A 144,179-nucleotide genomic window follows, 5' to 3' on the forward strand; every position below is an offset into this window, starting at 1 on the left:
GTAAATATAATTAGAAACATTCCCACGCTGGTTCAGAATAGTTGACAGAAAGACTGACAGCTCATGTAACGACCCGGAGGACGCCTGCTCACATGAATGCATAGATAGAGATAATGAGGAGTAAGTGATGAATAATGAGTCACACTGTGGACGGAGGCGTGGAGCCAACTGTAGCATGCAGGCAGTAGCTCTCTGCTCCTCTCTGCCAACACTGACTCCTCCGTCCGCGGAGAGGAGGAGGAGGAGAGAACGCAGATAACTGCGGCTCGTGACCGCCTTCACTGTGTCGCCTGTTTCTGTGGAGGTGTGGTAGTCATGACAGCCTCATACACCAGCCAGCATCGTCCACCACTAGTACCATGAAGGCGCATCGCCGTGCTCCTCTTTCCACTGTTTTCTAGCTGACTATCACGCAGTGAGCATCGACTGACAGCCTGGCTGCAGCAAGACAGCTCGGTGAACCCAGACAGCTCGGGCATGCCGTTCATCTGGACTAAAAACATCACCTGTGCTGAAATTCGCTTCATGACTACTTGAGGAGCTAAAGTTGGTGCAATGGAGACTTCAGGGAGTGAAGCTGCGGTCACTATGTTTGGGAGAGCTGAGGACAGAGACGGCTTTTATGATCTGGAGCACCTGCCACCACTGCTGGAGGACGAGGTGAGGCACAAAGTTAGCTTTCAAAAGGCTAATGACGCCTTTAAGTATCACAAGTTTCTATCAGAAGAAATTAAACTGTGATTATATGTAACTTGGGAGTTGCATGAGGTCTCATAATGATTCTAAGTTTGCTAAATCACATTATTTTCATAATAAAAGCACTGAAGAAATCAAACCATGGCTCAAGAGTCAGTATCAGTTGCAGAGGATTTCTTGTGGACTTATGTGTATGGCCCAACATTTCATACTGAGAGCTGCAGCAGTTACTGCAAAAAAAACAATCAATTATTTAATCAATAAGTCAAACAGCCAATAACTCCCTTGACTTTTGCATTCTTGTTCAAGTGAGTTGCAGCATTAAGTATTCACCCTGAATCATAGGATTTTTTTTAAATTATCTTTTCAAAATATCATTTCAAAAAGCAATCTTATGATGTCACCTTTATACCATGTTGACAAGGTAACAGCATTAGCTGTTACTTGCTTTTTACACCGATGCAGCCGTTCCTGTTACCTGGAGTGCTTCAGTGAGGTTGTCCCTTTATACCTTCAGCAAACATTGCATTTCTCCTCATGTACACTCATGTACAGTCTTACATGTCATCTGTGATGTTATCAGTTGGCATTACTGCTTTAAAGAAAAACAGGGAAGCACAATTTAGATCTTGTCAGTGCCAGATATGCTAATGTTTACAAATTCATTTCACTGACATCCATCGATACTGTTATACAAATGTTCAGAACTTAAACTGGATTCCTTGAAAGACATTTTAAAGTTAACAATGAATGAGGGAAAAACACACATCTAAGTTTAAGGAGTAAAAAGGAGAAAAAAAGGTCCATGGAGCTGCCTAAAACTCCACAAACTTATCTGTACATCCAATATTCACAGCTTGTAAAGGCGGATATTTACAGCTGATAAAGACTGATGTTTACAGCCAATAAAGGCCCATGTGTACAGCCAATATATCAGTTGTAAATATCAGCAAAAACTTCAGTATCAGCCATATTATTTGCATCCCAAAAAAGCATTATCTTATTTACCTAAAAAATATTGACACAGTAAAGTGTAAAAATGAGTTGGTAATGGTTATTTTTAATTCATGACTATTCTATCTAGAAATTAGCATAAAGGTGAGTATTACGCATTTTTTGTCTTCTCTTAGCGTGTCCTCAAATTATCACTGGCAAAGAAAACAAACCAAAACCAAAATAATTTTCCTTCCTTTTCCCTTGACAGCCTTTGTTTTCTTGGCTAGTTCAACCTATCTTAAGCTCGGTTTATACTTCTGGGTTGAATCTAAGCCAGAGCCACACTGTAGTGACCCATGCCGTTATGAGCACTTTATGCTTGTGTGCTGGTCTGTCTGTTTGGGTCTGCAATACTCTGTCAAAAAACTACTTGACAGCAACTTGTGGATAGTTCTTGATTCCACCTGCACATTTCCTGCTTGATGTTTACAGGAAACCATGGCAACTAATGTTGCATGTTGCGGTTGGAGTTGCAAAATCGTAAGGTATTCAGCAGCATTAATTGTTTATCTAACTGCAGTAATCGCAAAGATGAAAGAGAGAAGATATCAGATAAGTTAGAAAATATGGCTGCTGAATCAGCTGAGGTAGAGGATGACGGAATTTTTTGCACTTGTTCAGCCCCTGAAAGACATGGATGAGTAAATGCATATCTGATTCTTTCAGATGCAAGCAAGTAGTTTTGACTGGTTATAGCACAAAACAAACAAACAAAAAAAAACTGTAGCACAATACAAATAACATCTGTTTTATCTCAAAAACCACTCGATAATCCAACGATATTTTTGGTAAATGAATATACTACTTGAAAAATAGCCTACATCACAGCTTTCCATCAACGGCCACAACACAAAATGCCCCTTTCTGCTGCTTGAGAATGTTGCTCCATGCAGCAAAGAGGGGAAATACTGAAATGCTCATCTCTACATTCAAACACAAAACAAGAGCAAACTTCAGAAAGCTAAAATGCTAAAATGAATTTGTAAATATCAGCATATTGTGCATCCCTAGTCAGAAGTAAGAATACTATAGAGTGGTGCAGGAATGAGTCCTAAAATGCAGAAATGAGTTGGCGTTAGAGCACTTTCGGTTCCCTCATCTGAAACTCTATGGGATTTTTGAATGAGTTTTCGGTTAAATGCGAACACAATGTGAACACAAGCTCAATTGAGTTTAACGTTTTATCCTACAACATAAAATACATGCCCACCTTTGAGTCGTTTATCTTTTTACATCTTAATAAAGGTGGTTGCTAAAAGACAGCTAACAAGGACTACAGCGTTGTCTATACATCATCATCCAAAGTGTGGCAACGGAGCCTGCCGTTCACTTGTATCCACGTTCACTTGTTTACTTTTGTCAGTTATATTAATGAACCAGATATGATGCTTATATTATCGATTTATTGAGATAAGCTTTATGCACAAAACGTGTACGTTTCATAAACTTCTATTGGACACAGATCTTAATTTCAGCAATAATCCAAAAACCTGCTGAAAAATCCCATAGGCTAGCTGCCGAGGGAACCCAAGCGATGATGGTTTTCAGGTTTTTCCAACAAAATTACATCTTGACTGCACCACTCTATGCAACACAAGCTTCATGTTCTAATGTTGGCCTTGTCAGGGTGGGCGGTGTGCGGATTAGGGTGCCGGTTAGAATATCTTTAAACATTATGTTGCCATATTCTAAATTCTTTCAAAGTAGTTTCTGTACCTTTTACAAAATAAGTGGCAGCAAATCCTGAGATTACATGAGATCATTTTATGGTACTTTAATTTGGATGTACCTCTCATACACAGTGTTTGGTAAAGGGCAGAGGCTTTGAAAAAAAAACTCAGAGGGTGACTTGATGAACGTTCTGTCTTTCACATCTTAACGGGCCAATCAGAGCAACAAAACACGTGATATAGCTGCTACCGAGGAGTAAACTCCTTAGAGAACTGCATAACACAAACCATGGCAACTGTAGACTAGGAATGTGCGATATCCTATTGTTTGCAATATACCACGAAAAAAACTAACCATGATGAGAAAATGGCATTCAATGATAATAATGATAAACTATGGTTGATGGCGTATGTGTCTGCGACTGTTGTGCACACATACGTCATCAACTGCGACGCACTCGTAACTTACGTGCAGAAACATAACAAACATGGCCGAAGGCGGAGTTAAAACAGAGGATGAGCTTGTTGCTGAACGAGAAGCTACCTGTATTATCTGGAGGAAATCAGACGTGAAGCAGACAACGGTAATTTGCACAGTGTTCTTTATTTTAAGATCCCCTATTCCTCCATTTTACAGCTGCGGACATTACGCATGGCCCCACTGTTTAATGGATTAAAAAATATATAAGACTGAATTTTGGGTGTAAACACTAGAGATAGAGGCAAACTGGACATATCCAGGATGGGCCACATGAAGGTAAAATAGTGATGTAAATACTTCTAGTTTAGGGTCAATTTTTAATGCTAGCTGAAATTTTTATTAACGTGCCAAGTTGGAACATTCTTTGTACTATTTCCAACTAAATTTCTCATTGAATCTCTTAAATATAGAAGCAAAAAAGTTTTTTTTTTTACTAAAATATCCCTACATGAATCAATATTTATTTATGTATTTATATAAGTAAAGATATGTTTATATATCTATATTTATATGTAGCTGATGTAGTTAAGCAGCAATTGATACATTTTACCTTGCCAAAAAGGTTATGTTGAATGGTGCTCTTTTTTATCACGATTTATATCGTTATCGCAATAAATACAGCAAAATATCATGATAAATTTTTTAGTCCATATGCGATATATCACCCATCCTTACTGTAGATATGTCAGTACATGTCATTTGTTGTTTTTGAAAACAACTCACTGCTGTTCTTTGTTCTCCTTTTAACAAACAAATGCCATCAAGTTCTGATAAATCTGGCGCTTTAGCAGCATCCACGCTAATGTCTTCCACCATATCTGCATCAGCCTCTTATTGCTGCTTGCCTATTTCATGACTCCACAGCGCCTGAAAGTACTGCCCCTCATCTCTGATTGGTCCTATCACTTTTTTACCCGGGCCCAAATGGTTCAGACGGGAGCTTTGCAAGATCGCCAGTGAGAAACAAGGAAACAGGCGTATCCATCTGCTTTGCAAAATTTAGAAAAGGTTTCTGCTACTGGAAAAAAGTCTTATTGATCACTGGGAACACCAATAAGGAGGTAGGTTTGACTTTAAAGTTATAACCCCAAGCCTTCACTGAAACTCTTCGCTGTTGCATCTCCTAAAATGTAAGTACTACAGGTTAGAACTTATGCCTAAACTTTGGACTGTATTTAAGAGTATGCATAGCCGCAACCCATAGCAGTTTCGTTGACTCATGTAGAGCTAGGGTACATCGGTGCCATATGAAAATACAACCTGAATTTTTGTAAAGAGATTGAAGAACCACAGAGTGATCTTTTCACGTTACCTTAAGTAAAAAAGAAGTAAAAAGATTCACTGCAGGATGGAGATACATACTCCAAACATTGATGCTCATTCAGTTTCACATCTATCACTGATAAACCGGGCTGATGTGTGCCTTCAGGCACTGCTTTGTGTACTCTAGGTCCTCATGAATCTCAGGAAACTCGGTTTGTGGCCAAATATTAATGTCCACTGTCCTGGAGACAGTTTGGATCTCTCCATCCATCCATCCATCCATTTTCTATACCGCCTAGCCCATTGAGGGTCTGGAGCCTATCCTAGCTGTCACTGGGCGAGAGGTGGGGTACGCCCTGGACTAGTTCAGTCAATCACAGAGCTGACATATTGAGACAGACAACCAAGCACGCTCAATTTAGAGTCACCAATCAACCTGATGAGCATGGTTTTGGTGGGGGGAGGAAGCCGGAGTACCCGGAGAGAACCCATGCGTGCACGAGGAGAACATGCAAACTCTGCACAGAAAGGCCCTGACCGGGAAGCGAACCAGGGACCTTCTTGCTGTGAGGCAACAGCGCTAACCCCTGTGCTGCCATGCAGCACAGTATGGCTCTCTGTCAAGTCTGAATACCCATAATTTAAGAGTATGTCAGTCTTTTTTTTTTTAATGTTATGCCAGTCATGTCGCACGCTGCAAGTGGTGTCAGTGTACACCCTCTTGTGTGCATAGCCCCACCTGTTTGGGACGGATGAGTAAGCTTTACACCCCTACATAAGGATTCCAAAAATGAAGGCTGGTACAGCTCAACTAATTAGGAGCAATTCCAGCTTTTGATAATAGTAACACAAATAAACATGTACTGTGCAGTACCAAACTTAACTAGACCGCTCACTGGAATTGACCTTTAAGTGCTTGCATGCCTTAGCACAGACCACTTCCTCTTTCCATGCACAGAAGAAAGCACATTCCCACAAATACATTAACTTTTCTTAACTGCGCCTAAATGCACTGAGTGGGTCAGTAATATGAATCTATGCGAGGAACCTCCAGTCAGACATCAGTCCATTGAAGACTGACTAAAATTTCCCTTGTGTCTCAGCATGCAGGACAACAGAAGTCTCATTTAAAACTTGGAGCTCAAACTTATGTAGGACAGCATATTTAACTTGAGGGGGGTGAGAGAGACTTTCAGCTTCCCTCTGCACTGTTCTCAGGGGAAACTCTCTATTTATGGGGACGCTGCTACTGCTGCTGCTCTGCTGCTGCTTTTTGAAGTGGCACTTTCCTGCCCTGTAATTGAGCTCTATCTTCTCCACTACATTGCACAGATATGCTTTGTTTAAAATTTCTGCACATACAAGAGAGCCATGAAGTGACACAAATAGACACTTCCCCTGCAGTCACTCATAGATAAAGCAGTGATTTAAAAGTGACTGTATTTTAAATAGATTCCACTCATTAAAACTTACAAGGGTGTCAAAATATGCTCCCACTGAGACTGAGAGGCACCCTGCTGTGGTATTAATAACACTGTGGAGGGAAAAAGTGGATGGTAATGGAAGTACTGGACAGTTGCTGCTTTGTTAATCCTCTCTCTCCCTTCTACCGTCCCTCTGTCTCAGTGAAGGACAGCTTTTGTGTTCACTTTCTAGCGAACAGAAGATCCTGTAACAATCAGGCTGCAGCTTTATGCTGCGTGGAAACTGTGAGATCACTGCCAGGAGAAATGGGGCCATTTGGTTATTGTGGATCACAGATGACGTGTGTTCATGTGGGTGTAAAAGAGTTACGCTTTGGCATGAGAAGGCTGTGTGTGCCTGTGTATGTGCAGTATGACATGTTCTTTGTGTGCCAAACGCCCTTGCTGCTGAAGAAAACATTCAGGATCTTGTGCTGTTGCTGAAAAATTAGGACACAGTTTAAGATGTTGCGTAATCACATGAATTTCTAATTAAACTCACAGTTTCTAAAAAGGAACATCTCACTTTTATGTAACAGAAAACTTTCTCTCAGTGCTTCAAGCTGTCATCTGTGAGTGAGATTATCTCCATGAGGCTTAGAACTCCACCAGAAAGTTTCAGATTTATTATGCGAAGTTTGAGCTAGAAGTGTTTGTGTAAGAAATGAAAGACACAATTTCATCCAAGGCTGGGTGTACACGTACAGTTTTATAAAAGTGATGGTGGATAGTCAGCGGAACGTGAATCGGTTCTGACACATGACCAGTTATGAGTGCAGAGGTTTTTTATGCTTTAATAACATTTTCTCACTACATGCTGATACAACTGTGGTTTTTGAGTTCAAAGGTAGTGCAAGTACCCAATATTTGACAGAGAAAAAACAGGTATACAGTCTTTTGATCATCCCAAAGTAGCCCTAGCAAAAAGAAAGAGAGAGGCAGTAAGTGGTATTCAAGAGAGCATAAAAGCTGCTAGAAACAAAGAGGCGTTACAGAGAAATAACACATTATTTTCCTCATTGTTTGCAGAGATCATGCCCTAAAACAGTTCTTCTCAACTAGTTTGCCTTGGTATCCACAGCAGCTCTTTACTGAGTGATGTAGACTCCGCTTCTAATGTGTTTGACAATCAGTCAGAGCTATTTGGATCCCAGATAGAACAAACTATGACGGAACAAATTAACCACAGAAAATAAAAAATATAAATTATAAAGAATAAAGAATCAAGCTTTTGAGAAAATATAGGAGTAGATTTCCAAAAATGTATTGTAAAAACCACAGTAAAACACACAGTAAAAACCAGAAACTTTACAAGAAGATTCCTAAAAATTCTTAACTTTTTCACTGGAAAATCCTGAAATATATTTGAAGAGCACTTCTTTTGAAAATCATAGGGCTGGGCGATTAACGGAAAATTAGATTAAATTTCAATATGGCCTGCTGAAATGTTCAGATAGCAAATGGTGCAATAATTCTTTTACCTGTTATTTGTGTCAAAAAAACAGTTTTAAACTTTTTTTTGCAGCAGATGTTATGCATGACATATCATGCAATCATTCAGGTGCCATTTTTTAGAATAGTCTACAAAACGGCCTACCTTCTTACATTTTGTAATTTTTTTTATTGAATATAAGGATGACAAAACCCTTCAATGCAAAAATTCATATCCAATTTGAAATATGAGTCAAAATCATCTTTTAAAGAACTGTTCACCCCTGTTTAGGAATAAAGAAAGTTAAGGAATAATCACATATCAAATCGCAATTGTAATATTGGGGGGAAAACCACTATTAGATTATTTTCCAAAATCGTTCAGCCCTAAAAATTAATGATAAAAACGCCTGTAAGACCCCATATGAATTTTTCAGATATGCCAGAAAAAACTCCAGAGAAGAGCATAAGGCTACCTTCACACTGCAGACCTTAATGCTCAATTCTGATTTTTCACCAATCTGATATTTTTGTTTGCCTGTTCACGCTGCATTCAAATTCCAAAACATCAGATATGTATCTGATTTAGAACTACATAAGAAAGTGGCCTGAATCTGATTCAAAAGCATCAGATTCAGTGTGACTTGTGCTGTTTGTACTGTCAGAAATAAATCAGATACAAGTCACATACGAGCGATTCGGGCCTCTTTAAACTGCAATGAGAATGTAGCCACAAAGGTTCAAGGAAATGGCCCAACGACATGTTAAAAAAATCTTGAAAGATTCCTTAAGCTTTGTTGGAAAATAGCCTTAACTTTCTTAAACGTTCAAAATTAAAATTAATTCTGGGAAACATTCTGTAAAGCAATTTGTGTTTTTTAACTACAGTCTAAAACTCGAGCAACCCAATTAAAGCACTTCATAGACCTTTTTTTTTTTCTTTTTTTTTTTTTTTTTGTCCTGGCACATGTTTGCGATCCACTGGAAAATGCTTTGTGTCCCACTTTTGAGTCCTGACCCACCAGTTAGAAATGTTTAGAAATGGTTATCCTTCTAAAAGAACTTGAGGTATGAATATGATAAGATGTCAAGAAAATTTGCCCATTTAACCTCGCCAGTCCGTACAGCTTCACTGTATTTACGCATCAATCCCTGGAGGGAGAAAAGTGGGGGCTTGTATAATGTCACTCCGGTATGATGACAGAGCGATGCTCTCTGATTGGTAGGCGCCGGGATACATCGTTGAGGTCAGGTCAGGGTGTCAGATTAGTTTACGAAGTAAGAAAATTTCTGGCATGCTAGTCTGTGCTGGGGTGTTTGTCGTTCCTGACACTCATAAGGGGCCAGAGCTCAACGATTAGCTGCAACGATGCAGACAGACTAAAATCTGGCTAAGTTTCTGAGCTGGCCTTCAGTTGGACTGACACAATAAATGGACTTTTCCTGACTTCACATACGTGTACTGAGTGGGTCAGTATTCCTGTGAGGAACTTTGATTCAGTCCATTGAATAAGACGCCATTGAGATGTTGGTGTGTATCTAACAATGTCTCTCAGGGAGCAAAGAAAAATAGTTTGGCCCTGACATTTTTTGTTTGGCCTTCGATGTGTTCTCTGCTTGTTTACATTGATGCCAGTGGAGCTATCACTGCTGCTGCTGACTGTAGTCTGACAGGTTTTGCATTTGTCTTAATATCTCCAAGCTGTTTTTACATTGTTAGATTCCATTTGTGAAGATGTGAGATTGTACCAGCAGCGTTTACAAATGCAATACCTTCTGCCCGCAGACCAACACTATTTTTTTACAGCAGGGATTATTTCAGATAAATAATGTGTGCAAATTTCAGCAACACTCTGGTTCAAAACAAGGCCACGTTTGGACATCATACTGCCCCTGTGTGTATCTACAGAAACTTCATCTATCAAATGTAGAGCAGCATGACAGAAACACTGAAGAGAGAAGAATGAGTGTTTATCTCAGATGTGATTTAGAACAAGATCCTTCTTTTTAGCTAAGTATTCAAGAATATTACCCTTATATAGGATTTGTCTGTCCAGTAGCTGCCATTTGATTTCACTTGAAGCCCTCTGTGTTTATCTTCCATTTAAGCAGTGATGTGCATTTATGTAGAACTGCTCTGTGGGTTGTATTTATAGGATTATTGCAAAGATATGGGCAAACTGTGTGTGCTGCTCAGCTCTGGTTTTGCTGTCAAGCAGATTTTCCTCCTTTCTTTTTTTGTCTTGTGGAAGCAGAATGTGGGTTTCTGGCACAACTTCACCTTCTGCCATGGTCTAAAGCCACATGACCATATGCCTGGCCCATCTGTGGAGGTTGACAAAATCTCTGTGGAAGAATATGATTAGTTGTGTTTACCTAACTTTATTTATTTAGTTGTTTATTTTTGTCTTCCACTCATCCTGGGCCTCATCTTGTTCACAGCAGTACTGAAGACTTCTTTTTTCTCTCAAGCAGCATTTTCCATTTCCCCTGAAGGACCCAAAGGTGTCCCAGGCCAGATGAGATATGTTAATCCTCCAAACAGCACCACTTTGATATTGCAGAAGGGATATCTTGTTCCCTTAAAGGCAGATTGGTCTGAGGTGAGGGGTTGGACTTTGAGCAGTTTCTGGACTCTCTTAGTGTTGTCACATATTTTGGTACTTCATTACTCTTTTATATCACATGTTTTAAAATGATTCAATTTACATTATTTTAATGATTCAAAGTAAAAAGGTACCAAAACTTTAAAAATGATATCAAAAGTTATATTTTCAAGCTGAAGAAAACTAAGAAAGCATGCATTGTCTAAATTGCTAAATATCATGCAGTTTTAGTTTTTTAATTTGTTGAAGTATGTATGCAATACAGACAATTTGAAGGAGTTTATTATGCAGTTTTTGGAGGTTAATTACAATAAAATATCCAATATTGGGTGCCTTACAGAAGCATTTTCTCCGAGAGATATTTTACAGCAGTCAAAGGGATTCCTTTGTGTGCCCTTTATCACTGTTCTTCCCCATTTTTTATTTATGAATGAAGCAGTGGCATAAACCTGTGGTGGCTGTGAACCATTTTCCTCATTGGCATCCCTTGGGGAAAAAAGAAGCCTTCTGATTACCAGATCACAATAGTAACATTGGCAAGTATGGTTAGGGAGGCTGCAGGTTTGGAGTTTTCAGTAAAAAAAAAAAAAAAAAAATGGACTTTACTGCTACAGCAGCAGGTCAAAATAAATCTGACAACAGAACAACTCCAAAACAACAGAGAATGAACAGAGAGGTAGGGATCCAGGCTTAAAAAATCCTGTAAAATGATAGAAACATCTGTATTTTAGGTTTGTTTAATGACCTGATACTGTGTTTTGAATCACATGGCCAGATTTTAGTCATGAAAAACATTTCTAAGTCCCAAAATAAACTAATTTTTAAATGTATATAAACTTAAGCACATCCGCTTTCCACGTTATTAAGCAAATGCCATTTTTCTCTTATTTTCCTAAATATTAATGCAAATGACAGAATATTTTTCAAGTCATCAGCCATTAGAGCATAATTTAAATGTTTTTGAACAAACTTCACAATGATAACCATTATTTTTAAAAAAATTAAAACCTCAAAATCCACTGTTCCACATTATTATGCAGAACAGCGTTTTGAAAGATTTTCAAGGTTGTAAAGAACTGAAAATGGTCATTCATTGAATTTGCAGCATCAGATTAAGAGAGCAGCTGTTAAAATACCATTACAAAGCAGCAAACAAGTATTTGAAGCTCCTGGTGCCTCTGGAGTCCCACCAACCTCAAGGTGTAGGATCCTCCAGAGGCTTGCAGTTGTGTATAAACCTACTATTCAGCCCCCCCTAACCAATGCTCATGAGCAGAAACAGTTGCAGTGGGCCCAGAAATACAAGAAGAGAGCTGGTAGGCCCCCTTAGGGTCCCTGAAGGTGTGAAAATGACCACGGCAAAGTATATAGAGTTTCTGACTGACCACTTTCTTCCATGGTACAAAAAGAAGAACAGTGCCTTCTTTAGCAAAATTTTCCTCATGCATGACAATGCTCCATCTCATGCTGCAAAGAATCCCTCTGTGTCATTGGCTGCTTTGGGCATAAAAGGAGAGAAACTCATGGTGTGGCCCCACTCTCCCCTGACCTCAACCCTACTGAGAACCTTTGGAGCATCCTCAAGCTAAAGATCTATGAGGGTGAGAGGAAGTTCACATCAAAACAGCAGCTCTGGGAGGAAATTCTGACATCTTGCAAAGAAATTCAAGCAGAAACTCTCCAAAAACTCACAAGTTCAATGGATGCAAGAATAGTGAAGGTGATATCAAAGAAGGGCTCCTATGTTATCATGGAACTTTGCCTGTTAAGATGTTTTTGATTGAAATAGTTTTTGATTTCAGTAAATATGACCTCCTAATGCAGATTCAATGAATGACCATTTTCAGGTCTTTATAACCTATAAAATCTTTTAAAACTCGGCTTTGCATAATAATGTGGAAAAGTGCATTTTGAGGTTTTTATTTAAAAAAAAAAAATGGTTATCATTATGAAGTTTGTTCAAAAACATTTGAATTATGCTCTAACAGCTGATGACTTGAAAAATATTATGACTATCATTTGCATAAATATTTAGGAAAATAAGAGAAAAATGCCATTTGCTTAATAATATGGAAAGCAGTGTAAGTTTATGATATTAAGCTTCAAAATAATAAAAAATGAGTCAGTAAAATCTGCTTGAAGATACTGTGGGCATGTAGGAGCCAAAGCCACACCCACTAAAGAGAAACACAATTCTCTTAAATTTAAAAATGCCACAACATGAATGGAGGAATCATCGATCTGTTCCACTGGACCTGTCAGCTCTCTGTGTAAGCCACCAGAGAAAATAAATCACATTTATGTCATGACAGACACTTTTCAGCTACAAAGTCTACGTTTCATTTTCTAATCCCATATTTAAAACATCAGGTATTCCTAATGTCTTGTTTTCTGAGTTATATGAAGTTTTATTTTTTTCTCTGAAGTTAAGTTGCTGCTGAAAACACTCCATTTCCTGCTTTTCAAATAAAAGTCCTCAATGATGATCAGGAATAAAGGCTTTTATTGTGGCAGGAATAGAGCGTGTCTATCATCACATAGTTTACTTTGGCATCGCAACGCTAACAGACATGAAAGGGATTTACTGTTTCTGCTTTTAAGAAAGACAGTTACTGTTCACTTCTTTCATGGATCAAAACACACCTTCAGCAGGTAAGATGTTCCTGCTGCAAATAGATAAGTAATCCAACAATTCGCCTTCCCCCTGACCTTATGGTGCACTTTGGCTAGAGCTAGATCTCTCTGTCATGATGCATTTGTTGTTGCCCCTTAAATTAGTTTTAAAACCTATGAAGAATTGCTTTTTGGCAACTCTTTTCATGTTTTGTGAGATCTCTTGTTGAGCTTTCTATACTGTTTTGAATTTTTCTCTAATCTAATAATGTTCACCACCATTAGTATTGGTATTTTATTTTATTTTTTTATTTTATTTAAATGTATTTATCCAGAAAAACCTCACTGAGATTAAGAATCTGTTACAAGAGTGTCCTGGCCAAGAAAGGCAGCAGCACATTGAACAAAGTCACAGACATAAAGAAAGGTTTGTGTGTTTTATACACAAACATGAAACTAAATGTGCACCAGGAACAAAAGTTACACAATACACAGTTCTGCCAATGATGAGTCACTTTTCCACAGCTCAGATTCTAAAGCTCCCCGAGACAAATAGTGATTTTTGGCTGAGTAAATAATACACCCTCTGGCCACTTTTTAGGTACACCTGCTGAACTGCTCATTTACGCAAATCAGCCAATCACATTACGGCAACCAAAGCAGTGAGGTATGTTGGCATGATCAAGACATTGTACTTAATTTCAAAGTGAGCATCAGAATGGAGAAGAAAGGGGATTTATGTGAACATGTCATGTTTATTGTTGTCAACAGGCTGGTTTGAGTATTTCACATATTGCTGATCTGCTGATTTACCAGGTGCCACTTCTGTCTACTAAGAACAGAAAAGTGATGCTACAGATTGCACTGGCTCACCAAAACTGGACAACAGAAGATCAAAAGAAGTTGTCTGGTCTGATTTCTGCTGAAACATTCAGCTGGTAAATCAAAATTTGGCATACAAACAACATGAGGCACTCGAGCAGTATACTCTATACAGAAAAGCAGCTCCATCTGTTGTAATGAATATATACTGGCATTTAAAAGTGAAGAGCTTGGATGAAACAACCTTACTGCTTTCTTTTATGCATAGGAAATTAAAGCAGATCAGTGAAGTGCCTTTTCATGAAAATTGATTAAAGTTGAACCAACTTTTTATGCTGTCATTATTTGCATCTTTAAGCTGTTTTAGATTTTAGGTATCACACTGTGCATCCCTCTGAAAGTAACACACTCAGAGGAGGAGGAGGAATGAAGATGAGAGAAAAGGTGGATGGAGCTACTTGTTTCTTCATGAACTTTACAAATGAACTAATACTGTATCCCTTAAATGTCATAAATCATTTGTAGTTCAAAGTTACTTTTAGCCACTCTGACCAACTCCATTAATTTAACTTAGGTTCAACGTTAAAAAAAAGCTCACTCTGGTGACGAGGTGCTGCTGATAGTAGGAATACTGTTTACTCAAGATTGGCATTTCTGTCTGCCTTGAGCGTCATGACGCAAGGCAAGAGATTGATTCCATATTGCATCCAAAATAGCATTTCCCCTTATTATGGAGGTGGGCTTTTGCATATTTGGAGGCTTTATATTCTCTTTCTGTTATTGCACATGAAGAAAAGATATATTTTTACTGTATAGCCCCCTTGAGTATCAGAAGTAGTGATTCAGTAAACTTTTATTTACTTACATTTACTGTTACTCGAGTTTATTTAGAGGCCAGTACTTCTACTACTGCTTGAGTAAATTTTACCAAAGTACCTGTGCTTTTACTTGAGTACAAATAATCTTGTACTCCTTCCATCTCTGGCATGCACATATTGGGATTATAAAATATTCTTGCTGAGCCTGAGTTTCAAAAGTTAGCAAAAAAATATCCTTCTTGCTGCAATGGCTCGCTTTGGTAAGACACCCAGACTGGGGATGTTATACCACTAGGGCTGAATGATATATACTATTTCTGCTGCGACGCAGTCATAATTCAAGGATGTACAGTAATCCGGGGACCTGGTGCACATCACTCTGCTGCTTTTAGGCTTTTGGATTTTAGCCAAAATTGCATGTTTTCTATGCAGCAGGGTCTCTGTCTCCTCCGTACGTCAGGCTACAGCAGTTATGTAGTACAGGGTATACGCTGGTACCCACTTTTTTTGTCACCATTCTTCTCAGTTAAGATGTGCTGATGGATTATTATAGAGCTTCAGTGTGTGTGCTGCAGTGTGAAAGTCACAGCAGCTCGATCCTGTGAGCATTTGTTTTACCATCAGGTACACTAATGGGCCTGGTCATGCCAGCTACGCTTAACTTTGAATGTCGTTAGGGAGAGTGACGATTACAGAGTGACGTTACAAATCCAAAAATGACAGAAATACCCAAAAAGAAAAAAAAATGTTTTTTTTTTTCTTTTTTGAGATTTATTATTGGGCTTTTCATGCCTTTATTAATCAAGAAAGACAGTGGATAGAGTCGGAAACGGACGAGAGAGTTGGGAAAGACATGCGACAAAGGGCCACAGGCTGGACTCAAACCTGGGCCGCCCGCGTACATGGGTAGCGTCCCAGACTGCTAGGCCACCTGTGCGCCCCGTATTTTTTTATTTGAATTTCATAAACAGCCATTGAAGGCACTTCATTTATCTGTTTTATTTATTTATTTGTAAAAAAAAAAACACAATGTATATCACAGAGAAATGCTATTGCAGTGTCTGTTTTTTTTTTCCAAATATCTTTCACTTAGACTTAGACTTAGACTTTATTGTCATTCAGTATGCAGCAGGTGTACACAGAACGAGATTTCATTTGCATAGGCTTCAGTTTACAGATTTCAAGTACAGTGCAAGTATATGTGCAAGAAAACATATTTAAAAGGTGCAAAAAGATACAGTAAAGGTGCTGGTGGTTGTAAAAAATGTGCAAGAACTGCAAGGGGGAATATGACTATATAAAAATATATATATGAATATTAAATATTAAATATGTAAATATGTAAAGCAGGAGTTAAGGTGTGTGGCGATTTTAACAGTAGCAATAAATAATAACTATACAGCAGAAGTCCTGTGTAAGTTTAGGAGCAGTGAATATGTACAACAGGGGTGAAATTTAAGCAGATGAAGTGTTTAAAAGTCTGATGGCTTGGGGGACAAAGCTGTTGAAGAACCTGGTGGTTCTACACCGAATGCTGCAGAACCTCTTTCCAGAGGCCAGTGGGGGAAACAGTCCATGATGAGGGTGTGAGGAGTCACTGCAGATCTTCCTGGCCCGAGACACACAGCGGTTCTGTGCAATGTCCTGGACGGAGGGGAGAGAAGTCCCAATGATCCTCTCTGCTGTTCTCACCACTCTTCTCACATCCTTCCAGTTAGAAGCACTACAACCTCCACACCACACAGAGATACCGCTGTTCAGAATGCTCTCTATGGTGCCTCTGTAGAATGTGCTGAGGATGGGTTGGGGCAGGTGGTCTCTTCTCATCCTCCGCAGGAAGTACATCTGCTGCTGTGCCCTCTTCACCAGTGATGCAGTGTTGCAGTGTTCACAGACCAGGTGAGGTCGTCTGTGATGTGCACCCCCGGGAACTTTGTGCTGCTGACCACCTCCACAGCCGTGTTGTTGATGAGAAGTGGAGCATGGCTGGCCTGGTTCTTCCTGAAGTCAGCAATGATCTCTTTGGTCTTGTCCACCTTCAGGATCAGGCTTTTGTTTCTGCACCAGCCCACCAGCTGCTCCACCTCCTCTCTGTAGGCCAGGTCATTGTCATCCCTGATGAGGCCCACCACTGTTGTATCATCTGCAAACTTCACAATGCGGTTTGTGGCGTGCCTTTCAGCCCTATATACCACTGTCATGATCTTATTAATAATCCTTTATGTATATTTCCAGTCAGAATCCTTTCTATCCTTTCAAATTTTTCTTTAAAGAAAATTGTAAAGTCAAAGTATAATTTCCTTTATTTCATTTTTTAAAAGAAATTTTGGAAAATATATTTTCTTGTTTCTTTTTATCAACTAGTCTTTTCCTGGCTTTGTCTGCACAATTTTCATATTCATTACTTATTACCATTTAAAAAAGAGCCGCACAGCTTCCTCACACAAAAGACATGCTCATCAGGTTGATTTGTGGCTTTAAATGGCCGTAGGTTTGAGTGTGAGCGTGCCTGGTTGTCTGCCTATATGTGACTGACTGGAGACCAGCCCAGGCTGTACTCTGCCTCTCGCCCAAGGACAGATGGGATTGGCTCCAGCCCTCCGCATCTGCTGGGGCAGTTACATTAGTTTCTGTTTGGATGTGAGTACAACAGTTGATGCTGAGCTCTAGTGGAAGAAAACTGCCACTGGCCTCACTCACCCCAGTTAGTGACTGACGTTGGGTCAAGGCAAACCGGCACGGGTGGCGAAATTAAGCATGTGGGCAAAGCTTTGGATGTGCGGAGCTCACTCTCTGTAACGTTTACCATGCATTAGTGATGACAACAGCAATTCCTGTGATTTACCATGCCAAGCTCCTATTCTGTAATAGCAGCCTACAGAACCTGAGCATTATTTTCTGCTGTATATTTCGGAGAAGATGAGGTGGTTTAACAAAATGTGCTATTTTACACTCGCTCAGATGGGCTGTGTTCGTTAGAGGTCCAGCCACCTGTTATTGAAACACTGTCTGCATATTTGAGTGAGTGTATGACTTAAAAGAGGACGACACGTCCACTGCAGCAAAGTTTTCATCCTCTCCTGCCATGACTGATGTGTTTACCTGCTGGTCTCAGGTCAGCTGAAGAGTTTTTGACATTGAATAAGTGGAGATAAATACAGACACCACCTCAACTGTTCAAACAGAGACACAAACTGTGCTGAATTTATTTGTATCAGTTTTTAGACGATTTAGAATATATCCTTACATCCCTATCAGTTCGATGAACCCAGAAAGTTCAGGTACACATGTAATGCTAAATGAGTTAAAATGCTGTAGCCCAAAACTCTGAGAATATAGTGCATGGGAAAAATGATGTTACTGGATTAATGACAGTCACACTGAGTACTCGTGCACTCTGAACCAGCCCTAGCTATTATGAGCATTTGCATTTTCATATGCTTGTTAATTGGACTTGTGGGGCTTCTGCATCCAGCCTCTAGTGGATTCTTGGTGAACTGCAGCTTTTTGCCCTTCTACAGTGGTTTCAGTTGTCAGTGCCAGAGGTTGCTGCTTGATCTCCACCCCAGAGATCAGCAGCTGAATGTGGTATCAGGGTTTATGTAATCTCCCCTTGGCTATAAGGAGTAATGATTTTAGAAACTTTGCATTAACATTGTGTCTTGAGTATATTTTGATTTCCTTGTTTAATTTAAGTAAGCTGACTGGACAGCTGGCAAGAACAAACTCAAACAAGAACAAACTCTTCTTTGCTGGTGAGCTTTAGTGTTCCAGAGTAGGAGGAAACAGGAATTTGACTTCTTCTTACTAAAATGTAACTTTTTTCCTGTCATTAGTCTTCACTAAACTGAACACCTTAGCATGAATCTATGATTTATGCATGTGTGCATTTGTGTCTCCAGGAGAATGTGTCCCTAGCAGACATCCTCTCTCTGCGGGACAGCTGTCTGTCTGAGGATGAGGTGTGGGCGGTGTGTGCAGAGTGTGTTTTGGCGCTGCAGAGCATCAGACCATCCCATCTTTTTCACACCCTGTGTATCACACCCGACACTCTGGCCTTCAACGCCCATGGGAACGTTTGCTTCATGGAGCAGCTCAGCGGTGAGTCTACAGCACTCTCATTTTTATACATCTGTGAATAATTAAACCACTTTATAGACATTTTACAAGCTTTGATGTGCACTTTCTGCATGATAAACTAGAATCTGAAGACATTTACAATAAGATCAGAACTGAATTGCAGAGTTTTATTATGCTTATCCCTTTACTGCTGTTTAAGCTCTGTTTGACTCATAGAGAAGGCACCTTCTCTTTGTTGCTCTGATTTGTATCACTTTAGTTTGCAAATTCTTGCTTGAAAGGACTCAATTAAAGTCTCACTGGATCTGTCAGGCTCTGCTGAGGTCTGCAGGTCAGATCTGAATTGCAAAGATACCATTTTTCTCCTTCCTTTTATTGGCCTCTTTTCTCTGTTTCACTCTATATACAGCATTCTTTTTTTCACCCTGTATGCTTCATGTGTGTGTTCACACGCAGTTGCATGTACTTTTTTCCATGCTGTGATGCCAAACATCAGAAATTGATCATTATTGATTAGATCCACAGAGTAAAAGTTGCCAGAGGGGTGTTGTTGTTAGAACACAGCCAGCATGCCGTTCTTTTAAAGTGCTTCATCCGTTTATCTCCACACGAATCTCCAGATGGTAATAGAAACACTTTGAAGACATTTGATGGGCTTAAATCCTGTGCAACCTCATTCGTTGTCATGCTGTGTTCACCCCTTTATCTCTGATTCATCGTGTGGAGGGAGGAAGAATCTGCCCACAGTGCCCCTCTCTGTCGCAGATTTTATGAACACAGTGAAACTATCATTAATCATAACAAGCAGCACAGTTTCCTCACTGTTCTGTTACACACTGATCCCCTTTAAGTGAAGCTTTTGTGGGTTTATGATGAAACTTTAAGCTGGGGACAAAATTGAACATCCAACAGCAGACTCACATTAGAGCTCAGCTATGACCTGACGTTCATATCAAGTTATTTCGTTATTTATTTATTTATTTTTTTTGCAGAAACAATGTCATGTTTTGATTTTAAATTTCAAGTGATGAAGTATTTAAATACATATTGGATGGCTACAACCAGCCCCCACCCACCTCATCTACCTAAAGCAAGCCTGTGATGTGATACTAACTCATGTCATGTATGTCCATGATCACAGATCACAGAAAGATGTTTTTGTAAGTCTGCCTGTGTTAAATAGAGCTGTGCATCTTGACTGATCTCACAATTTAGTTTCATTGTGATCGTCATTCAATTGGATTTGATTCAATATGCATAGGTGCATCTCAGTGATTTAGAATATCATCAAGTTGATTTATTTTAGTAATTCAATTTAAAAAAGTAAACTTGTACTGTATAATATATAGATTCATTATGCACAGACTGATATATTTCAAGTGTTTATTTCCTAAAATTTTGATGATTATTGCTTATAAAATTCAGCATCTCAGAAAATTAGGATATTACTGTAGACTAATAAAAAAGGATTTTTGACACAAAAATGTTAGACCACTGAAAAGTATGATCATGTACAGCACTCAATATTTGGTCGGGGCGCCTTTTGCATGAATTACTACAGCAATGGGGCGTGGCATGGAGGTGATCAGTCTGTGGCACTGCTGAGGTGTTATGAAGCCCAGGTTGCTCTGATAGTGGCCCTCAGCTCTTCTGCCTTGTTGGGTCTGGTGTCTTCCATCTTCTTCTTCACAGTACCCCAGAGATTCTACTATGGGGTTCGGGTCAGGCGAGGTAGCTGGCCAATCAAGGACAGGGATACCACGGTCTTTAAACCAGGTTTTTGTACCTTTGGCAGTGTGGGCAGGTGCCAAGTTCTGCTGGAAAATGAAATCAGCATCTCCATTAAGCTTGTCAGCAGAAGGAAGCATGAGGTGCTCTAAAATTTCCTGGTAGATGGCTGTGCTGACCTTTGACCTGATAAAACACAGTGGACAGATGACATGGCTCCCTAAACCATCACTGGCTGTGGAAACTTTGCTCTGGACCTTGGATTCTGTGCCTCTCCTCTCTTCCTCCAGACTGTGGGACCTTGATTTCCAAATGACATGCAAAATTTACATTCATCTGAAAAGAAGACTTAAGACCACTGAGCAGCAGTCCAGTCATTTTTGTCCTTAGCCCAGGTAAGATGCCTCTGACCTCACTTTACCCTTCCACTTAACTTTCTAGGAATATGCTTGGATACAGCACGCTGTGAACAGGCTCTTCTTTAACAATGACCTTTTGTGTCTTAACCTCCTTGTGGATGGGTGTCAATGATCATCTTCTGGACATCTGTCAAGTTTCCAGTCCTCCCCATGATTGTGTAGGCTTCTGATCCAGACTGAGAGACCATTTAAAGGCTCAGGAAACCTTTGCATGTTTTGAGTTAATTAGCTGATTAGGGTGTGACAACATGAGTCTCAAATTTTGAACTTTTTCACTAGCTATATTCTAACTTTCTGAGATGTTGAATTTGTGGTTTTTACAAGTTCACAAGCCATAATCATCAACATTAAAATAGATAAACACTGAAATAAATCAGTCTTTGTGTAATGAAACTTTTTTATATATGTGTTTCACTGTTTGAATTTTTACATTTACTGAGATGCATCTGCAGATTATTTGCACAGTAACTTTAATGAAATAAAAATAAATCTCTTAACTGAGTTTAACTTAGTATGACAATACAATTCTTTTATTATTATTATGGCACCACATGACATTTAAGTACAGTTCCCATTATTGTGCCACCTGATTTTTTGGCACCACTAAAATTATATAAATGGTAAAAAATGCAGGCAATGAACTTTCATTTTGCACAAGACAAACAAGGAATTTAAACAATAGCATTGTGTGCTTGGAGACTGTGAGCACTCCTATTTTAAATTAAATGCTATGTTCCTGTTGATGGTAAAATTTGAGAGATACTGGCATTGGCATGTCCATCAGTGGTGTCAGAGGAGGGGGGGTTGACTGCTGGTGCCATGCTATAATGGGCACTGCTGGTTGGGGCAGTACAGGAGGATAGGATGTGGCTCCACTCTCGCCTATCTCTCTCTGATGGAGCCCAATAGTAGCGTAGGCTGTCCTCGCATCAGTGGCCTGTCACCGACATAATTTGATTGCTCTCAAGACCAGCATCAGAGAGCCGAACTTCTGTTCTCTGGAGGCTGTGATTAGTCCAGACTAGGGCTGGACAATTTGCAAAAATAATCTAATTGCAATTTTTTTCCCCCCAAATATTGCAAGTGCGATTTAATATGTGTTTCTCTTAGGTTAATCTTTTACCTATTTTTCAACAAATTCCAGCAATAAATAATTCCATAAATAAGACCATATGCATTAAAAACAATGAAATTATTTCCGTAGCAATTAATCCATAGTAGCATGAATCTGAATATGGGCGTGCAACAAGCTTTAAGCTATAAAGGAGGCGGCTGGGGTGGGGGAGGTGAAGCTGGCAACCAGCTGATCGCAGCTGGGATATGAATTTCGTGAAGTAACGCTAGGCTACATTAGTTTAAGATAGAATAAGCTAACCATTTTTGCTTGTGTTAGAAATGTGACATCATTTGCTTTGTTAAAGGGCATTATCATTTTTATGTCCCATATTTTGATTAAGAAAAACATACATAAAAACACGAAAAGGAGGATTTTTGTAAACCATTTTAAAAAAATTGACACTTGAGTGTTTGCATAATATGCATAAAATATCTGCCGCTGCAAAAAATTGATTTATTAAACTGCTATTTTTACACACTTCAAGTTAAAGAAATATTGCAACTTCTGCAATTTGTAACTTGCAGCAGGCCATATTGCGATTTAATCTAATTTGCGATTAATTGCCCCGCCCTAGTGTAGACCCATGAAAGACTCACCGAAAAAAAAGAATAACAGTAAGAATATTTCTTAGGCTATACTTTGTCTACAACTTTGACTCATCTTCATGAGAATATAGACACAAATATAATTACCTCTTCACTGATTTTTCAGCATGTTGCCCAGGCAGTGGACACCCGTTCACTCCCTGCAGTACCATACGTTAGGGTTGATAATGTGCTTTGGATGGAGGTAGAGTGATTTGGCGTCTGGTGGACATATGGATATATATGTCTCAAAACTCAACTGGACACAGAGCATCACAAGGCAACCATGAAACCTCTCAGGTTTTCTTTTTCTGGGTCACACAGGTCCTTGTGATTCTTTGTGTCTGGGTTGTGCAGCAGGCTGACATACTCTACCCCATTCTCATCCTTCTTGAGGATAAAAGATGACACGGTCAGCTCCCAGTTGGCAGCACAGCTGGATATCAAACCAGACTTTTCTAACCAGACCAAGGGGAGTATCAGCAGACAGTGCCACAGACTTTCTTATTCATTCAAGGTCTTACTCTGAGATCTGTGGATGGTGGAGGCTGGTATCTTTTCCACTCTTCCTGTAACGTTTAAGGATGGCTGTAAACACTGCATTACTAGTCTCAAACCTGGAGTCTGTTATGTTTATGTCAGCAAAGTGACAGTTACTGCCGGCCCGCAGCCTCCTTAGGATCATTCAGAACACTGATGGGGAAGTTTTCATAGTTTGAATCCATCCGTTTTGGTGCAAGGAAGTCTCTCAGTGTTTTAATCGCCAATTTTGTTTGTTCCAGTGTTAACTCTATGTGCTGCTTATCTCTTCATTTTTTCCTCTTATTCCTCAGAAGCATCCCAGTCATATAAGTTGTCATATTCACCAAATAATTTAAATGAAATGATGGAATCGCTCATCATTGTATTAAATTGTATTAATTGGACCAACCATCTTTGTTACGGAGTGACCTTGAGGTCTGTGGAGAGACGGTTTGATGTTACAATGACTCATCAATACAGTTCATTCCAGATAATTAATTAGTGATGTAACAGCAGGAGGGCTTTTGTTTGTATCTGTGGCTATGCTGGAATCAAACAACCAAAGCAGCTAAATGTCCTCCAATGGTTTTTATCCAATAATGACTTAGAAATGAAGAATTTTCCCTCCAGGTTCAGCTTCACAAGCTGCTCTTTGGGACATCTGATTGTCTCGGTTGAAAATGGTGTTGAATCGGTGAAATAATGCTCAGTTCTTACTACCTGTTGTGCTCAAATGCTGTGGGCATACATGACTCACTGCGCGCTCACCATCACCCTGGAGGCGACTGCATCACTGTCTTTTTTTCCTCTTCTTCTTCTGTGCCTGTTTCTCCGTGTTACTCACCAAAAGGTTTAAATATCCCGTCCTCCTCTTCTGCTCCACTCTGTCCATTTTAACGCTCCCTTTGTTTGATCGCCAGCTTCAGTCAAAGAGACGAGCCTGGAGATGAGAGCAAGTTACAAAAAAAGGAGAAGATAAAAATGCAAACTAGGGGAGGGCAGGTGGAATAAGAGAAGAAAGGAATGCAGGAGAGCAAAATGATGAGATAGGTGAAAAGACATGAAAGTAAAGAGTTGTGAAAGGGAAAGAAAAGAAGAGAAAATTGGATCAGCAAGGCCAATAAGGAGACAATTTTAGAGGTTAGGAGACAAAAGGAAAGGAGGGGAGAAAGAGAAAACGAAAGGAGAGGAAGTACAATGCCCTAGAAAAAATTAAAGTAAAGTTAGGAGAAAGGCCTGTAAAAAGAAAGATATTTAGAGATAGTATTTGTTGGAAAGAAAAAGTTTTGAAAATTAATGAGAAAAAGATTTGAGGAAATGATGACAAAAGAGGTGAGGAAAGAGATAAAACAGTTATTGTCAGACTTTAGGGGACAGAAGAATAAGGACAAAGTAGAAAAAGTAAAGGCTGAGAACAGAAGGAAGGTCTAAAAGGTGAAGACAGTGAGGAAAGTTATTAAAGTAAGACGTGGTGATAGCAGGGGTGTTACAATTCACTGAAGTCATAGTTTGCATAAGTTTGGGTTCAGTTTGGACAGTTTGGGACAAACACAGGTACTGTTACAGGCCGAAGTATTGGCAAAAAATAGGAGAATTTGATCAAAACTATTGGGACAAAGAGAGGGTGGAAATGGAGAAAAAAGAAGAAGATGGATGGAATAGAGGAGAGAAAAGGGACTGAACAAATAAGAGAAAATGAGATCAAACTGGCTGAGGAGGAGTTGAGAGAGGAAATGGATATGAGCATCATGGCACCTGGGAGGGGATATCTTAGTCCACTAGACAAACCCAGATCTGTCTTGACCCACTTTCTTTCATTTCTTCCTGCTTCTTTCTCCTCCAATCTCTTTTTCTCTCACTCTCTCATCCTCTCAGTCCATCCCTCTAGCTCTACATCCACAACAGAGTTTAGTACCATCACTTAGACTTCAGTATGAGACAAAAAAATCATCAATGTAATTACTGGTTTTATTACCAAAGATATGAAAATGTAACTCTGGTAGACACCCATATATGGTAGCCTTAAAATTATTTTTAGAAATACAAGCAGACACTTGCACAATGATTAAATTAGCCTACACAAATACAAACTACATGTTAGCAGCATGGAAACCTTGCCAACATATACAATTCAATCTATTTGTTCAGTGTTTGACAATATGAGGCCAAGTTGACCCAGGCTACCACTGGTGACTCACCTGGAACACTATTGGTATTTCTTTTTAATGGGGTAATTAATGAGGGCATTATAAATCAAGATAACATTTAGAGCCTGACTGATGGGATTTTTGGGGCCGATCTGCTGATATTGGAGGCTAAAAAAAGCTGATATCCGGTATATATCTGCCAATATCCGATATATTAGCCAATAACCGATATATCGGCCATTTATGAAATAAGAACACTGATATACACAGGATATATACTGTACATGAACACAACTGTGGACATGTGAATTAACAGTTGCATTTATCTTTGTTTATTTCACAAAGATGCAACTTAGACGATGTTAAAATGCTGTATAATAGTCTTACTATATATCATGGCTGTGGACTATATTAGACAGGAAAATGATAAATGGACAGCCATACTAACATTGTTGTGGCAAACACGCACATAGAATATGTTTACAATGTGTTTATTGATAACCCTGAGGAAGGCCACAAGCTTAAATGCGCCTGTTTTATAAAGTTGTTCTCTAAAGAACAACTAATAGTGAAACTTTCTGTCTCCACACTGGTAGAATATGTTTTCTGGTTTGTGCTTTTCAAAGTAAAAGCCTAGTGTAGCATTTTTATAGAAAAACTTCATTCACTTGTACAGAATGCTTTTGTTTTGAATAGTTCCCGACAAACTTCCACTGTACACTGAATCAAGTCACTTTTAGGGGGGTTTATTGAGGTAAAACTTATGAAGAAGGACAGGGCTTTGAGAGCAGGGAGATGCGGCTGACACGCAGAAAACGCGCGTCCTGTGTGAAAGCTGCAACGGCAGGAACCGGAGCTTGGCACAGGCAAGCAGCAAAACATGGTCCCAGTCTGAAACTGGGTGGGGGGTGGGGGGTGGGGGTGGGGGTTAGTCCTCTTCTCTGCTGCAGCAGAGTGAGTCCGACTGCAGCAGAGACTGCTGCGCGAGGACTAGGCTGCTTGTGAATGCTTAGGGACAGGGCAGCACTCGCTGCTCACTGAGAGGAGCAACAACGATACATGCTTTCATGTCAGAGTCTCCAAAACTCTCCAATAACATCAGAAAAAGTTGCTAGATTTGTCCTAAGTCGCTTTTTTGAAAAAGGGTCACTAGAGGGGTCTGAAAACTTGCTAAACATAGCGACAAAGTTGCTAAGTTGGCAGCACTGATGTGGGGGAGAGCTGCTGCTGCACACTGTGTGTCGGTGGGGGGGTGGCACTTGGGCTGAGTTCAGCAGGGACACACAGAGCGACAGGAGCAGACAGAATCCCTGCACAGCAAAAAAGTTAATATATTGGCTACATATTTGCCGATGTTGATTAATCTGTGATACGCTATTATCGGCCCGTTAATCAGTCCGCTGATCAATCGGTCAGGCTCTAATAACATTATTACTTTGGTTGCCAACATGTTTACCATTTACTGTGGTCAAAACTAATAAAACATCAATAACTTCTTCTTGTCAGTATGTTTGTTTACAGAATAAGCATAGTACCACTGCCTTGTGCTGAAACTACAAGACAGTCAAGCAAAAGATCATGTTGTAATATGGGCAATATTTCATTTTATTTTAAAAATTTGCTGTGGGCCAATCAAGAATGGACTGCAGGCCACATTTGGCCTCTGGGCCATGGTTTGGACATCCCTGGGTTGACTCATTTAGACATTATGCAGTGTTTTTATGTATAAACCCTTAAGACCTGAAGTCACGTCAACATGTTTTGGATTTCATTGTTTCCAAGACATGCAACATGATTTGCTAAAGAACATGTGTAGAAGGCAACTGGAATAACACAATATTTCATTTTTGCCTCTCTGGCCTTACTAACAACTTTGTTTGGCAACACCCCAGATCTAGATGAGACTGAGGGCCCACTAGCCAAGGCTTGGTGGATGAGACAAGTTATTGATGATTTTGATTTGACTGATGGCTTTAAAATGTCAACGAACTGTAGGGAAAAGGCAGGTATATAGAGATAAAGCTCATGGTTTCAGTGAAATTCCATGTCTCAATCTGCTAGAGAGGCTTGAAAAGTATATTTTTAAGTTTTAGAGGTTGTTTTCAAACTATGAATTAGTTTAAGAGGGTGTCTTTTAAGTTTGGCTTTAGGTGAAATGGGTTAATAGGATGAAAAGCAATTAATGAATAACTTTTGGAGCATTGTGATCAATGCATTTGCATTGAAAGCCCTATTTAAAAACAGATGGGTTCAAAAAGATTAAAAGATTGAAAAGACTTTTACAACCTTTATCCACAGCCCAGCATGTTTTCAACTGAGTGTTTTTGTCTCTGTCTTTTTTTCTGTCTGATCAGTAGTGTGTTTCATGGTAGGGAGAATGAGGATGCTTCACTCCTCTATCTTGTGATCTGCAGACCGCTCCTGTCTTGTTTGTCAGAGATTATCTCTGACACATTATTTATACACAAGAAGTGAATCAGGAAGTTCCTGCGCACATGTTCTTCTGATTAGCATCTTATTGTATGTTACACTACAGAGCATCTGACATATGTATCAGAGTGTTCATATCAAACATAAGCCTGTCAGCTTTTTATGACTGTGTGTGTTTCAGGCAGCTTTAATGGTGCACTAATATGGCATGTTTCCCTCCTGCAGATGATCCAGAAGGCTCCTTTGTACCCCCAGAGTTTGACAGCACAGGCAGCACGTTTGAGGTGAGACAGTCATCTTGTAGATCTAAATCCCATCAGCCACACACAACATTCACCCATGGGAGATTCCTGCTACACCACACAGTCAGGGGCACCTTGCTGGTGTTTGCTGAGGGAGAGGAAGGTGCTACTTTTTCTCTGTTCTCACCAAAAAGTCATCAATCATTCGCCTGTGATCTCACCTCACTCACCCCCACCTGTTAAATAAAAAATGACTTTAACAGTAAGGCTGTGACTCGAATAAGAATGATCTTTCTTTTTTCTTCTGCTGCTTTTAAAGATACTGATTAAAAGTGGCCTCATTCTTGCTAGAAAACCTAACGATGCATACATAAGTTTATATGATTTATGACAGGAGGAAGTCCCAATAGTTCAGTCCAACCGGGCAAGACACGAGATATGAGAGGATTAGAGGAGTTGTTAACAGAATTCACAGTTCTGGGCCAAATTATCTTATTTTGCTTAACGTATTCCAAAATTTAAAGAAAACTATTTTAAGTAAGAACAAACAATTTGTAGAAAATCCAAACATGTATGTGCTGCAAAGCAATACTACTAACTTGTTTCATCATGTATAAACATCAACATTTGGGTGCCAGTGGACCAGTAGGCTGCGCCTCATCCACAAAAGTTTTTAGTCCACCAAGCAGGACAGAGGGGTCTGTCTTTAGATCTCAGATGTTCCCTCTGAAGACTACTACTGTGAGACGCTGCCTCAGCTAGGGTAAAAGTGCCAGCACAGCATATTTCCCATTTAAAATTATTTTTTAATTTAGCTTTATTTATTAAAAGTTGCTGTTAAATTTATGAAATAACCACATTGCAAACATTACAAGCTAAGCAACATTACATAAACAAAACAGAAAAAAGGTCAGAGGTCTGCTCTGGGATTAGAATAACTAGAGACCCATTTTAGAATTAGTTATGCAAGTCTAGCTTACTTTAGGTTCATTAGCTTAAGCTAAAGCTTACTCGGCTGTGCTAGCTACGTATTTAATGTACATAAGCCAGTGTAGCTAGTGTAGCCAGATTAGCTTTAGCTTTAGCAATTTGAGTTTCAGCAAATGCAGTGATAATTTTGTTGACTAGTTATTTTCGTTATAGTTTTCGTTAATAGCCTTTTTTCCCCGAGAAAACGAGACAGTAACTAATAAAAACAAGTGCACATAGACAAAAACTAAAACTAAATTAATAGATATTTTAGTCAACAAATAAAAACGAGACCAAAATGTTTGACAGAGACTTTATCCAATCAGACCTAATTTCGTCATGTAGAATGTAGGGGCAAGTTAGGCATATATCCAATCACAGATACTTTGGCTGTGTGGAAATGTGGGATGAGATACGGGGGAGATCCAATCATAACTGCTTTTGCTGCGTGGTGGCGGGGTAAGCTGGGGAGAGATCCAATCAGTCGACTAAATTTACTGTAAATTTTGTCGACTAAAATGTTGGGAAGTTTCATCAACTAAAACTAAAACAATTTAGATGACTAAATTATGACTAAAACTAAAAGATATTTTTGGGAAAAGACTATAACTAAAACTTAATTAAAAAGTGCTATCAAAATTAACACTGAGCAAATGTAGCTAAACCTAACCTTGCTTGGTTAGCTACATAGATAAATTAGCTACATAGATAAAGTTGCTAAAGGAAGCAACATATCTCCATTAGCTGTCAAGATTTAGAGGATTAAATATTTAACAGAATCAGTCCGGACAGGAAATGTTCACTTGATTGCAAAGCCAGGATATGTTGAAATTCTCCTTACATCTAAACATTGCATCATTTTTTAAGATACAACAATGAGACCTTTAAAAGTTGTTTTCCTGTCATGAGTACAGAGAGATCTCAAAAAGTAAACCTTTGACTTTGGTTGAATCTGCAACTCAATGTAGGTATTTCAGCAACCTTTTAATCTGTTAATTTTGATGGAAATCAGAGCCAAGTCCATTTATTTTAGGATGTTAGAGCTGTAATGCAGTGTAACTGTCACTCAGTGGAGACAGATGGACAGGAGGTCCACAGCTAAAACAGATATCTGGTTGTTCATGTCTATCAGGGAAATCCTGATTGCAGCTAAGAGGTCATCAAACTGGGACCCTGTCAGCCCTATAATGTAATAATTTCCTGAAAATGTAATAACGCCTGAAAATGTTTTGAGCCCCTTTAGTGTGTAATTATTTTTTCAGGTATGAAATCTGTGTTGAACCCTTGTTGAAACCAGCAGATTGAAGCCTGTTAGCTAACTTATGTTAGCTGATAGCACATTAGTGGTCAAAACACAAACAATAATAAGTTTAAAGTCCAGTTTGTAAATTGACTTTTAAGCTAAAGTAATCTGTTGCAAGTCACATAAATTAGCTGTTTCTCCACAAATATACAGTAGGTTTTAAATGTCACATTTAAACATCAATCTTTATTTTTATAACCAGTTGTTACAGCGTTGACCACACAGAAGCTGAACTTCCTGTTGGACTGTAAGAGAGCTGACTGTCTTATACAGGTAAAACATAGTATACTATAAGTATGACAGTATGTCAGCTGACCACTATGTTACTTGACATAGAAGATGTCAATTTGGCATTGAAAGTGATATAATAACCATTTATGAGAGGATATGTAGGCCTATGTTTATGTCAGGTCTCATGTAATGTGTATGCAGGTGTTATGAATGCTTATGTATACCCTCTTCAAATGAAGTGTTACTGAAAGTTGTTTTGTTGGATTGTGGTTGTTTTCATGAGGTAGTGATTTGTTGGAAATCTGTGAAGTAAAGAGGTACATTTAGGGAAGAGTTACCCGGGGTCTCCAGTGCTGCTCAGAAGCTTATCTGAGCTGGAATTCTAGTCTCCCAAGGAGGTAAGTCCCTCACCCACTCAGTAAGACCAGGATGTAGTTGCATGTCCCTGAGTATTTGCACATGTGCGTATGGCTGTATGGTACACAAGGTCTGTAATTTAACCCAATCGTCATTCTGTTGTTTCAAATCCAGTGTATATAACATTCTTAGATTCTTACAACACAAAATGTAGAACTCTGGACTGAAAATGAACATATATATATTACATTATCTGTCAAGTATTACATTATCAGTTTTGAAAAAAATGTTATTACAATATCAGTCAGGATATTTTATCATATTATTGGTGAAGTTATTACATTATTGGGTTTTATTACATTTTCGATCGAGTTAAGTGCAAATTTTCTTACATTTCAGGCGTTATTACATTTTCAGGAGATTATTACATTATAGGGTGCTACAAGCTGGAAGCAGCAGTACAAGGAGTAGAAGGGGAGATTAATCCAGCTGTGACCTCTGTGTGAACCTCTGGTCAATGTTATGAACATTTCTTAAACATCGATGGGTTTGATGTCACTAGTGTGAGAAAAACAGCTGATCCCCTTGTTAGATTTTTTTAGTGACATAATGCTTGTTTAAGGGCTGATTTTGTGAAAATAAAAACAGACTGTTTAGTGTTTCACCTGTTTGCATTAAATCTAACGATGCCACAGGCAAGTAAGCACCATCATAAGGGTAACGTGGCATCAAGGGATGATGATCATGGCAGAATTAACCATAACTATCACCCATTACACTGGTAATGATGTGGTTGTTGCTTATAGCTGAACTCACCAGCCAGTGACAAAAAGTCTTTTGTTTTTTTGTTGTTTGTTTGGTTCTTTCTTTGGTAAGAGTCACAAGCCATAAACCATCTTTTTCCTTTCTGAACAGAATATTCATTTGAGATTAGGCATTACCAGCCATTGAATTCATGAACGTTTTTTCCTTTTCTCAAAGTAATTTGCACTTGGGATACCCCAGTTGATCAGCTGCTGGTAATTATTTTGTGATTTTTTTTTAAACTTGATTGTAAGGTCGGACATAATGCTTGAAGTTACTGATCAGAGGACCTGATTAATTCTTTTGTTTCTGTGCTGGAGAAGCACCGTGTGTGTGCTGTGGTGTCATTATATAAGCTCACTTAATTTCAAGTCTCCAAGTATCGGTAAACCTGTTATTTAAATCAAGTAAACTGTAGCGGACTGTAGGAGCGTAAGCACCACTACCGCTCCAGCAACGGCTGCTGGTCAGTCCTCCACTTGAAGCAGCTATTTTAAAATCCCCCAATCTTTGTCTTGAGCCCCTTTAGTGTGTAATTATTTTTTCAGGTATGAAATCTGTGTTGAACCCTTGTTGAAACCAGCAGATTGAAGCCTGTTAGCTAACTTATGTTAGCTGATAGCACATTAGCGGTCAAAACACCAACAATAATAAGTTTAAAGTCCAGTCTGTAAATTGACTTTTAAGCTAAAGTAATCTGTTGCAAGTCACATAAATTAGCTGTTTCCCCACAAATATACAGTAGGTTTTAAATGTCACATTTAAACATCAATCTTTATTTTTTATTTGTGTTTTTCCATCAGATTTGTGCAAGAAAGAACATGAAGATTAATATCAGTGATTCTTGAGAAAAGTGAAAATGTTTGCAAGAACTGATGTAAGCTTGAACACAATTGAATGATGTGACTGGGCTTAAGTTGCTGCATAACCTTACATTATGTAACTGGTGGCATTAAAGGCTTTAAAAATGCAGTTCAGCACACAGCATGAGACCTGAAATGAATTGTGATTGGCTGGTTGATGCAGCTGAGGGTGGGGGACATGATAGACTGATGTAACCTTGCAATGAATCATTTCAGCTGAACATGTTTCCCTTTTATTTATTTATCTAGTCTGTGTTTTTTTGTTTTTGTTTTTTTTGTTTAATTTCAAGAGCAAAGTTCAAACTAGTTACTCTGTGGGTTGAATATAACAGCTTTAAAATGAAGTACTAAAACCTCCTCCAGTACAGCTGCACAGATTACACCTGCAGCTCTGTGTGGAACATGGCAATTTTCTTTATGGTTTAATGACTGGGTGTATTTCAACAACCTCTATAGATATTTCTCCAGTTATTCCCCTATCTATATACCTATCCCTGCTCTGCCATAGGAGCAGTCTTATGTCTTGAGGAACACAACAATGCAGCTGCGTTCAAAAGCCTTTTCCTCTGCAGAAACATAAAATCAAAATTGAACAGCTCTCTCTGCTCTCACCACAACATGAATACATTTGCAGTGGACTTGTGTAAATGAATTCAAAAATAAACCGTGCATTTCAATTTAGCTGTGCTTCAGAATGCACCAGAACTCTTCCCTTGACTTCTCTTGTGTTTTTCCTCAACTATGTTTTTTTTTTTTTTTTTCTTCAGGGAGATATTATGCACGGTCAAAGGAACAGCAAGAGCAAAAACAGAGTTTAAGGCTTTCAGCTGTGTGTTTACTCTTCTATTTTGGTGTCCCACACTGGGATCCGCCTTGCACATGTGTTTGCCACATAAGTATGGGGACTGTCCACTTCAGCCGTTGCGAGTGATGGTTAGGTTTGAGATGTGAGCTCAGAGGCACCTGATTTAAGTCCACAGCTGCCTTAGAGCTGACCATAATATCTACTGTCAGCACAGCAACGAAAAACAAAAGCTCTGTCATGAAAACGTACAATAAGTGGTAATTACTGCCCCACACGGTCAGAGGATCGTGTGTATTTTTAGCTTTTTCTGTTGTCATTCACTCATTTAGATCACAGTACAGACTACAGATCTTATCTTTAGCTTATTCCTGATGGTTTCTCCACTTTACCCCTTCACTGCAGGGCCATGTTTACTCTCTGGGCTCCACGCTCTCTGCAGCGCTGAACTTTGTCATCGAGCCAGAGCTGGAGGCGGATCTGGGAGAAGAAATCCAGAAGCTGCTGGAGCAGATGCAGGAGGAGACACCTGAGAGCAGACCGCTCCTGCAGGTATAATAACCCCTGTTTACTGCTGCACTGATGCAGACAAAGCTGCACACACGCATGAAGCAGGTGGGAAATAATTACGGATCTCACTTTAGCAATTGTGTTTTCAGTCTGTCATTACATGTACAAATGTAAAATTAGGTTCTTTCAGTGCATGTACTGATCAGTGGGATTAAACTAAAAGTCTGGCATGAACAATAAAAGTAAATGATTATAATTAAACTCCCATTATTGATCATTTTGATTGACACCGATGGGAAACTTGCCACACCTTAAAGAGATCAAATAAATCAACATAACGTCAGAGAAAACACTAATTAATGCAGTTGTTGAGTTGTGATGACAAAGGGAGCTGGATGGCTTTTACTCTGAGGCGTGTGTGGTCTGTCTGATGATATTCTTTTACAATAAAATAATAAAGCGAACCCCACTAAAGCACTGATTCATGATGCCTTCACAATAAAAAAGGAGAAACACCATGGATCCTTTAGGACAAGTTGGATTTTTTTCATTCTCATCTGAGAGTAAGGTGGTGGTCCTGCATGTTGTGCATCAGTGCTCTTTTTCACCACCAAGTGGTGAAACTTTGTCAGTGCAGTGAGTGTCCATTTACTGTCAAATACAAATACAGATATCAACAAGGCCAAACGAGGAAAATCAAAATTAGACCAGCAGATGAATAAATACATTTATGGTAAATGGACTTGAGCTTTCATTTCTCTAATCTAGTATTTTAATTTTTATTTACACCAGAAGCCATAGGTGTCATGCCTATTCAATCTGGTAAGGCATTTTTCTCAAGTCTTCATCTTTTTTTAAATCTTTTTTTCCTCTATAATATGTAGTGATGATAAATAATGTCAATTTGAACATTTTCTCCTTCCATCACTATTTATTATAGTAACTATTATTTAGTAATTGCCCTGATGAAGGCTTGTATGGCTGAAACATGTTGGCATGTTTTTATGATTCTGTAGAAATAAAAGCTTTTTATCAACAATCCCTCGAAGTGCCTCAGATCTCCTCAAAACTTTAAGTTGGATCCCCTCACTGAAGGGCACCAGAGAAACACTTATTTTTTTCAAGCATTTTCAAACTTCTCAAAACCCATGTAGCACTCCATGCAACTGCTTTCTGACTATTTATTATACCTTAAACCCCTCTTCCTGAAGTTTGTTCAATCCAAAAGTTGTCACATGATCTCAGCTCACAGCAGCATCTAGGGTCCTTACAGACAGGGAGCAATGGCTTAAAGAGATACTTCAACATTTTGGCAAATTCGCCCATTGCCATAATCCCTATAATCTTAGGAGTAGGTTTGTTACCTTTAGTTGTCGGTGCAAGCTGTTTTTAGATCGGCGGGGCTGAGATGCGAGCTGCTCAGCTAACACTACAGAGACGTATGGTATTTCCGGCTTTCCCTCATCAAACTCATCAAATGCACAATCCAACAACTCCAAAACGCTCTCGTGGACAAGTTGTGACCTTCACATTCACCACGCTATGAAAAATTAACGTATTATTATGTAACATTACGACACATAAAGCAAATACTCAGAACTGCTTTCCGCCATGATCAGACTTCAGCTTCTTCTCAAGTTTTGTTGACAGAAGTACCTGCACTAAACATGCGCTTTTGAAATCACTCAGCCCAGCAGCCATGTCTGGAGTGTAGTTCCAGTTTGCATTTGCCTCTAAAACAACTCAAGCCCAACAAGGACAGCAGATGGACATTCTGACCTTCATGTAACATTACTGAATAATAACACAATGTAGTGTCCAATTTTATACTTCTAGAAGTTTACTCCTCTGTTCTCAGCAGCTGAACACACAACAACAGATCTCATTCATCACCCATGTACTGTACATAAAGTACAAGGTCAATTAAGTTTGAAACCACCTAAAGATCGATCCTGATCCTTCACACTCAAAGAGAGAATTTCAACCTCACATTGGGGAAATAAAGGCTCACAGAAACATCCCTTTACACCAAGAGGACTCAAAACAAGATGATATAGCCTTTATTATGATACTCTACAGAGTTCATTCACTCTAATGCTCACCTGCATGCACCTGTGCTCACCGTCACACACCTTCCTCCCCTGCTCTATCCACTCCTCCTTCACATGATGCAGCTCTATATTCACCAGTGTCAGACCGTCTCCTATAGGGACTGCAGAGTCTTTGCAACTTTTGCAGCATCTTGATTGACTGTTTTTTTATTTACAGATCCAGATTGTTTTGGCACTCAAGTTTTATTCTCTCCAAACACTTTCAGTTTCTGCTTTCAGGAGCAGAGTGGGGATGGGAGGGGGTAAACAGACCTTTAGGAGACGTGATTGGACCAGTTAACAACCAGGAAACAACCAGTGCGCCGCTGCTCCTGCTTTATGAGGCCGGTGCATTGTGGAAATAAATAAATGAATAAATCATACCTGCCTCAGAGTGCATCTGGGAAATGCCCGGTATGCCAGATTGCCAGTCCATCTCTGCTTGCAGAGTTGTCTGAGTGTTTCCATTGAAAACAATCCAGCATGGTCTGCCTTTGGCTAGGGGGACGGCCTTCTGCATTGGTGGTGTGCTTGGCCAGCAAGCGGTATAGGGTATCTAAGGCTCTACGAACTCCAGGTGACTCAGTTGATGCCAACAGTAAGAGCAAATAACTTCAGTCTTATCTGGCATGATCTGAAAGCTGAACCTGTCATCCAAAGTCTCTGTCCTTTATCCATTTCTGCTCGCTTGCACTGGATCAGGACGGTACCGCTTCCTGATCTTGCAAACTACGGGATAGGTCAAGGTTATTAACACGTTAACTTCAACAGCCCTAGTTCTAATGCAAATGAAGGGTGTGACTTTTTTTTGTTTGACAAAAAACAAACTGCAGACATTATTCTTCTGTTTCTATCCTTGGATACTTTTCTCTCATTAAATTTAAACAGATGAATGTTTTTAATAAAAGTGTCACCCTCCCACAGGACATCCTCTCTCTGGCTGAAGCCCATCTGTCTCCCGCCTCCTCTGCTGCTGTGTGCAGAAAACTGTCTTCCATTGGGCGGCGGGTGCTTTCCATCGAATCGGTTTCAACCTTTCAAGGTTCTTTTATCGTCTCTCCTCTCACATGCTGTTACTGTCTGCCGTCTGCTGTGATTTCCTGTGGTAATAATCGCTCTCTTTGTACTCCCACAGATGGACAGGAAGGCTCCTGGGAGGCCCGATGGCAGCATCCCAAACCCAGATGTCTGATTAAAAGGCTAAGCTCAGATGATACCAAAGAACTTTGTATGGACACTTCTGCTAAAACAAATGGGCTGTCCAGGAAACAGGTGTGTGAAAAAGTAGAGCAGTAAACTTTTTCAAAATAAGCTATGGTTTGTTTTTTGGTTGTTGTTTTGCTGCTGTATTAGTTTAGTCAGCATATTTTAGCTTAATGATTGAATTCATTTTTAGAAACTCCAGACTTTTTTTTTTTTTGTAAAAAAGGAGTAAAAATACTTTACCACCATGTCCTGATTTCTTGTACAAAGCTATATTCAGTATGTAGGGAAAAATGCAAATATCAAAAAGAACACCTGTATGTTGTACATTAGCTTATTCTTTTTTCTGAGAATCAACCCTAAGGAGAGCCAGCTACTTCAACATAAGTTTGACTTTAACAGGGACGATTTATGTTTGTTACTATCAATCAGAGGTAGGCAAAGTTAATCAGAAATGTAACTTTGTTATCCATTATTCTGTTAATAAACATGTTACCTTCAACAGCAGTTAGTCAGATGATTCTGGTCATTATCAACTTAAAATAATGTTAACTGGTATTACCAAAAAAAAATTATAAAATCATATTTTTTTATAATGTCAATAGATTCAAATTCTTTTAAAGCCATGATAACTTAGGCAACTCAAAATAGTGAGATAATCTTTTAGATAAATCACCAATGTTTTTACCCTGTTGGTACTCTAGAAGTACATAACTTTATATAGATTGAGTAGCATTTCACAATAAAAGTGCCTGAGGCAGACATAGGCATTTTGGATAGTTTTTCAGTGAGATCTGGAAGGTACAGGAGGCAGGACTCTCGCAGGTTTTTTATTACCTATTTAATCTTTATTTTAATGACTGAGGCCGTTGACGTTGTATACAACAAGAAGAGAGGTGTTATTCAAAGTTAAACAGCTCTTGAACTATAAATTTTAGACATTTATGTGTTGTTCTCCTCTGAAGCCCTCCGTTGTGCCATTTTAATTACACTATCCACACCTTAGCAGCTCTAACAGAATGTTTTCTAGTGAGCCAGGGATTTGTCTGACTATTTGGGGTTTTTAAAGATGAAATCCAGACCAGTAACTCTGATATTTATATTCATGTATAATCATTTTTTCAATTGTTCCTGCAGTTAGCAGTTTAGCCCGCCACCATACTGTCCGTTTGCTTCCCAGGATGCATCGCAAATTGGCTATCATATCCAATGGCAGGCTGTTCGGTCGTCTTGTCATGCTTTGTCTGACTGTGCACATGCACAGACTTTGAAACTGCAGACGAGAGTCTGAATGACTAATAAAAGAGAGACATAGACAAAGAGAGGCTGTAATTTGCCAGAGTCATTGCAGAAAGGAACCGCTTTGAATAATGACTCTAATTCCCAAAGTGCAAGGACTTTTTTGTAAAAATGGGAATATTTTGAAGACTTTTTGTCACAGAATCATTATTTTTGAATTCTTTATTCCCAAATAGATGGGAAGGAAAAAACCTTAGTCATTCATGTTTAATGTGTTTGATACATGAACAATCTTTGAGTTTTAATTTGTGATTTTTATTTTTGTCTTCATAGTCCCATTATTTTTCTTTAAATCATGGGCATTGCTTTAGTCCACATATTCTTAAAGTCCAGGTTGTCCCAAAGAAAAGGATGTTTAGAGCTTAACTGTGCACCACAGGTTGATGTTTTATAAGCTTTTAAGACGAAAAGACCAGATTTGACACAATGGTTAAAGACATAGTGTATGGCTCAGAGGGTTAACCAGGTGAAAGAATTCATTGAGATTATGAATCTCTCTTTCAAGTGTCCTGGCCAAGGTAGGCAGCAACACAGTCAAAATCACAAAGCTACAGACAATTAGCAGCCATACAAATAGAATGTCAAACACAATGGATACTTTGAAGGACAAGAAATAACAAGAGCAACAGCAAGTATTTGTTTAGATCAACTAAAATCCCCTGTAACATATAAGAGTAGAGTTTGGATCCTTCTTCTCTCTCAGCTAAACAAACTTCACTGTGGTACAAGTTCCTGAAATGCAAGCCAGTGGCACACAAAGCAGTGAAAAGAAATCAGGCGCTAATAGCCTGACGGTCTGACCTATGGCTTCTTTTCTACATATATTTCCCTACTCTGTCATCACTGTTTTTATTATTGATCCACTATTCACCTTGGTCATAAGGCATAAAAGCCTGGAAAAAACGATAATAAAATACTTTTTTTAATTAATGCTAGCAATTAAGGATTAAAACATTAGCAAATGTGCGTCACACTCCATCATCAATTCACCAATTTCTTTGTGTATATATGATACTCTATTGCATCCAGACTTCCTGCAGATTTTTATATCAGTTCTACCAGAGTATTGTCAAAATATACTGGAGCATACGAAAGAACAAAAAGAGTTCAGATGACATTGAGATGGTATAAAATATTTCAAACAAAAAGCATCACACAGATCAGAGGTTCATTTTGATCAACATAGGATCAGTACTTTAGCTCAAATTATTCTCTTTTTGTAAAACCAACAGTTTATTATGATGGGGCTCAATTTAGGCCCCAGTCCATCGGGGTCAGGTTATATTTGGATTAAATGATATTAATGTTTTGTACCATTTACCTGGAATGTTAGTGTGTCTTCAGAGAGAGACTAAAAACGTCAGTGGTCTTGGTGCTTGTGTATTATGTCCTTCAAACACAGGATTATTTGGCAAAACTGAATGTTTAGAGTAAGTCCCAATCAAGTTTACAATAGTTTGCTAATACATGCAGTGTGTTTTCCAGTCTGCTGGCAAGCAGGCTGGACTAAAAGTACATTTATCACCCTATTTTACTGTTGTGTTTACAAGTAAAACAGAAATTTTGCCCAGTAGTAACTAACTTAAAGGAGACACATTGCCACAGGGTAAAGCAGAGTCTGACATACTGTACTTAATTAAGCAGATTTTTTTCTACTTCTTATATCCTGGGACAGTTATAGTTGTCCCGTTAGATATTCTAATTGAGGAATAACTGCAGTTTTATTGTTAAAGTAAACAAATATCCATGTATTTAAAATCCTCAGGTGTGTGGTGGCTGGGATTCCTCTCTTTGGGCTGAGGACATGGACGGCAGTGAAGGAGATGGATTGATCTTCGCAGACGAGTTGGACTGCAGGTCTTATAACAGCTCCCCTGTGAGGAGGCGAGCCCAGCAAAGGCTGACTCGAGGCAGGGGTGCCCTAAACCGCTCCTGCTCAGTCCCAGACTCCAACAACCCCCCGTGTCTGTCCCCAGCTGCTCACGGAGACATCAGTGTACCTGTGTCCGATCTCTCTGAGATCGGAGCTGATGAACAGGTGAGCTGCAGGTCTGTGTGGAGTAACAGACTGACAAGACTGGAGTGGGGGCAGTCCTGTGAGTGTTACCCCCACAGCAGCTCTGAGGATTATGGGAACTCATTTGTTGACAGAAAAATGTTACAAGACAAGGAGGGCGCTGCAGAGACTTTATACATTGAAGAAACAAACACTGAGAACCTTGAATGTGAATCTAAAAACTGCCTCGAGCACACAGAGTCTCCCTGTGCCTCCTGTCAGGATCTAAAACAGGACTCCTCTGAAGACCAGAGCTCACTGAACCACAGCCTCTACATTCCCAACAACCACATGACCAAAAGCATGCTGTGCCTCAATGAAGAAACTCAGGACGAGGTTAGTTTCTATCTCTGACTCTGCAGTTCTCTCCTACATTGTTTCTCACTCTCACATGTAGTGCTTTCACAAGGTCAGGTTTTATCTGTGTGCAAGTAAGAGAAGCTGCGAAAAGAAAGACATATTCTAGTAGTGGAGATGTTTCTCATAAATTACTAAACAGCATCACCAGTATATAGTTAAAAGTTCAAGGAAAGGCTATGTTAGGCTAAATAAGCCCAGATTGAATGGATAATCTCCCCTGGCACGTTGCGTCTTACAACCACATGCTTTGCAGACAAATCAAAGAGACAGCCTTTGGTATTTGTTCTTCCTGTAATTGTGTATGTTGCAACCTGTCCTGTTTAAAATAAGCTTAAAGTAGGCTTTTCTTTTTCATATCTAACAATGTACATGTTTAGCCCAGAATCCTTGCCTGCTACATACAGTTGCATCCCAATAAATTACTGTAGAATATCATCAAAAAGATGACTTATTTCAGTAATTCAATTTTAAAAGGTAAACTCATATATTATGTAGATTCATTACACTTAGACGGATATAATTTTCGTTCATTCATTAGCTCAGAATATTAGAATATTATTTAAAACCAATAAAAAGAATTTGTCACACAGAAATGTTGGAATACTGAAAAGTATGATGTAAAGCAGTCAATATTTGGTCTGGACTACTTTTGTGTGAATTACTACAGCAATGGGGCGTGGCATGGAGGCAATCAGTCTGTGGGAGTGCTCAGGTGTTATGAAGCCCAGGTTGCTCTGATAGTGGCTTTCAGCTCCTCTGCCTTGATGGGTTTAGTAATAATAATAATAATATCTTGGACTTACACAGCACCTTTTGAGGAACCCAAGGACGCTTACAAGAACACATAAGACATGGACTGCAGGCTGTGGTGAACAGGTGTCGCTCAAGATGTTTTTATGAAAATATCCAAAGATGGTGTGCTACGGATGTCTGCAGGCGGAGTGTTCTGAAGGCTCTGTCTCCATAGGTTCAGTGTGTCTTTTATCTTCCTCTTTACAATACCCCATAGAATCTCTATGGGGTTTAGGTCAGGCGAGTTTTCTGGCAAATCAAGCACAGGGATACCATGGTCTTTAAACCAGGTATTGGTACTTTTGGCAAACTTCCTGATAGACGGCTGTGCTGACCTTTGACCTGATAAAACACAGTGGACCAACACCAGCAGATGACATCACTGACTGTGAACTTTACACTAGACCTCAAGCAACTTCGATTTTGTGTCTCTCCTCTCGTCCTCCAGGCTCTTGGACCTTGATTTCCAAATGTATTGCAAAATTTACTTTCATCTGAAAAGAAGACTTTGGACCACTGAGCAACAGCCCAATCGTTTTTGTCCTTAGCCCAGGTATGAGGCCTCTGGTTCAAAAGTGGCTTGACACGAGGAAACCAACAGTTGTAGCCCATGTCCAGAATATGTGTGTGCATGGTAGCTCTTGAAGCACTGACTCCAGCTGCAGTCCACTCTTTGAAGCTCCCCCAAATTCTTTAATAGGCTTCATTTCACAACCCTCTCAAGGCTGCAGTTAGCCCTGTTTGTTCACCTTCTTTTCTCTACATTTTTTCCTTCCATTCAACTTTGCATTAATGTGCTTGTTGCACCACTCTGTGAACAACCCGCTTCTTTAGCAATGGCCTTTTGTGTCTTTGTGCATTGTGCAGGGTGTCAATAATGACTATTTGAATTGAGCTACCAAAATAAATCAACATTTTGATGATATTGTAATTTAATGAGATGTGCCTGTATTTGATGGGACATTTCAGTATATTTCAGTACACACTGAAATCTCTGGAGGCTAATGTTGTTACTTTTGCCAAGAAGATAACCCAATTTTGCACCAGTGTCAGGGATAGGAAGTAAACTGTAAACAGCTGGTGGGTGTGAAATAGTTCATTTTTTCCATTGTGCAGTTCAAAAAGTGAAACATGTATATTTTACTGATAGATCATTAGACAGGTCATTACACAGAGTGAAATATTTAAAGTCTTTATTTCTTTTAACTGTAATGATTGTGGCTTATAACTAAAAAAAAAAAAAAAAAAAAAAAATTAGTGTCTCTTAAAATTTGAGTATTGTGAAAAATTCAATATGGTAAATAATGGTGTCACACTCCAATCAGCTAATTAACTCAAAACACCTGCAAAGATTTCCTGGGCTTTTAAATTGGCTCTTAGTCTGGTCCAGCAGGCTACGCAGTCATGGGGAGGACTGCTGACTTGACAGTTGCCCAGAAGACAGTCCTCTACAAGAAGGGGGTCAGTGATTTAACTTAAGAAGGAGTGGACTAAGGCTTAAAGCATTTCATCAAGAGCCACCAGGCATGGATGTATCAAGCAATTTGGCTATAACTGTCCCATTCCTCATGTCAAGCCACTCCTGAACTAAGGCAACGTCATCATCCTCTCACCTTGGCTTTGGAGAAAAAGAACTGGACTGTTGCTCAGTGATCCAAAGTCCTCTTTTCAGATGAAAGTAAATCTTTCATTTCATTTGAAAGTCAACGTCCCAGAGTCTGGAGGAAGAGAGGAGAGGCACACAATCCAAGTTGCTTGAATTCTGGCATAAAGTTTCCACAGAAAGTGATGGTTTGAGGTGCCATGTCATCTACTGGTGTTGGTCCACTGTGTTTTCTGAAGTCCAAAGTCACATGGCCATCAACCAGGAAATTTTAGAGCACTTCATGCTTCCTTCTGCTGATAGCATTGCAAAACTGCACATATTGTTTCTATTCAGTCTTACTGAGCCCTTCCATTAGCAATACCCCCCCCCCCCCCCCCCCCCCCAGGCGTCCCAAGCCCCACTTCGTGAATCACTGACTTTGGTTTTTCAGCCACTAATGTTTGTACCCACTGTCCTGCATAGCCAAAGAAATGCCTTCATAAGTCGTCATGTTCTGATAGGAATTATGCAATTTCATCAGAGAGATGATGCAGCACGTCTCACTCATACCCCTTCGTTTTCTTTTTTTTGTATAATATACGTATATTGGGCTTTATTATGCCTTTATTTTGAGCAGAGTCCAGTAGATAGATTTAAAAAGTAGGAATGAGAGAGTTGGTGTGGGACATGTGGTAAAGGAGTTGCAGACCAGACTTGAATGCAGGCAACCAAGATGAAGGTTTCCCATCTTATTAAACATCTGCCCCACTTAAGATGGGGGCAGCCCTGTTTGTACCTTATTACAGGCTTCCTTTTTAGGCATTCCTGAAGTAGTTTTTATGTTTAAAACAATTGGAACAGACATCCAGAAAAGAATGCCTTTGGCCACAGCTATTGCCAGAGGCAGTAAATATTCTCTGCTAATCAAAATCTATTAGTGTCTTGAATTATACAACTTCATACATCACCAGAAAGAAAATGTTTGATGCCACTGTGCTGAGTTATCTAACATCTTCAGAGTGGAAAATATCCTTACTCAACAAGGCAGTGAGAGATTAAGATACCCAGCAGTAATAGGCTTTTAGAGGGGACAAATGGACACTTTCTCTGTACAAATCATTTCATAACAATGGGATGTTCCAATATAGAGGAAAGTCATATGAGGGACTGCATCTCTTTGAGTTAATTAAGATTATTTAGGAATCAACTAAAACTCCTTTTCTAAGCTGTATTTGTTCTTTCTATTTGCCCAGTGGATTTCTCTCAGAGAGTTACTAAGTCGCTGTGAACGGAGGCTGACAGTCAACGAGCTCTGGGCTCTGTGTTACACCTGCCTGTCTTCTCTACAGACGTACATCGACTTCCCAGGTAAATAGTATATCTTCAATTAACTTGCTGTTAACTATGAATACATAGAGGCATCATGGCTGCCACTCGCCCCCATTGTTGGCTGTGCATGTCAACAATAAATGTGGCTAGGATGCACGATACAGCATGCACATGACTGGCAGAGGTGGTGTAGAGGTAGAGGAGGTATGACAGTCATCACAGCAGCAGAGACAGTAATGGCTGAAAGTTTAAAGCAAATTATGAAATATAACAAGCCAGCAATTCTCCACATCTAAAGAATGTGTTATGTTCCCTGCACACTGACAAACATATCTGTCAAACCAGCTGGCAACAGATAAATTATCATATCTGATCAGTTTATTTCGAGAAAGTCATAAAGAAATACACAAAAAGACATCCACACTCTCTTCTTTCATCAGCTGCTGTGACGATGACATCTACACTGCATTCCACATTATTATGCAAATGATACTTTTCTCTTATTTTCCTAAATATTAATGCAAATGACAGTCAGAATATTTTTCAAATCATCAGCCATTAGAGCATAATTCAAATGTTTTTGAACAAACTTCATAATGACAACCATTATTTTTTTTTTAAATGAAAACCTCAGAATGCACTTTTCCACATTATTATACAGAACAAAGTTTTAAAAGATTTTATAGGTTGTAAAGAACTGAAAATGGTCAATTGTTGAATTTGCAGCATTATGAGGTCATATTTACTGAAATCAAAAAAATCTTAACAGGCAAAGTTCCATGTTAACATAGAAGAATTTCTTTGATATCACCTTCACAATTCTTGCATCCATTGAACTTGTGAGTTTTTGGAGAGTTTCTGCTTGAATTTCTTTGCAGGATGTCAGAATATCCTCCCAGAGCAGCTGTTTTGATGTGAACTGGCTCCCACCCTCATGGATCTTTAGCGTGAGGATGCTCCAAAGGTTCTCAGTAGGGTTAAAGGTCAGGGGAGGATGGGGGCCACACCATGAGTTTCTCTCCTTTTATGCCCATAGCAGCCAATGACACAGAGGGATTCTTTGCAGCATGAGATGGTGCATTGTCATGCATGAAGAAAATTTTGCTAAAGAAGGCACTGTTCTTCTTTTTGTACCATGGAATAAGAAAGTGGCCAGTCAGAAACTCTTTACTTTCTATACTTTGCCGAGGTCATTTTCACACCTTCAGGGACCCTATGGGGCCTACCAGCTCTATCCTCATGAATCCTGCCCAGAACATGACTCCACCACCTCCTTGCTGACGTCACAGCCTTATGGGACATGGTGGCCATCCACCAACCATCCACTACTCCTCCATCTGGACCATCCACGGTTGCAAGGCACTCATCAGTCAACAAGACTGCTTAGTAGCCAGTAGTAGGTTTATACACGACTGTAAGCCTCTGGAGGATCCTACACCTTGAGGTTGGTGGGACTCCAAAGGCACCAGCAGCTTCAAATACTTGTTTGCAGCTTTGTAATGACATTTTAGCAGTTGCTCTCTTAATCCGATGCATTTGTCTATCAGAAACCTTCCTCATTATGCGTTTATCTGCATGAACCCGTCTTTGCTCTGAATCAGACACAAATGTCTTCTATGTTAACATGTAACTTGGCCTGTTAAGATGTTTTTGATTGAAATAGCTTTTGGTTTCAGTAAATATGACCTCCTAATGCTGCAAATTCAATGAATGACAATTTTCAGGTCTTTACAACCTATAAAATCTTTCAAATTCTGTTTTGCATAATAACATAGAACAGTGCATTTTGAGGTTTTTATTTAAAAAGAACAGTGGTTATTATTATGAGGTTTGTTCAAAAACATTTGAATTATATTCTAACAGCTGATAACTTGCATTAGTATTTAGGAAAATCAGAGAAAAATGTAATTTGCATAATAATGTGGAAAGCGGTGTATGAACACAAATGGCTGAAGTTCATAACTTAACAAGGTCACTAAGTAAACTGATATTCCAGAAGCATTACTTCCGTGCATAGAGGGAAATGTTGTTGAAAAAAAGTACAAACTGTGTTCTGACCAGTCCTCAATCTGAGCTGATCTGTTATTATTGATTACTGATATAAATATTCTGGTAGTTTTTATATCAGAATTAGATTGCGGTAACCTCCTTGAGTCTTTCCCGTATGATACATCCTGCATATCAGGTAGTTGAAGAATATGGAAATGCAAGGTGAAACAGCAATTATTTTTCCATACTCTTTGCTGCCTTATTACATTATATCGACTGCTTTAGAATACAGATTAATCTGTAGCTTATATAGCTTTATTGGCGATAAATTATGGCTTTTATAAGCAATGATTTCTGGTTTTTTTTTTTTTTTCAGCTTTGATAAATTACTTTGTTCAACATCGATTTCTGGCTTTTCTCTGCATAGCTTTATGGATTCTTTTATATTGATTTATTGTTTTTCTCAACATTCATTCACAGCTTATCAGCAATGATCCATGCCTAAATATGAACATTGATTTATGGCTTTATCAGAGCTGATTTGTAGCTTTATTATTCTTGATTCATGGCTTTGTCAGCATTGATTCATAGCCTCTATTAGCGTTGATTCCTAGCTTTATTACTCTATATTTGTAGTTTTATCAGCATTAATTTGTGGCTGTATTAGTCTCGATTTGTAGCTTTAATATTCCTGATTTATGGCTTTAACAGCACTGATCCATAGCCTCTAACAGCATTGACTTGTAGTGTCATCAGTGTGGTTTTATGGCTATATCTGCATTGATTTTTATTGGTTTTATCAGCAATGATTTGCAGTTATATCAGCATTAATTTCTTGTTATACCAGCATTGATTTAAAGCTTTATTAGCATTGATTACTGGCTTTGTAGCAGCATTGATTAATTACTTTTATCATGATTTTTTATGGCTTTTATCAGAATTGATCTGTCACTTTTATCAGCATTGACTTTTGTTTTAAATAGCACCAACCAATGGCAGTTGCAGCATTGATTTAGGGCTTGATTTATGACTGTACCAGCACTGATACACAGCATTTTGCCAACCATTTGATTTTTAGAGAGAGTTATCTGAAATTTCCAGAAAAACAATGGGGGAGATTTCAAAAGGATTGTGTTTTACTTATTTCTCATTTGTTTGTTTCTCATCAGCCTATTTATGCCTGGACACGGTGTACATTGGAAGCGAGGGGGAAGTACTTTTCCTGAAACCTAAAAACATCGGTAGGTTTACCTCAGTCCTATTTATTGTCTGCCTTGTGTGAATTAATGTTTCTCATTTCCTAAATATTTAACATGTGATCTATGTACAAAAAGATTTTCAAGATGTTGGGGTAGATGCTTTTGTTGATCTTTATTATTCCTTGCAGGATCGAGGGATGAATTTTATCTGGCTCCTGAATATCAAGAACATGGGATTGTTACAGAAAAGGTTTGCCTGCGTGACAGCTTCAGTTTATTTGACAGTATCAACTCTCATTTTTCAGTTTGAGTTGGTTGTAGCTCTCTCTCTCCTGTTTGTCTCTGTTTTGGCTCAGGTTTGTGTGTATGGAGTTGCTGCTATTCTCTGGGCAACGGCCAAGTTCAGTTTATCGCCAAATCAAAAGCTGGCGATGCCCCGCAAACTGAAGAGACTGCTGCTGGAGATGGCCAAGAGGACACCAATTGAGAGACCCTCCATCATCATGGCTAAAAAAGTATTATCATTGTTTTAATCCTTCTTTATATCATGAATTGTCCTGTTTTTCCTTCTCCAGGAGCAACCATTTAATACACATCCAGTGACTCAGCAACTACCTCTCAGTCTGACCCTTTGCACTAGGGGGCTGATGTTGAGGTGGCTATTTTTTGTTGTTGCTATTTAGTGTTTTCTAGACACAAAGTCACAGTAAGTCTGAGCCATATGAATTGATTTTTACAGCCTGAAAGGAAACTTTTAACTTCTTCAGCTAGCACCCTTCTTTCAAATCAGCAAAAATAGGATGACATATTTTCAAACCTCCAAATAGGGACGTTTAAATTTTATAGCAAATGCACATGAATAAGCCTGTGGTAAAAATAGTTTCATCATCAGTGGACCTTTATACACCGTAACTGCCTCAACAGATTAACAGTTTCCATGTCAACCAAACAAATATTTGAAAACTGTGCTTGAATAACACAAAAGCAAAGGTTGCATTGGTGTAATACAACAAATATGTTGTAAGTTTGTTTGTTTGTTTGTTTGTTTGTTTGTTTTTTTGTGGTGTTAGCTTTGTTAGGTCTGTCTGCATTTTCATCATGGATGACTAAAAGCGGACACTTGCTGCTTGTGCAAATTCCATCATATTCATTGCCTGGTACTTTTTGATGGAAGCTGGGTGCACAAGCTGTTCGTATGCCCAGACATAAAATTACATCCAACTTAAAACTGGAAGTTATAGCGATGTAACAGCTGTCCTGTGCACCAGGTGGACGTAAACTCTGTTTGAGTTACACCTGGATGTAACTTTAATGCCTTGGATGGTGCAGGTGGAACTTTAAAAAGTCAGAATTGTCCAATGTGTTGTGAATAGAATTTGCACAGCAATGGTCAAGAAACTCTATGGCACCATGCTTTTTTAATAGTCATCTGTGATTGGACTATCAATCTGCAGGTTTGTTATGGCAGTCAGCTGATAGAAAAGCTTTATTTTAGCAGATGATCTCTGTTTTAATGAAAATAATGATAATCCCTAAATAAGAGCTGGACAATTAATCGACAAATAATCAAAACTGACATTTACAGCCTCTAACCAATGTAAACCTGCCATGTCATTTATTTCAATTATTTCCCCGTGTAATTATCTCTCTACTAATGTACCACCCTCTAAAAAACAAAATACTGGCTGTGTAGTCACGTGAGAGCTGGAAACCCAAGAGAAGGAGAATTACTAGTCATGCTAAAACTCAAACACGGAGCCAACTGTGCAGTGTGAGCAGCAAAGTTATTTTCTTCTTTTTAATCAACAGTATAAAAATAGTTGATGTTGTAAGCAAGAAATACAAGTTGTTTATTTTCTACTTTTCTTGGAAAATTTGACTTTTTGTGAAAAAAAAAAAAAAAAACATTTTCATTTCGGTTGATGTGTGTTTTGATTTCACATGTTTCAAAAAATGACCATAAACTGTTTATCTGTGCATGTTCCTTTCAATTATTTGTTTTAAAATTAGACAAATATTTACAGAAAAACAGAGTCAGAAGTTGGGGGTGGAATTATTGTTCATTAATTGTGATTGAGGTAAAAAAAATTCAGTTAATTGTGATTTAGATTTTTTGCCATAATCGCCCAGCCCTACCCTAAATATCAGATGTGTCACACAGAAACATGGGGCTTTTCCCAGCCTCCAGATGCTGATTCCTGTGTGCACAAAAGTTTTGAAAATGAATCTATCTCAGTGTCGTAATCATCCTTTTTCATAAAGAAACCTTGTTGGATGCTACTTTGATTGAAAAGACTCTTTAATCAATGACAGTACAGCATAATAGGCATGAGGGGCATTTTAACAAGGTGAAAGATGACAGGGAACATTATGCAGGGCTATGAGAAGGGTTCTTAGGCTCTACAAGGAAATTGTGACTTCAGTTTTAATTTTCTCAACTAAAATATGTCAACTAAAAATTTTCATTAGCTACCTTTTATCTTTGTGGAAAACAAGACTTTTAGCAAGTCTTAGCAAGACTAAGATTTACCAAAAGCTGATTTTCACTAATAAAATCTGTGACTAAAAGTAAGTTTAGTTTTATTTTCAAGTAGACCAGACAAAACTATTATTCTGAGATGAGGTAATAAGGCATTTGAGACATGCCAATATTTTTTTTATTGTATTTCAACGTAAAATAGTTTATAGGATATATATATATATAAATATATATATGTATATATATATAAAATATTAAAAGTGGGTGGGACGTGTGAGAGTTGGCAACACTCACTGCAGTATAGATTTTTTTTGCCTACAAGGCAGTCGTATCTACATAAGTCTGACGTAGGAGATAGGGCTGATTATATTTATGCTTTTGCACTGGGATTAGTATTGTGAATTTGTGAGTTTGTTTTCTTCATCATATTATTTTAAAATAGATTTTCTCTGAACTACATTTTTGCCCATCCATTAAGATGCAGCAACTTGAAGAGAGGATAATTGAACAAACAACATTTGTCATTTATTTCCATTTATGAAAGTGCTTTGTAATGTTATTATCAGTGAAGCACTCTCCTGATGATACCATCATTTACAGTAAACCTTACACTTATTTCAGGACATCATTTATTAGAGGAATTTAATCGTGATTAAAGTGTTGTGAGTTGTTATCACACTTGTTTTCATGTTGATCTGTTTCAGAGCTGTCGTGACTACTTATCACGTCAAGGGACGAATGCAGAGACCGTCTGGAGCAACCTCATCAGAAGAGTTCACCCGGTAAACCATTTATGTAGTTATTCATTATATCAATAAACATGTTAGAAGATTTAAATGTTTCTATTCTATATATGATTAAAATCTCTGTGTTGCTTTCTTTGTCTTTCGTGATGCTCTTCATGTCCGTCCTGTTTTTTTTCTCAGTCATTGTAATGATGTAAATGTATTTTCCTTCAGCCAGCCTCAAAATCCAGTGATGCAGATGATCTGAATGAAAATGAAACTCATCAAAGCTCTTGTGAAGAGTCTTTACAAAACAACAGCGGTAGGACAGCTTGACGTTATTATGAAAGACCCTCATGCAATACTGTTTATATGTAAAGTATGTTATATAAAACATGAACTAAGCAACAGGGGACAAAATAACCTCAGGTGTGGTGTCATAATCATTTCCAGTTGGTTTCATTCACCACTGTTACATCTAAAATAAATGATACACAGTAAAATTCAGTACAGATGTTTCTGTGTCTGCAGATCTTTGTGATATGTGAGATGTTTTGTTGAAGGTACAAATGAACATTGCATGAGACAATATCACTGATATTGTAACTGGCGTTGTTGTAACTGTGTGTAGGCTTTGTGCCCATGGCCACTGAGAGCCGACTGGCTCCTGTGCCTGGCCCTGTTCCCCACAGCTATCCAGTCCACAAGGAACTTCAACTCCCAGAAGCCTTCACTTCCACTGCAACACACTTCTCCCCCATCATCCTGAGCAATGAAGGGGACTCTGAGGAGGAGGGCCCAGACCCTGGAGCTGCCATCGAGGGGTATGATCCCTTAAATCTAAGCAGTAATCTCCAACCCTGTTTTAATTGTCAGCAATATGGTGTGACAGTGTAACCTTTCAGCGACTTGTAGGCTCCCTAATTAACAAATTATAATTTTTGTGAAGAAGTTAAAAAATGGTGGTGAGAAAATAAAAAGAGTTGCACTTTAGACACAATATGCTTCAGAAGTCAGTTTTGGAAAATATCCATCACAAACTTTTTGAAAATTGTTTCATGCTCAACTCTAGCTCTGAGTTCAGAGCTAGTCATTTAGTATGTTTACATGCAGTAAGAAAAAAAAATACTGAATTAGATTCAAACTGGACTCTGAAATGCATTAAACCAGTTAGTCTGCAGTTGGACAAATGCTTCCATATAATGTAGTTTAGAAATTAATATAATCTTACCTGTGTACACCTCAGTTGACCCTTCTCTAAGCCCGGTCCCCCTTGGTTACTGTTGCTATGCCTGTCAAGCTTTCATATCAGCCATGCTGAATACCTAGTTTTCCGCTGTGTAAGTAAGGGGTATTCTGAAGGAAATACTATCAAATTTCAAATTTTTTTGGAAATATCAGTGGAGACAGAAACGTCCACAACGTGCTTGTGAAAGTTACATTCACGATATCATTTGTTGGTGGAGTTTGAGTAGATATGATAACATTAGGCTAAATACCTAACACATTAGCTAGCACATGGCTAATTAAGGCAGCGAATATTCAAGAGATTGAGACTGAGGACGTCATGCAAAATGTCTTTGGTGACGTTAAAACTACTGAGAACTATTCAGGAAAATGGCGGTATGGATGGAGTTTGATTTAATCATTGATGGTGGATATAATGAAGCTGAAACCTGGAGAACTGCAGATAGATTAGCAACATAAACACGAAGCAGCCGCTGTGAGCCTAATTTTGCTTCAGCCAATTCATCGACAACACCAAAGCCTTCACAGTGGACATCTATCTCCACATAAACCAACATGGTTGGATTTTATAGTTTTAAGTGAACAGCTGCTGCAGTTGAGTTGTATAGCCTAAGAAGAATAAGACAATAAAACACCAGTTTTATTTAAATGCCTAGTTTTAATGTGGTGTCTGATGATAACAGGCTGCTGGTTAGATATTAACTAACACACTTCTCAAAATCATATTTGATCTTGTGTAATGAAAGCATATTTTATAGAGTCAGGAAATAACTTCTATTTTGCCCTGAACACTATTTATAATAAATTGTTGAAAAAAAAGAGAAAAAAACAGCATTTAACTGTAAAAATTGAGAATGAAGTAAAATAGGATCTGAGCTTAAATATCTGTCAAAATAATAAGTCCTGCTTGCCTCTTAGCCATGAAATAATTAAATTAACAAAAAACAAAGAAAAACTACGAGTTTTATAAAGTTATTGCATTTAAAGTGCGCACCAACACAGACATTAGCTTTTGATGCCAAATTTTTTTTTGTTTGTTTCTTTGTTTTTTTTCCTGTATCAGCCAGTAAACGTGTATTTCTGCTCTAAATATAGCTTGATTTATATGGGTGTTTATGGGACTTTGACATTTTTTGAATCAGCCTCAAGTGGACACTTGAGGAATTGTATTTTTTTGCACTTCTACTTTGGTTTAATTTTCTATACCAGAATTTGCGGCTTAAATAATGCTTTTGACTATTTTCAGATTTTATAAAGCAATAACGTTATTTAATTAAAACTCATTTAATAATGGGACCTTAACTTAGCCTAAATGCGTGTCTTTAAAAGTCTGCTGCAGGCCCTACATTGGCCAGGAGCAGCCCCAATGTAGCCATGCTAAGCTGATGTGCTTGTTTTTTGTTTTTTTTTTCTATGAAGAAGAAAAACTTTATCACAAAACCCATACATGCCTGAAAGTTTCTTTGTTCAGGGATGAGCAGAACTTGTGCTGCTGTTTCACCACTTTTAGTTTAATGTTCAGCTAAGCTACACGGTGGCTGATTATGACTCTTTATTTATAAATCTCAGTCACACTTTGAATTGAAATGTGAATGCAATTTATTTTTCAGGACTGTGGATGGATTCATACAACTCGGTGCAGAAGGCGAGGAGAGAGGCCTTGATTTCACTTCACACTCACAGCACTATTATTCTCCTCAGACTGAACCCAGTCCACATACTCAGGAGTTGACTGTCAATCAAACAGGATTAACTACAGCGTCTGGTGACAATATACTGGCTGCGTCTTCTCTCCCTGATATTTCCTGTATGGAAGTCTCTCTTCCCCAGCAGTCATCCTCTAACCTGAATGGATGTGGGGTTTTCAATAACTACCTCTTCCATCAGGATCCCAGGACAGGACAGCTCTCCCTGGTGCCTGTTCATGTTCGGGCTCCAGAGTCTCTCCTTGGGTTGGACATAGATCTGTCCCTGGTGCCAGAGCCTCTACAGGGACTAATCCCAACTCCAGAGAGCACTGATGGTGGATTTATGAACTGTCTGAATGAGTCTGAACATCAGTATCGTTGCCAACCTTCCTCTTATCTCAAAGGTAGCTCCATCGTTTCTGACGCTTTGGAGCACAGAGTACACAGATCTTACAGTGGAGAAACAGATCCACAGACACAGGACGAGTCTCCAAATGAGTCTACCTCCCCTAAAATCCACCCGGCCTTGCGGGAGGTGATTGACCTGCTAAAAGGAGAGTTTTCACTTAACGGGTGTTTGGATAACGGACATGAGGATGTAGCAATGGGTAAGTGTTTTATATTAATGTTTATTGATGTGACACAAACCTGATACCTATTTCTTCCTTATATGTACTTTTTGCTCCTATTTGGTGACAGAGGTGTCCATTGAATGAGCTTTAGTTAGTTACACTTATAAAAAAAAAAAAAATAAATCACCCAACAGTCTGTCCTTTTGCATTATAAGGTTAGAGCTGACAATTTTGTTGGATTGAGTTTTATATATATATTTTATTTTTATTTGGCAACATACAAACATTTTTTCAAGCTGGCTATTCAATTTTAATGAACCAACCAAATCAAAAGTTCTTCAAGGAAGCTTGAAGTTAAATACCACTACTGTTAAATCCACCTCTATGAATAGGAAAATGTTCAGGATTTATAGCAGTAATTGAACAATATTATTCAATTACTATAAAATAATATGTTTTCTAGCAATGTGGATCAAACTTTTGATACTTTTGGGAGATTGTCTTGACCAAAAGTTGATAATAGTTGGAGAAACTGACAGAGGTTGTAGTTGATGGAAGGAAATTTGCATTTTAAGCCGAAGCATTTGGATAAAAGTATACAACTGCTGAAAAAATAATTGATTAAGCGTCATATTGAAACCTTAAAGTAATGGCAGTTGAATGGACAACAGGTAGCAGATAAACAGGTAGTAGTATTTGGAATTTCAGCCATAGCTGCACATATGTTTATTTAATCTTAGTGTAGTGTCTGTACCTCTAAACAGTGGCGGAGGGTTTATTAAAGGCCCCAGCTTTCAACAGGTCCTACTTTTCAAAACCAACCCAAATATTAACATAGAAATTTCAAACCAAACACTTACAGACAGCTAGAATTGAGAAATGCACAACACAGAATACAAATCCAAGAGAAAGATTCAGCACAAACACGGGGTACAACACCCCCGAAAATCAGCTTTTTCAGGTCAGTATTTAATAATTCAACCATTCTATTGAGACATGTTCCTACAAAACACTGCACAGCTACACTGTGTTTAACAGTAGGGCAAGAATATATGAAAAAACACTGCATAAGGTCAGTGCATTACTATCACAGGAGCTTTATCATAACATAAAAAGAGCATTGTTCTGTGTACATGATAAACAAATGCATCTGTCTCTCGTGTAGGCCTAGTTAACAAGCCTCCAAGCAGTTTGCTTTTTTCCTGAATCCTGCCCAGCCTCCCAACGATGTCTTTTTCCATCAGGAGAAGGACTTCCACAATGTCCTGTGACACTCCTCTCCTCAGGCATATTAAACTCCAGTGTGGAGAAACCTCTCCCCTTGGTGTTATGGGCTAACCCAGTGTTTATTTTTGACATTTATTAAAAAATTCAAATAAAAGGGCACTTGTAAGCACACTGTCTACATGAGCTGTAACTACAACAAGCACAGATGGGTATCCGCAAACTGAAAGGTCACATAGTGACTCTTCAAACCATAACGCCAACTATGTGATGTCCTTGTCATCACCAATGCAAACAATAGCACTGTTAGTTGAAGAAATGCTATTGCTAGGTACATTGGCAACTCCAAAAGTGGTATGAATAGACCCTAAATTTGTTATTTTTTCATTCACCCATCAGCATTCTCATCAACTTTATTTTTTTCTGTTTTGTTTCCCTGTGATGCTGTGTAACCACGAGATTTCAGTTCTTCCCTCACTTGGCCTTTCCACTCTGACTAGAATTAAAGGATCATGGGGGAAATTATTTGGCTCAAACAAAATTAGGTTGCTATTAAAAGTTTTTGGTTTCATTGTAACCTTTCTTGTCAAAGTTTTTTGTGACAAACCTTTTTTTTAGGATCAGTGGAATAATGAGCCATACTGATTGGCCCAAACAGCCCAAAGTTGGGCAGCCCTTCTGGCATTTGCCCTGTTTTGAAATGGCTACCACTGCCTTTAAAGGTACTCAGCGTGATTCCTTGCACTAAACTGTTTACATTGTCCTCAGTATGACCTAGACCAGTATATATTACCTCAAATAATACAAAAATGTTTCAAAGCCACCATTATTACAGTTGTAACGGTGCATTCTTGTCATTTTGCCTGCCATGACAGACATATCAACAATAGAGATATAACAGTATCATTCATTTTGCTGTATTGGAGTGACAGAAGCATCTTAATACTGTCATGGACATGTTAGTTTCAAATGATAGGTCCTCAGGGCAAAAGTGTATGTTTTTCTTAGTGGCGTGGATTGAAGGGAAGTGAGAACCACAGTAACCATTGGCCCTTGCGTACCCATCATCCTTTGCGCCCCACTCACTGGCTTGGCTTAACAGTTTGAAAATGTTGGATGCTACAAGTGGCGAGCTTTTACAGTCTATGGAGGCTCTAGTGACTTTTAAATCTGACGTCTGGACGCATTTTGTTTGTGTGTCAAGAAATGAGAAAGGGGAACAGGTTATGGAAAAACAAAAAACAATATGCAGACACTGCCTGACTATGGTGACGCACTTGATGAGGAATATGAGTAACATGAGGAGCCACTTGGCAAATTTTTGCCACAAAATGATTCACAAAGATGGGAGGAACAGGCCAAAAGACTCTTACGCATTCACAATCCCATGAATATGGTGGAATATGGAATATACTGCATCGTTGACTATATCACCGGGCTCCTGCAGATCCTTGAAATGTCTTAAAAGTTCTTAAATTGGACTTTTTAAATGTAAAGCCATAGAAAGTCTTAGAAAGTCTTATTTTATTTATGAGAGGTCTTAAATTCTAGAAAGAACTTTGACTGATACATGTCTTTATCCAACAGTCATTTCTAGCTGCATTTCAATTTTTTGTGTATACCAGTTTGCTTGGAGGGTATGTTGTGATTAATATCACTGAACTTAATCTGGCATAAATAATTATATTAATATTTTTATGACCCAAAAATACATCATATTAGTAGGCACTTTAGTTACAGTGCATAAAATTATGGAATTCAGCTCTGTCCCATGTACTGTAATTTTTGATCGGTTGCCGCACAAGTGGTGTTCATTTTTCTATGGTCAGGTCCTATAAAAGGTCTTAAACTTTGATTCTTAAAAGCGTGTAGGAGCCCTGATCTCACAAAAAACCTACAGATATTTTCAGTGATGAACATCAAGGGTTTTAGAAGGTTACCAAACATGACTGAGCCAAGATATACAGTGCTTAACAAATTTAATAGACCACCACCCAAAGTAAGGTGTATGCCACAGCTGCCCTAAATTAACAGCACTGGTAAAAATTGGTAATAACCAAAATCATTGTTTATGTTTCTGCAATGGTTAATACACCAATATGTAGAAGCTCTTTAACCCAAATGATATTTTTATTGCTAAAATATAATTATTGTTATCAATGAATTTTCAAATGTACTGATTTACAAAAAAATTGAAAAAATAGTAAAGCACATTAATATTTCTTGATTAATATGTGAAATTATAGTTATTTACTGTCATTCCTGAACAGAAAAATGAGTTTTAGTGGTTGAATGTTATGCTTGATTCATTTCTGACTTCTCAGAGAAGCCCAGTGAGCCGGCTCAAATTTGGGTATGAAAAGGTGAATTCAGTTTGAAATTCCTCATTCCTGTTCAAAATGGTAAAACGTGGAGAGCTGACTGAAAATGAAAGAGTCCGCATTAAAGCACTTCATGATGCTGGATGGTCTCTGAGACAGGTGGTCAAATAAATTTGTTAAGCACTGTAAGTGTATATTTTTGAGCAACTATGGCACTTCTTGCACATATTGTAATATTCAGAACCAAGAAGATAACTTTATTAAGCTCTTCTCCTTCACTATGTAAAACTCATCTCTAAAACACAGAGGGTGTTACTTTGGAGTAAATCCACCTTACTAAGAAAAGTTTTTATTGAAGAAAGTTTAAAATTCAAAGCAAGAAGTAACAGCAAAGATGGTCAAAGCTGAACTGTGTCTCTACTCATCTTTAGCTATTGTTTCGACTGAGAGCCTTCTGGCAGCAGAATTTACTTACTGTGCAATGAAATGTATGAAACATCTAAACGCTCAAAATTCTCAGGCAGTTTCACGGCATTATAAAGGCACTAGAATCTGTGTGGAGTGACTATGAATACGAATTTTGTTTAGTGATATTTCGTATGAACTTAAAATATATTTGAGTCAGATGTGGTTCTAAGAATATCTTTCCACAGAGAGGGCTTTCTAATGCCCTAAACACATGGATTAGACACGGAGACACAGGCTCTCAAGTACACAGTTTTCCACTGTGATAGCACAGTGAGCTGACTGGATGCCCCAAGGTGGAGAATGAAGATAACACTCACTTAAATTTCATATGCTTTCTGTTTCCATTGACGTCAAGATGGAAGAAGTACACTCGACGGGGCATTTTAACAGATATCTCTTTGTTTGTGGTGCAAAAAAGTCTGCTCAATTTTTCTACAACACATATTTGCTTTAGTGAATAGAGCAGCAACGCCACCACCCTCTTCTTAACCCTGTGATGAGGTTATCTGACATATTTATATAGATATTCATTTTTTTCTTTCTTTTCGAGGGGAGTACATCTTCTCCTTGAAGGACCTGCAATACCACACGTTTGCCAGTGTTGTGAAGGAGCGGTTCAGCCACCTGTACTGGGAGGAGGACTTGCTTGGTGTCTTACACTGCCTGGTGAACTACAGCCCATCCACACTGTGAGTATGACTTTAAACTTACACTTACAGACTTAGGCTCCCATAAATTAATATGTTACCATACAAAGGAACTCTGTGTATTTAGGGGTAAAGCTTGTGTTGTTAGTCCTTCACTGTCTTCACTTACAGTTCGTAAAGCCCCTGTTCAGACCAAAGATGTCCTACACAACTAGACCTTTTTAGAACATTGAAGGGGACAGTTACAGCTGTGTGAGCTGAGCTGTCAAATCAGGCTAACTGATAATATTCCCTGTTATTAATTTTGTGGAATAATCAGCAGCTGGTTTTAGAGTGCAGCAAGCAAACAAATGTTGAATGAAAATCTTATCTTATTTTGAAAGGCCACTCACGGATAAATATTTCTTTGAAGCAGAATATTTTTTACGATAACAATCATGCTGTGGATTTTTAGAAATGATCAGGTTCGAACAGGAGTTTGTTATCTGTGGCCTGGCAAGCTTTCATTTGGTTTAAGCTAAATTTTGACCCCATCATTCAAGTGTTGCAGCAGAAATTGAGACTTATCAGACAAGGTTAGCACATTTACAGTCTTCTATTTTTCAGTTGTGTTGAGTTTGTGCGAATTGTAGCCTCAGTTTTCTGTCTTAATTGACAGGAGTGGCACCCAGTGTAGTCTTGAACTGTTACAACCCATCTGCTTTTACAGTTTGATGTGTTGTGTGTTCAGAAATGGGCTGCATAACTTGGCAGGGTTTTTCCTGGCCCAAATCAAGGCAGAGGTGGTACCATTCTGATCATACATACTCCAGACTTTTCAGGGGGGTCCAGGGGCGTGCACCGGAGGCAAATCAGTGCATTTAAGTGCATATTGTCTGTATACTGGCAGGCTGTTCCGTCGTTGCATCATACTTTGTCAAACTGCACATGTCATTACACTTATCTCATGCAGGAGACAGCCTGAATAGCTCATAATAGAGAGAATCAAAAGATTGAAAATTATAATCATGATAAATCACAGAATGTCTGTAGTTATGGCAGTTTAAAATCCCATTATTTCGCATTTTTATCTTTCCACTTTCTTAAAGGGGTAGTTGACTTCCTTTTTTTTGCGATCAAATTTTTATTAACATTTTCAAAGATATGCAGTTCACTGTAGAAACAATTATTTATTACAAGTCAAGGCATATCAAAGTAGTTGACTTCCTGTCTGGATACAGACTTACTTTTAGTGGTAGATCAAAGACATGAGTCATACTTCACTGATAGAGACAGACACTGAGACATTGGAGATTAAATGTTCTTGTTTGTCAGATATGTTTCTTTAATGGTAGTAATTTTATACCAACACAAAAACACTAACTGTTAATGGACTGTTTATCCTAAAATAAAAACTCAATCATCATTTCTAATTCTCACTCAGACAGATCTTCAACGGAGTATGCTGAGTATTTCTCCCTCCAGTCTCCTTAAGAAACTCCTTTCATTATTTATGGTGTAAATTTCTTTATATGGGTAAAATCAAGCTGACATTCACTTTATTCAGCTGAAATCTCCTGGACTCCTTATTACTAATTTATCTTTTACAGCCTCTTGTCCATCTGTCTCTGTTTCTCACTGCCTCCATGAATGTATTAAAAGTTTTATGTTCCTATCGTCTTTTATATCTGTACATTATCGATAGGCAACAATGCAAAGATTCTAACATTAATTTGTTCCCCATAAACATATGATATTAAGGGAATATTTAACCAAATCATATTTTAACATTGCGCACACCCATGGCTCACGCAGGCGACACAGAGACACACACACAGCTGGAGCGCACACACACACAGCACTGACGCTGATCCTGAGTTTAGGTATTCTGAAACTTTTGCCCTCAACAGACTGAAGCCTGAAGTCTGCACTACCAACGTTCTAGCGTGCGTTTCAGAGTAGGTGTGTGCAGAACTATCACATTTGTGTGTCATTGTTATGCAGCATGAAAGAAGATGAAGAAGAGAGGAGAGCAGCTGTCGGTGCTGCGTAAATGACGCACAAACCGCCAAATGGAAGAGGAGAAAATGGGAAAAGAGTGACAGGGGGACGAGAGATCATGATGGAAAAATTAAAAACCGAAGATCGTACATGACTAAAATCATGAGTCCAAGTCGAGTCTCGAGTCTTTTGCGCATGAGTCCAAGTCTCAAGTCACTGATGTTTGTGACTTAAGTGCAGCTCAGTGGGGGACTCAAGTCCAAGATGCAGACTCGAGTCCCCATCTCTGTTTCATAGTGTCCTGTTTGAGATCTGTGTGTTCATTGGCTCAGTGAAAGGTGCTATTTAAATACTAAAGTTCAGTCTATTTACCATGAAAGCCTGTGTATAAAAATGTCTGCGGTGTTTAAACTGGGGTGACTTATACCTATACCAGTATAAAGTGCTGATACACAACACTCCCTGAAAGTGCATTTAGCTGCCACACTGCATGAGACCTGACACTGCTGACACTGTCTCACAACAATCACCACAGGCTGAGAGCTCAACTACCACAATGTAGCTAGTAGATGTGCAAACACTATATAGCGCAAAACAGTGCTACTGCAGTGTTGATAAAAGATATTCACCCACTTGAAGGTTTTACCCTTTCATTGATTTTATAAATCAATCATGGTCAGCAAAATTTAAATTTTTTGACCAAAAAAAATATAAAAACCTATGAAATGTCAAAGTGAAAACAGATCTCTACAAAGTAGTATTAATTAGTTAGAATATGTAATGTAAAATAAGTGACAGCATAAATATTCACCCTCTTCACGTCAGTGGATGTTCTTTGACTATAATTACAGTACTTAGCCTCTGTCGATAAGTCTCGATTAACTGTGCACATCTGGACACTGCAGTTGTACTCCTATCTTCTTAACAAAACCTCTCCAGCTCTGTCAGGTTGCACAGAGATATGATGTGAAAAGCCCTTTTCAGGTCCAGCCACATCTCTGTTGGATTGAGGTCTGGGCTTTGACTCGGCCACTCTAGAACAGAACATTCTTTAAACCATTTCTGTGTAGACTAAGTCGTATGCTTCGGGTCATTTTCTTGCTGCAAAATAAGTCTTCTTCCAAGCCTTAGTTCTATTGCAGACTGAATGATATTGTCCTCCAGGATTTTCCTAGATTTTTCCAGTTTTATTTTACCCTCTAACTTTACAAGCCTTCTTGGGCTAGCTGCTGAGAATCATCCCCACAGCTTGATGCTGCCACCAACATGCTTTACAGTGGGGACGGTGTGTTTGTGGTGATGTGCAGTGTTTGATGTCTGACAAACATAGCATCTTGTCTAATGGCTAAAAAGCATAATTTTGGTCTCATCAGACCAAAGAACTTTCTCCCACTTGACGGTGCAGTCTCCCACATGACTTTTGGTGAACTATAGTCCTGATATGTTAATGTGTTTTCTTCAACATGGCTTTCTCTTTGCCACTCTCTTGTAAAACTTTGACAGGTGAAAAACCTGTATTTTTAAAGATATTTAGACTTTATTCTCAACCCTTTGATTTTTTTTCCTCAACATTTTGACTTCAGTCTTGAAACTAAATTTCCTACTTTATTCTTGAAGTCTGGACTTTATTCTAAAAGTGTGCAGCCTCATGTTTTTTCCCTCACCCATGGCCCTAATCCTTTATATCTTATATTCCAGATTTAATGAAGGGACTACAGAAAGAAATATTCAGTGTAAATACCAATGTGCCAGTCAGCATGAACACCTGGCTCTTAAAGAAAATAAGAGCTGGCACACTTTGGTTTAATTCATATTACATTCAAAACTAACCTTTGTGTATTTAAGTAAACTATTCCAGTTTCTTTGTGCTCTATGCCTTACTTTTTACACACATTGTAAGAAGCAAAATGTTGCTGGATAAATCCCAAATTATAGCTCAATATAAAACATGAATGTGCCTTTAACCCAACAATTATACATCATTTTTATAATCCTTAGGTCGGTTCTGTCATTAGAGCGTTGGTTGTCTAATGAATCTAATCAGAACAGTTGTCCCACATTATGAATTACAGATGTGCTGTTAGAACAATTACTATTAATCTAAAAAGGATTGATTTTTTTTTCCCTTAAGTGGGTACTGAAATAGAGGCAGGCTGAGGATGACCTTACCTCCTCAGCACTCTTACATATCACTCATAAAAGAGAAATTAAATGAGCATTTACACAACACCCACTTCATGCATAAACTTCAGCCTGCAGCATGAATGGTACCTATGGAAACGGCTCTACATTATACTTGGGCTTGAGAGACCGAGATACAGTTAAAGCCTCTCCTGTGCTGATATTGATATGCTGACAAGTAGCCCAAAGGGCTGGGGGGGGGGGCCTTAAGTGTAAGGCTGAATACATGAATGAAGGCAACAAATTTCACACTTTGCTCTTCTCTTTTCATTTCAGTGTAAGCTAGAGACAAGCTAAAAAGACGGAGCTGTCAGAGACGTCGTTTTGTTCTGGCGTTGCCAGGCTCTTATGCTAAGGGCAGTATGGAGAGAGCCTTTAATATGCTGTGTGAGGGTGACATCACAGCTTTACAGAGAGATAGATGCTCTAGATGCTCTTCATCTGACAGACAGACCGTTCACAGGGATCAGCTCAGGGAGAGAGGGACGATCTTAGTCTCCATATCAACAGGTGGTTCATTTAACTCTAACATAGTTACTGTTTCTTATGTATCATGTGGTGTTTTACTGTGTTTGGTTGTGATTTATCTTGCTAAATGATGTTTTGTCTTTGTGTTGTATATTTTCTTATCATATAATATCATATACAGCACTGTTGCCTAAGCATTCTTGTGTCTCGTAGTATGATGTCTTAAAGTAAAGTTTAATGTTGTCCTATACTATAATGTGCTGAAAGGTGTTGGTCGTATCATAAGGTATTGTGTATTTCCACATGTTTTATTCTGTGGTCGTCATATTTTATTTACTGTATTGTGTCATATTTGATTATCAAAGTTTTTTTACATTTACTTTCATTATTGTAACAGTAGTTATTAGTCTCTGTATTTTTACATGTGTAAATGTTGGGGTATTTATTGTACTTTGTCACATTTCAAGTAATATTGTCTAATGAGTAAATGATAAAAACCAGATTGCACAACCAGGAGGTCCAAGCTTTCTGGACTCTACAAACCCTAATTCCGCAAAACTGGGACATAGTGCAAAACGTAAAACAGAATTCAGTGAATTGCAAACCCTTTTCAACCTTTTGAATACAGAAAAATACAATATTTAATGTAAAAAACTGGTACATTTTATTGGTTTTATGGAAATAAACATACACTTAATTTCATGACTGCAATATCTTAATATCATAAAATTTTGTACAGGAGCATAACGCTGTGTTGTAACACCTTATCTTCTGAATTGATGTGGATTGATAGTGGATTTTTCCCATATTTTTTCATGTACAGTTTAAGTGATGAAACAGTGCAGGGGTTTGATTGTTATATTTTATGCTTCATAATGGGGCATACATTTTCAATAGGAGACAGTTCAGTCTTTACTATTTTGCTATTGTCTTGCTGAAATAAGCAAGGATGTTCCTGTGAATGATGTTATCAGGATGGAAACATTACATCGCTATAACATCTATATGCTCCTCTCAGTGTTAGTGGTGCCTTCAAAAATGTGCAAGTTAAGCCATGGGCACGAATACAACCCCACACCATCACAGATGTTGGGTTTTGAATTTTATTATATGATTTATATGATCATCTGTATGGTCATTGTCCTTTTTAGCCCATAGGACTCAATGGTCATTATTACCAAAAGCAATTTTGAATGTGTACCCGTTAGACCACAATACGCTTTTCCACTTTAGGTCAGTCCATCTCAGATGAGCCCAGGCCCAGAGAAGTCAGCACTGCTGCATATTGTCATGGCTTGTCATGACTTATAAGGGTTTCTGAGGTGTTGCCAAGCCCTTATTTTAATGTCCATCACAGAGGGACGCTAGTTTTAATTGTCTGAGGGGTCATAGGTCTCAGGCATTCAGTGTTGTTTTTTCAGTCTTACCCCAAACATGCAGATTTCTCCAGATTCTCAGAATGCTTTGATGCTATTATTGAGTGTAGATGGTGAAATCTCTAGATTCCTTGCATGTTGACAAAAGTTGTTCAGAAACTGTTGGATTATTGGCCCATGGAGTCCTTCAAAAAGTGGAGAACCTCACACTGTCATCGATTGTGAATGACTTCTATCCTTCTATCCCCAGTCATAATTCCATCAGCTGTTACCAGTTAACCCTACTGAGCTGTGGAATGTTTCAGGTGTTTTATAAGCATTCCACAACTTATCCAGTCTTTTCTCGTCCCTTTACCAACTTTTTTTGGGATCAAATTCAGAATGAGTGTTTGTTTCAAAAATAATAACAAAAAAACTTGTCTTTGAGCTACATTCCAGTAATTGACAAGGATTTGCAGGTCCCTGTATTCTGTTTTTATCACATCTAACTTAGTGTCCCAACAATTTTGAAATTAGGTTTGTACATGAAACTGGTCTGTTGTATGGCAAGATGAAAAGGAGTAGCTAGATACTGTTTCATATATCCATTGCATGGGTATATTTCACATTCTTTGGGGAAACCTCCCAGACAAAGCATATGAAAAGGGCAGGGCTTCAAAAAATTCTCAGATGGTGATTGGACAAATGTTCTGTCCTGTCACATTTATTTCGGGCCAGTGACAAGACGAAATGAAGTAGCAGACATGCACAGCTCCAGTAGTAACCTGAGCTCATCAGACAGGTGTTGTCTCAGGCTATGAACAGCGGAGCTTGTCTTTGGATTGAACTGCTGAGGATGGTTGGTAGAAGTGCAAAAACGTCATCTCTGCCAAGATGATGGGGATGTGTATTTCAAAAGTGCTGTCTCAGCATTTGTGGTCAAATTGAATCTTTAACCTCTTTAGGGATAAACATATCGACAGGGAGTATGTAATGATATATTTATTTCTATATCAATTTTTATCAAAGCACTGGCCTAGTAGTCATGAACTAATCTAGATATATCAGAGTGAGTGGCTGCACATGAAAGAGTGACTTAACAGTCAGGAATTTGTCAATTTGCTTAGAGGCACCTTTGCAGTGCTGAAGAGGGCCCATGCACCTCTCCAGTAAACAGACCAATTTCCATATTATATTTTATTGTGACATATTGCATCATGTCGCATTAGGCCACTTTGTACTGTAAAATGTCTTGTGCCTTGTTTGTGTTGTGTTGTGTTTTGTTTTGTTGCATGTATCATATACATGAATATCTGTTCCTCTGATAAGTTTGTCAAAGGTTTTGTTTTGGCCTTTCATTTCTTTTCTCCATTTTCTTTCTCATTACATACTCCACTGCATATGACTGACACCGTTCTTTACATAAGCACTAATTATCACAGGCTTTGAACCCTCTGTATGTGTTTTCTCTCTCCTAATACGCCTCCTGCAGCGTCTCTAATGAGCAGCCTCCATCAAAGACTGTGAAAAGGGCAGCCGCTACACCACCCTTGATAACGGAGGTCTGGACAGAGAGGAGGGAAGTTTGCTTGCACGGTTGTTTGGATTTGAATGGAAATATTCACACGTCCAGTCTGGCTGCTGTGGATTCTCTGGAGGACGTCAAGGCCCGGTCCTGTCATGAAGAAAATGTGACTTCAACTGAAGATTTAAAATTGAAATCAGAGGAGAGTCAGCACTTTATCTGTAGAGGTAGGACATGCCCTTTGACATACTTTAACATTTTTGTTTTTTGGTCTGTTTCTAATAAAGCTGCCACTACAGCTGCATTCACACTAGAGCTGAGCGAAAATATATTTTTATTGCGGTATGACAAAATTAAAGGGTTATAAATTCAGGTGCTACTAGCCCCTTATGTCCCATAAACAAGGCTATGATGGCATAATCATGTCCAGCACTTGAACAAAATAACAACTATAGGCTTTCATTGTGAAGAACTTCTTTGAAATATTGTGTTTATGTTTGATTTTACCTGGCTTTAGCAGACATACCGGCAAGTGCACAAAGCTATGGTGTTTATAGCTGCTTCTCTGAGCTTGTTTAAAGTCAACCCTGGTTCTTTGAATCATCTTGGACTTTAAACAAGTGAGTTATGCTGAAACACCTTTTAACATTTGTGTAGTGTTTTCTATTTATCCTTTCTATTAGCAGGGAGAACTCAAAGAGACCAGTGTCTCTTTTCCAAGAGTGCCCTGCAGTAGTACAGTAAAAAAGCAATGAAAAATACAGATTGAATAATTACAAATACATTGATAAACTCATACATGTACTTGCAAACCCATGCCCAAATAGCATAGGTTTGCAATAGGTCACATTTTGAAGTGGTCGCTTTCACATCCTTTAAGTAGTTCAGACCCAAGCTTTTTAACAAGACTATGTTAAAACCTAGTATATGGCTGACTGCAGTTATCTGTGATGCCTGTTGAAATGCCAGACTGAAATGTGTGTTCCTGCAAAGTGATTAGTTTTTGGGGTGTGGACCTGTGCTGTCCCTAATGTCTGTATGTTGAGATTTGAAGGACCCTTAAAGTTTAGAACTTAAAGTCCTGTCAGGAGGGACAGTTAACCTGAAACACCAGATCGACTAAACATATTTCACAATCATCTGGGAAAGCTCCCATAGAAAGCATTTGGGAAGGGAAGGACCATTCATGGCAGCTGCCCCTGTATACGCCAAAAAACTGTAACCGTAGTGATTGCATACCCATGCTGAAACAAAGCAGGAGAAGAGCGAAAACATCTTTTCTGTCATGGGAAGCTTACAGTGTTGCTCCCTGCCCTTGTTTTTAATAAAGCCATGTTGTCCAATTCTGAATAAGCTGCCGCTGTGGCTAAGTCTGGGCTAATCTCTCCACTAGCATGCATTGCATACACCCAGTCGCAACGACTAATCCTTTCCCCATAACTATCACATACTCATGTCGAAGCAGGTCGTCAGAAGAGCGAAAACATATTTTCTGTCACGGAAAGCTTTCAGTGTTGCTCCCTACCCTTGTTTCTAATAAAGACATGTTGTCCAATTCTGAAAAATCTGTCACTGCGGCTAAAGGCCGGCTCAGACTACATGATTCTTTTGGTCGTTAATGATGGCACCATGTCAGACTATGCGACCAAAATCTTGTCCCGTCTTGGCCAACAGCCTGGCCACACTACAAGAGTGGTCGGGACCGCTCAGCATATGCTGACGTCACCACTGTCTCCGCGACTGAGTGCGAGTTCACAGGTTGTCGGCAGGCGGGCCAAAGAGTGTCAATCACTCTACAACAGAAGTGCTCTGTGTGATTGTGGTGGTCTTTTTGCTCAAAAAAAGGAAAATAAGAAACAATTATGGATTGGATTATGGATAATAAGTATGGATGTATCAAAAGGAGGACAATATGGACTGGCTCTCCTTCAGATAGAAAGGTATGCATGTGATAACGTAAATAAAACAAAATAAAATGTGCACATTAGTTTTAGGGAATAAAATGGGATAGAAGTGGTAAATCTTGTAAATGATGATGCAAAGATAATGAGTAAATGTTCTCCTGATATCAGACGTCAAGATTCACGTCGTAATGTCAGGTCAGGGTGTCAAACTAGACGACGATGTACAAAAAATTCTGACATGCTAGTCTTGTTGAATCGTGGTCATAAGGAATCGTAAGGAGTCTTGGACGTGTCCTTAATTATGTCACACTACAAGACAGTTTGTCATTCCCGATTCTCAAAATTTGATGACGAGCTGCGGGCTTAAATCTGGCTGAATTCATCTAGTCTGGGCCGGCCTTAAGTAAGAGCTAATCACTCCACTAGCAGCCATTTTATACAAGCGTTCACAAAAAAAGTTAACCTTTCCTGTAACTATTACATACTCATGCTAAAGCAGGCTGGCTGCTTAGAACAGACATGATGATGATGGGATTCAAACTTAGTTGCTCTTGGTGACATATCACTCTTCTTTGCTACTTTATTTACCCACCACCTGGCTGGTAAATTGAGCTATCAGTTACTGATTAAGCCTCCTACTACAACACAATGCATGTGCCAAACCAGTGATGATGCCAACTTTGTGGCAGAAATAACACAGGTTATGATATTGAAAGTAGTTTACTGTCCACCACTAAATATACACTAAACCAAAGCTGTGTCCACTGCCTTGTTCTCCTCAAATAATGCTGACTGATCATTCTCTGACTAGTAACAAGTGTTTCAGCTTGAAGCTTTTGATCCACCTATTGACAGACATGGAATCTGGCAAATGCATTAGCTTTGTGAGGTTAACAGAAATTAAAAACTTATGATGTTTTCGTGTGTTTAGTGAGGGCCACTATACATTCAAGGCCATTTGTGCATGGAAATATACACAGGGAATTTTGATAGCAAAAAGACTCTTACAGGGTACTTTAGATGAAAAGGACACCATTTAAAGAAATCAAAGTTGAACTTTCAAGTTCAGCTGGTAAACATTGGTAGCATTGTGCAGCTGTCATAGAGTTAACAACAAATGCCCCTAACACTGCCCTGGATCTGTGTTTTTCTGTACAAATACAATGATTTTTTCTCTGCATGTGATCCACTCCCTCTGTTTTTTTCTCTTCCTCCCTCTCACTACCGTCACTGTTTACTGGTGGAGGCGTCAGCACTGACGGCTCCGAGGCAGGGGTCATGGAGGGAGGAGGATATTCAGTGGGGGGCAGCGATGAAAGCCCCTCTGAAGCTGAGTTTCTGTCAGGGGGACATGAAGGCCTGATGGATGCCCACGACTCGCAGATAAGCCCAGACTGCTCGGAGGACATGGAGGACAGCGACTCTGTGGTTTCAGAGCGGCTCATCTCACCTGGATCCAGAACTGAGGGACCTGGGCTTAGCTTCAGCCCGGCCTGGGCCTTGGCCTTCTACGGAGAGGATTGTTTTAGTCCAGATGTAATCCAGTATGCAGTGAATCTGGGGCAGCACATGGGATCACCATGTTTGGATGTGAAGACACAAGTGGGTAAACCTGTGATAGTAACTGCATTAACTGGTGTGTTTGAACATAAAGCAGCCTGTGATCAGATTCTTGAACTTAAAAAAAAATCTGCATCTTTGCATATGTTTTTTTCAATGCATGTGGCCATAACTAACAGATGTGCATGATTACATGGTAGAGGATATAATTGTGCGTAAAATGAGAAAAAACAAGATTGTTTCTAGTATACTTCCATCCAAATGTACTTCAAAAATCTTACTCTTACAGTTGTAAAATTATAATTATTATGGCTCTTGTCTAAAAGACTGACCAGGTGAGTGAAAATATGTTCTGTATCTGTAGGTATTAAAAAGTACCTTTTAAAAAAAGAAATATGGAATTAATGTAAAAGAATGCATCAGTACATAGCCTTTTCTGTCTGCAAGTAATGACAACACAAAGATTTGTTTTTGGAAAGTATTTCCGCCTGCAGACTGTGCTGATGACTTTAATGCCTAAAGCCTGTGTCTGACTGGGCACATGGTGGCCCCGTCTCTGCAGCATCAAAGCTTGATTTTCGTTTTTGCTTGCGTGAGTCAAGGCTTTCAGACAACCTGCGTGAGCGCTGCTCTCACATGCAGAAGATCCAAGGAATAAAATGCTTGTCTATTTTTTCTACAAACCATGCACGTCTCCATACCTTAGTTCAGCAGATACATGTAAGATCACATCAGTAGTATATGCTTGAAAAGTTTTTCCCTGCTGAAAGCCAAAAGCCAAAACATGTTGGTCTAAAACAGATGTCCTTTAAACGTCTGCTACAGGTGAAGCTTTCTGATCCCACACCCACACAGGAGAACATGTCAAAGGCAAGATAAAACCAGGATGGTTACACTTCCAGTTTGTGCTTTTCAAGTAAAAGCCTAGCTTAGCATTTTTTTCAGGAAACTTATCATGCTTGTCTCACTCATGGATAGATTTATTGAGGTAAAACTTATGAAGAAAGGGCTGTTTCCACATATGGATATGACTGGTGTCCATATATCCATAAATATACAGACGATGCCCCCTTGGTCCAACAAGTGGCACATCATTTTTTTATGGATGGATAAAAAGCTGATAAACTACTTAAAGACATTTGGGAAAAGATAATATTGTCTTTTTTTTTTTTTTTTTTTTTTTTTTTTTTAACCACTGAGCAGCTTAAAATATATTTACTGGTTAACGGAGATAGACAGGACTAATATTGCATATCAAGAAATAATTGCTGAGGTTGACCAACCAGGAAAGCAGCATAAATTTCATATTTATGGACATATGAATGAAAGAAAGGTAAGCTGAGCTAACTTGTTTAGCCATTCACATGTTCATTTATATGTTAAATTACCCGTTTTATTTCTAACCAAATTTTGCTCCAAAATTTACCGCAAAAGTTAAATTTTTTCAATGTTCTTGTGGCACATGCAAGACCAAAATATTATGGAAGGGAGGAGTTTTGCAGGCAGGTCGGTCATCACAGAGATTCTCATAGAAATGAATGGACTTGCAGTTGACTTACCTCTGTAACCATATGTATGTGGAAATGTGGGGTTACAGCCATTACAGTGCTGCACACATGGCAGCTGTCACACAGCAAACATGCACTCAGTCTCAAACAGGCATTATGCCTCCATGCCAGCAATAGATGAGGCTAAAGGCAGGATGTTCAGGGTTGTCTATCCATTTGTCCACCCATCCATCCCTCCATTTTTCCATCCATCAATCAAGATCATCTTATAGATAAGAACACTGACATATTATCGTCTGACTTACCACCAATGCCCACTCTGACATAAGAAGGAGTGCTGATTTTATAGTTCATAGATCGATCATCTAGCTCACTGGGCCTCTTTTCCATCCCTATCTTTTGAATGTGATTTCTTAAGTAGATTATAGTGATCTTCTTTAAACTTTACACAAATGCAAATTCAAGAGGCGGTAGTTTTAGTTAACCTGGGTTTGATTAGCCCTCCCTGCTTGGAAGAAAGTTCCCCAAATCTGTTAAGTCACATCCATTCTGTAAGGGGTCTAGTCAGGGGTGGAGTCAGCCCATTATCATTTAAATCTGCGGATGCAGAAACAGCTCGTTCTGAGCAGGAGGATTTTGTAGATATGCAAAAATCCAATACTGGAGTGTTTATTCAGCAACACACTGCACATGCATGTTTTGGGGACCTCTGAGACCACTATATATAAATAAATAAATAAATAAATAAATAAATATATATATATATATATATATATATATTGTTTTTCCTGTATTCCACTGGAAAATTCCAAAAGTCAAGTATAGAAAACCTTCAAAGCACTTTGAGCTTACTTTTGTATGAAATGTGGTATATAGATAAAAATGTAATTTAATTCAAAGGTCTTCCCCAGTGGACATGTGACAACATGTTTTTGTAAAAAGAAACATTAACCTTACTTATGCTTTAAAATATAATAAATCTAATTATTTTTGCATTTCAGCATTGTATGATGTAAAAGAAGAAAACAGAAAACAAGCTAGAAAAAGAAAAGAAACTTCATCTCTTTTATTAAATCACTGATGCATGAAGGGTTAATTCCCATTCTTAGTGTTTATTGTAAATTACACCTGAATACCTACTGGACACACTTTTACTGGTCAGTCTACATAAATGAGAACCCAGGTTATTTTCCCATCAGTAATGAACTGAAGCTCGGTCAGACTCTATGGTAAACAGGAATAGAAAATGTGTTGGGACTTAAAGATAATTGGTGTATTTTTTCTCCAAACTGGATCTGAATATTAATGAGCTGAACTTCACCCTCGGCAGAGGAAGTTATTATCATTTGTAAAAGAATATTAATGAAAAGCTTTTGTGTTTGCGTACTTTGATGGCACAGACCGTTTGTACAACAGCTAATAACACACCTTAAGAGCCGTGCTGCTGAGACTTCTCACTTCAAAAGAGCTGTTACGTTTTGTTGCCATGGTGAAGAGAGAAAATAAAACAGCTCCACATACAATGGAAAGACCCCAAGGCTTCTCTCAGTGGAAGGCATGTGGTGTTATTTTGGGGCCACTTAAATGAGTTTGTTTGATTTTCTTTGTGCAGGAACTGCAGCAGCAGCTGATGATCGAAACAAAGAATCGAAAGAAAACCAGGAATTTCTACCTGAAGCTGATTCAACAAGAGAGAAAAAATAAAGGTTGCCTAGTCAAAATTCTGCTTTTATTCCACAAAGACAGACTCAGGATCTGTTCTGGTCTTTAAAACTTTGTTTTTTCTCTCAAAGGTTCAGATAGCAAACAGATGTTGTCCAAACTCAAGACTCAGTTTGAAGAGCTCCGATCTAAAGTGCTCTTCTTGGACGGTGTGAAGAAATACCTCGAGGTATCTGAATCAGCACCACAGCTCCAAACACTGATATTTCTTCGGCTGCTCTCAGCATGTTCTTCACTCTGGTGTAATTTCTTGTACTGATGCAGGTCCTGAGTGTGGACCAGTGGGGTCTGGAGGTTTCATTACTGCCCTCTTTAGCTGTGAGTGGAGCCGGCCCTCTGGACCTCCAGTCTTCTGAAGACCCGTCTGTTCTGAGCTTTGGTTCAAGCAAAGGGAAAAGCACTCTGCAAGTAGGCTCTCCTGAGGGCCTCATGGCTTACCTCTATGCCAGGTACCACTGATGATGGTTTAAAGTAGAAATGTGCTAACCATTGGATTTTGGTCAAAAGAAAATAATGAAATAGTTGTCTTTAATGTCATTTCCTCAGATAGTAAAGTAAAATCACAGCCGTAAAAAAGTTAATCCTTGAGTCAAAGTTGATAATTGATGACTGATAAAAATCCATCAAAAAATATTTGATTTATTATGCTCAAACAGGTTGATATGTGTTTGCACAGATGTACGGGCAGACAACCTGTGGGCTGAAAGGGACTCTGAAACTTGAGATTAATTGCAATTTAAAAAAAAATGTTCCACTCCTTGTTAATTAAACAAAATAAATTGGGTTCATCTTGACAGCCTAAATTTTAATATTTGGGGAAAGTTCTCATCAATACATCCCATCCTAACATTTATGTTAGGAGGATTTTCCCTGAGACTGATAAAAAAATAGCTGAAGCTAATCTTTGACACTAGACGACAGACTTGTAGCATTTGGAAATATGATAATATAATCTTTCTTATTACCAACCTAGATTGGCTTTGGCTAAAATTTATACACACCAGGTTGATTTTGTCAGTCGTGATTTTGCACAAAATATTCAGCTGGAAGATTGTAGAGAAGGAATCAATGCTCGTATTGGTCAACTGTCGAAAAGAGTATACCAAACTATTTAAAAATCAAATTCATTTTCTTTAAAAGTTACTGCGTGTAAATAGAGACACAGTGATGCCTGCTTGGTGAATCTGTAAAGTAGTTTATTTCTCTTTTGCCATTTAAACTCCTTGTCAGAGGTGCACAGTCTGCTGTTTATACCCACTCTTGAATTTGTTTCCAGTATTGATCATAAAAACTACAAAACCTTTCGTCCAAAAAGGGATTGCAGTCATTGCGATGACATGATAAAGCTCTAATTGCTTCAACTTTCTGCTGAATATCTCTTTTGTGTTTTTATTTTGCAGCAAAAACTCGCCCACAAAGTTCTGCAGTTAGTCCAATTTTCTTGTCTAAATCTGATGTGGAGAGAGCGCCTCCGGTTTGTGCTATCAGAGATGAGCTCTTGTGAGCTGAATATTCACATTCAGATGATGATCAGGGGAGGATGCTGCACTCTTTTTATTCTTGCCAGAATCAGCTACTCTAACACACCATCACAGGGGTCATCATTTAAAAGTCTCTGAGGTCCAGTTCAACACATTTTTTTAAGCGAAGGTCCTGAATGGAATTTCATCCGACCTGTAATATAACTCAGTCCACTTCATATAAAACAATATTTTAATGAACCTGATGCAATGATAAAATTAGTTAAACAATACCATTAAAATATCAATGTCAATTTTTTTGCTGCTGGTAAAATCAACTTTGAAAGCTATTCAAATACAAAGAGTCTGCCAAGGCAGCTCTTGAAAAGGGCTGAGTTCATATAAAAAGGTTTCATTTCAGAAAAATCTGATAAAAGTTGAAGTTTTTTTAGACATGATGATTTAAAGATTTTTTTTATTAAACAATCTGAACACATTCAACATTGAACAGCTTTAACTGCTGCTACTCTGTCTTTCTGTCTTGCTGCTCTCATACTTTTCTGGTATTAAATAAGAAGAGTAATCATCCTGTTAACATTTTTAATCTGCGTTGAAATCAGGGCTGCATCAGACAACTCCAGAGTCATGAAGGGATTTATATGTCTGCTTAAAGTCAAAAGAACTTCAAGGCCAGAGAATGATTGTGCCATTGATCATACTGGGCACTAAGTTCAGTGTATTATCAAGTGTATTATCACTCCTACACAAAATACATCATTATGTGGACATAAGTTTTCGGCTACCTGATGGTTACACCAACAGCGACTGTAATGATATGGTATCCAAGTACAAGTGCTCTGATGCTGAGATGAGCCCCCTTTTGCAGCTATAACAGCTTCCACTCTTCTAGAAAGGCTTTTAACAAGATTTTTGAGTGTTCTGTGGGAATTTGTGCCCATTTATTCCATGGAGCATTTATGAAGTTGAAGGGCTGAAGGCCTCTGTGCGGGCCAGTCAAGTTCTTCCACACTGATCTCGTCAAATCATGGCTTTACAGTCTGTGGAAGATCCAGCGGAGATGAAATCTCACAAAATGTCTTATTGCAAAGGTGACATCCATTACAGTGTCATGCTTGAAGTCACTGAGCTCTTCAGAACGACCCAGTTTGTACTGCAGATGTTTGAAAATGGAAATCACAGGGCTAGGTGCTTGATTTAATACACCTGTGTTAATGGGTCTGATTGAAACACCAGAACTTAATAATCAGCAGGTGTGGCCAGATACTTTTGTACATGTAGTGTATATTAAAAATATCTTTCCTTGACAACAACATAACAATGTTATAATGTCTTATTAATCAAACAGTTGTATTTGATTTAGTGGCTGTAATTGTTTGATTTTAGTTCTTGGTGGGATCAGAATAGTCCGGGTTTTTTTTTCCTCTTTGAATCAGACTTAAAAATAATCCTGCTCAAATGTTCTGCAAAACAAAAATTGGAGGTTTGATCAGGTAAAAACAAATATTTATATACACAATCTTATTTGATTGAGTAATCCTTCTTTCTATTATTTAATTTAAATAGCAGTTTGATTTATTTCCTCTACGAAGAGATCTTAAACATTCAGATTCTGGCAGACTGGAGAAGCATTCAGTCAATCTAAAAGTTATAACCGTAGTCTCGTATTCTTTGAGCGTTATGTTGCTTTGTTGCTTGTTTATCTGCACAGATCTTCCCAACAGCCTAATAGGGTTAGAGCTTTGCATTAATCTTGAAGCTCCCCTGCACTGAAAGCAGCCTCTTACTGTAATTTAACACACTCAGTAGGGATGCATTTGGGACAACAGGTGACTTTCTGCTGATCCTGCATCACTGCAAGTTTTGAATGCTGTCTTTTAGTGTTATTGATTTTTTTAAGTCATTGAAGAATGCAATTTACTTGTTGTGTCCTTTTTTACACAGAAATGCAGTTGTGGAGGGTTACATCCAGCAGTTTCTGTACACCTTCCGCTTTCTCTGCACTCCTGAGCAGCTGCTTCACTTCATAATGAATAAATTCATCAGTGCTGCCAGGTAGTGTGTGTCATGATCATTGTGATAGTGTTCAGTATTCATGTCTCTCTCGTAAACTACGAGCTCAGTGTTTGAAATATATCACACTGACAGCAGGATTCCTTTTCCAGACAAGGTCCAGATATGTCAGGAGACGGTGAGAAGATTTTCCATCGCAGTCTGGACCTGCTTCAGTTCTGGGTGACAGACTGTGGACAGGTGGACTTCACAGCTAAATCCAGCCTTGTGGAAACATTAGAAAACTTCCTGAATACTGAGGTAAAATCTAATTAATTTTGCTTTTAACAGAAATAACTTGCCAGGCAAATGGTTGGACCTACTTCTTCCAAAAATGTAATTATGTGTAATATTGTGGCTGATGACAGTGGCTGTTTCTGCTGACGCTGCTTACACAAATCTTCTTTTATTATTAATATTTCTGTTAATGGAAGCATGAATATTTCTGAGTGTTCAACTTATTTTTCATCTGAAAAGTATACCATGTGTAGGATTTATTTTCATTATTTATGAATAAAAATTCTATCTCAAAGAGTGTCCTGGCCAACACAGGCAGCAGCACAGTGAAAAAGTCCTGACAGACAATGACCAGCCATCCACACAAACATTATACAAGATACTCAGTTATAAAATATGAGTATTAGGGGTGGAAAGGTACGGAAAAATTTAGGTTCACTACGTACCTCAGTTTTGAAGTCATGGTTCAATACGTTTTTGTTACGGTAATTAAAGCGAGTAAAAAACAGAATTCTTTTTTTTTTTTAATTTTATCAAATTGCATTAAAATAAATAGGCTGAATAAATTAAATTTGAATTATTAATAATGCTGCAACCTCCTTCCAGAATGTCTTCAATGAATAAATAAATGAAACGAAGTGTTTCTAACCAGAACACTTTTATCTGGGAATATTCAGGCTGTTGCTGTCGTTTGCTGTGGTTGTGTGGTTACCAGGACAGTGTGACAGTGAGCTGCGCTCTGGTTTTCCGTCTGTATGAGCTTCGCTCTACATGTATCCGTTTGGTACATGTCTGTACTGTACCGAGAAGCCCGTGCCAAATGGGTATGGTACGAATATACGTACCTTTACACCCTTAATAAATATTATAAAATAACACATTTATTCAGCAAATATTTGTAAAAGTCACCTACAATCGCAAATAACAGGGAGAACATCTGCAGCCAGATGTGTCTGCCTCCAAGTCATTTAACATCTTCCAAAAATAATCCAATAAGAGCAGCTGAGCAGTGTGTGAAAGTGTTATCAGTATGAAATTAAATTTCACATTAGGCATGTTCTAGTTTGTGTGTTTGATATAAATTTCAAATTTAAAAGGACCCGAGATTGACCTCTGTGGCACACCTTTGGTCACACTGAGTGAGGTACAAGTGTAACGGTCTGCTTGCACACACTGAGCTCTATTTGTAAAGTCATTGTTCAACTAGTTGAATTGTTGCTTGGACAGCCCCACTTTAAACAATCTGTGTTTGAGCATTGAATGGTCCTAAGGACAGTTTTTACAAAGAGGTTGTGTTGATGCAACTTATTATTTGCAGAATTGTTAACTGTAGGGGCTGCTTTAGTTTTTATTTTTTTTAAAAATAAAAACCAACTATCCAACATGTTTTTGCTTCAATTAGCTGAAAATTAGTGATTGATCCTTTCTACAGTCTACATTTCACTTGCCAATCTCAAGCTGCTTTTTTCTTTACAGGTGATTCCTGTTGACAGCCGAGGGGAGGCCATCCTTGCTGCCCTCCATAACCCCCCCTGTAAATCTTGGAGTCGAGGTAGAGGGAGTCTGAGCAGCTTTGAGGAAGATGATGATTGTATGTCTGTGCATTCATCTACTGAGGACCTTGGTAAAAAGGTCAGTGTAGATCTCCGAGGGCATTAAAATATATTCAGAACTACACAACAATATGTTAATGTCTTCGACCTTTTGTAACAATTTTGGGGCTGAATTCCTAATAGGTACACAGAGTCGTACAATCATTTACAACTTTCCATCCAGCAGCTTTGAAACCCCTAAAGGGAGAACAGAATGCAACTAAAACAGCTTATTTTAGCAGCAACCACAGTGCTAGTTACCAAAGTTGGCACAAGATAAGTTATTTTAACTGTGAAGATATTTGTAATTTTATAGTGTTGGTCTTTGCTGTGACCAGAGTTTCTGCTTTGCTTTTTTGTCTTAGGCCAAAAGGACCGGCATTCATTGAATTCTGGCCATTCAGAACATCTACCGCACATTTTCTTTACATAGCCATATGTGACCAGTAACCTGCATTTTACAGTAATAAAACATAAAAACAGAAACACTGTGATACAGCCTCTTGTCTGTGCTAAAACGGGACTGGGGAACCATTTTTATTTCTAAACCTGGCCTAACACAGAGACAGTAGAACCTGAGCCGACAGGAAACCAAAGTTATCGCTACCTTATTATTAAAGCCTAGCTTATTTACACATATAACACATGACCAGACCTTGGAAATGATAGCATAACAACATTTAATTATTTGTCTTTGTGTAAGTTTAAATAAACATAATGGATATTGTGAGCTTTTCCTGACACTCATGCAGTTATTTGCACAATGTACTGTATGCCATTTAATGCATAAACAACAACAGCACTTAGTTTCACATTAGTATTGTTAGCTGTAAGTTAGCCCGTTAGCTAGTACCATAACTTGGCAGTTTACCGCAGCCAAATACCATTCTCCACTGACTTTCCATTGTATCGTCCAAACACATGACGAGCCAGTGCTCTGTTTAGTAGATACCACCTTAAAACTCTGTATTTCAACTGTTTTACCATCAGTTGTCCAGTATTAGATGTAATACACTGATGATCTCAACTGTAACCTCCAATAAAACAGTAATATCCAACCATTGTGGTTTATTTGGAGTAGTCCTAAGAAAGACAAAAGCATCCACAGAGGATAGTTCAGTACAGCCCTCCTTTCAGTGGCTTTCCCACACTGCTACTGCTAATGAGCCAGGACGCCCTGGACAAGCACTCACAGGTTCCGGGAAGGGATATGGTGCTCTCGCCATCAGCCCTAACAATCCATGCCCCTCTGCACAATGTGATTCTGTGATGAATACAGTTCCACTTCTTCTAAGAATTGGTCATAGGTAGATTTACTCACTCATCAAAGCACTGCAGCTCTCTGCTTGGCCCAGGCCCGTCCGTGTCCCGGCCGCTGTATAGGTGTTTATGTTTCTCAACTATCTGCAGTTCTCGAAGTTTCAAAATTCAAAATCCTTCCATATCGCTGATTTTCTTGCATAATCTTTTGTAGCTCCAAACTTCCCTGGAGATGGGCTTTGTTTGACGTCATCCACATTGATCACATGAAGATTCACTGCTTAATTTAGCCATGCACTGTCTTGTGTAGACAGACAACCCCAACACTAAACAGGAAGTAGGTTGTGGTAAAATTACTTAGAATTTCTACTACTTTGAGTTTATTTCTTGCAATATATCTTATAGGTAACAGTATATATAATGTACTTATTCATTATGTACTTACTTGGTAAATGGCATTTTTCAGCGGGATATTTTTGGCCATTAATATTTTTATCTGCCGGATTAGTGTATTTTGGCTGAAGTCCTTTGAACACTGAATTTATGTCTGTTGTGTGTTGGTTTTGTATTTCAAATGCTGAATCTTTGGTCATAACATTACCAATCATATTATTATCACAATATTGAAAGATATGATTTCATGTCACATTTTTCATGATATATTGTGGGCCTAAAATAAAAATTGGACTTCCAAAATAATGAAATTTTAACCGTAAGATTCAAATGTAAGTTGCCCATGTGTAATCCAGTTATTTAGAATTACTTTTTTTTATTGTCACTATCACGGAAAGAAAATATATCATGTTTTCTTTTTTAGCCAACTTTCTCCAGTCCTGTTGTTTTATAATAAGGTGTAATTAAAAAAAACAACCTTCGATGGACTTACCTGCAGCTAGTTTTGCCTTGGATGATAAATACATGTGAAAATCAGCAATTCTGCCAAATTCATGCATCTCAGTTATATACATTTTATTCTTAAAATAAATCAGACCAATTTTACAATATTATTGTTTGGAAAAGATCTGTTTCAGCCTGGCAAGCCAACTGTATTTCTGCATTTCGAACCATACTGTTACTGTTTTTACATAAATCAGAGAATGTTTCCTCTCCTGTCACATCTTTAGTGGAGATTCTCCAGAGTGGTGGAGCCCTCCTCCTCCCTCCCTAAAGAGAAGACCTTCTCCATCGCTGCCGCCCTCCCCATGCCGTGCTACAGCTCCATGTTGGACGACCTCTCTAATGTCTGCCTTCACGGTGAGGAGCGACTCCCCTTAAACCAATGTGAATACAGCGCTCAGCACATCGCCCAGCAGCTCACCCTCCTGCAGCAGGTACGCACCACTCATCAGTGCCTATTCATGATGTTTTGTCTCTTTTTACCACTAGAGGGAGACATTTCCTTATGAATGCGTAACTCAACAGTAGAGAGATGACTTTATAATTTCACATCGGGGGAATTTGGAGTGACAGCATCAGGTTAACATAGAAATAGAAAAATTGATAGATTAATAAATAACATACCTGGATTCAAGATGAAATAGATTTTTAAAAACATCCTCTACTTTTCCAGGGCTAATATTTTTGAAGTGAACAGTTTTATTCAAAAATAATGAAGATGTAAAACATTGAATAAAGCTATGTAGGTTGTTGCTTTTATTACCTGGTAAATAAAACATATGTTCAATGTTTTTGCCATTGTTTGGATTGAAAGCCCCCTAGCAGCAGAATTTACTTAATGTGCATTTAGTAAAAATAATCAGACTCAAAAATGGCAAAAATGAAATGTATTTGAATGTTAATACTTTGCATTGAGGCAAAAGTAAGAACCAAGCAATTCAGTGATCACACTTGCAGATGTAGATATAGACTGATTAAGTGTGAACTGAATGTGCCTCAATAAAATGTGAAAATCTGAACAGGAGTAGAATGTGTGTCAGATAATAAAAACAGTCACGTGATCAGATAATAAAAGTGTTTTGGTGCAGGAAATGTTCCAAGGATGCCACCCGGTCCACTTCCTCAACTCCAGAACACAAGGAATCAGGGGCAAACTGACGACTGCCAACAAGTGAGTACAATATGCCTGATTTACTTCAACTTCTGTTATTATTATATATATACTTTTTTTTTTTACCTCCAATCAAATTAGTTAAATCACAATAATATAACAACATCTTGAAAAAGGCACTGAATAGTTTCAGCTCTAAATGACAGTGATTTCACAACTCTTTGAAAACTACAGCCCTTTAGAGACGGAAAAATACATATTAATGTAACACATTGAGGCGGAGGAGACTTCCAGTGCTAAATGAGTCGCACAGCTGTCATTAGCTTCTGCCTCTCTTTCTCGAGCATGATTGAACAAGTTCTTATTACAGAAATGAGTTTATTGATTTAAATGATTTATTTCTTCCACTTAACACATTTTCCAGGAAATCTGTTCATGTGCCGTCTTCAATATAGTAGATTTCTCTGTCGTTTTAATGTGTTCTTTCCTCTGTTGCTTTCCTCCTTTTTCCTCTTAGTAGGACAGACTTTTGTCAAACTAACCTGACCTTTTTCATAGATTGATATGATTACAGTTAGTCACTCAGAGTCTGTCATTAGATCTGCATCCTGACTAACCATCTGCCCTTCTTAGAAACAGTGCGTTCTTCTTAACGATGGTGATTTGCCCAGGGACGGAAGACCTTTGTAATGCATATTCAGAATCAAGTCTTTCACATGTGTTAAAGGAGGGTGGGGAAAACAATTTCACTATCATCTAGAATACTGTGAATGAACTGTATGCGAGGGCAGTTGAACCATTGGTTACCGTGATGTTTGAAAAAGTGCACACTATTGACTATTATAGAACAAATTAACATCCTCATGTAAACACAGACCTATACCTCTATAGAAGTACTGTCCAAAATCAAAGATAAAACAAACTTAAAATGATTTGAATTAAATCATACCTAATAAAGTTTGTTAACAAACTGTATTTCTAATGTGGTGATATTCAGAAACAAAATGTGCAGCTAGGTGCATACGCTGTGATTCTTTGGCTAGACACAGTCTCTAATATCTGTCTTATATGTTCTCTTTTCAAGACCAGATTTGAACTTCCAAAAATGATGTACAATTTTGGTGAAAAATAATAGCTTCACTGAAGAAACATAATTCCTTTGAACCAATTTTATTCATCATCTAATTACTCTCAAACCTTCATCATTCTGAAACTTTAAAACAGCATTGTGAGGGTCCATAACTAAAGAATTACAGTTGCATCATATTCTGTAGATAGGAAACGAGTTGAGTAAGTGCTCTGTGAACCATCCCCTGTCTTCGCTGGTGCCCGCCCTGTCCGATCAGACACAGGTGCTACAATGCAGTAATGGAGACAATGCATGTGGTGTACAGAAGCTTTTATGGTTGTTTTTTTGTTTATTTGTTTGTTTTTACAAAAAAAAAATTTACCTTTATCCACCCGGATTTCAAAGTATTTCACTTGATGTGTATTTCGGCCAATAATCTCACGTTGTAGTTTGTTTAAGCACTTATTATGGCAACATAACATGTTTGGCGTCAGGCTCTGACTTAATCACTCCTCACAGCTTTTTATGGACAACTCACCACTGCAAAAAACATTATCTATCTCAAATTTTATTCTACATCTCAAATAGAAATTCACACCTGCACAAAAATAATGAAACAGGAACATTTCATTCAAAGCACAGATATCTGATAAAATGAAAGAAAACATTTTACAAAACAAAAATAAATAAAGAATCACAAGTGATGAATACAAAAAAAACAAAAAGCCTTTTCACAAATTACAAAAATGTGTAATTTTAATCCAACAAACATGATATTGATAAGAAAAATATTTATTGAGTTGTGTTTCATTTGATATTCTTTTGTTTATTTTGTGCCATTTGCATTTTACAAAATAGTTCTTTTCCACTGTATGAATATTTTTGAGTTGGGGAAAATTTGTTTTTCGATTAAAGTTTTTTGCAATTGCTCTACAGGGCCACCGTACAAATATTACCTTATATTTTTATTTATATATTGATTTTTTTTTTTTTTAACAACAATGCAGCCAGTATTTTAAAAGCAAAGGAGTCACAAAAGAGAACACATTACAAGATCCCAATCCCAACTGGCAAATAGAAGTAATATATTTTTCCTGTTAAATGAAAAAGAGACTCCATTAATTATCAGCCTCTCAGGCAGTTAATTTCATGGTTATCAACTTTAAATGAATTATTGTTTCTCTCTTTCTTGTAATTATTTTCACTCCCTCTATGTTTCCTTCCACCATCAGGAATGTGTCTCAGCACATCCCACCAGCAGAGGGCAGCAGTGTGATTGAATGTGAGGGCTCCTCTGCAGACAGCTTTCTGCAGCGGCTGCTCACATATGCTGACAGTGTCACTAACTGGATCTCAGCTGAAATCGTCATCTGTGACTCTGCCAAGGTAAGAGGAGACATAACTCATCAAGGTAACACAGTCACAGGAAAACTGCCGCTGTCAGAGCCGGTCTGTTGAATTCTCATTGGATATGGAGCCACATGTCGCTCACAGACCTCCTCACATGTGCTCTCTGTCACTTCTCTGGGTTCATGCTTGAATGATAAGAGGCAGTTAGAAACAGGAACATGAAGGCCTTAACCTAAAACACTCCTTTATTTTATCTTTTCAAAAATCCTTGCATGCTGTGAAAACATTATTTTAAAAAGTCAAAACAGGTTGACTTTGTTTAAAAGTTTTTGTTTTTTTGCTTTTATGCCTTTATTTGTGGATAGTCAGAAATGGGAGAAAGCAGGGAATGACTCGTGCAGTGGGCCAGTTTAACCCTGGCTGCCTGCCTCAAGGGCCACAGCTTCAGCACATGGAGTATGTGAAATCACAAAGCTGCCAATTAGACCAAGTTTTGTGTCTATATTGCCCTTCATCAACAGAAAATTTTGTATGAAGGCAGATTACGGCACAGTTGTCTTTCACTAGTCTCCATTCTCTATTTAGATCTCTCAAAATTGGTCACACTTAAGACCTGGATGTACAATATGAAGGGAAAAATATTTGCTTACTCCAAATGTCCGTTACCCCCAGTAAGAGTTAATTTTTGAATTTAGACAGAACCATCCGCCATTTTTTTATTGTTTTTAATCACGACCAGGCTGTGGAAGTCGAGGCAGGGCACACTTATACACAGCAACTTGACTTTTAATGCCAACACTAAGTTTGTGCAAAGATCCACCATCAAATATATTTTTATTAAAAAAAAAAAATAGAGAACTTTTGTCACTGACACATCTTTATTAGAATATTTTATTCTTTTTTTAACCTTTTCTTTTGTCAGCTGGTGCAAGATGGTTGTTTTAGAGATAAGAACAGACTTAATCCATGTTTAACCCTCAGCAAAGGCACTCATCGAAACAAATTGGAAATATTATTGATGGAGATCCCAAGACTTTTTTGCTTTCGTTACTTAAACATTTCTTATCACTATTATGGTGAAAACCAAGGTCAACAAGTGACCATATTTGGTTCTTTACCCCCTTATGGTTATGCATACCCAAATATTAATAAATGAACAATAGAAACATAAAAGTCTATTGAGTATTTATTTATGCATTAAAATTTAAATACAAAATATTGATTTATGCACATAATTATTTTTGTGGTACATAATGAAACTACAAAGAGGAATTAACATGCTGCCTCTTAGTAAAACTTAGGGCATGAAATAAGAACAGGTCAGACCTCACAGAGTGATCTGAAATGGCTGCAGTGTCTCCTGACAGACTCGGGGACATCAGCGTTGGTGAGGTTGTCTTTAAATTCTGATCTCTTTTGGAGGCAAGAATCACAAATTTATACTGTTGTAAAATGACTAAACGATGTATTTTTTCCTTTAAATTCCACCAAAAAACCAAAGAAATCACAAGTATTTCATGTTAAAAGAATTTTAGCAGTGATGAGGCTCACAGTAAACATAAAAACTGTTATGAACCACAGTAGTATAAAGAAACCCTTATAGGGTTATAAAAAGTACCAAAAATCAAACCTAGTTTACTGTTTATATCTTCATAGAATTTATACAAATCAGTAAAATTGTCCACTGGCTCTTTCTTTCAAAGTTTTTCCAAACTTGTGGCAATATCCAGCGGCAGTATAGAGTACTATTGTCCTACATTAGGGTGAGTTATTTGTCATGAAAAAAGCCTTACAGTGGTTGCTAGATGAATTGGCCATATGTCTTAACACAGACATTATTTTACACCCCTATACAGGTGTATGATCAGATTTAGTGCCTCCTTTTTAATGTTAAAATGCAATTAGCCTGTTGTGCCAAATAGACTGTTTCATATATCCAGTGCATGGGACATCTGGGAAACCTCCCATACAAGGTGTTTGGGAAGGGAAGGACTTATCAAAATATTCTCAGAAGGTAACTGGATGAACGTTATGTCACATTCATGACGGGCCAATTAGAGCGTAAACAGAATGAGGTTGTAGACATGCTCGCGTAGTAACCTGAACTTGGCAGACAGGCTTCCATCGAAACTTAACCCTACTTGTACTTCCTGCCTTGTTCTCCTCAGACGATGCTGATTGGTCAGGGCTGTTTTCAGACCTGGCACAATCGTTTCAAACTGGAGCTTCGCAAGATAGATTTGCCTGATGGCAGATATAGAGTTTGGCCAATCCACTGGCTTTTCAAGGTTAACCTATCATGACATTCAGCACTACTGTTCACCTTTAAATTGAAAGAGTTATACCAACTTAAAATGGTCAGTTAGGATTTTAGGAGTGTGTCATAGAAAGTTGCGTATCTGAAGTGACCATATATGGGTCCTTGCCCCATAAAGGGTAATAGCTGTCTTAATATCAATCAAAATAATCATGATACTGATTTTTGCCATAATTGAGCCCTTATAATTGAAAACTGTCCTGGGTCTTTACATTTCCCTTGCTTTAGTGCTTTTTTTTTTTTTTACCAGTTTTATTCATTACAAGCTGTCTTCTTCTGCAGACTCAAGCTGCTGTGCTGACCAAGTATCTGTGGATTGGGAAATATTGCTACGAAGCCAGGAACTTTGCCACTGCCATGCAGGTCCTCAGAGGTCTGGAGAACGTGATTGTCAGGCAATTACCAGTAAGGCTGCATCTCATAAATTCCTCATCTCATAAACTCTGAGTCTCTATAATAAGTCAGACGCCCCAAGCTAAGTGTTTTGTGCAGCTGTGTGAGAATCGGTCGGTGTTTAATTAGTTTTGAAAATTAGAAATTAGCATTAATGCATTCAAATAAGATGTAGGGAGTGTGGGAATGTGGCGCATGAAAAGTTGCTGTTTAAAACTCACAATTAAAAGATACCAGTGTATATATGAGATATTATATGAGGAATTTCCTCATTTCCATCCGATTATATTCACTGAAGCTAGGGTATAATTAGTTTTAATTTCAGAGCGACTCTATAAAACTTCCTGGTCTTTTGCCAACAGGCTTGGAAACATCTGTCTTCCAAGGTGTGTGAGATCCTGGAGGAGCTACGAGCTGTGCAGGTGTGTATCTTTGTTAGTGTGCAGTGTGTGGGTGTGTTTGAGAAAGCTCACACGTATGTTGTTTGTAACTGAAGGCTCTGCTGGTCACATATTGTGAAACTCGGCTGCAGGGCAAACAAATCGATAGAAAAACAGCTTCAAGCAACCCGCCTGTGTGCTGAGGGCTTACAGCTGGCTTTGCCTCTCAAAGTTTCCCTGAAAAGAACCTGATGATTCAAGTAGCAGACTCCAAGCTCTCATCAACTTCTCTATTTGGCTGTTATAATGAGAAATGTCTGCCCTTTTTACTTTAAAGAGGCTGAATTTATTGCATATTCTTTGACTATTTTCTTGTAAAAGTTCTGTCCCATAAGGAGCTCATTTGTTAACCGAATAGATGTATTCCTCTTCTCCAGGTGTTTCTGAAGAGTGATGACCTGTGTCTAATGGGGGGAGAACACATAAGGAAGAGACCCACCTTGCCGTCAGCTCACATCCTGGCTATGCACGTCCAGCAGCGTGAGATTGGAGCCTTCACATTAACCACAGGAGCGTACAAGTGGACCAAGCTCAGGTAAAAAGGAAGGCGGATCAGATGTGCAATGAGCTGCTTTTATTCTTACATTGGTCAGCCAGGCTTTGTCTGTTCTATATCTGCTTTTTATTTCATGCTCTTGCCAAAGGCAGGATATTTTTTGGGTGGCGAGTCCATCCTGTCAGTTTCAATCTTGTGAGTGCGATATATTAGGGATGCTTTGAGGGAAAAGCTTCAAACTTTGGTACAAACTTCCACATAGAGTCACTGATGACCTTATAAGATGCTGGTGTTCAAAAGTCAGTTGGTGCTTTCTGCACCCGTACAAAACTCTTTTGAACCTCTTCATATTTCAGGATGAGCTGCATATGTGAGCACAAACAGCTGAATTTTAACTCTTCCTGAGCTGGACACTTTCCTATCTGGCCTCTTGTAAATTTTCCACTTGATGTCAGGGTGAGCTGTTGTGAGAACAGGGAAAAAATATTTTGAAAAATTCATTGCATTGGAGCAGAAGTGGGTGGCGACATTTATATCCTGCAGCTGGCACACATCCATCGACTTTATGCATGCAGCCGGTCATTCTGTTCATCAGTTAGACTCTTTTCATGTTTATGCTCACCTGTATGTCCTTTTCTGCTCTTTTGTTGACATTTAATCCAGCATTCACTTAGAGTACCTGTACTTTTATTTTGTTAAGTCAGTTTTGTAAAAACAGTAAAGATTTTTTGTTTTGAGCACAACACTTTTGTGTAGAGCCTTGTTTTTATGTAGTTTCAGTTATTTTAAAGGATTTTTAATGTTAGTTATTTCGTTAGTTTTTGTCAACTATGATAACCTTGCTCTGCCGCTTCATCAGCCCCTATGTTGTTCCTTTTGTGTTCTGTCCTGCATCCTATTGGTCTCCTTGTCCACCCAGCAGAGCTAGTCTCCCTCTGTGAGGAGCATCTATGAACAACTCAGGAAAAATTTACAGGCAGCCAACCTGAAAACCATTTCTCTCAACAATCAATTTAAACAATGGCAGCGGTGTTCACGTTGGTCTAATGCAGAGGGCTTATGTTAATCTAACTTTGGGAAGGTGAAGATATTCATAGTCTACTGGAAAAAACATTAAAACTTAGAGATCTTCAGGAAAATTCAAAATTGTTTTCTTGGTTCTGTATCATAGTACAAATTGATGACAAATGAGTTATAATTTTAACAGCTAGTCTTCATTTTAGTCTTAGTCTTAAGGATGAAATGTTTGTCATTTCAACCCTTTTTGGTCTTATTCTGGATAAAAAAACATGTTAGTCCATTCTGAAGGCTTTTGCATGCCGAGTCCATTTATTTGTCTAATTTTTTGCATGTTAAAAAAGAAAAAAGAGCTCATGTTGTTCTATTCATGTTGGCACACTGCCGCCAAAATTTTCTTTCATCATATTTACTTTTTTTTTCAGAACAGGTTCAATTTTATGCAAAATCACATCAGTCCAAATCATTTAAATGAGTGAGTGATGATTAAAAACTGTGCCTGCAGCCTCTTCCTCGCTTGCTCACCACTGCTCGACCCCTCCTCTCTCTCTCTCTCTCTCTCTCTCTTGCACTGAAACGTCACTTTAAACACCAAAGTTTGCTCATTTATTATGTGGATATCAACTAGGGCTGAACAATTTGGGAAAATAATCTAATTGTGATTCTTTTCCCTCAGTATTGTGATTGCATTTTGATAAGCAATTATTCCTTAAGTTCCTCATCCTATGTATTTTCAGCAAACACAAGCAATAAATCATCCTATATTATAACCAAAACAATATTAGCTTAAATAAGGGCTGAACATCTCATTGTGATGATTTTGACCCGTATTGCAAATTGGATATGAATTGTTAGTAAGAAAAAAGGACAAAAATGAAGAAAGTAGGATTGTTTGTTGACTATTATTTCAAAATTGAACTTGAATGATTGCATAATAAGTGATGCATGACATCTCTGCTGCTGCTGCTGCTGCTGCTGCAAAAAAGTTTTAAACTTGCATTTTTACACAAATTTCAGGTTAAAGAAATATTGCACCTTCTGCGATTTGATAATTGCAGCAGGCCATATTGCGATTTAATCAACCATGGAAGTATAACAGATAGATGGGTGACTGATGATTCAGATCAGAGTGTTTTTCTTTATTCTCTTTTGCTCGCTTACCCCACCCAACCCCCCTCTCTCTCCCTCTCTCACACCAAAACCTCACTTCAAACACCATAATTTGCCGGTGAATAATGTGGATATCAGTCATGGACATATAACGGATAAAGCCGTACATTTAAACCCTTAAACAGGTCAAAAAAGAGACAGAATTAAAAAGTTGTTCTCCATCTCCCCAGCTTGGCTCAGTGCTATGATAGATGAGCAGGTGCTGTATAAAGCTCTCTGTCAGGATGGATGGATCCAGAAGGATTTTTTTAGAGGAGTGACTAAGTCACAGGCTCGCAATACGAAACAATTTGTTGCCACTTTCTACAAATTTTTGCAGTGAAGGCGAATAAAAACGCATCGCAAACATTGTGCAAAGTGCTTGCACAATGAGTGCTTGACATTTTTGCGGATTATGGATTACAAAAAAAACACATCCAAAAGTAACAGACCCAGTGTTTAAAGACTTTATTAAGTGAAAAGTTGCTACATTTTTGTTAAAACTTTAATTTAAACACGTACTGTACTCTCTTTGCCATTATCTGGTGTAAATCATGCTTGTGTGTTATGTGCACTCAGCAAAACCTCAGCTTTCTACAGCTGAGAGGCAGAATAGCTACAGATACGTTGTGTTTTGTGGAAAAAATGTCACGGATTTTGAATGTCCAATGAAAACGTTAATACATTTTAGTGTCTTTATACTTCACTAGACAAAAACCTAACTAGCTTTTCTTTCAGAGATTTGTCACCAAAAATAATTTTTCAGATAGTCTTAATCTTATCTTTTCACAGGAAAAAAGTTGTTGACTATCATGTTCAGTCATAGTTTAGGTCGGCCACACACTACAGGATTCTAAGCTCGATTTGGGGCAAGATTTGCCTCCCCCAACGATCATGGGGGCATATCCCGAGTATCCCTTGTTGCAAACGACTGCTTGTCTGAGTAGTCTGCATGTGTGTGGTGTCAACACAATTGTTTTACTGCTCCAAATCACGTCGTAGCCTCCAAAATCCCGAATCATAAATATCAAACCTGTTTGATATTTACGATTCTAGGTCATAGTGCCAATGACGGAGTACCCACAACAACCAAAGAGAGCGAGCAGACTGGGTAGGGTCACAGCCAGATCATACATGCTTTCACCGCTCACAACCATAAACACAACTTTAACTTAATTTCAGCCAGGATTTCATCCTGAGTCTTTCCCTTGTATTATGATTTTTGCTTCACCTGTAACGCACACCAGGACACTCTTTTGTGGAGAGACAGCAAGACAGTATGGACAGACATCCGTGTTTTGTTTTTTTTCTGGAGTCACGTGATCACGCGAGGTCATAGGCAGGTCTGCCAGTGTGTGGTCTCCAGTGATCTGACAGTCTGGCTGAGTCGTCTAGTGTGTGCGTTCAGAGGATTAAAGATGAAAAATCTTTGGCAATTGTCCTAAAGTCTGTGGTCTCACACGGTTTTAAAATCGTTTCAGATTTAAAAATCGTCTAGTGTGTGGCCAGCCTTAGTCGACAAAATTAACTCTGTGATGTATGGATGGAGCCACGCTCAGGCCTGGATGAGCCTGGAACAGTGTGAGTGCAGGCCAGCAGAGGACTGGAAAAAAGAGACACGCATACCACGGCATGGTATGGGGCAGCTAGGTCTAGTGTGAGTGACATCACACTGTAAGCACACAATAAAATCAAAATCTAATAAGATAAAAAGTAAGGAATAGCTTTTATTTTCCTCAAAATACAAATATTAACTTGACCACCATTGTAATGGCTTAAATATTGATTTTGCAAATGCAAAGCCTAAAGGGAATTGTTATACATCTACTTTATATCAAAATTCCAGTAAGGCTTTGTTGCATTAGATAGTTAATATCTGTATTATTATACCTCATACAGACATGGTAATGGACTTGAACTATTCTAGTCTCCTGATTAGATGACTCAAAGTTCACTGTAGGTCACACCTAGCCATTCACACACATTCACACACTGATGGTAAAAATCTGTATGTCTCCATGGAGAACTGGCCTTTGGCTAATTAGCTAATCCCATTTATATAGATCCATACACATAAACGTGCCGCGGACGAAGCAGTGGAGTAAGTGTCTTGCACAGGGACACATCAACATGTGACTGCAGGAGCTGCAGGATCAAACCTACACAGGATTGCAAGACAACTGACTCTATGCACCAAGCCACAGTCGCTTCTGTAATGACCTGCAGAGGAACCTCCTTATTTATAAGAGTGAAAAAGTTAGGTTGAAAAACTTTTTACCTCAGAGAAAAATTAAATAAGTCCATAAAAGAATCCTGCAGTGAAACGGTGGAACTACATTAAAATTTTAAACGAGTCTCCTCTGTGTAATCTAACTATTATACAGGCACACAGGTTTATTGCCACTCTCTCTTGTCTCCCTTTATGACATCACATCATATTTCCTTATCCAAAATCACACAGGCATAAAAGTTTGTAGGAAGTTTGTCTCTGTCTGTGAGATTTGGGAGTCCTACCGCTGCAATAATGAAGTAAAGCTGGTGAAATCTTTGTCAAATATGGGAGCAGTTGAACAAAATAGTCTGGTCTGTTTCTGATGTAGAAAATCATTTAAAGAGCTCAAATCTGCAGAGCAAAGTGTTGTATTCTGAGGAAAATAACATGCTGAGATACTCAGGAGCCCTCAAACAAATCTCCTCCTTTCTGTCATTTTTGTGCAAGCTTCAATTTGCTCTATTTATCCAGATAAGGGGATTTTCTGTGAATTTTGCCTGTGATTTATCCTGATAGCTCTGCTTGTATTGTCGTGATATAATAACAGTGTCATTAACGGATAATTAGCTCTCTGCCCATATCCTGAGTATCCATCTATGACAAAGTCGGCCAACTCTCTACGAGGACGCTTTTCCTGTGTCCTTCTCCTCCTCTCCAATATGGCTGACCAGATGCTGAGGTCACTGGGAGAGGTGGAGGGATGGAATTGGCACAGCTGTTGGATTTGGGTTGTCGGTAGGGGTGCCAGTGTTGCACCAGATGGCGCCCGTGGGATGGGGTTTGATTGGAAAAGAGGTTTTGGGCCAGATGCTGAGAGGAGCCTGGCTGCAGCCAGATGCTGGGGTCAGGAGATGTAGCAGGGAGAGGCAGAGACACAGCTGGTTACTGTGGACCCGAGGTTACCCCCACTTTCTCTAAATCAGGTCAGAGCTGGTGAGGCTGTTGGGAGGAGAGCTTAGGTTTAATATGCAACAGAATCTAAATTTTTTTTAATCTTTAATCTCTCTTTCTTTGGTTCTGTTTCCTTTTCATGTCTCATATGCATTGATCTTTGCTAAAGGAGCATAGCAAAGGTTGTGAGTCAGGTCCATGCCTTCCAGGAGGGTGTGTGCCCCTACACCCCGGACCGAGAGCTGCAGGCTTACCTCCGCAGCCGCATCGCCCGGCTTGCCACCTCTGACATCCACCTCTTGGCCGCAGACAACGATGCCAACTTTCAGCAGACCAGCGAGCGACAAACACGGAGGATCCAGGACACACTGAAGAGGGTTAAGGCCACTTTTCAATGAACCCGACCTGGTGACACCTTGCAGCCCTGAGCCAGACACCACCAACAGGTCAACACCCCAGTAACCAAGACCAGACTGATGTAACTCAGACGCTTCTGTTGTCTGGTGGAGAAACTTTTTCTGTGGTTATAGGTTCTACTTTGCCAAAGACTCTAATTTAACATAACAGAAATTCATCATAAGTTCAGACTCCTGGGCAAACTTTCTTTAAAACTCACAGTCTTAATCTCTGATACAATTTCTCCAGCAAATCTGTTTCCTCTGGATGGCAATTTCTCTTAGCAGAGACAACTAAATCACAATGTTTTAAAAATGGACATTTATTATCAGTATGAGTACATTTAAGCTGCTCTGGCCTCTATATTAAAATAAATGCATGTCCACTATTAAGGTTGGAATAAATCTATGAATATCCAGAGGCTAAAAAAGCCCCTTGGTCAATGTGCAGCGATGTGAGAACTTTGTAACTTTGTATAGTAATGTGAACCACCAAAGCCTGCTTGATTCTTGGTTGGTTCATGAGCTCAGTACAGATTAGAATATCTGAACTTTTACTGAATTATCACATGTAGCCTATTGATATTAAATATTGCGCAAGAATTCATAATCTCTGCAAAATGAATTCCTATCATGTTGATGATTACTCTTTTTTTTTTTTTTTTTTTTTTTTGGCTTTTGCTAAAGTAAAGTTTTCATCTGTGGTTTGCAGAAACATTGCTAAACAATCTTTCACTGGATTTAAATGTGATTTGTAATAAATTCTAGTGTCCTAGTGAGAGTAATTTTAAAACAACTTACTTTCATGTTACTACCATGGTAAGGTCAAAATTTTAACTTTTCTAAAACTTTGGATAGCAGCAAAAAGAGCAACACTATCATCAGCCTCAGCTTTGCAGCTGTTTATAGCTAAATTGCATATACAGGGATTTAAACATGCTAAACTGAGGCATGAACATGGCTTTGTCTAACAGTGAATGGCCGATTATTTGCAGAGACATGCATGTTGCATGTAAATTAATACAACAAATCAAAACCATAGCTAATAAATAAATAAATAAACTATATTGATGTTTGCTGATGACTTTGATGACTGGTTTTAAATGTCTGTATCTTTCTTTTTCCTTGGGAACAGCAAGCAAAGCAGCACTTGTGGGCTGTCATGTTTTCTTGTCTTTGTGGCTACTGGATACTTAAATCACCAACTAATACCCACAACTACTCATTTTGTGGGGAATCTGAAGATACTGACTGAAGATAGGCTGCAAGAGCTCAATAACAACACATTTTAAAAATTAATTAACAGAATAACATATTTTTGAAAAATATAAATTGTATTGTCATAAAATACTCCTTACATGTTTATACTTTAAAGTTCCATGACTACGAAAACCCAGCTAAAAGGCTGAACTTATATGCCACCTTTTTATAATGTATTTTGTCTGATGTACAGATTGAGAGCCATAGTTTAACCCTTTGGCATCACTATGGACAATTTTTTAGTCCAGAAGAGTAATTTTTCACTTTTTGTTTTGCAGTTGTGATGGCTGTGTTATAGTGTGATATGTTGGACATAAGTTTGCGTTCTCTCTTGATAAATTTTAAAGTTTGGGCTATAAACAAAATTGCAACAATTTATAAGACATTAAAGATATAACTATATTCTTCCAAGTTGTGCATACAAAGTCATATGTAGCACTATCTCCTCCCAACTTTTTGAGATAAAATCTTTTCAGTTAACTAAGTTCTTATAAAAACTATAGCTGTGTTTCTTCAATGTGAAACAATGACATTACAGGAAACATAAGTATGTACTGTTACAGCTGTGAGGTTAAAGTGGAAGTATTATGCCTTTTTTCAAGGCTTTCCACCATCTCTCTGATACCCATGTAGTAGCTTTACATGGTTTACAGCTCAAAAAACTCCTCATGTTTCTCACACTGGCGTCCTGAAAAACCCTTATTTTAACCTCCGTCTGAAACGCTTCATTTTCGCTGCTGTCTCTTTAACACCCCCACTCCACTGACCTGCTTTCCTCCGATTGGCTGATTTTCCCGAGGGTGGCCAGCGGCAGGACTCAATGTTTTGTGCCCGCCCCCTTCAATGTGGCTAATGTTGTTATGCTAGTACTTGTAAACTTTGAATGAACCGGTCCAACTGAGTAAAATATGGCGAATTTTGATATACGTCTGTACGTGTTAGACCCGGAGTCTGATCCTGATAGTTTGGAGAGAGAGGGGGAAGAAAAGCAGCAGCGAAGGATACAGCAGGACGTATCTGTTTGGTAAGTGTTTAACTACTGTGTTGCTAAATGCTAAATGCTAAAAGGCCTTGTGGGGGCGGTCTGTTCCACTTTGCTGGCAGCACGGACAAACCAGTCAGGAGATCCTATTGCGATGACCTCATCAGTTCGCTCCATCAAAATCTCGTCTCAGGAGAATCTCAGAGAGATTTTCAACTAACCGTTTTTATCAGTTTACACGCTAATTCCAAGATTACTGCCGTGTACGTTTATCTTGCAGTTTGAAAATTTGCATACATGGAGTATGGACACTCAACATTGTGACTTTATATTTATGTTTTAAAAATCAGAAAAGAATAATACCCCCTCTTTAAAAAATGTGGTAATTGGTTCTTTGCAGATGACCTCACACAGCAGAAGAGAACACCCCTTAGAGGGCAGTTGATTTCTGCAGAGAGAAAAGCCTAAAAAGTCATGTTCTGAGTTGTTTTAGACTTTGCCAGGTGAGCAACATGCAAAAATATAAACATTCTTAATTCTTAAGCTACTTTTGTGTCCCAAAAGTAGTGAACTACTCAGGCAAAAAATATTTTTAAAGTTTTAAAAAACTCCTCGAGAAATGGCAGCAGGCAGGAATTTTAAAAACCTCCATCTAAAGCCTGAGCAAGCGGCATCACACAGCACTTATGTATGGTCTGTTTCACAAATGGGTCAAGTTCTGGTTCATCACAGTTACTCATGTTTCCTCAGCTGATGTCTGTCTCACCAACCTCCAACCTCTCTTGTGATGTGAAATCCGTCCCTTTTAAGAGATCCAGATCATTTGACTCAGCTCTGTAGAGAGGGTTGTTTGGCCCCTCATGGCTCCTCATTTGGTCACAGTTTTTTTTTTTTTTTTTTTAATGTGGATTAAATAAGGACAGAGGATGGAAGAAAAGAAACTGGCACCCAAACAAGAGCCAACTACCACTAACATAAAAGAGCTGTTTCATAGCACAGGCTCGTTCATGTCACGGTCTCTTACGCTCCTCTTATTCTGTTTATAGTATATCACTACTTCAATTAACAGCATGTTTGTGACAGAACAAGGATAGAGGAAACAAGCATTGGTTGGCCCTCAAAAGTATTGACTACATGTGAGACACTGTGGATACTGCACTAAAAGTTAGTACGCCACAAAATCAGTGTTGTTGCTTATCTTTGGCATAACCAAAAGTGTGATTTTAAAAAAAGCCCTCCATCGTTTATAATATTGAAAATAATTATTTTTGTATATCTGTTTTGTAAAGTGTTAAAATCTTGAAAATATTTGGTATTTCTGATCAGGACTGAAGTACATCAAAAGATTTAACCCATAAAAAGTTGGGAAAAAATATTTGAAAATATAATTGTAAAGATGGCAGTATTGTCCTAACTGACTGTAGATGACTGACGTGATACCAAAGGGTTAACTGGTGACGCTCCATTAAACATTTTACAACTCTTGATTTCCAATTACAAGAATTTATCAGTGCCAGGAAAGAGTTTGCAGAGTTATTAAGGACATTAAAAGAAATGAATATTGGGGAAATTACAGACATATGGGAAGATTATTGAAAATTTAGCTGACTTTGCAGATTCCTGATCAAACCAGTGTGAATGCTGGTGGCCCATTAGTTGAACTCTGTGGCTCCATGGATCTCTTGCTACAGTTATATGGAGGTTTTGGTGGACCCCAGAGGATTTTCAGCTTTTAAATTGCATGCTTAAGCAGAAACAGGCTGAATAAGACCTTAATTTTCAGTGTTTATACTGTATTTACAGCTTGTATACTCCTAAGCCGGATTATTTTTAGTCGTATCCACACAGCCATGTTTCTGCTGAACTGTGTATGAAATGAGGCAGTAATTGAAATCACTGAACTGTTTATTGATAATACATTATGATTAACCTTCAACAACCTGCCAATCATTAAATGAGCTTTATCCAATGAGATAGTAAATTGATTTGATTTAATTTAAACAGCACACATGGAAAAATACATTTATACCTAGTGTGCCATGCAAGCTTGCTGTCGTGACAGTTCCCGTCTATAATGGAGAAACTGATGGAACTGATGTGTTATTCAAAGAATGATGTTCATCAGTGTATGTTTTTCTATTTACTCATCTGCTCTCTCTCATTCTGTGACAGTGTGGAAACTGAAAGTGACGTGATGAAGATTTGCTTCATTTAGCCAAATAAATGAGATTTTATAAACACTGTCTAACTGGAGTATGTCATTGTTGAAGCATATGTGTGAGTAAATAGCTGTATAGCAGGTTACAGGCCTGAGGATTTGGTTAGTGGAGTTACTAACCTGCTCCTTTTCTAAGTAATGATTTTATGTGTGACTTTCATAGCATTTCACTGTATTATTGTTCGCTGTAATGTACCAATGAGGAAACAATTATTAGCCCTCCTACTTCAAATACAAGTATTTCACATGTGCTGTCAATCAGAGCAAGGAATTGTTAACACAGCTTTCCCAAACAAAGTTATTTCACAAAAGCCCAAAACCACCAAAGTCTGAATTTACAACCCCCCATGCTATCAGTCAGTCATGTCTCCTTTTCTGGATAACAGCCTGCAGTTGTTTGTTGTAGTTTTCAACACGTCTCCTGAGGATCCCCAGCCCATTCTTCTTTGGCCAATCACTCAAGCTCCTCCAAATTTGATGGCATGAACCTTGGTCTTCAGTTCACCCACAGATTTGCAGGCCAGTCAGTAACGTTCGCTTTGGTCTTCTGGAGGTGGCCATGTATATTTTGGGTTGTTGTCATGTTGGCAGACGACCCAGACCCAGTTTTGCTGCTGACTGCTTGAAGTCTTCTTCCAGAATCTTCTCTCTTCATGATTCCTTCCATCTTTACCAGATTCCCAGTTCCAGATGCACTGAAGCATCCTCGCAACCCAATAAATAATGTGATATTTCTGAATTTTTTTCAATTAATTTGCAGAAAATTGTACAATTCTGTTTTCACTTTGTCATCATGGGGTTCTGAGTTTAGATTAATGAGATTTTTTTCTTTTTTGTTGGCTAAACAACATTTTTTCAATGGAGGCGGTCTGAATACTTACCAAATGCACTGTAGGTGCATCAAATATAGACACACATCCAAAACTACTTTAATTAAGGGTTCAAGGAAGAAAAACTAGCATTAAATTTATTTTCATTCATGCAAAGAAATGTCTGGGACTGTGCAGCCCAGAGATCAATCAAGTCTAGTTGCCCCCCTTGATGAAGATTTGGAAAACCATGACCTGGGTGAATGAAACTTTAAGCCCCTCTGAAAATGTCTTCATATCAAGCAAATTATAAGCTAGATTCATGTTCTTAAACCCATGGGTGTAGCACAGGGGGGACAAAAGGGTACTGATTACCCGGGCCCACAGTAGGGAGGGGTGAAAAGTGTCTTTTTATTTATTTTTTCTTAGTAAATTGTTTCAGTATTGAACCAAAAGCAAACTAGAAAAGCACTCGGAGAGCGCAGACCTCTGCCATTAGCCCTACCTCCCAATAGTGAAAAACCCTTCAAAAAATTCCTGGATCCGTCCCCATGTGCCCCCCACCACAGCATTTGCCGATTACTCCCTACCCGGTGGGGTGGAAACACAGTGAGGCAAAGCATTGGCTCCGCTACGTGTGCCAGCAGATGCACCCATGGTCTCACCGGACAACTGGAAGTCATGGCAGAGGGTGAATATTCCTCTGTTCCTCCCAGCACTGTGAGCATTCTCGCTACAATTCACTGTCTTTCTCTCTGTTATGCTCCTTCTCCTCGACCTGGTGTGCGTCTTTCAAACTCTATAAACTCCAAAACTTTAAATAGAAACACACCCAAAAACTGCTGCTGGGATTGAAGCTACTCATGTCCGCCATCTCCTGGTTTAAAGTGGTAACAGCGCAGACCTCCACCATTAGCCCTATCTCCCAATAGTACAGAATCCTTTAAAAATTCCTGGATCCAGACGCTGATCCGGATCAGCCCCAAAATCTGATCAGTTCTTCCTTATGCCATTTCTGACATTTCCTGAAAATTTCATCAAAATCCGTCCACAACTTTTGAGTTATGTTGCTAACAAACGAACAAACTAACAAACAAACCCACCCAATAACCTCCTTGGCAGAGGTAATAAATGAATCAGTCAACAGACTGAAACATATCAAATCATGTAAAATAAAGTACTCCTCCTTTAAAATGTCCAAATAGCCAGCAAATTTAATTCAACCATAGTAAAATTATTGCTCATAAATGGAGAAACTATGGTTCAAAAATACATTAAAATGCAGAGATATTTGTAAGAAAAGATGATGCAACATTTGTTGTTTAGCAATCTGGTTAAAGGGAGCCCTGTGTTATATTCTCTCTGGGGGCCCAAAATCCCAATCTACGCCCCTGCTGAAACCAGGAGTCTGGTTATTACTCTCTGGTTCTAAAACAGAAGATCGGATATTAAATTTGTCAACTATTTTTCTGAGTCAAATCCACCTCAGAGTAATGCTTTAAAATGACCACGTCATTTTGATTCAGTGATAGTCCTGCTGAGCATGAGAACAAATGCTTCCAAACATGCCGCTGTCTCGTTCTGATCTCTTCCTCTGACAAAGCTAAGTCTTGTTTTGGGCCTTCTGGAGTCTAAAAGCGGCCATGCACAGGCAGACAGACAGCAGGCAGAGCCGAGGTGAGGAAATGGGCGCAGTGTGAAGGCTCTCTGTATTGTTATCTAACAGGATCACGGAGCATCTTCAAAGCTGCTCAGATAAAGAGCCCTGCAGACTGAAGGCACTCCTGCCTCCTCTGATCAACGAGAGCAGCAGGCTCGGCCTCTTATCGTCACCTCTGTCACATACAGTAACTAAACGATCCGTTTGGAGCTTTTGTCCATGCACGCGGAGGTCCCACCGGGGCGCGAGGAGAGAGAGAGATCCCTCTCCGTGCGCCACCTAAAGGACCGAAAATGTTCCTACTGTAACAGAGATGGTCGTGATCGGAGCAGTAATTGGTGATTAATTGGAGCAGTGTGGGCTGCAGATGCAGCCTTTGGTATGTGAAGTATCCACTGAAGGACTAGCTGATGTTTCTGTGGGTTGGCCTGTTTGGCTTCCTCACAGCTTGTTTTAGCATATTAACATGTGAACAGGAGACAATCAGCACTCATTGTGTCGCTACTGTAAAACCTTTGATGTGGGGTGTTTGAAGCGCAGGCTGCGCCAAACGCTGGCGCCAGCAGCGCAGCAGGGAATCCAGCACAAGTCAACAGCAGTGGGAGTGATATTCCCTCAGTGAAGACTTACAGGTCTGTTGGTTTGGGAAAACTGATCTGTGGAGGAGAGGGAACTTTCTCCTCATTCACAGGAGGAGAGAAATCCGTGTTTCACAAGATAAAATAAGCCAGGATTCTGAGCTCAAAGAGCATCTGGATGCAGATGAATAAATCTCAGTATATTTTATCCTTTCTTCACTGGAACCATAGTGTCTGTGTTGGTTTGGATCAAATCTGGCCTTGCCTAGTTTGACTGTTTTTAAATGATGATAGCATAAAATATCACTAAATCCAGCTCCATTTCAGATCTTTCATGCAAGTTTCACTCTTGTTTTAAGTTTGTGATCAATAAGGTTTGTTTACAGCAGATTATTTCTTGTTTTTCAGGGATTTTTAAAAATCATTTTGACCAAATCAGAGTCACTAAAGATGACCACAGAGGGATATCTGTCAAGACAGAGTTAGGGGGATAAAAATAAAAAAAATATATATTTCTTTCTTTTTTTTTTTTTTTTTGTCCTCACTCGTTTGCCTCTCTTATGTATAAATAATCTCTAACTTTTGTTTGCAAGCCTTTTAGCTAATTCCATCCCTTCATTTACATGGTTTTATTAAACTTTTTCATGTAAAGCTTGGTTGATGTTCCTCTTTTGCATTAAATTGTGGCTTTTTCAGTGCCAAATAACATTAACTGTGGATTATGTTGAACTTTACTTATGGTTCTAGCATCTCTGGGTCTTTTGGACCCACCCATGCATCGTGTACTTTATAATATCATTATTCTTGCATGGATTACAATAATAATATATAATGATTAAGAAATAAGTAATTGATTTATTGTTCCTTTATGATTCTGAATTGATCATAAAGGATTTCTGTAAAGAGCATGGGAAGGAGCCATGTTACTTTCTGAGTCAGATTAATAAGATCCACATACTCTAAAGAAAACAAGGTTACAAATAATCTTGTGAAAAAGGTTCATAATTGACCCCTGGTAACATAAAGGTTTTAACTGTTTAGATTCCACTCTGTGATTCTCAGATTGGGCTAAAGCAGTGGTCTTCAGATAGTCTGACAAGGCAAACATGTGCAACCATGTTATTACTACAGTTATACAACAGCTGAGCTGCTGTGACATGCTTTAAAGACATTATTTTGTATGCATATAGTGAGTCTTGAGTTTTTGGCTTATCTTAGGTGTGCCCTGGGAAAAAATGTTAGGAAACCACGGGGTTAAACAATGAAATGTTCTGCTTGAAAGTTCTGATTGGAGTCTGAGAATTTCCAGCTAAGATCTTAACTTTTACTTCTCAACAGCAGCAATAAATTAGAAATCTAATTAGAAAAATGTGTTCAAATGAGAGAGAGAAATCAAAACCAGTCATGACATGGCAGAAATGGATGTAGGGCAAGGTTATGGTAGTTCACTAAAACTAACTACAAGTAAAATGTAAAAATTTTGGTTCACTAAAACTAAATCAAACTTAAGTTTTACAAAAGAACCTGAAAAAATACAAAACTGTACTGTTTACATTCAAAACTAACTAAAATGAAATTAAATCAGTGATCAAATCTCCTCAGTCTGCAGCAGCCTGACTGACATGAACACCAAAGCCTGAGCAGAGGAACATGCTCTGATTTAGTTTAAGGAGACTTCACTCAGTGGGAATTTTAGGGATTTTAGACTTGAGTTGAACAAAAATATCAATAAGTAAAGTGGAAAATGAAGAGCAGACAGTGTGAAATGTTTTTTGAATTGTATTATTTAGCTTTCCAGTCACTTTTCCCCCATTTGTCCTCTGTTAGACCAAGAACTACAAGAACTCTGGTTTGTCTCCATTCAGACAGACAGGAAGGTCTAGTCTAGTCCCGTCTTTGGGATCCACTGAACCAGAAGCCAAATTTGTGATGAGAGTAGCCTAAAGAATTCATTTGCAGGGGCCGAGCCAGACATGTTTAAAACCCCCCCAAAAAAGATGGCTGAGCACTTCTCAAGATTTTTTTGCTTACCGTACAGTTTAATGCACTGTTTTTGCACACTTTAAATAAATATTTGAATTCAAAAAGCCAACAAATATATGCATTCTCATATCATTTCATCAACATCGGATGCATAAAAAATAACATTGTTCAACCTAAAATAACACTTAATTGATAACATGTTACATAACACGTGTTATTATCACTCTAAAATCATTGTACACCATGCTGGAGTCCAATCATTTTGACTTCTGCCTCCTAAAAATGTCTGAAGTTTATATTTAAAGTAACATTGCATAGGTAGGGTAGGAGTTTGGTGAAAAAAATGTACAATTGAAGCTCTGCATTTTCAAACAAAGCACATAAGAAGCAACAAATGAGGTTAGAGATATTCATTTATGCACAATATGCTGAAATTGTATTTTTAAGAACAATGTTAAAAGTATTTTTACACTGCAGTGAGTGTGTAGATATAAAAGCGCATTCAGGCCTTTAAAGATTGGCATGCTTCTTTTTGTAATTCAAAGGGAAACTCAAAATTCTGTCATTTTTCTTAGAGTAAAAAAACACATACCATTTTTTGTTAAATGTCCCTAATCCTCCTCCATACACATGAGCATGGTTTAAAAACAAGAAAGAACAAATTTTAATCTACTTTAAAATTACATTTCCATGCTGTGATCAGAAGGACATAAGCAACACACTCACAACCAGCCTGAAAGGTCTGGGACTTTTAAGAAAACATTCAGGGCTGAAGCCCCATCATCCATCCCTCCTCCACCCATGTTCAGTTGGATTAAGAAATCCAAACATTGATTTTTACTGATACTACCAACACTGAACCAGGAGATATCACTGACCAAAGATCTTTCTGTATGCATATACGTATACTCTTGGAAAGGTCACTGATATTATGATTGAAAATAGGAAAAATTTGAGGAAATGTAGGAGTCAGCGGAAGAAACAGCATTAGTATGATTAATTTTGCAGTACTGTGAGACTGTGATAAGGGCAGTACAGTTCATTTAATTTAGAAGAACTACAGAAGTTTTGGCAAACCATGTGGCTTGCTCTAACAAAAAAGAAAATAAAATAAAAAGTGAGTACTAAAACGTTTTTTTTTTTTTAATTAATAGATTCTCAAAAATAGGACCTCTATTAGTAAGGCAGAGAGATTTGACCTCTTAAAGTAATTACTACATAACTGCTTTTACATTTGACCTCAGTTTTGGAGCATCTTCTTTCATTTCTTTGTCTGTAATTCTGAGAAACATTTCACTCTTGTGTCCTACATGTGTGGGGATGAAAAGAAATAAAGTAAAACAGGTAAAATACTTCAAATACTTTCGTTTTCATTTCTCTTTTTATACCTCTCACTACAACCCATGCACATGCCAATAAATCCTCTCTGTGGTCTCCAGGTCTCTTCCCAAACATAGCTTGGAAACTATGAAACCCCATCGAGCGATAAATAACCAGCTGATAATTTATTGTCTTGAATATAAAACTTCACAGAGACAGGCCTAGTAAGTCATGTTGTCACCTCTCTTCATGAACCTCTGTATGCAGCAGCTGGATGAAAGTGTCTGCAGCCCTCAGTTTCTGTCTGCGGACAAATGTATGAGCTCAGGAGGTTCTCACAGACTCACTGGCGCCAGGTCTTCACACACTCACAGGATATGTAAAGACTTCAATAACGAGCCATTAAGTCCTAATCATGGGGATCGATCAGGCGTTAACAAGCACCTCTACATATGCAAATCACACCCGGGGCCCGGAGCCCTATAAAGCCACAGCCTGCAGCGAGGTCCGGACACACACTCCCTCTGACACCTGGTGGATTCACAGGTCACCGAGCAGCACTGACAACATGGTCAAGTACTTTTCTGTCGACTGGCTGGCCCAGAGCCATCATGACACCGCGCCGAGCGAGGAGCACGGAGCTGGCACGGACACTACACCGACCTGCAGACCTCACGTCCCCTGCATGGTGCAGCCGCGACCGCCGACGCATGGCACGAGTTACCTGCAGCCGAAACCCAAAGCCTCAAAGCCGGTCACACTCACGCAGGGCAGCGTGCAGCAGGAGTCCGGCCTGATGAGCTCACCTTTACACTCTGGAAACTGCACCTCTCCCAGTAAGTAGACACTCATTCCTAATTGGAAACCATAAATGCATCAATTTTACGCACAAGCAGTGTTCGTAACCAGAGCTCTCTTTCTCTTCATCCAGTTTCAGAAACAAGCGGCTATTCCTCTGGGTATGAGAGCGAGGCTGCCTCCTCTGAGTGTCCCTCCCTGGATGAGGGGAGCGAGGCGGACAGGGACGCACCGCTGCGCCGCGTACGCACAAAGTTCACCAACGAGCAGATCAGCAAACTGGAGAAAATCTTCACCAAGCACAAATACCTGGACGCAGGAGAGAGAGTGAAGACAGCACAGAAGCTGAACCTCACAGAAACACAGGTAAGAAAAGATTCCAGCACCAAAAACGACACTCTAGCAGTATTTTTGACCATTTACGCACGTCCAGGGGCGTTTGTTGTCATTTGGAGGCCCAAGGCAAAGCGCATTTGGCTTGACATAATCTTATAGATGTTAATAATACATTCACATAAATATGGTATTATTAGTTATCTTCCACAAATCATGTTTTGTCTTATATTTAATAAATCTTTACCACTAATTAATCAGCTCATTTATAGATCTCATATCAATGTTTAGATCTATCTGGGTATAATTTGTTGTGAAGACTAAATAAGACCCAAGAAGGGGTCCATGGGTCCTTTTCTGGGGAATTTCTGCCTTCTTTGATGCTTTTTCAGATTGCATTCTAAATTCTACATCCTCATCTTAATTACTCACATATGTCTATTTCATACCTTTGCTTGACAGTATCACCGCTTATTCCCATATGCTAACTTTACCTTTTCCTTCTCTCTCTCTCTCTCAGGTGAGAACCTGGTTCCAGAACAGAAGGATGAAGCTTAAACGGGAGGTGCAGGACTATCTAACCCCCCAGGTCCCCCCAGTGATGTTCCAGGCCCTGGCCCCTGTCCAGTACCACAGCATGCCCGTGCAGCGGCCCCACTACCCCGCAACTGGACCAGGCTTCTACCCACTCCCTGTCCCACAGCTGGTCCTCCAGTCTCAGATGCCTCCTCGCCACCTTCCTCATCATGTCGTCCCAAGCCAACGTTTCTACTAAAAAACCTCCAAAACACCAAAGACTTTTCCTGCTACAACACTTAAAATCCCAAAAGTGCAATCCAGAGTTTATGTGATGTGTGAATTTTAATGTATTTGATATGAAAGTTGTACATACTTTATATAGAAGTCTATTTATCATTGAATAAAGTTTATCATCTATACTGAAGCTCCTGACTCTGTGTTTTCTCTGCTTTGTTTACATGTCACTTCAGATGCAGGATGGTCCCTATGGTGCCATTAAGTGGTATCCCAGAGATAAAGCTGATGATATAATCTTTATTGCAGGATTAGTTCAGCATGAATACATCATCCTCTCTTTCATCTTCAGGCGGGGGAGGTTGGTAAAGGACTGATAAAGATGGGAGTTGTCCATTAAGGTTAAATGATCTTATCTCGGCTCATTGTGTGGATCTCCAGCTTTGATCCTCTCATTAAATCAGCCTGATATCAGTGTGAAAGCCGCTCAAACTAGACCATATAATTAAATCAGAGAGGAATGTGCATTTAGGTGCAACATTGCTGGTCACTGTATATGTGTCTGTGAGTGAGGTCTGACTTTTAAACTTGGGTGACTGATACTTGCATGGGGGCACTAAGTGGACTCAGCATAGGCAAAGATGTGCATCGAATGTAAGGATTCATCAAAAAACGAATCCAATAATTACTATGAGGACTTACAACAGATTGAAGAGCCCACAATATTGTTTTATTGTCTAAAGAATGCTCTGATAAAGAACTATGGACATCCTGCTAACTTTAAATCCCCCCTAAAGCTTCCCATGTCTCCATGACAACCAAATTATATCAGTATTAATCTATATGTAAAAACAAAAGCAGCAGAGTAGTATGTGGTACACTGGCATTAAACTCTTTTTAAAAACCTGATTTGAGGCAGTAGAGCTGATATAACACATGTTGTATGCATTTATGGTGCATTTAGTCCCTCCTTGCTATAAGCTATGTTTAACTATTGAGATGTGGAGAGGAATATTGTTGCTAATTTAAGAGGTGATGAGAAAGCCCTGCTAGCTCATATTCAGGCCCAATGGTTATGTCCCTGTGTGGTTTTAAAACTTCAAAATATTCTAAGTTCCTAGTTCTGGGAATGCTGGATATCATGCTTCATGCTCATTGCTTTGCAGAGAGTTTCAGATGGCTTTTCCTTCCATTCAAACTTCTGCCTACAATAATGATAAAGTTTTGTTGGGATTTGAAAAAACATGACAAGTCAGAAACACTAAAGACAACAAAAAGACAACAGATTATACTTATTTATATTTCTAGAATTGCACTGTAAGACTAAGGAGACACTGGGACACTGTGGGGGAGAGAGGAGGTGAATAAAATAAATAAGGTAAAACTCATCGCTTACTAGAACATGTACGTTTTTATGAGCCTGTGTTATGCATAGGTAATTCATTTTGCAAATACTCCTTTCAAAAAATCAAGGTTGATTAATGTTGAATGAACAAATAATGCTTTTTTGAGTGCACTTTAGATAAATGAAGTAGCTGACACAACACATTATAGTGAGTGTCTTAAACTATGTAAGGCTATTGAACATGCAGATTCTAGTTTAGCCAGCTTTATATTTTTCATGGAAAAGATTTCTGCCAACTTTACATTTTTTGTGCTGAGTATGTTATGGAAGAAAAAATGGCAACAAAGGGCCCCTGACTTTAAGAAAGCAGCTATACTTGTAACTTTATGCTTTATGTTGGGCCCCCATATGTGTTTTGTGGAGAGGGATAGCCAAAAACAAAACAAAACAAAACAAAACAAAAAACAATCAAAAATAGTTTACATTTAATTTTAAATGCTCAAAAACCCATAGTTCATGGGTTAAAAAAAATGGAAAAATTGGCATTTGGATTGACAACAGCCTTCACTACCTTTGGTGCCATTAAAACTTGATAAGCCACATATCTGTCTCTGATTGGTCATAATGACATTTTACATGCATGCATCCTCTTTAAACTAAGGAGCCTTGATCAAGCATCTCGTAGCGTCATTACTACTAAACAATTAGCAGACAGCAGCACTGATGTGCAGTAAGTTTATATACAAAGCCATACTTAAAAAACTGCCATTATTCCCCTGCACTCTTCTTCAAGTCAGCCCTATTTGTTGCTGAGTTTTTAAAATCTCAGGGGAAATGCCTGTTTGTATAATGTACCCCATAATGGAATCATCTTCAACAAGAACTCATTAATTTAGATTTACTGATACACTGAAGCAACTATAAAAGGTTTATTATAAAGGTGTAGTAGAGGTGCTTATTTTCTTGAAGGGTAAATGTTCACTTAAAAGACAGATTTATATTGTTGTAATTGTTCAATGGTATTTAGCTATTTTAGGACAGTTTTGTCAGGGTATGCAGAAGCTTAGCCTGTAAAACCTTGGGTTGGGAGCCAGACGACTGCTGGTTCAGGTCCTGGTTGGACTAAGTCTGGGAATTGGTCTTGCATTAGAGAAAGATACCAAATCACTTACCAGGGTACTGCCAAGCAAGGGACTGAACCCTCAACCACTTGTGCGCTGTTTCGTGTGCAGCAGCCTCTCACTCTGACATCTCTCCATGCATCTGTATAGTTCAGTGCATGTGTTTAAGCCTGTGTGTGTGCAGGATGTTACAGAGTGTAAGAACTGAGTTTCCCCAAAGATATCTTCTTCATTGCCTTCCTCTTCTTTGTGTGTTTTGTGATTTTTTGTGGCTGCTATCATGGCATAGTTTCTCTCATAAAAAGGCATTTTGGAAAAATAAAATACATAAAGGTAAAAGCTACAAAGAAGCCGGAAGAGCATCAAAGTCCTGACACAGACATTGTGTTTAGTCCCTCAGCTGTCAGCAGCACAGACTGGCTCACCAAATGCTCTGCTTTCAAACGCATCTGCACTTCAAACGCCTGCTAACGGGCAGATCATGGTCAACAATTAGTCCTCATTAATCCGCCCATTGATGAGTTTACACTTCCAGCAGGAGCCCTCAGGCCTGGCTCCAGAGAGTCTGGAGCTTTGTGTGGAGAGCAAACCTGAGCTGTGAAGTCTGATGCAGAAAACCTGAATGATGTGATGAGATTTGGAAGATAGAAAGGCTGACACACAACCACTGGAAGGCCATTTTTGATGGGGTGAAGTCCTGTTCACAAGATTTAATCTTATTTTTTTGCACCTGGGGCGTGAATATTTATGCTTTACAACATGCAGGGAAAATAAAATAGTTGGAATTATCAGAGATTGTGTAAAACAACATTCATTTTGAAGGCACCCAAACACTGATGGGATGTGCCATTGCAGCAACATTATAAGTACATTTCATGCAATATGAATGTGAGCAACTATTTCATTAAGAGATATAAGATTGTAAAAAGGACAGATCTTTATGTCTTTATGTCAGATCCATTGATTTCTGATCTCATTTTGTCTTTTTTCCCCACCGGTTTCTTCCTTTCCCTCTCTTTTCATGCATCTCATCTGTCTTTTACCTTGTCTGCCTGTCCTCTTCCATATTATCGACAGTGTTTAGTGTTTTGCATTACCACACACAGACTCATAAATTAATATTTTTTATATATCTTTTAAAATATTTATTCAACTAGGAAAAAACTTCAGTGATATTAAGAATCTCATTTACAAGAACATCCTGGTCAAGAGAGGCAGCAGCACATTTCAAAAAGACACACATTTTTAAAAAAAACAGAGCAATTACAATCACAGAAAAAAAAATCCTGAGACAGATTATCAGTCAAAACATCTACAACCTGATGCATCTTCCTCCCATGCCTTTAGTTTACCTTGAAAAGATTAAAAGAGACCAGCTCCAGGTCTCCAGATCCAGGTTGCAGGACTAGACTTTGGGAACAGATAGCAATTTTGTGCCTGAGTCACAGAGCAAAGACTGTGACTCCCAACACTTTTCACATGGATGAAACCACGCAAGTATGATGGAAGCAGATTAAGTATTGCCTTATAGATAAGGACATGCCAATAATTAAGCCTAGGACTGGTCAATAAAGGCCAACAAACTCAATCATACAGAATGTTATGATAAGTTATGGACTTAAAAATACCTCAGTGCTTTATGGTATACAGCAGCGATTCTCCAATAGTCTTACCTCAGGACCTACTAACTTCTTCATGAGCAATAGAGACACAAATTTTGACCAAAGACTGAAGAAGATAGCCCCAAGTTTCTGGAAATGTATGACGATTCCCGAAGTTTCTGGGGCACCCCAAAAAGGGTTTAAAAAAATCAAGGAACGTTTCCAAAAATTCCCTAATTTTTCACATGAAAATTCCTGAAATAATTCTCCTGGGAAAGACTGTTGAAAGCTACTGTGAAAAGTATTAATGTTTACTGTTGGAAATTTCAAAAAGTTCCTCATTGAGAAATATCCTTAGACTTACAGGAAAAGTCTCAGAGAATATACCAAACGTTTTTGGGAACAGGCACACAGAAAACTTTTAAAAATTGAAGGGAAATTGTTTTATTTTTTAAGTTTACATGTGTATTCACTCTGTCACATCTACCCATGCATCCTCAAGATGATAAAAACACTGTTTAGTGTCAAAAAGGGTTAAAGCAATGATTGAAGATCAGACATTGTGACTGAACATACACCTCTGAAGATCTGTGATGCTCCAACCTTTTAGACCCACTTTACCTGGTGCCTATTTAAACAGGCTTCACATGGACTATAGACCCTGATATTTAAGCTTATTGTGAGATGCATTTATAGTAAAATACAATGAATTCAGCTTGCTTCAGTTCAAAGAAACGCCTTTCTCTGAGCCTCCCAGCTCTTATTTGTTGTTTTCCTTTCAGCAAATGTCTCATTCAAATCGGTCAACAGAGATCAAACGAAACTTTCTCACTGTCAGGAGGGGGTCACACCCACCTGAGCCCCCCTCCCCACCATAACAAAGACCTCATCAATGTGCAGCCTGATCCTCAGACAGGTGGGCGCTTCTGTCTGCTGCTGCAAAACCCAATCACAGAGCTGACAGTCGTCTTGGAGACATTTCAATGAGTGGGATAATTTGGACAGTAATAGCCCTAGTCGAGCTTTCTTTAACTGCTTTAACTGAGCATCATGCATTCAGCGGCGGATATCACCTTGAATCACTTCATGCAGAGCTCATTCCTCAGACCTGTCAGGTAACTGATACTCAGACTTTGTGGCGCCGGAGCATCTCAGCCATGAACGTGAGAAAACGCGCAGCCCAGCCTCTATTAAGCTCAATTACAACCACCATCAAGTTTCTATCGTTCCGCTGACATCTCTTTGCATATGCAAATAAAGAAGTGTGTCCCTCCTATATAGCGCCCATGGGTCACTGAAGGGGACAGCAACACAAAACTTTAGTAGCCTCTGTTTGGAGACAACATGGCAAACTTCTCTGTAGAGTGGCTCTCCAGGAGCTGCTATGAAAACACTCAGGATGATTTATGTCGACTAAGAGTGCACGAAGGAAGTGGACAAGTTACCTCAATGAATGGTAGGTTCACAGATCAATGTTCTCTTAATAGCTGGGACGCACAGTAGTTTGTGCAGCCGCTGATATCCACTTTTCTCCTTCACAGATAGCTGCGGTTATACTTCAGGCTCTGAGAGCGAGGTAGGGGAGGACAGCGAGGGGGAGACCACCCAGCAGAGGAGGATGAGGACCAAGTTCACCTCCGAACAGATCAGAAAACTGGAAGAAACCTTTGGCAGGAACAAATACCTGGGTGCTGCTCAGAGGAGGACGATAGCTGAGAGGCTGAACCTGTCAGAGACTCAGGTGAGCTTCCACTCAACAGCCCTGTTTTAACGGTGCACTGATGTTACTGCGCACATAGGCCCATGCACGCGTATTTATAGGCTCAAACTCGAAAGATAATCAACTGTATGTTATAGTCAGTTGAGTCATTTCTATGCTTTATAAGCATTAAATATAGACTGGTCACACACACAGTCTAAAAGGGAAATAGTGTGGAAAGTGATATAGGTAGTACATCATGTTAGATTATGGACTGAAGGCTATAATGACACCAAGTGTCATTATAGCCTTCATTATTTGGGCTCAGGTGTCTAAATGGTTGTCTTGTATGCTCTCAGGTGAAAACGTGGTTCCAAAACCGGAGGATGAAGCTGAAACGGGAGGTCCAGGACCTCCGACCACAGTTCCTCCCCGTCCCTGCAGCCCTGCTCCCTCCTCTGCTGTTTCAGCACCACCCGCTCAGTGGACAGCTCCTCACCGGCAGCGGCCTCCACCTGCAGCTGCAGCCGCTCCACAGGACGAGCCTGCCGGCTTCCCTGCACCAGCACAGCTCCCCCCGAGTCTTCATCCCGCCACACTACCACTGAACTGTCCCCATGAAGAGAAGTGTTTGTGTGGAATCTAGATATTTATTTCTGTGGATGAGGGGATGTAGAGTTGTAAATGTGTATAATAACTCCTGAAGCACTACAGTACAGTCATGTATTATTTATGATTCATTTCCATTGGGATGATGTGTAAAACAGGGAAATAAAACTAACAAAGTAGTAATCAGCTTCTAATTCTCTATCACTTTGTCCAGTCTTATAATTTTATCTCTTTATTCCCAAACATAAACTCCTGGTGATAGGATCAGACCTTTAGAGCTGCTCAGCCACCAAAGAGATTGTAACGTAGAATTTAGTGCAAGTGTCAGTCCTCTTGCTAAATAAATAATTTCTATGGTGGTCCTAAAGGTCAATTGCAAAAATATTTTTTGTTTCGAGAGAAAAAAAAAAAAAAAAAAAAAAATTGCCCAAAGTACCAATCTATAAAAAAATAAATAAATAATCAAACCTGCAAAAAATATTCCTCAATTGTGAAAAACATACTTTTACAACTAAACGTTTTTATATTCTATCTAAAAATATTTACACATTATTTCTTTCTTTCTTTTTTTTTTTTTTTTTTTTTTTTAGAGTTAGCCTGTAGGGCAACCACACATTTTCCTCAACAATGCTAAATATTTTTTTTAATAAATAAACAAATAAATCAAAATTAAAGAAAAAAAAAAGGTAAAAATGTTTCCATCCTGCTCAAAAAAGCATTTTATTATTTAGGTACTGTTTCCTGCAGAACGTGATTTTTTTTTTCTTATTTATTTATTTTCTTTTGCAAACAGGGAAATATTTTCTGAGTTTGTCATGAGGGCCACCGTACATTTCACTCCACAAAATACAAACAAACCCCACAAATTCCTACATGCGAAACATTTCCTTAACAGTAAAAACATTTAGTAACATGATCTTTTCACCATATGATATTTTAAAAATAAATATAGATTTTTAATGCTGTTTCATAAAGAATAAAACATTTTGTATAGGTTGTTCTTTAATAGATGGTCAGGGTTGTTTTTTTTTTTTAAACTCTTCCCTTTCTTTCTCTTCTCTCTTTCCCTTTTTGTATGCACGTGGGTCTGTATTTATTTATTTATTTTTTTAGTTTTTTCTTTATTTAATAAATATATATTTTTTAAATGCAGTGTACTCTCAATGACAGCTGTCTGCTACAATGATTTTCTTAACCATTAAAATAAAGTATTAAAAAAAGAAAAAACATTTTGTACAGGTTGTTTTTTAATAAATATTGTTTTGTATTTTTAGGCTTTTCAGCAGAAAAGGAAGTTACGTCGTATTTCAATGCTTACTCCACTACACTGTTAACAGAACTTTGAACACTTGACCGAGACAGAGATATCAAAATAACATACTTGGAGAGTTTCTGTTGAACTCAGAAAATCCGCTGATGCTTATATGAGGCCTGTTGATAGGTCAGAGGTGCTGAGATAACACCAGGATGGTATCATATACATGATATCCTTCATATTTCTCATCGGGCATTTGCAGACCGTTGAACAGGCAGAGTGGGAGCTGGTCCTCAAAGCTGCTTTAACGTGTCTGTAAAATAACACCAGAGCTTTATACCTGCATCATCATCACTTGTGAATCCATTTTGTTGCCATCTGTTGCTGCATTGATGTTAACTGTAACAAAAGGAACAAATGGTACTTCCTGTTGTTCACGTGATCCTGTTTTGCTCTCTCTTTCTGTCTCCTGCTCCTTCTTCTCCTCTCATGCGGCTCCTCAGTGGCTGAAGGTTGTCAAATACATTCACATAAGTTCAGCAGAAGCGCAGGATCAACCCGGTATAACCGAGGCCCTCAGAGGCTGAGAAGGATGCTGCATGTCTCTGACTCCTGCAGGCAAATATTTTCATTAGGGGTCCGGTGGCAGCGCTCCCAGCTGCGCCTCTCTCTGCTCTGCTGTAGATTTGCATCTTCAAAGGAACATCAAAGCAGAGCTAAGTGCTGGATCATTGAGATCCATTGAGCTCTATTGTCTCCACATTGAACTCTTCACACGTACCTGAGAGACGCAGAGGGACGGCGCCCTGAAGTCTGCCTGAGGTGTGTATTCCCTCACCTCAGAGTCATTAAGTGGCCCCGGCTAAGTATCTGACTGATTGAGTCTCTGTCATAAATGCGCCTCCTTCTCCTCTTATGATTTGCAAGTCGGATTCAGAGAGGAAGTCCCTGCTGGCGGAGTGATTATAGTCCCGGCAGGTTATCAGACAGACATATGCTGGGGCAGCCAGAGCTGCTTTACTCTGCAGCAGCCACAGTTCTGATTCAAAGAGAGATTTATTTACAACTTTACAACAGCAGTTACTCCAATATGGGCTCTGTTGGATTTACTACAATATGAAACTATTAAAAACATGGAGAGACAGATTAGAAGACACCATTGGAGGATATTTCTATATTTACATTGCTAGCATTTAATTATCCAGCATTTCAAAAGTACACTTGGAAAATAATCCAACAACTGCATAAGCAACAACAGCAGAGAAAAGTTATTCAGCAGTTGGCTCCAAGTACTCTTAGATGAATAGCTATCTTTTTTTCTCAAACTTTACCCAGTCATCTACCGTCCATTTGTGACATTTTTTTATGTTTTAATGCACATCATTAAGTTAACTGAGTCCCATATGAACATGCTCTGAAGTCTTTGTGTTGCCTGGAGGCTCATAGCTTCTATCTACTGCTCTCACGCCTGCCCAGAGTTGGCAGGACCCTTAAAAAACCCAGAGACTGGGTTCTTCCCAGTCATGATTTACTGATCATGTCAGTGCATGTGTGTTGGTTCAATAGCACTGACAGTTATTACAGTTTCTTTTCCCAGCTTTAACTTAATTTGCTGCTTCTTGCCATTATTTGCATTATTAGCAACCAAGTGGAGCCAGCATGCTCTTCTTCAGACTTGTAAATGCACCTGAGAGTCGCCATGTGAACATAACCACGTGACCTAACACAGCTGAAGCCCACCAGTATCTAATCAGGCGTCCCGACAGGGCAATTTCAAATTCAAAACACCAAATTACATTAAGGGGGTCCTATAAGGAGTAAGGCATACCAAAAAATTGTATGTGTATAAAGGCAATGCACCTAGACATAATACACAAGCCAGAAAACTAAGTTGCATATATCCAAAACAATTCAAATCAGTGCATATTCCCAAGAGAATATATACAAATGTACATAAAGCAAAAATATATCAAGCAGATCTTAATGTAATTCTGACTGTACACATGTGATGCAGACATACAGAAAAATTATACATGCACCTCTCCCAAAGGTTAGTACTCCAAAAAAGTATTCAAGCTGAGAAGCTGCCATCTATCTAAAAGAGGCGTCGTAAAGCCGAATGTGCACTGTTGCTGATTTCAAGTGTGCATATTCACTAGTGCATTTTCATATTCAATAGTGTTACAGTTTTAAAGTAGGTTTTGATAACACTTTCTTTGTAGTCTACCTGTATAATACATAATAATATAATATAAGTTTACTTATAATGCTTAATATTGCACCTATAATATGTAGCATAGTTATAAACATTCTTGGTTATTCATAATGCTTAATGACACTAATAATAATTAATTATAATGATGTATGAATAGTATGCATTTAGTTATACAAAATCAAAATATTTAGAAGCTTTATAACAATTATCATACCCTATAAGACATTTTAATGACCATTGAGGTTTGAGGTCAATACAACATTTAAGCTGGCTTGAGATTTTTATGAACCCTTTTTTAACTCTGCACTTACAGAGAAAGTTCTGACTCCTCCCAGCAGGGGGCGCATTCCCCACAGCAGAGGTTACACCCCCAACAGTGAGAGCTACAATGAAGGAACATTTTCCATGGAAAGGTTAAGTGGACCATACATCTATTCATGCAGCTCCTATAAACAGATCACAGTTCTTCTGCAGCTGAACAGGCATTTCTGGCTCTAATGGTGACATAATCATCAGACAATGGCCCTCATATGAGGGTGGAGGATTATTGGCCTGAATGACAATGACCCTTTGTGCCAGCTGAGTGATCAGGTGAAGAGGTGATAACAGCGTGATTAAGCTACAGCAGAGAGACTGGAGCTGAGGACAGATGATGACGACAGTGATGATGATGATGATCTGATGAAGAGTGAGAGAGCTGTTAATGAGACGTCAGTTCATAGTTACAGTGATGGAATTATAAGCTCTCAGTAAATATAGCAGTGTTTTATTATTCTTTTTTTTTTTTTGTCTTCCCAAACAATCAACCTTGGAAATGGGAGAAAATAATATTCATTGAGTCAACATTTTATTTTATTTTATTTTATTTTATTTTATTTTATTTTATTTTATTTTATTTTATTTTATTTGTTTTAGATTCCATTTATATTTTATTGCATCGTAACTATTTTATCTTATTTATTAATTTTAAGTCATGCCATTCTTAGTTTTTTGTCAGTAATCTTATAATTTCTGTATTTTTTACATTATTGTGTTTATTATTTATTACATTATAATGAATAATGATTTTAATTCAATTCATTTTACTTCACAGTACTTTTTATTTGTTTCAACTTTTATTTTAATTTTCTCTTTAATACAATTCTATTACACAATATCTTAATTTAATTTTGATTTATTCACTCTATTTCATTTTAGTTTATTTTAAAATCCCATTTAATTTTTGACTTATTTTAAGTTTCCTTTTTTAAACTCTATTTCAAAATCAAATTTTATTCAAATTTATTCATTTATTTCATGCCATTTTTTTAAAATATTATTTAATTTGTCTTATCCTATTTTATTAACCTTGTTATTTTGTTTTCAAATTACATATTACTTTGCCATTTTATTTGGTTTATTTTATTTATCTAATTTTATTTTATTTTAGTTTTTTTTTGTTTAGTAGGCAAAGCAGAACTCAGACGAATCACAGTTTCTGTATATTTAAAAAAAAAAAAACAACAACAATAATTTCGTACAATTTTTTTTTACCTATATAGAAAAGAATTATAATTAAATTGTTTTTCAGTGAACAAAATCTCATTTTGTAGAAAACCTGGAACAGAAGACATCAACCACCATGGAGAGAACAGACATGATAAAACATAAGTGATGAGACGAGGTATTTTTAATCACTATTACTACATGAAACAATAAAATAGTGAGACAGAAATACATTAAAACATTCTTTTTTTAAACAAAAATAGCTGAGATAAGGTGGTGTATTTTGTTTGTTTATTGTTTGTTTGTTTTTTTAATAGTTTAATAAATAAAGGGTTAATCGCCACTTATTGATAGACTAGGAAGGCCCATAGCTGTCACCAAAGTTAATCTCAGTGCAGCATGATTCAAGAGATCCTAAGAGATTTAAGGTAGTACTGCCTGCACATTGAAAAATAACATCACTCTAATCTAGAACAGAAAGGAGCACTGATTCAGTAAGCATTTTTCTAACAAATAAAGGGAAATAAGACTTATTTTTAAAAAGACAGCGGCTGCAGGCAGCTGTTGTCTCGGTTTAGATGAAACATTTTCAATTGGTGTTGTAAGAGTTTTCATCTATCCAGATGCCAAAATATTTATAAAGTGCATTCGCTCTGATCTTGCATCATTGCCAGCTTGAATTCTTACACTGCTTAAGTCAGTGTGTCTGGATTTAGAAAATACCATCCATATAGTCTGTGCAAAATTCAAGACAAGTTTCAGGTTTTGCAGATGGGATTGTAGAACATCAGAGATTTAGAGAGAGAGGCATTGTGGACAGTATTAAAAGTGATATAAAGGACTATGTCATCTGCATAGAGTTGAAAGATAGTTATAAATCCATAGAGATACAGTTGCCCATAGTTACACAGGTCTGATCATCTTCTATCATTTGTTGCATCTGTTCATTCATTCTGTTTTGTAGTCCCTGTTTGAAAGTAATTTTCTCCAATATGTAAAAACTGAACAGTAATTTTCATATCTTCAGGCTGGTAGATCTCTTTTAAGCCAGTGCAACATTGCTGCTTTTGTGGCTGCCTCAAGGAAAAATATGTGAAATAAATATGTTATTTCTGTTGGTCGGTGTTTCTAGGATTGTTCTGATGATGATGAAAGAGAGTTCCCAGGAACATGAGCATCACTTACAGATTATTAGGAAAAACAAATGGAAAAATTAAGACCAAAAACACCAGTACTAAAGGTATAGATCTGGATTTTTAAGATGGGTTAAAATGTCAGTGTTATTTAATCCCAACACATTTCCTTGTGGTCCTGTGATTGACTGGCGACCAGTCCAGGGTGTACCCCGCCTCTCACCCTGTGACAGCTGGGACAGGCTCCCCGTGACCCCCAACGGGATAAGCAGTATAGAAAATGGATGGATGGGTGGGCATTTCCTGGTAGCCTAAGTATCTATTAGACCTGCTGTAAGCAAAGTGAGCAGCAAGAACAAATGGATATACCACATAGCATCATGCAAGTGTCAGGCTCTCTAAGTTGATGTTCTGTCCGAGCCGTTGTCAAACCCCTAACCTGAATTATTATTTTGTTAGTACTATCTATATGGTCTGTTAACTATTTTCCACTGAATTTCTCTTCACTGATGAATAAACGTTTTTACAGTTTCACCCACACAAACCACAGTGAAGTTTAATATTTGAAGTCTTCTGTCAGCAGGAGGAAAGTAAATAACTCCTCCAGTGTGCTTAAATTAAAGTAACTCTTCTGTGCATTTACATTTTATCTTTCTTTATGCTTCACGATGCTTAGAGGCAGCTGCATGTAGGAGAATATCATGTGGAATGAGCTTGCTCTAAAGGAAAAACATACATAAATTTATTTCCCCAAATACTTCCATTTTTTCTAAATACATTGCCGTTTAAATTGGACTGACTGAGATTCCTGGGTAAAACCAAACTGCGGCTGTGTCTTCAAACATTTTTAAAATACTAAAAAATAAATAAAGAATATAAATTAAAAGGCACCTGAGGAAAGCCAATAATAGATGAAAAAGGAATGTGTTTGTAAAATTCAGTAGGTCATTTTGCAGAGCACTAAGGGTTTTCAATTCTAGTCCTGGAGACACCCTGTCCTGCATGTAGGAGTTGTTCATACCTGGTATTGAGATCTCATTATCATCCATTTCGGGCTTTCAGATACCAGGTTGACTCTACTTTTTAGGTGTGTCCACACAATGTGTGATGACCTGCAATAGCAATTCTCACTTACCTGCCTTTTATGCGAATAACAGCACATACATCATCAATCTGTGCTAAGTATTCATGCACCGAAAAAAAGGCTTCACGGCCCGCTTTAGGCCCACCAGTTGAGAACCATTGTTACAAAGGAAACTGTGATATATGCCTATACTATCAAGCAGGGTAACCTTGTGGGGTATTGGTGAATTGTGACTCACATTAGGACAACAAATTAAGGGGGAACAGTGAAAGAGCTGGGAGATTTTTTCAAAGCAAGTGGCTGGTGCTCCCCTCTCATTTTGTCCACTCTGGTGTTGTTTACGTGTTATAGAAAAGCCAAGATGGGACCAACGAGAGCTGTTTGGAAGCTAAAAAACCTGCTATTTTTACTGAACTAAGCCAAATGATCCAGATCTCTAAATAGAGCCATAATTCCTCACCAAACTACATGTGAGCCCAAAGGATTTACATAAAACAAACTTGTGTTTGCTGGTGGACTTCTGCTGATTACATGAGTTGACAAAGCTTTCTTTGATGCATGCCAGTATGAGGAGCACTTACACTACCAAACCAGTCTGGATGAAGGCGTCCCAGACCACCTCCTTATGCAGTATGCTTAAAGTTGTGTCCACACCCAGTATTAAGGATTACCTTTCAGTATCTGAATGCCATGAAGTGGTGTTAATATGTCAGTGCTACAGTATGTAAATGTATCAATTAAATCCTCGCCTAAGTTACCAAATCACAGGTTGAAATATAGATTTTACTAAATAAAGCCATGCCATTGAAGGCTACAAGCAAGAACTGAACAAACGTTTCCCAAAATAAGACATCAAAGTTTCAATATATAATATTTTAGCAAAAACTAACAGTCATTTATTTGCATATATTATATACATTATTTCCCAAGGCTTTGGTGCATCTTTGACAGGGATAGAGTAAAAGTACAGGACTGTGCAGGTGAGGTAGGAAACCTGAGGAGGGCTTATAATTAAACCTCACAATATTATAATTTGGTCGGTTTTACAATAAAGAGTGCAAATGAAAACATCTAACTTCTGGTAATCACTGTGATGTACTGTGGAATAAGAATTAAAATAATCTGTTATTTGATACCTTCTTTGGCAATGTAGAAACATATAAGATGCAAAAATCCAAGATGGTTTAGTCAAAAGAGGGGACCCTCCCTATGTATGATTATTGAATAACAATAACAGTTCTATATGATTAGGTGATTCGACACGAATGAAAGGCCTTCTTATAAATATTATATATCATTTGTACCAAGTTTGTTGTGCTAAATGCTACTTGGCTAAACATTATACACTGTACCTTTAAATTGTTCGATAGATAAATAAAATTCAGCTTTTCAGCTTTTTAAACAAAGATGTTTTACAATTACACCATTTGCCTTCATTTGATAGGACAGCTGATAGAGCGTGAAATCAGGAGTGAGAGGAGCTCACGACATACGGTTGGATATGAACTCTGACTGCCTACTACAGGGGACTACAGCTCCCATATCTGTGGGGCAACCAAACCACAAGACCACCAGTGCCTGACAATGATGCATTGTTGAAATTAAATTGGACATATTTAAAATTTTCACTCACAATGACATTTTTTTCCAGTCACTTCTGCTAATTTTAATTCTTAACCCTACAGCAAGGAACCATATATGGTCACCCCAGTCAACTTCCTTCAAGGCCTCACCCCAACTCTCTGTAAAACACTGGAACCAGAATTATTTTCTAAGCCAATTAGTGGAGATTAGCCAAGATCACAGGGTGACATCACACCATCTGACCAATCAGCAGTGTCCCAGAGCATCTTAAACTTCCTGTTTCCTCTAGAGTTTGATAAACGCATTTATAAATCTCTTTTGATGCCAAACAAATAGCCCTGACATCCCAAATAACCATAAAGGTTGTTGGAGCTTTCACATTATAAAGGTGAATAATATTGCTAAATGTCACAATACATTTTGTTTGCATAGGATTTTTCAGTCATTACTGCAATTATAATGTGAAAAGTGGAGGAACCATATTTAGAAATACACCTGTTCAGGGATATAAAATAGTGTCTAATTCAATTCAACAACTTTATTAATCTTTCAAGGGGAAGTTGTTTTGGGGCAGCTTGTACATAAAACATAGATAAAACCCAGTGACACAGACAGCAACAATTGAAGACAGACACACACACACACAGCCACTCCGGGGTCGCACAGGTACATGAACGCCTTCTGGGCATCCTATGTTAGACCGTCAGCCAATTAATCTAGCAATCATCAAGGGTATTTTCTTGAAAAATAACTTATATAAAGAATAATAGTACTCTTAAGTGTAAACAGATGTTGCCTTTATATATACATATACATACATATATATATATATATATATATATATATATATATATATATTAAACTACAAATATTTAATAGTCAGTTTTATAGCATTGTAACAGTTTTATTATACTTGTGAGGTTTGTATCAGCTTTTTATTTTACTTTCCTGCTTAAATTAATTCAAACATCAAATATTTGTGATATTCTAGGTTTTCTGATGGAATTATAAGGAAAAATGAATGGTATGAGTAATGAAATATATGTGATTTTAGTCTTTTTTACAACAGTAAAGCAGGTTTTTTTCTATGACTTAAATCGCTTTTATATTGTGAGTCTTATCACTGCTAAAATCCTCCTAATAATCCAATATTTGTGACTATCATAGGTTTCCATTTGCAATTTTAAGATAAAACCAGTGGTAACACCATAATAGCATTCTGAAGCCAGTGAGGTCTTAGCTCTGAAAGAGGTCTGAATCTAGAGACAACCTCACCAACTCTGATGACCTTTGATGACCTCTGATGACCCTGTCAGGGGACCCTTATGCCAACCCTAAAAGCTCTGTGTGGTTTGAGCTGTCCCTGTTCCATGTCCTAAGTTTTATGGAAAGGAGGCCTGTGGATTCATCTTTGAAGTGCCATCAGAATAAGTATTTTGTATTTAAATACTTTTTAAAGGTGTAAGTAAATACTCATTTGACTTTATATGTTTATTTTTCCATAAGTAACATTTTTATATGCATTCACTCCAAGAAAGGTTTTTGTTTTTTAACCATTAACAGGCAAGGAACCATAAAGGGTCACTTTGTTGAGCTTGATTTTCACCATAATAATGAAAAATATACATAAAAGTGACAAAAGTAATAAATTGGAATGTCCGCTAATAATATTCTAGGGTGTAAATTTGGAATTTCAGTTTTTAATTTCTCATTTTCTTTTGTTTTATTTTTCATTTTAATTCACATTATTTGCTCTTTTATTCAAGCGACTGCCTTTTGGGGGGTTTTAGAACAAACAGTGAAATAGATAATGAAACATTTACAGCCTCAATTATGTGTCTAAATGTCACAGAGAACAAAAGCTTTGATAGACTCCAAGTTATTTGTACAATTAAGAATCTTTGCTGCAGATTTTGCTGAAAATGTTTTGTTTTAATGAGATTAAAGCAGCAATACTGAGGCAATTTCTTAGGCACTGTTGCCCATCAGAGTTGCCCAAAAAACTGCCTAGTGTATCACTGCCCTAAATCCATAATCTGACTCACCACTTTACTTTCAATCTTAAACAATCAGGATGCATAAAAATCAAATCCAGTTCTTAATGCAAATACAACTTTATTTAAAAACAGCAGCAGACACATAATTCAGAGGTTAACAGATGATTTAAAAGACTAAAATGAAGCTAAAAACACCTCTTAAAAACAGACACAGTGATGATGAGTGAGAATGATGAAATTTGAGTTATGATACAACATAAAAAATACAACACAGACACAGAAATCACCTGCAGCCAGAGTTGCTTTCTCTAGTCTTCCTTTGTAGAGTACAATAGCAGCCTCTCTGTGCATGAGTGAGTGCATGTAGTTTGAGGTCAGCTGTCATGTGGAGAGGTGCTGATGAAACACTTGTCTCGCCTGGTGGAATACCTCTGCAGCCCCATTTTCCCATGCCCTATGCCTCTTTAAAGTTACATCTGAAAGAGGTATATGCATAGGAAAAAGGAACAGCGAGTGCAAAGAGCCCTGCTGCTCGTCGCCGCGTGAGGAAGCCTGCAGGGTGAAAAAAGTGGGTCGGTTACATGTCTGCATGCACAACAGAGGAAATAGCACACATATTCTCTGTCTGACATGTGGAGGCAGCAGGCTGAGGCTGCTGCGTATAAAACAAGATGCATATTTGTGCTTTAAAAGAGCAGGTAAATGTTTGGACTCTATTTTCTAGTTTCCATCAATCGTTTCAAATGAAGCCCATAAAATGAATGAGGCGTGAAGAGAACTTACCCCGCACGGCTCCAGATGAGTCTCTCCTGGGAATGCACCTCCTCTCAGACATTTATCCCTCCACAGGGACCTTGAAGATGTTTGAGAAAGACAAAGTAGCTGTTGTGTGCTCGCTCAGCACTTCTCCTCCCTCCTCCTTGGTTTCCAGCCATGGCGACACACCTGTGGACACCATCGGAGTGAGAAAAACAAAAACTTCTCCCCATACCGCACTGATACACATAGCTGGGATGCCTGTGCAGAGTTCATAGTGTTAGCGGTGAACTTGTTGCAGTTGTTATCTCCATCTTGCCCTCATGCAGACGTCACAGGCAGAGCGTGAAGAAGGGAAACGTTCAGGACAGATCGTTCCTGTCGCTGGAGAAGTTTCTTATCTGTTCAGGGTTTTTTGCTCTTCTCTCTCCCAGTGGAGAGGCCTGCTGTGCTTTTTAACACTCAAGGTCTGCAGTCAAGGACTCTCAGGGTGTGCTGGGGTGAAACACACATGCAGATACACACTCACACACCATGCAGAGTAGGGAGTGTTGTGGCATGTCAAGGCCCGAGCAGCCAGCCAGAGATGAAACTTTCTACTTTAACCCTAAGTTTGAAGAGCAGCAATCACATCTCAAAGAGGGTAACACTACAGTAAGGTTACAAACAAGCTGGGTTGGCTACTAGTAGCTACTAGGTAAGGACTGAGCACCAGAAACAAGTAAAGCAGGGAACAAGTGAGTAGCTAACTTCTGCTAATGTTTAAAGAAGACCCTGCGTATTAAAATATATACCGTGTGTTAGAATAATATCTAAGAGACATCTACGGATTTTATAGCTGTACATAGTCCCACAATGTCTGATTAACACAGCTCTATAGGGGAAAGACCAAACAACACTAGATTAAAACCTAGTACATGGCTGACTGCAACTACCCAGGATGGACAAAAAGCTCCCATAGAAAGCGTCAGAGAAGGGCAGGACTTTTCAAAAATTCTCAAAAGGTGATTGGAAGAACATTCTGTCCATCACATTCCTGACGGGCCAATCAGAGTGACAAGAAAAAAAAATTAAGCTGACAGGCTGCCGCTGCCGTAGATTGTTAATGGCGAAGCTTCTCAGTGAATAAAACTGATGCAGAGGAGGCTTTGAAAAAAACTTGGAGTATGATTGGGTGAACGTTCTGTCTGTCACATCTCTACAGGCCAATCAGAGCAACAAAACACGTGACGTAGGCTATCAAGCTGTGCGTGCGCAGCTACTGAGGAACAACGCAAAACATGACATGGCATGACATGTAAGTACATGACTTTTGTCATTTTTGAAAAGAAAACAACTCACTGCTGTTCTTTGTTCTTCTTTAAATGAGGAAAATGTTGTCAAGTTCTGATAAAACTGGCGCTTTAGCAGCATCCACGCCAATCTCTTCCTCCATAACTGCTCCAGCTCTTGCTGCTGCTTGTTTATGACACGACTCTGCTGCACCTGAAAGTACTGCCCCTTGTCGCTGATTGGTCCTGTCACTTTCTAATCAGGCCTAAACGGTTCAGATGAGAGCTTTGCAAAATGGATTCACCAGTGAAAAACAAGGAAACAGGCGTATCCATCTGCTCTGCAGGGTTAACCCTTTCCCCTGTTACTCTCACATGCCCATGCTGAAGCAGGTTGGCAGAAGAGCTGAAACATCTTTCCCATAATGAAAAGCCTCTAGAGTTGTTTTTAGTCTTTATTTCATGCAGAAACGAGGTCAAAGCCCGGTAACGCTACACTATAGCCATAGCAAACGGCTTTGAGTACAACTGAACCCCTCCATGAACCGCCATTAGATGTCCCTTCTCCTCCACTGGAGCAACTTTATATGGCTCTGAAAGTAAGGTTAGTCAGTCAGTCAGTCACAGACAGACTCATGTGTAATGCTGACCCCAGCAGTGAAGTCCACTGATATTTATCACAAATTTAAATTAAGTGGCCTTTATAAATTGACTTGATTTCTATTTGGTTAAATACTGAAATTTCCTCTGTGAACACTTGATAAAGTGAACACATTTGATGCTGTAACAGTTTATATGACACAACATAAAAGCTGAGAGCTGTATCATGCGAGCTTGTCACCTTAAAAATAAACTGAATGTTTAACAGGTGTTAAAATCAAACTAGATTGAGTAAGTTGCTAACGCTGCCTGCAACAGCTGCCTGAAAACATTATCAGCATTGATTTTTGGCTTATATCTTTACAAATAAAGTATAATGTGCTACTCATGATGTCCTGATAGGAAGTCGCGAGACACTTTGAGTTTATAGCGTCATTCAATGCTGGTAGCGATGACACTGATTAGCCCATTGAGCCTAGCAGTTGTTGGTAACGGCTGGTAAGCCCGGTGTCGTGTGTTGGTATCAGTGTTTTTCGTGGCTTGCACTTACAGCTCACATCACATCATGTCCAAGTCTTGACAGTCTGCTGTTTGAAGAAACCTGAAATAGTCCAGTATCTTTACTTTTCACTGATCTGGGTTTTTGGACCCATCATTGTGTTTTATATGAGAAACTTGTTTGGTCGTCCTTATACAATAGAAGGATGGAACATTGGTATATCTTTCTTTATAAGGCTATTTTACATGATTTTCCTTCTTATCTTTGTTCTTCACTAACTCTAAAAGCTGTCAGTAGCTGTAATCTTCGTTCTCATGGATTCATCATGTATGAGATTCCTCGCACTCGCTCTGTCTTTGGTCAAAGAGCTTTTAATGTTTTTGCTCCATCGTCTTGGTCAGAGTCACAGAGCCATCTTAAACTTGAGCGTTGTGTTAGTTTAGGAGATTTCAAAACTAGAATTAGGGAACATTTGACCAGTGTGTGCACATGCTTTTCTGCTGAAAGCTGCTGATTTGTTGATTGATGTAACCTCTGTTCTATGTCCTGTTAAATGTCCTATGTGTGAAACTTATCATGCTGCTGTCTTGGCCAGGACTCCCTTGTAAAAGAGATTTCTGTATCTCAATGGGAATAAATCCTGGTTAAGTAAAGGTTAAATAAATAAATAGATAAATAAATAAAATTTAGCCCACTGGCTGTAGATACACACTATCCATGTTCCCAGTCCGAGTACCAACTTGTTTTGGTCTGAGGAGAGACGTGCTCTGGGGCTGCAGTACTATGACTGCTGCCTTTTTTTTTTTTTTTGTTAACTGCACCATGGAGAATGTATGGGTTCAAAACTGCCATCACCGCATTTACAGCCATAATAATGAAATATTTGCAAAAAATGGCTAAACTGGGTTAAAAGTGGCAAACCAGTGGCTAGCATGGGTTAAAATGGCAAATGAATGCAAATGGGTTAAGGGTGGCAAATATTGGTAAGTGGCAAAATTATTTGAAAGTGGCACAAATCTGGGTTTAAAAGGGTTTTTAATAAGAGGCCAAATGGGTGATGCATGCCAAAAGACGATGAAAAGATTTAGAAATGTTTAAACAAAAAAAAAAAAGAAGAAAAAAATGGGTTTGAAAAAGAAAAAAATGGTTAAAAGTTGTAAAACAGGCTAAAAATGGCAAAAGATGATGAAAAATTGTTTAAAGTGACAAAAAAATTGTTCAGGAGGATAAAATAAATGGGAAAATTACGAGTAGAAAATAGCAAAAGATGACAAAAATGACAAGAAATTCCAAAAAGAGGAAAAACTAGTTAAAAAATTACAAAATGGATTAAAAATTCCCAAAACTTGGGAAACCGGAGTAAAAATGGAAAATTGGGTTAAAATAGCATAATTTGGCAAAAATTGGTCCAAAATTCCAAAAGGAGGAAATTGGTCAAAAAAATGGCAAAATGGGTTAGAAATTGCAAACAAGTGGAAAACAGGTTAAAAATGGCAGAAGGGTGGGTGCAGGCGGTCTAGTGGTTTAAGGTACTCCCCATGTGCGCAGGTGTTCCGAGTTCGGCAGGAAAAAATGGGTTATAAGCTACAAAAAAATGGCAATAATTTGGCACAATGGGCAGAAAAATGGTGAAAAGGGGTTAAAAAGTGGCACAATAGAATAATCTTAACATCAGAATCCAAAAATAGCTTAATTCACTCTTCTGCTCAAACACACATGCACTGATTTCATCGATAAATCAATAAATCAATAAATCGCAGCTGAGGAGGGCCCATTCAGTTATTAGGCTTTTGTGTAGCCAGACATTCAACCACTGCTTTTTCATGGCATGATAATTCAGTCTCTTAAACTTCTGCTCTAGATATGTGGAGGGAATAACTGGTGAAAATGTTTATGTCTCAAAGGTATTCAAAGACAGACCTGAATAAATGTGAAAGTTGAGGGAAAAGATGTCTTTGGTAAGTACTTTTTGAGTCAGAAATATCTAACCTTTATAATAATCTGATGGACTTTTGCAGCACAGAGTATGTCACTGATTTGTCATCAGCTGATAAAGCTTACTGCTTTGTTGTAGACACATTTCTGTAATTCATATCGTAAAGCTTTCATTTTTTCTAGTCTGGTTTTCATTTTTGTCCTTTCACTTCCTTGCTGTTGCATATTCATATAAAACTCAATAAAACTTTAAATTATACAACATATGACTCATTAAAGAGGGAAGTGGCAGACCGATCACCCTACATGAATAACTTCAAAAGCTTTAATTCAAAGTTGGACACACACAGTCTTCACCAGATGAAGGTCTACATGCTTATTATTAACAAATGTATACACCTGAATCACTCTTTAAATCTGTCTTGTATTAAAACCAAAGATTTGTTTTATTCAGGAGCAAAAACATGATATGACTTTCATAATTAGGAAAAACAGAGTATGAGACAGTTTACTTCTGTTTTCACACTCGCTGATTACAAAGTGTCAATGTCCTTTGCAACTGTGCACAAAACCTTGAATCATTTTTTATGTAAAGATAAAAAAAGAACTCAGAGTTTCATTTGGTTTAACTTTGCTTCCAAAGACAGACCAGAAAGCCACATGTTCTGGTTCACCTATTTTCTATTTTTCTTAGCATCACTGTTAGATCATACAGTGTCTGATGTCTTTATCACTATAGACGTGAAGGAATCTAAATGTCATCAAGAAAAGTTTTTAACTGGTTTTGTCTTCATTTGGGCCCAAAAAATAGGACATGTGCAATCTAGGCTATGGTCACCTGCAGGCTTTTACACCAGTAGGCTGAGCAGAAGTGTATGCAGGGCCCAGTAATAAGCCACAGTAATATTTTGCCTTTGTCAGCCTCATCCTGCAGACATATTCAACAAAAAGCATTTAAATACTGTTGTATCTGGAGACAACATGAGATAAATACATAAAGCAACAACTGTCACCTTTCAAGCACTTTACCATCATCTGGAGGAGGAAAATATATTACTTTGAAAACAGCTTGTACTTAATCTGAATGCATTCCTGCCACAATACTGTGTCACTGACGTCAAATCTTTTTGTTTTATTTACACGACTACCCGTACATCTGCCTAGGAGTTCCTGAGCACCCGTGTCTCATAGGTTTCTCTGGATCACTGGAATAAACAGCCTGCTGCTGTGGACCTGACTCCAACTGCAGTTCAGTGCAATTCAGTTTTATTCACCTAGCAGATTTCAGACAAAATCAATGGCCCCAATTTATCAAATGTGCATACACCAGAAGTTAAGTTGTATACTCTTTTCCACGCACAGATTGGTATGTATCAGTCTGGATGTGAGCATACAATAAGCCATGCCAGGTGTGAGATTATGTACGAAAAATTCCCACTCAGTGTGGACTCACTTTGTAGTGTGAATTTAGCAGAGTTAGATTAGATATGACTTTTAAAATGTATTTAACATTAAACCAACAGCTTTGACGATCCCTGCTGGGATCGTTGGTGCTGGTGCTATTATGGCTGAAGACATTAGTGTGGATGCTGCTAAAGTGCCAGTTTTATCAGTACTTGAAGACATTTCTTCATTAAAAGAAGAACAAAAAACAGCATTGAGTTGTTTTCTTTTCAAAATTACAAAAGTCATGTACTGTTCGCGTTATGCAGCTCTCTATGGAGTTTACTCCTCCGGTAGGGGCGCAGCTCGATAGCGGCTATGTCACATGTTTTGTTGCTCTGATTGGCCCGTAAAGAAGTGACAGACAAAACGTTCGTCCAATCAACCTCCGAGTTTTTTTTTTCCAAAGGCTCTGCCCTTTCCCAAATGCTGTCTATGAGTAGTTTACCAGATGGATGTGTGAAACACAGGTTATGTATGTGTCACACCAAGCATGGAGAAGAGAAAGAAGAGCTGAGATTTGTCTGAGACCATCTCCAGAGATCTTGAAATTCCTTTGTCCACTGTGTGTAATATAATCAAGAAGTTTATGACCCATAGAACTGTGGCTAATCTCCCTGGACGTGGATGGAAGAGAAAAATTGACAAAAGAATGCAACACAGGATAGTTGGAATGGTGGATAAACATCCTCAGTCAACTTCCACATAAATTCAGGCTGTCCTGCAGACTCAGGGTGCAAAAGTGTCAGCTCAGACCATACGTCGAACCCCACTGCTGACAAAGAGACATAAAAAGGCCAGACTGGAGTTTGCAAAAATGTACCTGAGTAAGCCTCAATCCTTCTGGGAGAACATTTTGTAGATTGAGACTAAGGTAGAGCTTTTTGGGAAGGCACGTCATTCTACTGTTTACAGAAAACGGAATGAGGCCTACAAAGAAAAGAACACAGTACCTACAGTCAAACATGGTGGAAGTTCAAAGATGTTTTGGGGTTGTTTTGCTGCCTCTGGCACTGGGTGCCTTGACTGTGTGCAAGGAATCATGAAATCTGGAGACTATCAAAAGATTTTAGGCCGCAATGTAGGGCCTAGTGTCAGAAAGCTGGGTCTGTGTCAGAGGTCATGGGTGTTCCAGCACGACAATGACCTGAAAAATACCTCAAAAAGCACCAAGAAATGGTTGGAGACAAAGCGCTGGAGAGTTCTGAAGTGACCAGCAATGAGTCCAGATTGAAATCCCATTGAACACCAATGAAGAGATCTCAAAACTGCTGTTGAAGAAGGCAACCCTTTAAATCTGAGAGACCTGGAGCATTTTGCAAAAGAAGACTGGTCCAAAATTCCAGTTGAGAGGCGTGAAAAGCTTGTTGATGGTTATAGGAAGAGATTGGTTTCAGTTATTTTTTCCCAAGGGTGTGCAACTAAATATCAAGTTGAGGGTGACAACAATTTTGTCTGGCCAATTTCTTGAGTTTTGTGTAAAATTATGTCAATTTTGGCTTTCTTCTTCTGCTTTTTTGTGTTGTACCAAGGCAAATAAAGGAAATAAACATATGTATACCAAAAACATTTGTAATTGCAACAATCTCTGGGAGAAATGGTGTATTTTCTGGAAAAATTTCAGGGGTGCCAATACTTTGGTCCATGACTGTGGACCTGTCTGGGGCTGGATAGCTTAGTAGGTTACATCACTGACTTTGGTATGGGAGATCGGTGATTCGAGGCCCAGTCAGTGTATGGTCAATGTATGGATGGATGATAAAAGCATCTGCTATATGACATTGTAAAAGGAAAAAAGCACAAAACATACAGGCAAACATACAAAAAGAAAGATACCCAAATGAGTCCAGAAACAAACACTTTGAAACAATCCACATTTGCAGAGCCACCAAAAAATAAAATATGTATTTGAGTTTCGTTGGATATCATGCATTTAAGTGGATTGATCTTTGAATAGACTAATTCTATTCTTCAAGATAAATGTAACTGAAGTTCTTCACTGGTGTTTTCAAACATGCATTAAAAACATTACAGTGAATACAATCAAATTATTCACCCTGACTTTACCCAGAATTTTTATTGCCAGCCACTGAAGTGTTTTGAATTGAGAACTCTTTTCAATTAAAATCTGGCCGCCAAAGGAGTTTTAGTTTCTTGAGTGAATTTCACATTATTATTTATTTATGAATGCTTACAATGCTATATGTACACTGTAACACATTATCATTATAGGCAGTGGAATTTTAAATCATTATGACTACTGTTGTAAGGCATTATAAATAGTCATGAGTGCTTATAACTATGGTTATAAAGCATTATAGGCACATTATAAGTTATTATAATTATGACTTATAAAGCATTATGGAGGGGGGTATAGAAAGTGTTACAGATGTGTTTTCCAAATACACATACATTTCCTAAAAAAATACATAACCCTGCGTACTACGTTCAGATCTCTTCTGGCCTTTGAAATGTCATATAGATCCAACAAAGCACCACATGGTGGCAGTAGTTTCCATCTCTGACTGGAAGCAGAGCAGGGTAAACACTATATACAGTAAAAATGTATTAATCCACTCAGAATAAATTTAAGTCACATTTGCAGTACCTGACTCTACTATAATGGGCACAAACGGCGACAGCAGTGAACCCAGAACTCAGACTGACAGTATGAGTGATGCTGGGAGCCGTGCCGCTCTGCTGAGATAATGATTTATCAAGGTCTGATGAACAGAGACATATTTGTGCTCAGACGGAGGAGTGTGCAGTGGTAATGGAGAGCTTGTGTACTCACACAGAAAACACAGGAGACAGCTTCATCCCCTCTGTACTTCTTTGGAAACAAATCTGCAAAACTAACAACTAAAAAAAAAAAACAATGGCAAACAAGTTAGCTCCAGTAAATTTTCCCTCCACATCTAAATTTTTGCCTCGTCTCATGAGGGACTGCTTTTTTTAATTGGGTACACTTTAACATGCAGCTTTTAAAATCACTGCTGTGTCTTTTTTTTTTTTTTTTGCAGAGTTTCATTTGAGTGAGGCAGATTTGCCGAGTTAAGCAGAAACGTCTCAGTCGGCAGGACAAAAAAAAAGGCAACAAAAGCTGCTTGTTCATCTAAAAGCATCTGCCACGGAGCAGGAGTGAGTTCACTCAGCACAACATCTCAGAAGAGCTTGCTTTCACACTTTGACACTGACAGGATGAGGGTACCATGTTTCCTCGACTGCAACACAACAAACACCTGTAGTTGTCTTAAGGCTCAGATTGGCAATTTGTGGGATCAGTAATGCTCATTTGCAACAAACAGAGGTTCAATGCTTATGATAAACATCAGTAAAGATTCAAAGATATCTTCAGGGAGGCCTGTATCTGAAGAATAGGCTCTAATTACTTTATATATACTGATTTATGTTGGTGTGAGGAGATTTGATCTGACATGAAACCATCTTGGCCTTAATCTTGGCCTATCTGCTCAAGAAGTGGACTGAGGCTGGAGTCAGTGGATCAAGAGCCACCACATACAGATGGACCAGGAAATGAGCTACAACTGTTGTGTCCCTAGTGTTGAGCCACTCCTGAACCACAGACGTCATCAGCGTCTCACATGGACTATGGAGAATTGGAACTGCTGTTACTCAGTGGTCCAAAGTCCTGTTTTCAGATGAAACTAAATTTTGAATTCCACTTGGAAATCAAGGTCCCAGAGTCTGGAGGAAGTTTATAAATGCACAGAATCCAAGGTGCTTGAGGGTGCTTTTTTTCAGTTCCCACTGTCAGTGATGGCTTGAGGTGCCATGAGCTGAAGGCTGCAATCAGAGCACCCTTGACTTCATAACACCCCCCCTGCAGTGCCACAGACTAATTGGCTCCATGCCACATGGCACAGATGCAGTACTTTGCCAGAGGACATGGCTGCAGACCACCAGGGTAGGGTGTTTTGGCCTCATCTGTTGCAGACCACTGCAATGAGGCTGGAAATGATGTGCACTACCTAAGCCGGAGCCAGAATGATGCACTGCACGACATATATTTTTCACTCGCTGTCAAAGGTTACGTTGAGTGGCTATTTTTCATCTTTCATGAAAAAATCAAAAATCCACTGAGGGGGATACATTTAAATTTAACACCCAAATAAGGAAAACACACAGTTAGGGTTAGGCACCAGAACCCTAAAGGATAAGGGCAGGAGAGAGGGGGGAAAAAATAAAAATGACACACCACAAACTATGTAGAAACTCATCAACGATTTGTACGTCACTTCCTGCCCCACAGTCGAGGTTGCTCCATTGTACAGGTCTGCAACAGTTGAGCCTAAAATGCCTCACCATAGAGGTCTGTAGGTATAGATGCATCTCATAATTTGTGCAAAAGGTAGTGTTGTACTGGAGAACTGTCTTGGTCTCGAGACCGGTCTCAAGACCACATTTTGAATGTCTTGGTCTTGTCTCAAGAGCAGCTCATGCCAAGGTCGGTCAGGACAAGTGCAAAAAAGCTTTCAGTGTAGCTCTGTGCTCTTGATTAATGAAGAAATGTGGCCCAGTTTTGATTAAACTGCCACCTTACTATGACCTGGGCTAATTTCTACACTGGTAGGGGCTGTTGCATTTACCAGCTTACAGTACAGCTAAACCTCCCCTGTTACTATTGGAAACTTGTGCCAAAGCAGCTCAGGAGAAGAGTGATTAAAAACAAACACGCAGGAATGTCTCAAACAGCTTCAGTATTTCTTAGTCAACTATGCAGGCCCATGGATAATAAAGCAGTGTCTATGTTCTAAATTTATAGTGCAGGAATGCAGCAATGGAATCTTTTTAACAAGGTCGCTGTTATTTACAGACTCATTATCATATTATACTGGAGCCATTTAAACAGCTATTCATGGATCGTGGTTGTGCATTATACAGATCTTTTGCCAGTCCTCTGTAATCTCATTTTCATGTTTTCATACCACACAGGCCTTTTATTTAATGTGAAGAAATGTGAGCTATCTGCAGTTTTATAAAAAGCCAGAAACCTGTCCTGTAGCAGAATGTTTTATAATGGATGCATGCAATATTTCCTGTCAAGCTAAGAGTTATTAGAGAAAGAATGTCTAAAAGTAGGTTTTAGCCGCAGGAACTTGTAATTTGTTGCATCTGCTGCAACAAATTGTAAAAATACATAGATTTAACATCAATTTTTGTATGTAGTTTAAGCCAGAAAAATATGGCTTTTTATAATTTATTTTAAATTCTTTTATGTAGTTGAGAACAGATCCACACATCCCAAAAAATAACACAACAGACATGAAATGGTAGCAGAATTGAGAGTTTATGGACCAAAATACCATCAAAGGTTTGAAAGCTTTAACCCCCTACTGTTAGGTTTAGCACAGGAGGAAGCTAAGAGTTCCAGAAATTATTCAGTGGGTTGTTGTTTTTTTTTTTCTTTGTCAGAAAAAGAAGACGGATGTCTACGGGGAGCAGATTAGAAAAGATGTAGATATTTCAGTCTGTTTGCCAGCAGGTACATTTGTTTATAGGAAGGTAGAGGCATACAATCAAAGTCAAGTTTTTGAAAAACAACATGTAATTTCTTGTCAAGAAATGACCAGAATCTTTTACAGACACTCAATCTTAACAGTGATTATTATATAACTAGCCATTACATTTCCACTTACAGAAGTTTCCATCATTCCTGTAACAGATCGCCCCTGGTTCTACAGTACTGAATATTCTCTGTACCATTTACAGAGCTGTCCGTCTTTCTTTTGCTGGATTGTTTTGTAGTTTTATGTATTTTTCACCATATATGGACTTTTACTTTATTTCTAAAACATATTAATCTGTAATGACATTACATTTACTGCACCATTTATGCATATTTTTTTGTCGCTCTTAAAACTCAAAGCTTTATATTTTAATGATCATAATTTGTTCCATTAGAACAGTTTCCCATAAGTAAAATGCAATTATTCCTCTCCATGACAATGAAAATGAAACAATTACTGATATCAGTTACATCAGAGGTTCAACAGCAAAATCATCAAATAATTCCAACACATGATATATATTTTAAGTCTGTTTTTGTGTGTGTGTGTGTGTGTGTGTGTGTAAATCGATTTGTGCTGCAGTGTACTTTATGTAAAACAAAGCAGCATCAATAATTTTACATGTTTATATAATGTAGTGTATTATTAACCATATCAATGGATTTGGACACTCGGTTGTGTACTGAATAATTATTTGCAGATATAATATTGATAATAAATGGTGCCATTTAAATGCCTTGTTAAATGTTTCAACCTTTATTTACTCACAAAAAGGTATTAGTTTGTTCTTGTTTTCAATCTGCTGAGATTATGAGCATAGTAAAACAACAAAAAAATGAAAGAAAGACAAAATATAAGAAAAGTAAAATGTATTAATGTACTAGTATTTGTGACATAGTGACTACAGATTGAAGGACGACTATCACTCCTCAGAGTTTGTTGGAGGTTCTCCCATCAGCTCTGTTAATCAAAGGAAAATTAAGTTTTATCAAGTTAAGAGAAAGCTTAAGGAATTTTAAGTCAATCAGTAGAGCAGGTCTTGTTTCTTTCAGAATTCCCCTCCAAAAATCTGTAATGTGAGGTGCTAGTTCTTAGGTTAGAGCCTTGAAAATGTGGAAAATCACAGTTTATTGCACCTCTCGTTGATTCACCTTGCAAAGCAGGCGGATTGGCCTGATTCCATGTCTGTCATCAGGCAAATCGTTCTTGCAAAGCTCCAATCTGAAACAAATGTGCCAGGTCTGAAAATGGAAGAGCGTCATTTGAGGAGAACAAGGCAGGAGCTATGAGCAGAGTTTAGTTGTACTGGAAGCCAGTAGTGATGGCTGATGGCGGTGTAACATCTCGCTCAGATGTGGCTATGGTACCGTGGATCATTTCTTTCATGAACTAAAGAGCAAAAAAGCTGTCCCCTGTGCCAGAGTTACAGGGGAGGGGGTTATCGGGGTGTGAATTGGTATGGGTGCTAGTGGAGCCATTAGCTTGGATGTAGCCACAGCGGCAATTTAATCAGAATTTGATCACATTTCTCAATGATGAAAGCAAGAGCAAAAAAAAAAGATTTTCAAGATGGAAAAGATGTTATCGCTCTTCTCCCAACCTGCTTCAGCATGAGATTGCTGTCAGGAAAGGGTCAGTGTTGGGCCCTTAATTGTGTATATTGTACACTCTAGAGAGCAAAATCCTTAGAACACTGTTTTTTTAAGCATGCCAAGCATCTGCATTGATTTTTTTTTCATCTATGACTTAAAATGGCTCCTTGATGTTAATTTTATTCAGAGAACTGATTTGTTTGTGTAAATGCTTGCCTATTCTTGCATTTTATTCAGTGAAGTGCTGGAAAATCAATAAAAACATCACTCTACTTAAAGTCAGTTACACTGGAGAGAGACATGTAAATGAATCCAATACACAATACTTTTCTGTAGTCGACTACCTCAGTTGGGACTAATTTGCGTAGAATTCTGGGTTAATTTAGGCCTTTTTTTCTGAGCTGAAGTAACATAGCTGACCGAGCAACCTCATTAGATCACTCCAGCAGAAAATGTTCTCTCCCTTCAGGAGGAATTCATCAGTTTCAACAGTTTAGAGGAAAATTCAGCAAAGAGTTTAATAATTTAAAAACCTTCCAGCTGCATAAAGTCTGAGCTCAGAGCAGAGCCGTGAAGCTCTGTGGCTTCATAATGTGGCGGGGCTCGGTGATTCTGCTGACTCATGCTGGGGAGAGTTTGGACAAATGGGATCGACTGATCACTGCTGTTTATGTCTAAGTGTAACTGAGCCTCATAAACATGGCTTCCAGGTCCTTACTCAATAAAGTCATGCTGTAGAGCCAAACAGTGGAAGACATTTCCTCTGTGCTATAATCTTTGGAGTCAAACTGCAGTCACTTCATGTTAGTATGGAAACTAACTTCAAAAACTTTATATGTTTTTCTTCTACCTTATGTAGACTGTCAGTTCAAGGCACAATATTTTCACCCCTTCAAGGTTACAAGGTACAAGGGGGGCAAAATGAAGTCTACTCACTGCCCAAGTATGAATAAGGGCTAGAAAATATGTTAAAAAAGAGTATTACAATATTTTTAAGCTACTGCATCACACAATATACATACTGTATATTATATATATTTTGAAATCTCCTCAAAATTTCTATAGACATTTTTAATTTGGCACCTTGATGCATAAAAGACAGCAGTATGATGATTAAAGTAGACCTTTCTATTTGACTTTTATAAAAGTTCTTGCGTTCTTGAATTTAAGACTCTATTCAACAAAAGCATCGTCTTTGTCTGGATTTGATTGGATGTGTAGACACAACAAGTGCTGGCACACTTTGAAGACTGCCCCATCACCTCACGTGGACGGCTGTAGTCTGAACAAAAGCACTGCTTTATTTATGTCTGTCCAGCCTCAATCAAAGTCGTGGGAATTCCAGCTGTTTTTAAAGATCCCATTAATTATTTAAGCTCAGTAATAAGAGCTAATTATTTGCTTCTCAAATGATTCCTTATTTGGTACCATTCTTGGAAATCCTATCACCATGCCCCTTAAAACAGTGTTTGCCAACCATTTTCCCTGCCCTTTCCTCCTGATTGGTCCTGTCGCTTTCTAACCGGGCCCAGTCTGTTCAGATGGGAGCTTTGTAAGATTGATTTGCCAGTGAGAAACACGGACACGGGCAAATCCATCTGCTTTGCAAGGTTAAAAGGAAACAGGAAACACTAGAAAACTAAAAAAGCACTCAGAGAGCGCAGACCTCCGCCATTAGCCCTATCTCCCAATAGTAAAGAATCCTTTAAAAACATTCCTGGATCCAGACGGAGATCCGGATCACTCCCAAAATCTAATTAGCTGATTACTCCTTCCACGGTGGGGTGGAGACACAGTGAGGCAAAGCATTGGCTTCGCTATGTGTGGAAGTCATGGCAGAGGGTGAATATTCCTCTATTCCTCCCAGCATTGTGAGTATTCTCGCTACAATTCGTTGTCTTTCTCTCTGTTACGCTCCGAATCATCTCGTCGACTGGGCGTGCGTCTTCCAAACTCTATAAACTCCAAAACGTTGTTAAAAAAAGGTCACTCATGTCTGCTATCTCCTGGTGTAAAGTGGTATCAGCACTGACCACCGTCATTAGCCCTATCTCCCAATAGTACAGAATCCTTTAAAAAAATTCCTGGATCCAGACGCTGATCCGGATCAGTCCCAAAATCTAATCAGTTCTTCCTTACGCCATTTCTGACATTTCCTTAAAATTTTATGAAAATCCGTCCATGACTTTTTGAGTTATGCTGCTAACAAACTAACCAACCCACCTGATCACATAACCTCCTCGGCGGAGGTAATAAAAAAGAGAATATCACCAAGAAACACATGAATCAGTACGAGCAAAATGACAAAAGACAGAGGAAACACTAGAAAAAAAATGAGGGAATATCAACAAAAAATACAGGAACACAGGAAACACAGTAAGGATTGCATTGCTGCATCAAAAAGGACCATCAGAAAATAAATGATTGATTAAAGAACAGATTGATTAGCACCAGGGACACATGAACATATTCATAATCAGAAGACACTGGAAAATAAATGTAACACTAAATGGAAACACAGGTTAAGGAAAACATAACGGAAAAAATATTAATGAAAGGAAACACAAGAAACAACAAAAATACATTCAAAAGACAGACACTTGAGACAAGATGCTGAAGTTTTTCTATTTACAGGAAGGCCTTTGCTTCATTTTAAAACTTTTTTTCTTTGAATTGAATATTTTCTCCTGAATATGTCAGAATAAAATGTTACAGCTTAACTTTTATCGAGCTGTTTGGTTTTCTTTATTGCTACACCCTCACAGAGCTGTTGGAAGGACCTAGACTCTTTTGGTGTTAGATAAAGGTTCTATTGAAACATTTTTAGAATAAAACTATCAGAGTTTAAAACATTAAAAAAGGAACACAAAGCGCTAATTTCACAACACTGTAACCTGCTGAACAATGGGAGATGACTGCTGTTCTCCTCCATGAACCACACTGGTTCAAGGTCATTTAGACACAAAGAGAGCTCTCAATAGCTTAGCTGATGTAAGCGCCTGCTGTTATTATAAGTCTCTCTTCAGGGTGAAAACGATGCTTTTTGTGCACCTCTGGGAGACTCAGAGTCTGGATCCCTGTGTCTCCCTCTTCCTTTAGTGAATTTCTACTTCCCCTCCCTCCTTTTCCCTCACTCTGTTGTGCTTCTGTGCAGGAAGCTGGAGATGCAGTTTAACAGATGGAGACAATGGGGGGGGGGGGACTCCCTGGGCCCCTCATGTAGGGGCCAATCTGCAGCAGGCAGGGGGAGTGACAGAATAAGGCCATGGGGAGGTGAGACAAGCACCTCGACCAGGTTCTCTGGGGAATCGGGCCTCCATGCTGCCACCTGCATCCCAACAGGAGGCTCAAGAGTTCAAGCATGTGGAGGCTTAAAGTCGCTCTCAGCGGTTCTGAATCTTTCATCTGCTCTGTAAGGGAGTGTTTGTCTCTTAGAGAAGAGGGGGAGATAGGAGGGAGAGAAATAAATGGCTAAAACAATAATTACAGATGAGGTCAGATGGATCTGTGTACCCGGGCGTCAGTCTCTGCCTCGCAGCTTAGCTACATAACACTGAAACAGATGAAAACCTCCAGCAGCAAATATTGTCTCAGCATTTTAGTGTGGCGTGAGCATTTCGAGAGCATAACCTCATTTTACATTTAAATGAATTTGTCTGGCTTAATTTTCCGCATGTATGTTTGTCAAATTGTCTTTCTGTGCTCTCTACCATGCGTAGGAATCTATTTGTGGTTCAGAGGCAGCTGTAATGGAAACCAGGCAGTGTTTGACCTCCAGTGTTCTCATGACTCTAATTCATACACTCATTTTATCCAACGCTGTGGACCTCACCGCCTGCAATCGTTTGTTCGGCTTTTCTGTGACTCTGAGCAATCTCTGTATCTGACACAGAGTTACTGACAGAGAGCAGCAGGGGCTCTGGGTGCATGATTGCAGGAAAACTGCAGTGTGTTACTGCATGTTTCTTTTTTATCCCAGTGGCCCTAGATATGTTTTTCTTTTTAGTTTGTCCAGGAAATTTTATACAAGAGAACATAAAATGCATAATTGACCGATACATAAATCTGTGTAATCTAATGTATAATGTAATTTCAGTGTCATACTAGATTTTTTTTTTTGTTTCGTGGGTCATTGTATCAAAAGGCCATCATGCATCCTTATATTTGTCAGACATCTCAGACGACATGGTGGTAGCCAATCAATCATCATTATGTGCAATGATTGATGATGATGATGATGATGTGATGTAGTAAGCTAAAAGGAGGAGGGGCTTAGTCAGACCAGGGTGGGTCACAATGTAGAAATACCTGGCAAAATGACCCTGTTACTGATTTTATAAATCAATCATGGTCAATATAATTATGCTTTTTTGACCAAAAAAAAGCCTTTTTAATGTCAAAGTTAAAACTGATTTTTACAAAGTATGTCAATTAAATAAAAATATATAATGTTAATAATTGACTGCATGAATATTCACCCACCTAAAGTCAGTATTCAGTAGATGCACTCTTGGCTGCAACCACAGCACTGAGTCTGTGTGGATAGGTCTCAGTCAGGCTTGCACATCTGACAAGGTTTTTATAGTTAACTCAAACTAACTTTAAATCTTTTTAAAAGTAGACTGAAGATATTGGAGTATGATGCTTCAAGTTGTAGATGTTTTGACCGATGACTTTGAGCTCTGTGACTCAGGATTTGTTTGATCTGTGTTTTCATCTGTTGTCATGTCTGTAACTGTTAATTGTACTGCTGCCTGTCTTGGACAGGACACTCTTGTAAATAAGATTATTGATCTCAATTAGCTTTTCCTGGTTAAATAGAATCAAAATAAAACCAAATAACTAAAACTAAAATTCAAAAATCCTTTTAGTTAATTAACACTTAATAAAAACTAAGCTTTACCAAAAAATCTGTAGAGTGCACTAACTAAAATGAAAATAGAGACAAGAAGTCCTTAGTTTTAGTCTTCGACACAAACATACTGACCGGCACCTACAGCCACGTGTGGGGAGTGTCCAGTTGCCCAGTTAAGACTTCACACAGTGGCAGTTTTTTGTCTGCGGTTGTATTCAAACATTATCTTTATAATAGATACAATGATAAGGGAAGAATAGCCTGTTTAAATAAAAATAAAATATGTTTTTAAAAATGTATGATGTTGACTCAGTCCCAACATCCATCCAAAAAAAAAAAAAAACAAAACTAAAACGAACACTAAATACAATAAAAACTAAACTCAAAAGAAGCATTTTTGGAAAATAAAACTAAACTAAACTAACAAACCAGCAGTAAAATCTAATTAACACTAAACTGAAATTCAACACAGAAAGTGAAACCAAAATAAAACCAAAAACTAATGAAAAATACAAAACTATTACAACCTTTACATCTGACCATATGTATGACATTAAGAGATTTGAATGTATAATGTGCAATAAATCAGTAGATCACAAACATTCTTCGTGATTGCTTTTACTTCCTGTCCATCCATTTCCTCTCTGGGTGCTTGGCTCGAGCGCCCACAGCCTTCCATAGGCTGCTGTTGTAAGCTGCATGAGCACATTCACCCCACTTCTATACAAGAGATAGGAGCTCTGTGGGCGCAACACAACGGCACCCCGAAGGGATTACCACTCGCCAGACGCCAACAGGTGGCAGCAGAGAAATACGTTCCATTATTTCAGACAGAGGAAGTCATGCGCCGTTGCAGTAAATGCCATTTCTGCCAGAAATTGTGCCTGCGTTCATTGTTTAGCTAATGGAGAGATGCTAGGAAGACAGTTAGCAAAACGCAAAAATAAAACTCAGTAGAGTGTTTAAGAATAAGGCTCTTTGAGAGGAGGACATTGGAGGAGAAACTTAGAATTTAAGAGCTTGGACCTGACTGGCCAGATATCAGGATGAAGCAACAAAGCTGCAACAGAGGGAGAAAGTACACTGATGGCATATTAGACTAATAATACACGTAAGTCAATTAATAAATAATAGTTTTGTTTGATTTAACATTTTTGCTGCACTCAGGTCTGGCATAACCTCACACACCAGATGGATTTGTTTCAAACATCCATCTGGAAAACTACTGGAAGACAACATTTGGGAAAGGGCAGAGGCTTTTAAACAAAAACTCACAGTGTGATTGGATGCACGTTCTGCCTGTCATCTTTCTGCCAATCAGAGCAACAAAACACGTGATGTAGGACGAGGACTAAACTCCATAGGGAACTGCATAACGTGAACAATGGCGACGACTTTTGTCATTTTTGAAAAGAAAACAACTCACTGCTGTTCTTTGTTCTTCTTTTAACAAAGAAATTTTGTCAAGTTCTGATAAAACTGGCGCTTTAGCAGCATCCATGCTAATGTCTTCCACCATAATCGCACTGGCCTCTTGTTGCTGCTTGCTTATGTCACGACTCCACCGCGCCAGAAAGTACAGCCCCTCGTCACTTATTGGTCCTGTCACTTTCTAACTGGCCCAAACGGCTCAGATGGGAGCCTTCCAAGATGGATTCACCAGTGAGAAACACAGAGATAGGTGAATCCAGCTGCTTTGCGAGGTTAGGTCTGGCATTTATATGTTTTCCTCAACCAGTCACTATTGAAGCAGTGATTACTTGTACCATTATTTCTTTTGAAAATGTTTCTACGTGAAATAAACATTCAGTTAGCGGTTTTAACATAATATTGTCATGTATTGAGTTGATCTGTGATAATGGGTGATAAGTTCAAAATATTTAAGTTGACTATGATAAGAGTTAGCTACTTGTGGCTGCTGCTGATCCTTATTATAGCTATCTTATTTTAATATTTATTCACCTACCAAACAAATGTAGATTGTTTGGAGATGTGAAAGGCATGAAAAGACATAT

At 38.5% G+C, this 144,179-nt stretch overlaps 3 protein-coding genes across 3 annotated transcripts; all 3 read left to right on the top strand.

The window, feature by feature from the left end:
* The first annotated feature begins 232 nt into the window (after window positions 1-232).
* LOC121510727 (kinase non-catalytic C-lobe domain-containing protein 1) lies at window positions 233-94,505 on the top strand. The gene is made up of 31 exons (XM_041788914.1): window positions 233-660; window positions 18,762-18,960; window positions 28,112-28,170; window positions 33,863-34,009; window positions 36,982-37,099; window positions 37,193-37,329; window positions 40,325-40,951; window positions 44,606-44,720; window positions 47,840-47,911; window positions 48,058-48,119; window positions 48,226-48,384; window positions 51,053-51,130; window positions 51,308-51,395; window positions 51,705-51,897; window positions 53,932-54,617; window positions 59,145-59,283; window positions 66,718-66,977; window positions 69,901-70,256; window positions 73,335-73,428; window positions 73,516-73,613; window positions 73,709-73,893; window positions 76,867-76,977; window positions 77,088-77,235; window positions 78,688-78,843; window positions 81,188-81,394; window positions 82,049-82,131; window positions 84,373-84,526; window positions 87,090-87,212; window positions 87,563-87,622; window positions 88,018-88,175; window positions 93,635-94,505. Exons 1-31 carry the CDS (start codon window positions 556-558, stop codon window positions 93,861-93,863), a joined length of 5,406 nt encoding a protein of 1,801 aa, XP_041644848.1. The 5' UTR covers window positions 233-555; the 3' UTR covers window positions 93,864-94,505.
* A 10,733-nt stretch (window positions 94,506-105,238) lies between these two features.
* vox (ventral homeobox) lies at window positions 105,239-106,576 on the top strand. Its single transcript, XM_041789806.1, has 3 exons — window positions 105,239-105,506; window positions 105,602-105,834; window positions 106,322-106,576. The coding sequence occupies exons 1-3, from the start codon at window positions 105,239-105,241 to the stop codon at window positions 106,574-106,576; spliced, it is 756 nt and encodes a 251-aa protein (XP_041645740.1).
* Window positions 106,577-111,965: 5,389 nt separating this feature from the next.
* Window positions 111,966-112,928, top strand: vent (ventral expressed homeobox). The gene is made up of 3 exons (XM_041789807.1): window positions 111,966-112,077; window positions 112,163-112,362; window positions 112,680-112,928. Exons 1-3 carry the CDS (start codon window positions 111,966-111,968, stop codon window positions 112,926-112,928), a joined length of 561 nt encoding a protein of 186 aa, XP_041645741.1.
* Window positions 112,929-144,179: the final 31,251 nt, after the last annotated feature.

This window comes from Cheilinus undulatus, linkage group 6 (genome assembly GCF_018320785.1).
Source record: "Cheilinus undulatus linkage group 6, ASM1832078v1, whole genome shotgun sequence".
Classification (NCBI taxonomy): domain Eukaryota; kingdom Metazoa; phylum Chordata; class Actinopteri; order Labriformes; family Labridae; genus Cheilinus; species Cheilinus undulatus.

What these genes read in the sequence shown, in the direction of transcription:
- LOC121510727 (XM_041788914.1), top strand. Translation starts at nt 556, where the DNA reads ATGGAGACTTCAGGGAGTGAAGCTGCGGTCACTATGTTTGGGAGAGCT. An exon ending in CCTGGAGCTGCCATCGAGGG is followed by an intron (nt 51,898 to 53,931) that starts GTATGATCCCTT and finishes TTTATTTTTCAG; the next exon opens with GACTGTGGATGGATTCATAC. An exon ending in AACTACAGCCCATCCACACT is followed by an intron (nt 59,284 to 66,717) that starts GTGAGTATGACT and finishes CGCCTCCTGCAG; the next exon opens with CGTCTCTAATGAGCAGCCTC.
- vox (XM_041789806.1), top strand. Translation starts at nt 105,239, where the DNA reads ATGGTCAAGTACTTTTCTGTCGACTGGCTGGCCCAGAGCCATCATGAC. An exon ending in TGGAAACTGCACCTCTCCCA is followed by an intron (nt 105,507 to 105,601) that starts GTAAGTAGACAC and finishes CTCTTCATCCAG; the next exon opens with TTTCAGAAACAAGCGGCTAT. An exon ending in TGAACCTCACAGAAACACAG is followed by an intron (nt 105,835 to 106,321) that starts GTAAGAAAAGAT and finishes TCTCTCTCTCAG; the next exon opens with GTGAGAACCTGGTTCCAGAA.
- vent (XM_041789807.1), top strand. Translation starts at nt 111,966, where the DNA reads ATGGCAAACTTCTCTGTAGAGTGGCTCTCCAGGAGCTGCTATGAAAAC. An exon ending in ACAAGTTACCTCAATGAATG is followed by an intron (nt 112,078 to 112,162) that starts GTAGGTTCACAG and finishes TCTCCTTCACAG; the next exon opens with ATAGCTGCGGTTATACTTCA. An exon ending in TGAACCTGTCAGAGACTCAG is followed by an intron (nt 112,363 to 112,679) that starts GTGAGCTTCCAC and finishes GTATGCTCTCAG; the next exon opens with GTGAAAACGTGGTTCCAAAA.